Source organism: Pinus tabuliformis, chromosome 3_2 (genome assembly GCF_031772625.1).
Source record: "Pinus tabuliformis cultivar Carrire ecotype Pingquan chromosome 3_2, CPIR1, whole genome shotgun sequence".
NCBI lineage: Eukaryota > Viridiplantae > Streptophyta > Pinopsida > Pinales > Pinaceae > Pinus > Pinus tabuliformis.
The window spans coordinates 122,873,483-123,017,661 of NC_142302.1; the positions used below are offsets into that span (position 1 = coordinate 122,873,483).

Genomic DNA, 144,179 nt, shown 5'->3' on the forward strand with positions numbered 1-144,179 from the left:
CTCATAATGGCATCAAAAACCTATAAAGGATAGAGGAAAATGAGCACCTATAGTAGTTGTAGCGAAAAGAAGTGAAATTTTAACTATCAAACTCTTATAGAAGCTCAGAATAAAACCTAAGCACAGTCGATAACTAACTTGTGGAAAAACAAGAAGGAATTATTTAGTCCATCCTTCAATTTTTTTAGAAATTGTCAGAAGGACATATAAATCTAAATGACAACCTGAATTCTCACCTTTGATAAGGAAGAACAAAGTCCTGACCTCAACACCTTGCTACAGAAGAAAGAATGCCTCAATATCTAAATTATAATTTGAAGAAAACTACTCTTGAATTAATAGAGTTAGGGTTTCGAGATTAGAATTACCACTAATAAATGCTTGTCAAGGAAGCCATGAAGGAGGCATATCATGGTTGAATCCCTATAGAAGATGGTCATCATAACCAAACCTTTGAAGAAGAGCTAGGGTTTGAACTAAAAGTATATCAATCAAACCATTAGTGAATGGAATCCATGAAAAAAAATGTCAAGAAGCCAAAAACTATATAAAGCCACGAAGAAATAAAGAATTAGAGTTTTATAAGGTGAAATAGGACCTGTTATGCATGTTTTGTCTCTGCTAGTATGAACATTCATTCTAGATACAATTTTGAAGCAGAAGGATCGAAATCATGATGATAACTCTCTCAAATATAGGGAAAACCCTCGTTCTTCACCAAAGCTACCATGAGGTTGTAGAGCTTAACTCTTAACTAGACCGAACACCAAATGAGACTAAAGTAGGAGAGGGGCAAATGAAGGTAGTTAATCTAGTGAAATCAAGCCAATGATCACCATCAATTAACCTTCGTTCGATCGCCATCGTCAATACAAACAATTTTCTAGGGTTCAATCTGGCATAGTGAGCCCCTCATCCATATAAAGGCATCATGTGAGTTGAATTACATGGGGCGTCCGTAGATGAATATGGTGCCATGGAGACCCCATGTCTAGAACATTCATTGCACAACCTTATAAACAATTCCAATAGAAAGATACAACACTCAGGATGGATACATTTTTATATACATGTATATATATAATGCGCGAAACTTAGAGGCATAGGTAAGGGAAATTTTAATGATAGAAACTCATATTGAAGTTTTGAAACCTTGGTGAATATTACGAGTCCTTAATATTCCATTTGTAAAATGTTTGGTGATATTTCTTTAAAATTATTCAAATTCATTATAATTTATACAACCTCTATAAAATTTTGGTTACTTTTCAAGTAAAACATTTGTATACTATAAAATTTGGGCGAATCATTTTTAGAAAAAAATAGAAATTCATGAATCTTTTATATTTCAAAAGCATGCAAAATTAGCCAACCTGCTAATATTAGCCCCTAAAATTTTCCCTAGACATAGGATTTGGTGAATTTTCAAGTAAAACATTATTACACTTTAAAATTTGGTCTAATCATTTAAAAAAAATGGAAATTTATGAATCTTTTATTTTGCAAAATTGACGCACCTATGAATATTAGTCTCTAAAATTTTCCCATGCATTTAATCAAACACCATCACTATCATATAATAAGTGTTTGCATAATAATACGGAGAAGTTAGATTGTGATGTATATGTATATGTATATATAAAGAAATAACAATGAACTTGAAGGTGTATAACAAGGTAATACACAAGTGGCTTCAACCCATGATCAACCAAGGTTGGGTGTCATGCCCAAATCTTTAGAAAGAAGAATGCAAAGAGAATATAATACTACTTGATGCACGAGACAAATAAAGTAAGTGGAAAATCCATAAGGTGTTTTACTTTGGCAAGATAGAACTATATAATAACTAATGCATATACCATTAAAAAAAAATATGTAATTCATGATAATACATAGTTATTTTCGGAATAAAATTTAGAAAGGCTATAAATATATATATGTTTTTTCGGAATAAAATTTAGAAAGGCTATAAATATATATATGTTTTTTCGAGTGTTAGTGTTGTTACTCGGAATTTTAATTGTAGGCGTTTTGTTTATATTTAAAATCTAATTTTGCACTACTTAATTATGATATAATTTTGCTATTTTCAATTCGTTAACACTTAGTTAAGGAAGTCCTCGTCTTACTAGTAACGGAAGTATTGTGCCAACGGTGGGAGAAACAGGAAGGCTAGTTAATGAAGTCTCATTTGACTGGTAATGGAAGTATTGTCCCAATCAGGGTTGGAATTTGGATTCCTCTTTACCCATCATACAATTTTTTTTTGACGTTTTAGGTCATTATGTTGCCCTTCAAAAAGCGTATGTTTAAAATTTTGCCTTTCAAGGGTGATGTTTTGATAAGAAATTAACCCTTCACTAATAAAGGTTTCATTAAAAACACATATCTATCATAAGGAAAAAAAAAAACAAAATGACTATTGAATTCTCAATTTTGTTTGAAAATTGTATGGAACACTCACAATAAAATCTCCATAATTCTGAAATCAAATGTCCCTTACTCATACATGCCATAGCATTTGTATATATGAAATATTACTAAGGAGATCTTATGGGACGTATAAGATGACCAACAAAGTAAAACTATAAGATGGACTATCCTCTGCATCCTCTCCATGATCATAATCACATGGAATCAATGTGGGGGTCCACCATAGAGAGTTTGTAGTGAATAAAGTACAATGTATTAAAGTGTTTTAATATTTCATAAGTGGCGGTAGATGTCATTCTTCATGAGCCATATCTTTCACAACTTTTAAGTGATATGTTGAGACACTCAATATATGGTGCAGATTGTAGTCGAAGTGACACTTCATCTATTCCACAGATGACATTGTGACATAGGATAACTTTCATAAGTGAGTGGTGAGTCAGTGACACTGTGACAAGCCTCTGGCCCAAATAATCCAATAAAGGTGGGTGGCCAATACACTTAGGGAGAGCAAGTGGCAACAAGAAATATGGTCCAAATTTATTATGACAAGGAAGAGGTTTTTTTCTTTCAGCTAAGTAGGTTTGATATGCACTAGCACACTCATGGATTGATTGTTTGTTTCATTCAAGTGGGAATTTACATTCAGGGAGAGCAAGTGGCAACAAGAAATATGGTCCAAATTTATTATGACAAGGAAGAGGTTTTTTTCTTTCAGCTAAGTAGGTTCGATATGCACTAGCACACTCGTGGAATGATTGTTTGTTTGTTTGTTTCATTCAAGTGAGAATTTTAATGTTTTTTGGATAAGAGATAGATGCATATTCATTGGATTTCAAGGAAACTAATTTAACTTGGATTCTAATCCAACTTACATTGATCAAATGAACGAATTGTGAGTTATTGAATGACATTCCTTCTAAGGAGTATGAAATAGATATGTTTTCTGCCCCTTGTCCCTTCTAGGTGACACCTATGAGAATTCAATCATACTAGATTGAGCATCTGATGAGATCTCATCATGAACAAGACATTTTAAACCAAGCCAAATTTGTTGTTTTGTGGGCATATATATATATGAATGACATTATTTGATATAAAGTCTCTATAGACTAGATGCTTATTGATCACTTAGTTTTGTAGACATATATTTAAGGAAACTAGGTAATAACCTTTGTTGAATGGTCTCATATCCATTTTCCATGGTTGTTTTTCCTTAGGCTATAGGTGCTTTTGTGCAAGTTGTAAGTATCTTAATTCCTACTTTAATAAAAATATGTTTTTCTTTCTATGTGTGTGCATATTTGAATTCACTCGAGAGCTCTCTTCAATTGACATGGTCCACTCACATGCACCTCAAGCTACATCAACAAGAAAACAAATCAATCAAAGGTGAAAAGGGGCCTAAATAGATTTACCCATGGAAAATTGAAAGCTTGCAATATTAAGGTCACAAAAGAAAATAGAGAAAGACTAAGAATGTGAAGCCTAGGAATAGAAATATGCAAAATTGTTATCTATAAGTCTAGTTTCTATTTGTAATAATTCCTAAAGCATAAAAGATCCAAAGAAAGGCCCTTTCTAGATGATTTTGTCAAAAATGGTTTGCAAGGTAAGATATCTACATTATTTTCATGTTTACAATTGAGTTCTTCAACGCCATTTATTAATTTTAATAAGTTAATAAATAGTTTCCAGTAATGTTTTAGATTTATTTCATTTTGATGGTCAAATTGTACAATTAACAAAATAGATTTTGGTTTACTTGAATGCTTAAGCCACTTAAACTATTACAAATATGTGTTTAAGTAACACACCTAGTTGGTGATAGATAGAGTAAAACATATTTCATTTTGATGGTCAAATTGTACAATTAACAAATTAGATTTCGGTTTACTTGACTGCTTAAGCCACTTAAACTATTACAAGTATGTGTTTAAGTAACACACCTAGTTGGTGATAGATAGAGTAAAACATAAACGAGAGCAATAGTTAAATATATAGACATTTCTTACAAATTTTATAAATATAAATTGGAATTGTTGACAATTTTCTTTTTAGTTCTAGAGTGTGTCTTAAAATTGCTTTTGTTTGGGTAAGAGTTTGATTTCATGGAATGTAAGGAAATAGGTTAATAGCCCAAGACACATTTGGTAAGAGTGAAATCTAGACTCAGACTCAGTGTTTCTTGAATAACTATGATAAGTCAATGTGGATTATGGATAGCTTCTAGTGATGATTGTCCCCAATGTAAATAACTAAAACATCATAAAGAAAACACTAAACTTTTTAAAAAGATTGTATTTATTAATTTTTAATTATTTAAAATTGAAGAGATTTTTAAACATACTAAATTAATTTATACATTAACAAAATATATATATATATATATATATATAACACTTTTCTATATCCCATGAAAACAAAACAAAATAATAATAATTATATCTATTAATAAACTAAAACCAAAACTAATACTTTTTTATAAAATTAATATAAAAATAACACTTTTCTAATTTTAAATTAATAAAAAAATTAATTATTTTAATAAATATTAGTCAAAATACATTTAAAAAAAAGAGTTGTTTAAATTAGATAAAATGCAAACTAATTGATTTAAATGGAAATTTATCACAATGGTGTCTACTCTTCAAACGGTTGGAAGAGTTTATTTATCATAAAAGCTCGGGTTCAAATTTAAATGTTAGATTATCACATCCACTGAAGATCAAAAGCAACTCTGCTCAGAGTATAGAAACAATCATATCTCAATTGTTTCTTCAGGATCGAGACTTATAATCTATTCGAAGATCGGGAAGTTGCCATGGTCTTATGCCGAAACTCACAGAATTGTCTCTCATACTAAGAGTCCTCTGGCTCTCTGCATTATACAACTCTACAAATATTATGGTTATAACGGCAAGACTGAATAACTAGGAGCTCCTATACTTCAGAAGATAAAATTACAATGCAAGTCACATCTGATAAGGAAAGCTTTCTGTATTTCAACATTAAGTGTCGCAGTAACACTTGGTTCGAATTCCAATGTTTTGTAGTAAATATTTTCAGATTTTGAAATCTCCAGGCCAGGATTCGAAATTAAACTTTATTGGTTGATAAGATCATGATGGACTTATTAGAGGGTATGTTCCAGATTGAAGTGAAAAGGTGTCAGTTGTTATATAAAATATTAATAACGTTTTCAAAAATACGTTGTGCACTCTTCCAAATACGTCATGCTCGGCGGTCATTTAAAAAATTTCAACGTATTTTACGGGCAAAATGGCTTCCGACGGGCAAACAAATTCCCACTGCTAGTTATACGAAGTCTGTCTCAGTGCTAACTGAAGTATTGTCCCAACGGTGGGAGAAACAGGAAGGCGGTGGCATTTGTTATCCTAGGGTTTAGGGGGTGGCATTCCATTATTATTTATCACCAGGAGGGAGGGCGCAGTTTCATATCTGCGAGCAGTGGCCTCTTTTCAGTTTTTATATGCGCAGTTGCATATATTCCACCCGAAAAACACGAGGCCGCAGTTGTTTGAGGTTAAATAAAAGAAAGACCTGACCGCAGTTGTTTGAGGTGGAAAGATAAATAAAACAGGAACGCTCTGAACGTACGTTTCAGGTGTGCGTGAGTGTTACGTTAAGCGGCACCTTCGTTCCTGAGCCAGAGACTCTTTTCACTTGCCTTGCGGTGTTTATTATCAACGCGGGTTTCCTGTACAAACAAATAAGTTGCGTGAGGGTTTTGCAACCTGCAGTCACTTATTTCTTTCCTTATCCATCCAAGTTCTGCGAGGTAAGACCAATTAAAATTGTTCTTGAGGTATAAATTAAATTAGTTTGTATGTGTGCGTGCCTTTCATTTCCATATTATATTATATTATGAACTCACGACACGATAGAATGCTTTTGTTTATTTTTATTGAACTTTCTTGAAGGAGGGAGGGTAAGGGCAAATATTTATTGAATTTTTGTTGCTGACAGATTATTGGATGTTGCTAACGATCCACCGGAAAACACTTGAAGAGGTTTCAAGCGTGGTTCACCTCTCCGAGGTGATAGTATAGTGGCCCAAGTGTGTGTTTTCAATTTCATGCGTTGATGCGAATGCTAATTCCGTCAGTCAGGAGCCTTGATGCATGCATGCGCCACAGAGTCCCTCTCACTTGCCTTGGTGTTTATTAACCCGGGCTTTCAATACAAATAAGTTAAGTTTTTGATACTGGAAGAACGCAGGCGGGCGGGTTTTGCAATCACTTATTTCTTTCCTCCATCCATCCAAGGTCTTTGAGGTATGTGCTGAATCACTCTTTTCTGGTGGTCTGTGCAATCACTAGCAACAAAATTAATAAATGTGATTCATCATTAGTACCTAGGAAAATTAAATTTTTGTAAAACAATTTTAATAGTATTAATAATAAACCTCTTATTATTATAAAAAATCGTTCTTCTTCCTTTTAATAAATAAAATTAATACTTCCCAAAATAAATAAATAAATTACAGATCCCCAACTTGCTTAATTAATTTGAACGACCTCCGCCATCTATTTGCCACTTCAACTGCATGTTTAATCGCGTAAATTTTGGGTTGAACGTGAAAAATGTTATGACACTTCAACTGCATGGTTAATCGCGTAAATTTTGGGTTGAACGTGAAAAATGTTATGACAGTGAACAAAATTTGAAATTTTGAGAGATTCACTCGTACTCTGGAGAGTTGACCAACCTTGACCATTAAATAGAGTTAGGTGCTGGACACAACACGGGTTTTGCAATTCTGGTGGTCTGTGCAATCACTTATTTCTTTCCTCCATCCATCCAAGGTCTTTGAGGTAAAAGACAAATATTATAACCCAATTTAGCCTTCTTCCTCCCTCTAATACTTGTTTGTTTTGCAATTCTGGTGGTCTGTGCAATCACTTATTTCTCAATTACTTCTACTTGTCTGTGCTTCCTATACTATACCATATTATCTTTTCTGGTAGATTTAAATGAAATAAAGTATTCTATCGATGCAGTTACTCACATGACCGGACCCTGGAGGCCAGTCAACAATCTTATATCGCTCGCTAGAAGTGGATTGGATTTATAACTATTTCATCATTACTCTTGGCTTGATACCAGGTATGTGCTGAATCACTCTTCTCTAATTTTGTATTATCATGCTAAGCCTTCCCTTTTCTTTTCTTCTCTTCTCTTGTTGGGTTACACATTACATTTAATTTAATTTATTTTCTCTGGTTGGGTTACACATTACATTTATTTTATTTTACTGCTTTTATTTTTGTTGAACATTTTTGAAGGAGAGGAGGGTATCACATTTGGTGATATTTTTTTTTTAAATATGGTAGCAAATCTTTATTGAATTTGTTGTTTTGACAGATCTGTATACGATACAGTAAAAATAAAAATGGGTCGGAAAAAGCTGGAGATAAAGAAAATAGAGAATAGTAGCAGAAGACAAGCATGTTTTCAAAAAAGAAGCGCAGGAATAATAAAGAAGGCACGTGAGCTATCGATCCTGTGTGGAGCACAGGTTGCTATGATCATCACGCCGGAGAAAGGAAAGCCCATCACTTTTGGATTGCCTGACAGTATGCCATATATAACCCATGCAAATGGAAAGCCCAACGGCAACAAACATAAGTTGGCACAGAAACAGAAAATGAAATTAACAGGTCTGGAGGAGGAAGTTAGGTCGAATGAAGCATCAGCTTCCGTCCACAAGATTATTTCAGCAACGCATGAAGATCACCATCTTATAGCACAAAAAAGTCAAACCCATGATCCGCTTGATGCTTTTGATCACCATCTTATAGCACAAAACAGTCAAACCCATGATCCGCTTGATGCTTTTGATCACCATCTTATAGCACAAAACAGTCAAACCCATGATCCGCTTGATGCTTTTGATCACCATCTTATAGCACAAAACAGTCAAACCCATGATCCGCTTGATGCTTTTGATCACCATCTTATAGCACAAAACAGTCAAACCCATGATCCGCTTGATGCTTTTGATCACCATCTTATAGCACAAAACAGTCAAACCCATGATCCGCTTAATGCTTTTGATCACCATCTTATAGCACAAAACAGTCAAACCCATGATCCGCTTGATGCTTTTGATCCACTTGCAGATGTTTTTCTCGCTTTAGATGATCATTTTGATCCACTTGCAGATGTTTTTCTTGATTTAGATGATGATATTAATTTTCATTTTGATGATGACGCCATGATGGTTGATCCACTTGGCGCTTTCAATTTTGATGAATATGCCGCCAGGGAAGAAGACTGGACCCAAAGTCAATCCATGGTCGTGCCTTCTGAAAAAAAATAATTTATTGTTTGTTGACCTAGTCTCATTCTTTGTTGAATTTAGAAGAGAGCTACTCTCATTTTTCTCCACTCCCTCAAGCGCGTGAACCTCCAATTTTATGTGCTATGTACTTTGTATTTTTTCTTAGTTTTGAGTAGTATTTTATGTGCTATGTACTTTGTATTTTTTCTTAGTTTTGAGTAGTGATGCTTTAACATTCCTTTATATGCTATCTCCTTCTATTTTTGTTAATTCGGTGTAGTGATCCTTTAATATTTGTTTTGTGCAGTGATCCTTTAATATAAGTTAAGTTTTTTGTTTGGGAAAAAAATAGTGAAGGAAATTGAAAATATGTTATTTTTTAGTTTTTTTATATCATTATAATTTTTGTAATTTTTTTTGGCAAGGAAACTAGTTATAATTAGTGTAACAATTTAAAATATATCAAACTTTTTAAATTTTATTATTTAAAAGTAGTTTGCTGAATACCTTAAATGTATTTATGTTTTTCATTTTAAATCTTATTATTAAAAAGTAGTTTGCTGAACACCTTAAATGTTAAATGAAAAGTAGTTTCCATATATTCACTAACAAAATATTAAATAAAATTTATATATGTGAAATGAAGCGTAAAAGATAAAGTGTTCTGTCTCATTTATGAAGCATAAATTATTTAATTTGTTAAGAAGGAAAAATTTCAGTTTTAATAATAATAATAATAATGTTATTTTATAAAATATTGTTTTGTAATTTTTTATTTCTGTTTTCACTTGTATTGATAAAGACAATTAAAAAAAAAAGAAGGAAAAACACACTTAAAATTTATAGAATAAAATGGTAAACTAAAAAAGTTTATGATTTTGAGTTAAGGAATCATAAAAAAAATGAAATGATTTGGGTTTTATATATATATATATATATATATGTAAAATATATAGAAAAATAAAAGTCTAAATGGTTAAAATTTTATGGTTTCAAGTTGAGATTTTAAAGGTTTTTAATAAATTATAATTAGTATTAGAATGATCGACAAATACTTTAAAAACAAGTTTACATTCAGGTAAATTTTTTATATGCATTGTAAATTTAAAATTTGTTAACTATATAAGATTATATTGAAAATAAATAAAAGATAAAATAATATTAAGGTAAGTTAGAAATAAATATCAAGTATTACAATGTATGATAATTAATATCAAATTCTAAATTATAAGATTAATCTTAAAATAAATAAAATTCAATGTAATATGAATCCAATTAAAAGGTAATATCAATTATTATACTCTTAAAATATCAAATTTTATATCATTAAAACACTAGTACATTCATATAAATCAGTGGAGACATATAAGCTAAATAGGTAATAAATAAGGATGGGAATCTAACCACATACCTCATGAAAGATTTCACGATGCCAAAATTAAAAATAAACATAAAAATTAACTAACTCCAAACTTTATTCTTCTTCCTTTTTTTTGTGTAAGCTTGGCACATCTCCTTTTCTATTAATATTTCATAATAATGTTTTTGGTTTCAAAAAACTAGCCCATGGGAAACCAGGTCTGTTGCCCACCTCTATGCATCAAACATTCTCCAAAATTTAAATAATGTGATCCTAATCATCCATGCTACATTGCCTACCTTATATTCTATATGCTTCATGTTGAAAAAGTAATTGCTAACCGTCATCAAAACAAAATTTAACTAGCATAATTGCTTCATTCATCTGAAGAATCAACTGGGGTCGAGGCTTTCGCACTCGACCCCGGTACTTCACTTTACATCATAGTCTGGAGATTCGGTTTAGACAGAGATTTCTATGATACAACTACATTTGAACAAACATTATCTCCTTCTGAAGATCCTTTAGACTTGGTTCTGTTGGCATGTCCTCTTCTGGTTCTTCTCTTTCCTTGTAGGTGGTCATTGCTCTAGCCAGGATGTTTTTCATAACCTAATACTGTTGGATGGTCTACCGAAACAAAGTTTGGCGACGTCTGGTATTGCTTGGATCCTTGACTATTGTCTCCCATTTCTCTACCCAAATCTCTTCATTTTCGATGTTAGCATTTAGTTCTCTTTCCCATTCAGAGATGACAACTTTCAACTCGGTTGGGGTTCCTACATAGTAGGCGTTGATGAGATTCTGCATGCTTTCCTTTCCTCTTTTCCTCGCATCTTTGCTTGCAGACGATGCCAGGCCTTTCATCTTTTTCTCTGTCTTTCTCGATCTTCTGTTCCTCTTCCTTCCCTGTTGGTTTCCTTCCTTCACCATCTGAGTCTTCTCACTGCTCCTTTCTTTCATATTCGAATGACAATCATGGACCGGGGCTTGGTACTCACTGGTGTGGTTCAAGTGTTGTGCCGTTAGAGTCTTATGCACATTAGTGTTTAAGCTACCTATAACAGAAACCAAAATTAAGAAATTATGAACGGTAATTAAATTTTCCATGGTGAACACATAGTAATTTATGATCTAGGTTTTCGTCTTGGTTTTGACATAATTCCTTATGTTTTTGCTTTGATACTTGCCCTGAGAATTGGCCTTGTTCATTCCCAAATTCCCAACATGTTTTCCCATTTCTGGATGAGACTGCTCAGGTGCAGTCTCTTTCATCCACTCCATGCCCTCTTTATTTCTTTTACCCTAGTTGACTCCTAGGTTCCACTCGCTTCCCTAATAGGTTTGCAATATAGAGACAAATCCATCTTCCAGGTTGCTTCCCATGAGCAGTTGAATTGCCCCTCTGCCCGACTCCCGCAAGACCACCCTACGTCTCCAGCGTCCTATGCTACCAACCCTGCCAATCGGTCTCCCAAAATTCTTTCTTTCTTGTTTTTCACCAACCCAGAGAGCAAGACAAAGATTTACCCTATCCCACCAGAGGACAGTTTTGTCTCTAGGCCGCGAAACTCCTACCCTTCGCTAGTGAATCCCCTCAGTGAAACTTAGCCAAAACCAAATTTGGACTTTCTCCTCTCCTCGATCGCGGGGACAAATACTGCACCCACTTCTACTAGCCCATTCTAGGTCTTTCTTCGACGTTGTACTAAGGGTTTGCATCCAGCCCATTTTCTAGCTCCCACTTTAACGCATGGAGATCTACTTCATTATTACTCCCTATTCCACAATCCATGGCATACAGGAAAATGGTGTTGCCTTGACGGTCTCGGAACACCCCTCCTGAGCCCGCAACCCTCGAGTTCCCTTTAGCTGCCCCGTCGAAGTTTAGTTTTATGAACTCTTTCTGGAGGAACACGAAGAGGGTTGGGGAGTCACAAGAATCATTTCTCGGATGTTCTGGACTATCATTCCCCATAATTCTATTGTTGTTCTCTTTTACCCTTTAAAAATTATTCGGTTTCTTTCCTTCCACACTGCCTAGAGCAGGAATCCAAGGGATATCTGCCAGGCTCTGTTTAGGATGGGATTCTGATAAGGCTTCCTTCTCCATTTTTCCAATGTTAATTTTGTACTTGTTTGATCCTTGTCTCTATGGCTGAAACGTTGAACTTGATGCTGCCATAGATCCTCACTGTAACTGCAAATATTTAGTAAGTGTTCCATCGATTGTGTTTGTCTTTCACATATGCAGCAAGCGGAATGTCCTTGCATCCCCCTTATCTGTAACTGATCCCATGTTAGTTCTATGCATTCTTCTTCCTATTATTATTATTATTGAAAGTATTAATATATGAGATAAATATATATACATTTAAAACTGACATCTAACAAGACTATTAACCATGTAGATTCACTCTCACTTTCCCATGAGCTAATGCCATAAAGGTGCATAACTACTTTTGAGATAAATATTAACTTTTAATTTATGACTACTACCAAAAATATTTTTAAATATTCTTTACTACCACTTGTTTCAAGATTCCTTAAAAATGCTATACGATGCTACCAAGTCATTATCCTATATGTTTCTCCCTTCAATTACTCCAACAAAAAGGATTTTACCTCCTAAAAGCCAATATTTTTTACAAGGTTGAGTGTTTTAGTTCCACATACTAGGTCTAACCTAATAGTAGATATATAACCTTCAACTAGGTCTAACCTAATAGTAGATATTTAACCTTCAACCAGATGGTGGTCATGAGGTAAATGGTATATTTCGCAGAATTAAGAGATTAGATCCCCAAACCTACACCATGTGATTTTTGGAATTCAAGTAGTTTCTAATTGTTTTCAACAAACTCAATGATTGTTATAATACAAATAATGTATTTTAAAGTATTATAAAGTTTATATCCCTAAAGCCACATTATATGAGTTTTGGAGTTCAAGTACTATCTACCTGTTTTCATGAGAAATGCAGTATTATTTTTATTTTCTCAATAAAATGGAAGGTATCATCAACATAAGCAGGTGCAAAGGATGTCACTTTACCTAGATGTCTCAACAGGAATATCAACAAAGTATGTTTCTACAAGCAATTTGGTCCCAACAAGTAGATTTTAGAAAGACTATGTTTTAGAGAAAGCATTTAGCTCACCAATTCTTTCTTCTGCTGAACTGAATATCCCTACAGTGCGGTTCTAGTGGTTAAGAAGTGGATGATATCCTCAAAGTGGTCATCTGCGACGCGCACTGAATAGAGTTGTGCATCAGGTAGCCCCTCCTCTAGGTTTGTGGGTTTTTCACCATTCTCAATTAGGGACAAGTGATCTAGGCCTGCGTTTAGACGTCCTAGTTTTACGATGACTTCAAAATCATATTCCTGAAATAATAACAACCATCTACAAATGCGCCCCCCCAACACAGCCTTATTCACCAGGTATTTGAGCACAGAGTGATCAGTATACATCTTAAAGTGTCCTCCAAGTAGGTAGTGGTAGTATTTCTGGAGTGCGTACACCATCGCCAGTCCCTCTCGCTCTGTAGTGGAGTACTTCTTCTTAGCTTTGGACAATTGTTGACTTGCGAACGTGATCAAGTGATCAATGCCTTCCGTGCCTTCCTGTGTGAGTAGCGCACCCAATGCGATACACAACGCGTCAACATGCACGTGAAATTCGATGTCCTGTTTTGGAATGACCAAGATAGGAGCTAATGCCATCTTTTCCTTGAGTGTTTCCAGAGTTTTGTTACATTCCTCATTCCAGCAATAAGTAGCATCCTTTTTCAACAACTGTTACATCGATGTCGTGATCTGTGCGCATCTCTTGATGAACTTTCGATAGTAACCAGTGTGTCCCAGTGTGGCACGCAGTTGCTTGACACTTCGCAGTGCTTGTAGATTGAGTATAATAGCAATCTTTGCCGGGTCCACCATGAGGCCTTACCTGCAGACCACATGGCCGAGCAAGTTCCCGAAGGGGATGAGGAACTTCTTTAGATTTAGCGCAATCTGATGTCATCGACACGTATCCAACATTAACCGTAAATTGGTAGTATGTTTCTTAACTAGCCCAAATACAGTCCAATCATCAAGATACACCTCTAAGAACTTATGTATAAATTCCTTGAATGCAGCTACCACAACGCACGAGAATATCGCCGATGCATTCTTTAGTCCAAAGGGCATCACCTTATACTAAAAACAACCCCATCGGTTGCGAAAGTAATTTTACTCCTATCCTCCGGCACAATCTTGATCTGGTGGTACCCCGAGAAACCATCCGTAAAGGAGTAAGCTCCTTGTCCACCCAAATTTTCCAGTACTTCATCTGTAAATGGCATCGGGAATGGATCATTAAGACCTACATCATTGAGCTTCCTGAGATCCACACAGATGCGAATCTCTCCCTTCTGTTTCTTTTCATGTACAACCATTGGACTTACCTAGTCAGATTCCTCCACTAGTTCAATTATTCCTACTACAAGCATTTTTTCCAACTCCTTGCGGACCTTTGCTTTATATTTTGGATTCAAACGATAAGGCTGCTGCTTGACTGGCTTCGCGTCCGGCTTCAGAGTTATCTTCATTATTCCTAGGTTGTCGAGGATCCCTTTTAGCTCTGTGATTTTGGTCGGGAATAAATCTTGATATTCTCGCAATAACTCGACGACCTTCTCCACCGTGGAATCATCCCAATAGTCCCCAAGCATTGCATACTTCGGCTCCTCCTCCATACCAATGTTCACTTGTTTTGTTTTCAGTAGCACGGTGATGTCGGGGTCCTTAATCGTTGGTTCGTGAACCTTGCGACTACCCTCTATTTCCGGAATATTAACATTTTTGGGATCGTCCTCCTCATCTTCTATCTACGTATTGTAACATTCTAGGGCTTGGCTCAAATGACGTGATCAGTCTGGCGTCACTATTTCTTTTGGTTCTAGTGGTACCTTGAAAATGGCGGTCTTCACCACTTGCAATGCATCATCAACAGTGTCCATCCATTGGTCCTCAAGCAAGAATGTCAATAAAAACCCTTCGCGCAAGATATCCCATTCACCTGTACCATGTCGGAGTTCTGTTTCAGTGTACCAATTCCTTAGGATGACGTCCAGGGTGTGATAAAATAAGTGTACCCACTCTAGTTGAGGTTCTTCTCCATAGGCCTGGGTCCATCTGGTAAGATGCCTGCGCGGGTCATCATGCCCATCATACTTTTCAGTTATTCGTAGTTCCGGCTGGCCAAACCTTATCTGCATCATCTGCCTGCAGTCGCACTAGTCTTCAAAGGTTCCTTCATGTGTTCCCCACCAACATGTAGGCATCGCGAGCAATGCCCATTTTAACGCATCGAACCGTTGGTGCACTAGTACCACGCTTTCAAACTTGGTCAGGAATTCATCTACCATGGTCAACCCATCATACATCGACAGTTCACTATCCTAAGCTCTTATGAAATACAGCGACCTAGTCACCATATTGCAATTTAATTTTGTTACTTCGTTCAGCCGATTATACCACTGCTCTTCTTCCTCATCTGCATTTGTAGTACAGGACTCTGCATGCTCCCACGATATGTTGCCTTCTGTAGTTGGATTGACCCAATCTTGATTGCGTGCAGTAATCTTGTAAATATAATCCAGTTCATCATCACTTCCTTCATCGCGCACGGGTTCAGTGTAACGCAGTCCTTCAGCTGGGTCTAGCGGAATGACTACGCGGAGTGACTTCTTCTCAAATATCATTTTCCGCTTCTTTAAATTAATGACCCCATTCATATCTATGGTCTAGTTTATCCCTAAAAATGCAGGGTAAGGGCTACTTTCATCCACAATTTCTATTACCTCAAAGTCTGTTTGTGTGCTCACGCCTTCTATATCTACAGTAATTCCTTGCAATCTTCCCATGGGCAGGATCTTCTGTTGGTTTGCCATCCGCAATTGAATAGGAGACCATTGTAGTGTGGGTTTGCCCATGCGTTCCCAAGTTTGTTTAGGTAGCACGTCTGCATCCGAGCCTAAGTCTAGAATGATTTGATCCATCTCATAGTCGCCAATCTGTGCCGTTAATCGCATTTCCCTTCTAGTACGCGAAGCATGTTTCCCCAATTTTTGGATCACACGTGGTTCACCCAATCCTGCGCACCTAGCTATCAATTCTTGTAAGCCTTTAACCGCCCTATTGTCACAAAGAAATTTCATGCATGTCTCTAAAAAGGTAGTTAGCATCGAGGGATCCCTTTCCAGCTCGGATTGATCCCTACTACCTGGGGTAGAGAACTTCGCGAAGCTCTTCCTTGCTTCCAGACATGTCTCCTTGAGAATCCATGTGTCTTCCTTAGTTAGTGTCCCTTTATCCTCCCTTGTGGCCATGCCACTTCTAAGCATCATATTCACATTTGGGTTTTCTTTGCGTGGTTTGGACCTCATCATTTGGACATTCTGCATCACCGTGGGTTGTGTTGCCCTTTTCTCACGGATCTATGCTATCAATGTGGGGAAATCTATCATTTCGTGATCGAATTGCTCGCAATAGGGGCATGATATTCTGGTTGGATTAGTAAAATCTTACGCGTAGTGTCCTGGTCCTCTGCAGTTGTAACAAATTAGCTGCCCACGGCCCCTTCCTAGCCCCATTCCTCCCCGTCCTCATACTCAACCTTGGAACCCACCACGCGCTATCGCTGCGTCTGGATCCTGACCTCACGCCTCGGTCTGCATCCTATAGGCCGGTGTTCGATCCATCAATAACTCATAACTATGACAATCTCGTTCTTCATGGCCCACTGATCTGCAAAACTTGCAAAATAGCTACTAGGGGGTCTGGGTAAACTTTTGTAATAGGTGACAATTATCCATGTTGTGCTTTCCTCCCACCATACAAATTGCACACTAGAGCGAGAGCGCCGCGCTTGGCCCCGTTTGTGGCTTTGGTCGCAACGGCGTTGGTCCCCCCACTGTTAAGTAGTTTTTGAATATCAGACAATGATCCTTATCGTGGCCCGAGCCTTTACAATTTACGCACCACACCTCCTCATGCACTTCCGGCTTGGGCACCTTCTCATATTTCAAACTTTGCATTTCCAAGCATAGATTTTGTATTTATGCATGGATCTGTTGAACTCCCAACCCAGGATCCTGTATTGGAGTCTCATGCAGCCTCATTGTTGTTTCTAATGCTTCAGCTTGGGTTGAGATCTTTTGTTGTGATCGCGTCGTCCTCAGGGGTGGTGTCAAAGATGCCACAAACCACGTGCAGTGCTACGCATCTGTTAGCGTCATGTTAGCCTCTCGGATCGTACTCTTCAGTCTCTGATCCAGATCCCACAGGGTTTCACCAGGTAGCATCGGGATTTCCTTGAACTCGATAATTGACTGCGTCTCTGATTTTAGCCAACTAAACTCCTTTTTTAGCGCATCTCTAATCTCTACTATTCTGGCATTAGGGTAATCGCTAGAGTACTTAATATATCGGCGCCCAATCTTGCAATGCACTCACCAGGGTAGCCTTTTTAATATTATCATCCATAACTCCATGCGTTTCCCACACTGCCATTACCACGAACCAAAACTGTTCTGGATCTTCACTTCCTACTCCTTTGAATATAGGCAACTTAATCGCGTTCGCCATGCTGAACTTCTAGTTTGCGCACAGGTGTGCTAAGGTCACCTACGAACTTGTATTGCTTCTGATCCAATCAATCTTCAATATCTTTTTTCGTAGGATTCCAAGCTACCGACATAAAAACACCCCTTAGGCAGATCTCGGTCCCGGTAACGAAACCATTTGTTGGCTTATTGGGCCCTGACCTAGGTTCGGAAGAGTTTTTAGCCGAACAAATCCTACAACTGCTAGCCCTTTCGGCAACAACCAGTAGAGCGCGGACTGAGGTCTCACCTGAGGTAGCAGGGGAGGGTGTTGGAACTAGGTTTCCGCACCCTTGGGATGTCTTGATGTGGTTTGGAGGGGGTCGTAAACCTTTCTGTGGCATTGCACCACTTATGTACTACTATCAGACTGTAAGTGTACTTTCTTAATAAGGAAATTATTATCAATCTGATCTTCTTTTTATAGTCTTTAAGCAAACATTTAACAATAAACCTAATGTGCACATAAAAGATACAACCTCATCTAGCAAATTCATAAACCAAAACACAATAGATCCGCAATAGAGAAAACAACTTATCTCTATTAATATCTTCCGTCACTACAACCAGATCCGCCCTGTGCACTCAGCTACAAGGGTTCGCGCACACAGTTGCAGACTCTATCAGGCCTCTGCGCACTCAGCTACAAGGGTCCGCGCACACAGTTGCGGACTCTATCAGGCCTCTACGCACACATCTACAGAGCCTCTATCTATCTACTAACCCTCTTGACTCGAACTTACAGACGCAGAGAATATTTCCTTCACAAACCCATAACCATCTAGATCCAAAACAAAACTTAACTGCCTTCTACCCTTAGAGCCTCACTCTATTTATACATTCCCATGGTCCACGGACCATGGGCAGACCAACTTACTTTTCATTATTCTATATTATTTTTGAGCGAACAACGCCTTGACTCGACCTATTACATTTCGCGAGACCGCTCATTTCGGAGATTTACAATATTATTTCCCTAACTTCTAGGCTTTAAGCCCCAAAATCGTTACGCGGGGCCTTCGCTACCCAACATTCACATAGAGCTTGTTTCCCTGTATGTTGAATACGGTTCCATCACACTATGAATATAGGTGGTTTATCTTCAAAACATCATGGAGCTCCCAATGGAAGATCCAATCAAATTGTAACAACTGTCAACTTCATCTAAAAGTTTAAATCATTTTATTTATTAGATTTGCAAATGATGAGATGTTGAATAGTTTTAAGTGACTTCAAAGAAGCTCAACAATCACAATGTACATCTACTAACTCAATCTATAAATATTGTGTTAAAACTCTTAGTATGAGCGGTTCCAAATTTTTTGAATTTCTTGGTTTTCTTGTTGAACAAAGCTAGGAGGTTGGTATTTTTGAATTAAATGCTATAATATTAATAATCCTCGAAGGCCATTGTCGTAGCATTATTTCCATATGCATGATGTATTTCTTTTTGGAATCTTATTAAACAAGTTCATTTGTGTGTGTATTTTGTGAGATGTTTTCTTGCAAGTTCACAAACTAATCTATGGGTTAGATAGGCTCTTCTCACACATTTAATATTTATTTTTTTCCAATTTGATTAATGTGCACTTATTATATCAAAATAATTTACTATTTTGGATTTGTTTTTGTAAGTTAAGCATTCATTTTTGTTCGGAATGTCAACTAATTATTTTTTTGATTGTGCATCTATGTGCTTATGAAATCATCATTACTTAATCGTTATGTTCATTTGATTGTTAGTAATCTTATTTTAGTTGATTTTTTTTTTGGCATAGAAATTACATCCCCGTGTTATGAGATTCATCCATATATCATAGCATTATTAAAACAAAAAATGACTATCGGGTCAAAATCTAGATGACTCTCTTATCGAAATGGTGTGAGGTCTAATTGAGACCTCATACTCGAGAGAACCCTTAGAAATAGTTGTTGGGTCATTTATCCTTATCAAAAAAGAAATAATAGTTCTTCAAATATGATATATGTAACACTTCTTACATCTTATACTTTTGATATTTTTTACTATTAATGAAGCATCCCTTCACTATTTATCTCAAGACTATGATCTTGGCTAAACATAATTATTAACACATATATTGCACCCTTAGGTTTTCAAACCATTCTTTTTTATTAGTCATGTGCAAAATTGTTTCTGAATGAAAGTATCACACCAAATCAAATATTTTGAGTTATATACACCTTCAAATTTTTTTTTTTCCCATGGAAAAAAGCGGTAACCTTTTATTAAAAATTTAATGAAAAGTTACACAATCATATGCAATGAAGCATTCAGTATGTTGCCACCTGGGCTCGCAGCGTTAGTGAACTAACGTGCCAAAAGAATAAGAAAGAGAAGAGAAAAAGAACGAAAAAATGGGAAAAAACCTGTCTTCCTCAGGTTTTTCGCCCCTTTTTCTTTTCAACCTTGCGCCACTCTCCCACAGTGGGCTCGGTCGAGGCAATGACTAACTGGGTTGTTTCATTTTGTTGCCCTATTTCTTTATCTGAATCTGATGTATCTGAATGATGCTGCCGCTTGATGCCTCCCATGCTTTGATCCACGCTTGTCATCTGTTGCTGGGTCTCTGCCTGGAAAGAATGTGGCTGTAGCTCCTTGTTTACTGTTGTATTTTCCTTTTGGGTCTCTAGTTCAGCCTCCTCTATGTTTGTATCGTCCTCCTCTGCTTCTGTTTCTGCATCTTCTGGTATTATGGGGACTTTCTTTTCCTCGGTTCTTTTCTTTATGACATTGTCTATGTTCTGCCATCCTTTGTGCTTCCTTTGTTGTGGCTTGTTCTTGTTGTGGCTTTTGCATGCATTGAACAGATGACCTGTTTGTTGACATCCCCTGCATCTGAATGCTGTGTTCTCATAGTCCAAAGATTGTTTCCATTGAGTATTGTTGAAGTTCAGGATGATGTTTTCTGGTAACCCCTGGCTGAGGTCTACCTCGACGCAAATTCTAGCAAAGGTAAAAATCCCTTTTAGATGTCTCTCTGTATCAATCTTTAACATTCTTCCGAGAGTACTTCCTATGACTGCTAAAGATGAAAAGTGCCAAAAATGCATCGGAAGATTATGCAGCCTTACCCATACCGGCATTTTTGATACCACCATGGTGTTTGGATCAAAATCCGGGAACCAGGGAGTGACAAATAATCCGGCACTGCCCCAGAACCATGGTCCTTCGGTAAGAGCTTTATCCCTCTCTTCTTCGGCGCGAAAGACTACTATGAAAAATCCTTTCGAGCATAGGTGAATCCGGCAGTTTTTTGTCCATGTCTTGTGTATCCATTGGTACAAAGCATCCGATCTAGGCCAGAAGCCGTTAAATCTACAAATGACTGCATTTGTTTGTAGATCTGCGAAAATACCCTTTACCTCTGGGATGTCCAACAGAATAGAGGGACTCTCTGGTGCTTCATCTATGATATACTGCCCTGGAGGGGTATTTACATTTGCATGTTCTTTCCCCGTTTGATTTTCTGTCCCCTTTGCTGCATCTCTGTAGGATCCTGTAGATTTTGATGTAGATCCCTTTGATCCACCTCGCAACCGGAGATTGAGAATAACATTTGAATCTTTTGCAACCCTGTAGTGCTGGAGGGTGTGATGTTCCTGCATGCATTTCCCAGAATATATTAAACTTTGAAATGCAACTGGGATTCCCAGTTTGTCCTGGATTTTTTGTTTAAGCTCCAGAACCTTCATGCTTCCCCAGATCTGCAGACACACATGTTTGCCTTCTGTTGATCTGATGAAAATTTGTTTCACTGCCGAGGAAAAAGGGGTTTCATCTAGATCTACAACTTTCCCCTTTAAAATTCGCCCTGGGACGGCCGATCCAATCCACGGCGCACTGGAAAGAGGCAGCGAAAGCGGCATACGCCTCTCTCCTTCATAATCGCAGACAGATTTTCCTCTCTGCAATACTCGAGTAATGGCTAGATCCTGCAGATCCAAACCAGAACTGCAAATTTTAGGTCCATGCAATGAAGATGGGCATGTAACTGCAGCATGCAAGCCCCTCCTGCAGTTTTTCCATGCGTCTGGAATTTGTCGAGGCCTGGCCCCTAAACGCCATACATATCGACGGCTTTCTTGTTCACAGGCACTGATTGGGCCTTCGATCTCTCGCCAGAGAACATCCTCCTCGCGGATCCACGCAGGACGGTGTGTTTCCGTTGAAACCCTTGCCACATAGTCGCGATGGCTCACTGTATTTTGCTCCCAATCCGATAGCTTTAGTTTCCTTGTGGTCGTAAGCCCTGCAGGTACACGGCCGCCCTGAACTGAGCATATTTGAGGCAAAGTTTGTCGTTTCTCTGAGGGCGCAGGCGACTTCCCAGCAGCGAAAACTGTTAACCCATGCCCTGGATCTCTTTCAGGTTCTGATACTGGCTTTGGGGCCGATGCGACTGCGCAAACCCTAGCCAACGCCAACGCCATCGCCATCCTCCTCCTCAATTAGGTTCATACACCTTCAAAAATTGTATTAGATCAAATGATTATATATCATATTTATACACGCTCCATTCATATATACTTCTACAATACAATTCCTATCTCATTAGGATTGAGAATTGCAAATTCAAAATTTCTTACTCATAAACCTCTATGTTTAACAAACTACAGAAGGTTACCCTCCATACTTGGCAATATCTCATTATTTTCAACATATTCTATTTTTTTTGTCATACAACCTTTAGATTGTACATAATCCAACAAATTTTTTATGCAAGATAGATTTGAGTAGTAAAAAATAATTAATTTTCTTAGCCTTATATGTTGGGACTTCATCTTAAGGTTGGGGCGAGACATCGATCACATGACGTTAGGGGTATCTAAGATACGAAAACAATCCCTAGATGCTAGGGGTGCTTAAGGTAAGCAATTAAGTCATGTTGAAGTTTCTAGAGCAAGCAAAATACCATGTGAAAATATTGATAAGATCACCTTATTATAAAAATCCGAGTTTTGGAAATTTTCATAAGGTGCATCTCACCCTAACAATTATTCTTGCTTCATGGAAAAACAACCAATTAAGAAGATAAAAATAAAAAATATATATATATTTAAAATAATCCAACAATGGCAACAATTTTAGGCCAATGATACTCTCTAAAGACTATATAGAGCAAAACCTCTCTCATTTTTATATATATCAACCTAGATCCATCTTAACTCCGATCTATCAAGAGCCGAGAGGGATCAAATCTCTTTTCACTTTAAAAGAGGTTTTCATCTCAAGAAATTTAATCCCTTTGGGCGCTTGGTAAATCCAGAGTTATGATGGATTTAAGCTAGTTTAATAATGAATTATAATTATAATTATTAATTTTATGTTTTTATTTTATTTATTTTATTTTTATTTTATTTTGACTGAGTCAAAATATTAAACATTACTACATCTCTACCATACTGGGATCAAATGTTTACATAGGAGTTAAATTTACTTATGAACCTCAAATATAAAGAATTTTTTTAATAAAAAGTGAAGGAGGAAATCTTGAATAAAATATAATATTATAGTATTATATTTTACCCAATATTTATTACTAGTACCACCGAGTAAAAAATGACGAGGAAGGTGAGGGGAGTTACTAATTAAAATGTAACTTTATCAAATTTTACCTAATATTTCCTATCACCCCTAACTTAAATTTTACATTTTACTCAATATTTCCCCTAGCCCCTACTAATTTTATAGTTGAGTTTGTTTACTTTTAAACTTCAAATATAAAGAAAAGTTACAATAAAAAGTGGACCAATTGAGGGGGAATATTGGGCAAAATATAATATTATAGTATTATATTTTCCCTGATATTTCTAGCAGTCTAGTAAAAATTGGATGAAGGTAGGCATAAATATTAGATAAAATGTAATTATTACATTTTACCTAATATTTCTGCCACCTCACCCCAACTCACTTTCATAGTTAAGCTTATTCATTTCTAGACTTACCATCCTAGATCTATTAAAGCTCTATTTCTATAGCATATTATTACACATAAATTAAGAGAATATATTACATTTATTATATTAAAGCGATTATCAAAGAAGCCATTAGAATGAAGAAGTAACTATTGTTCTGTACTTTGTGCAATCTTGTTTAACCTTACAATCACATAATAGCCTCCAGGAAGCTTCGTGCATATATACACATTATTTAATCCATTCAACGATAGAAACAAAACATACCAAAAACATTTTACCTTTACAAGCTAGATGGATTCAATGCCATCATTTTCTACAGGTAATTATGTATCTAATATAAAGTCAAACTAAGATGGATCTAAGCTAATTTAATTTCCCAATTAAATAGGTCATATTCCACATGAATACCGTGGGTCATTTTTATTCCTTTTATTGTTAATTTTTATAGGGTTATTTTTATTTTATTTTATTTTAATGTCACCAAGTTAAAATGTTTACATTATATTACTTTACATTAAGTTACATATGTCTATCATATTTTATTTTTATTTTTACCAAGTCAAAATGTTTATATTAAATTTACACATCTCTAGCATCCTGGGCTAGAGAGCATCTCTCACCCCTATAAAAATGAGTAATTTTATTAAAAAAAAAAAAAATTATTATTATATTATGTTTTAAAATAAAAATATTATTTTTTAAAATATTATATCCAAAATCTAGAGTCCACCAACGTTAAATTAACTATTTTACTTTAATTATTTCACCCTTTCTCATAGGAGAATTCCATAAAGTCAATGTTGAATTTATATTCTGGTCATACATAGTAATTATATTTATTTTTAATTAGGGCTGACATTGATATTAGATTAAATTTGTTAAATGTTAAAATGTTAAACATTTATCCTTAACATCTAACCCATATTGGGTTGTACATCGCTTCTTCGTGCAATAAAACTTTTTTAAGAGCATCATAAAGGCTTCACAATTCATAACACATTTATTTATTTATTAGACATCTCTATTTTGGAATAGGACTTCAATAATTTTAATTTAATTATTATTTGTTATTAGGTGGATGGTAGAGATTTAACATATTTGGAATATGCCAAATTTTTTATAATAATATTTATAGATCATGGGTTAATATTTATATCCAAGTTAATTATTCCCTTTTATTTAATTTATCTAAAATTAACTGATTAAAAAAATTTCATATCAACATGTGTCGTAGTGGACATGCACTATTGATAAGGCATGATATTGACCCATGGTATTGTGACCAAAGATATTTATAAAAGGGTAAAATGGAGGTGAATCTCCATGGTTAATGTTGGGTTGTGTTATATTCTTTCCACGACTAGCCCATGTAGTTAACTGGGGGATTAGAAGGGGGCCGGAGCCCCCCCTTTGTTGCACCGATTGCATAGCAGGGGGAGTCACAGGGGGTTTGAGGGGTGCAGGTAACCCCACTCTATGGGGTCTGGGGCAGCGCCCCGGAAAATTTTGGTTTTGGAACCCATGTTAGGTTGGGCAGACCCACCTATGGTTTTGTGCATGATTTTTGCACATGGTTTTGGATGCGATGGTTTTTGGTCCATGGTATTGGATGCTTCAACATGTCTAAATATGTATTATAACATTGAAAGGAACATAATGAAAAATCAAGCTGGTAGTCTCGGTTTTGGGATCTAGGAGAAAATATTTGTATATATGTGTTTTATGTGTTATGCTCTCGCATTGATTATTTTCTATGTTTTAGAATTCGTATGCAGGTAATTTTTGTACGGGGTTAAAACCTACATTTGGTATCAGCGTTGTTTTGGCTTTAAGGGGACGCCTTTGTTGCTGAGGGGTTTTGCTCGGGCTTGTGGTAAACCCTATTCAGTGGGAGATCTGTGAGATCGATTCTGGTGGTGAAAAAAGATGGTGAGCAATGGAAAGATAGAGATCGAGAAATTTAATGGTCAGAATTTTGAGTTGTGGAAACTTAAGATGGAGGATCTATTGGTGGATAAAGATCAATGGATCACGGTAGATCTGGGTACTAAACCAATGGGAGTGTCCGATGAAGAATGGAAGAACTTGGATCAGAAGGCAAAGGGCACGATACGATTATGTGTCTCAGATTCAGTATTGCTGAATGTATCAGGGGAAGCTACAACAAAGGCTTTGTGGGACAAGTTAGGGACTTTTTACCAATCTAAGTCTTTGGTGAATAAACTCTTCCTACGGAAAAAGCTATATATGAGGATGAAAGATGGAGACTCAGTGACAGAGAATTTGAACACATTTAATACTGTGGTAAGTCAGTTAGCATATGTTGATATTAAAATTTCAGATCAAGATAAGTGCATCAATTTGTTGTGCTCTCTACCAAATTCGTGGGATAGTCTGGTTATTGCAATAGGTAGCAATGCAACTGCATTGCAGTTTGATGAAATAGTCTCATCCTTGCTGACAGAGGAGATGAGATGGAAGAATATGGAGAGCCAGAATGGTGATGCCTTGTCTGTACATGGACGGTTCCAGAACAGAAACAAAAATAAGTCATCATGTGGGAGACCTAAATCTAGAGGGAGATCTAAATCTCCAGGAAAACCTATAAAGGTGGTGTGCTGGAAATGTGGAAAAGAAGGGAACTACAAAAGGGACTGTAAATCTAAAGCTCCTGATAAAGGAAAGGGATCTAATGATGCTCTTTCTGCAGAGGCGAAAACCACCTTAGATGAAGGTGGGGATGTGTACTTGGCTTCTTCAAGTACACATGTATATCATGAGGCATGATTGATTGACTTAGGTGCATCCTTTCACTTCACTCCCCATAGAGAGTGGTTTTGCGAGTATGAGGAATACAATGGTGGTGATGACTTCTTAGGGGATGATAGGAAAGCTAGAACCGTTGGTCATGGAAAAGTAAAGTTGAAGTTGCAAGGTGGAAGGGTTAGAACACTTCCGGGTGTTCTACATATTCCTGCATTGGCCAGAAATCTAATTTCTGTAAGCAAGTTGGATGATGTAGGTGTAAAAACAGTATTTGAGAAGGATATCTGCAAGATGTTTCGGAGAGCACTAATATTGATGCGGAGAGTTCAAGTTGGAACTCTGTACAAGCTACAAGGTAGCACGATTGCTGATGGGTGCAATAGTTCTGTGGTTCCTGAAAGTGGAACAGAAATCTAGTGGTCTCTGGAGAGAAGACCATGTTGTGGCATCAAAGGCTTGGACATATTGGAGAGAAGGGCTTTCGAATACTTCATGGTAAAGATATGGTAGAAGGTATGAGTAATAGCTCTTTGGATTTTGATTTCTATGAAAATTGTGTATATGGGAAGCAGAATCGGGTGTGTTTCCCCTCTAGTGGTAAGAGGGAGAAACATATATTAGAGCTTGTGCATAATGATGTGTTTGGACCTGTGAAGGTTCCATCACTGGGTAAGTCTGTGTACTATGTATCATTTATAGATGACTTCTCAAGGAATACATGGATATATTTCCTTAAGAAAAAATCTGAAGTCTTTGACAGGTTTAAAGAATTCAAGGCTCTAGTGGAAAACTAGACAAAGAAGAAGATAAAGGTGCTGAGGACAGATAACGGTGGAGAGTTTTGCAGTAAGGAATTTGAAGAATTCTGTAAGAAGTGTGGTATAGCACGGCAGAAGACTACTCCATATACACCTCAGCAAAATGGAGTTGCAGAAAGAATGAACAAGACATTGATGGAAAGGGCAAGAATCATGCTCAGTGGTGCTAGGTTAGGACAAGAATTATGGGCAGAGGCAGTGGAGATAGCATGTTACCTGGTCAACAGATCACCTTCATCATCGTTGGAGGATAAAACTCCATAAGAGGTATGGACCGGTAAGAAACCCTCTGTTTCGCATGTGAGGGTATTTGGATGTGATGTATATGTACATGTTCCAAAGGAGAAATGAACCAAGTTGGATAGTAAATCTAAAAAGTGCATCTTTATTGGGTATAAGGATGGTTTAAAGGGTTATAAGATTTGGAGCCCAATAACAAGGAAGGTTGTGTACAACCGAGGTGGTATTTAGAGAGGTGAAAGATGTTATTAAACATGAATTCCAACCAAAGAAAGTTGAGAAGATAGAGTTTGAACTAAAGGAGGAAGAATCAGACTCTACAATAGAGGAGGAATCATAAGATGAAGAGCCACAAACTCTGGGTGTGAGAAGATCAGTTCGAGAAAGAAGGGAGACAGAAAGGTATAGTCCATCTGCTTTCTGTTCAAATTTTGGTTTACCTATTACTGATGATGATCCCAAAACTATCAAGGAAGCAGTGGATTTAGAGGATGGAAAACTCTAGAAAGAGGCCATGGTTGATGAAATGGCATCTTTGCACAAAAATGAGGTTTGGGATTTGGTGGATTTGTCGGCTAGAAGGAAACCCATTGGCAGCAAATGGGTTTTCAAGAAGAAGACAAATGCATAAGGAAAGGTGGAGAAATACAAAGCTCGATTGGTAGCAAAAGGTTATTCCGAGGTGCCAGGTATTGATTTTGGTGATATTTTTTCTCCTGTTGCCAAGGTAACTTCTATTAGATTACTTTTATATGTTGCTGCTGCTTCTAATTTTAAGGTAGAACAGATGGATGTGAAGACAAAATTTCTTCAAGGGGATCTGGAAGAGGAGATCTACATGAAGCAACCTGAAGGCTTTGTGGTGAAGGGTAAGAAAAAATTGGTATGCAAGTTAAAGAAGTCTTTGTATGGGTTAAAACAGTCACCAAGGATGTGGTATCAGAAATTTGTTACATTTATACGGGGACTTGGCTTCACCAGAATCAAAGCAGATCATTGTGTGTATTTTAATTTAATTGGTGACCATGTTATTTACCTGGTCTTGTATGTGGATGATATGTTGCTGGTTGGAAATGACAAAGAATTTATCTAGGATTTGAAGACCCATTTTTCCCCCAAATTTGACATGAAAGATCTTGGTGCTGCAAACTATATTTTGGGCATGGAAACTAAAAGAGATCGGACAAAGAGGAAGCTCTGGTTAAACCAAAGGAAGTATGTTGAGACAATATTGCAGAGGTTTAATATGCAGGATAGTAAACCGGTGAAGGTTCCTATTCCTGTAGGTGTAAAGTTATCTGCTGAACAATGTCCCAAGACACAAGAAGAGGAAGAGGACATGCCCCATGTTCCATATGCAAGTGCAGTCGGTAGCCTGATGTATGTGATGGTCTATACTAGACCAGACATTGCACATGCAGTGGGAGTATTGAGCAGGTTTATGTCAAAACAAGGGAAGGAGCACTGGACAGCAGTGAAGCAGGTTTTCAGGTATTTGCGTGGCACTAGTGATTATGGTTTTTGCTACCAAGGAAGACCTAGATTGGACGGAGTGTTGGATATTCATGGCTTTGTTGATGCAGACTAGGCTATTGAAAATGCAACAAGATGATGGAGCTTAGTGAAAAGAAGTCACCTTCACTAAGTGGGCCTGCAAGCTATTTTTGACGCAAAGTCTATTTTTAGACTACGTCTATTTTTAGACATACGGATCATGGTCTATGAGTTGCAGGATGCTATTTATGGATTATTAGTCATGTTGATCTTTGTTGATGATTTCTCTCGAAAATGCTGGATCTTCTTCATGCAGAAGAAGAGCGAGACATACTCAAAGTTCTATGAGTTCAGAGCACTGGTCGAGAAGGAATCAGGGAAGAAGGTGAAGGCTCTTAGGAGTGAAAATGGTGGTGAATTCATCTCTGGAGAGTTCAAGGACTTCTGCAGCGTAGAAGGGATTCGAAGAGAGCTCATAGCTCCCCATAACCCACAGCAGAACGAGGTTGCTGAGCGGAAAAACAGAACGATCGTGGGTGCTGCACAGGCGATGTTTCATGATCAGGGCTACCCCTTCACTTGTGGGTGAAGGCATGCAATACTGCAGTATATGTGCAGAACCATTGTCCTCACAAGATACTTGGCATGAGTACACCCGAGGAGGCTTATTTTGGTAAGAGGCTTGATATTTCCCATTTGAGGATTTTTGGTTCTCCTGTTTACATGCATGTGACAAAGGATGCCAGAAAGAAGTTGGAGCCAACCGCAGAGGTTGGGATATTTGTGGGGTACACTGATACGCCCCACAACTATCATGTGTATTTTCCAGACAGTCGCAAGACTATTGTGCGACGGGATATCAAATAAGCCATGAAGTGTTCGCTTGAGAGGGGGCCACACTTGCATGCAGATGAGGAGCTATTAGTTCCTAAGGATGAGCTTCAGGATGTGGATCAACCACAAGATGAAGTTCATGGAGTGGAAGAGATCACTCATTCAACGCGAACCATCAGAGGGAGAAAGCATAGTATAGAAGCTGAGCGACTGGCTCAAGATGCAGAGAAGGTTGTAGGACCACCTACATCACAACGCAGACAGAGACAATCACCTGATCGGTAAATTGGATACATGGATCTTGTGAGAAAATGATTCGTGATTGAGCCATCCTCTTTCGAGGAAGCTGTGGAAGATCCCGCATGGGTAGATGCCATGGTGGAAGAGTATGATTCGATTGTCAGAAACAGTGCATGGGAGATTGTCCGAAGACCGGAGGGGAAATCAGTGGTGGGTTCGAGATGGATCTACAAAATTTGGCAGCGCAGTGATGGACTATTTATTTCTCAGGGTAAGTATGCTTGGGAGATACTGGAGAAGTTCAACATGCATGGAGGCAAGCATGTATTGCGTTATCTCAGAGGCACATTGGGATATGGATTGTGGTAGAGACAGGAGGATGAGGTGAAGCTATGTGGCTTCAAGGATGCAGATTGGGCAGGGAGACCAACAGACAGAAAGAGCACATCTAGAGGGATCTTCAGTATCGTGTCGACAACAGTTTCTTGGTACAACAGGAAGAAGATATCCGTGGCACTCAGTTCAGCAGAGGCCGAGTATATGGCAGCAAGTTTGGCTGCATGCGAGGCTGTATGGATGAGGAAGATCCTGGTCGGGTTGTTTGGGTCATCCAAGCACATCGACATCAGGTACCATCATATCAGAGATTGTGTGCAGCGGAGAATCATGTTACTTTCATACATTCCCACGGAGGATCAGGATGTTGATATCTTGACGAAGGCGCTCACCAGGAGAAAATTCGAATACCACAGAGGCAGGATAGGGGTTGCAGATACTCCATATCTTGTTGAGAGGGAGTGTTGAAAATGCAACAAGATGATGGAGCTTAGTGAAAAGAATTCGCCTACACTAAGTGGGCCCGCAGGCTATTTTTGGCGCAAAGTCTATTTTTAGACTATGTCTATTTTTAGACATATGGATCATGGTATATGAGTTGCAGGATGCTATTTATGGATGATTGGTCATGTTGGTAAAAATATATGGAATTCTATTTTTAGACATATGGGTGGAGTCTACTTTTAGACTGCCAGTCTAAAAATAGAACAGTCAAATATTATTATCTCTCGATAATATTTGGACTATAAATATTATCTTATCCTCTTGTAGCACTTCAGTTCGAGCTACGGATGTGGCACATGCAACTGCCAGAAGGAAATACGATTTTCTTATGGGTTAGTTGAGCTATTGCATGATGGACTTCAGTTAGAACTCAAGTAATTGAGTTTGGTGGAGTTGGTTGAGGAGTTGATGGAGTTGTGTTCAGTTTGACTTAGTTGAACTAGTTGTATTTAGTCTAACTGCCAAATACACTAGTGATGAGTGATGTGAATTAATTATTAATTAATTCACTAATTATTAACTCATAAATCAACTAAAGAATAAATCAGTTAACTCAGTGCATGGATAGTTCAGTGGAGACAAGTGTTAGAGGTGGGTGAAAGGGTGAGACTACTATCAGTTGTGACTATAGCTACACATGAGATTTGCACAATCATTGATTGAGATTGCCAATGAGGATTGCGCAGTACAATCCAAGGTAATTAGAACTTGGATCATATCTGTTCTCAACTTGGATTGTGCAGTAGAGGCAGGCAAACAGTGGAGGAGATTTGAACCCGTGACTTGTTCAGATCTGAGCTAGTTTGTGTGTAGCAAGTGGAGATAGTACTGAGTACTTGTGAGGAGTATTGTACTATGTATTGTTACATGTTCTCTATCATTATAATATACAGATAGTTGGGGGTTTTCAGCTGTATGCTTTCCCCATTACATACTGTGTTGATATGTGTGATTGATGTTTCAATTTGCGCATGCGATTGTTTCTTTAATTCTGCAAATTGATGATCAACGTAGAGGAGGTTATGTATTATGCATGCATTCCACAAATAGTGTATAATTAGGATAATCTCTATGAATAAGTGTTATATAATTCAAAATTTCTACATGGGCTAGAGATCTAGATCAGAGAAGATCTACAAGTGGGTATGTGTTTAACCTATTTGGAGGTGTAGTCAGTTGGATGAGTAATTTTTGTACGGGGTTAGAACCTACAGTTAAGAATATTGTTACATGTTTTTTAAAATGTATATATGTTTAATGCATATGGGTGAATGCATGAAGATGGGTTACAATTTTGGGCCAAATTCCGCAATGAAATTTGAAGTTTTTCCTCTTTTATCCAATTTAAACTGTCAAAATTCATATGAGCATTGTGAATTATGATTCGGAGTAAAAAGACAAATTATGGATAATTATGTAATATGTCAATTTTCCATTAAATGAAATGTTTTCCCTTTCACATTTTCACAAATCTTAATAGGTATGCATATGCACACATAACATAACTTGGTCTAAAATATGTAATTTTTAATCTATATATATATATATATATATATATATATATATATATATATATATATATATATATATATATAGATATATATATATATATATATATATATATATATATATATATATATATATATATAGAGAGAGAGAGAGAGAGAGAGAGAGAGAGAGAGAGAGATAAGTTTTTCATATTAAAAAATTAGTTTGATGAAAAATTATATTTTTTATTCTTTTTTGAAATTAAGGAAGTAATATTTCTATTGCATTTTCAGACACGTGTTTGTCTAGGGCTTTTTTCAACCATTTAAATAAATTGAAAAACCAAGTGTACCCTTTTGAAGAGGACTTGTAAATGAAGATATTGGTATTTTTTGAAAAAATTCGTTGTGTATATTTTATGATATTGATTTTTTATTTAACTCTTTAAAATTGTTCAAAAAATTTCAAGCATTGCGTTTAAAAGAAATTTGATTAAAAATATCACATGAATTCGAAAATGTTAAAGCCATATGCGATTGGATAGCGGATTCTTTCATGAATCCAACATGATCAACCCCGCCACCTAAAAACAATTTTTCTCCTAATTTTGCTACGGTACAAAATGGTTTTGAGGAAATTTTGCGGAAGGGATGCTAAAATTGTGGATTTTAGAGCTTCAGAGGCTAGATCGAGCACTTAAATCGCTTGATTAAGAATTTGAATTTCAAATTCAAATGGCTCAATAGAGGTTTTTGTAAACCCTTGATCGATCCATTTACATCGTTAAGAGGGGATCGATTGAGCAATATGGTGCAATAGAGCTATATTGCTTGATCTAGCTTCTATAAAAATAAATGTGAATACCATAATTCAGATTTTAGAATCAATAAAGATCTATAATTTATGTTTTTACCACATTCTAAAAATTTCAAATTTTATTATAATTTGTGTTATCATGTCATGTAGAAACCTTATTAAATTAAATATTAATACTAAAAAATTATTATTATTAAATTATATTATGAAATTTGATATTAATCTAAAATAATATTAATATATTTAATTTTAATATTAAATTTATTAATTTCGGATTAATATAATATTATTAGCTTTAATATAATATAAAATTTGTTATATTATAATATATACTAGCACAACCATATTAATAAATGTGGTTGATATAGGCAGTAGGCGTAAAAAAAGAGTGATACAAGTTGAATCAATATGTTAATTTTATTTAACCTATTTTTTTATACATCTAAAATAATAAAATATATAATATTTTTAAAATATTTAATTAATCATAACCTAAGGATACCTAAATAAATAAAGCCTAAACAATTTCAATTGGAAGACAAAGCATTCTATGTATTTCTGATGGGTGTCATTGGAACATTAATATCTTGGAAAATTTTACATAATATTTCCAAGGAAAATTATCATTTTCCATCTTGGTGAATGTACAACACACATTTGAAATATGGAATTTTAAATATGTATTATATTAAAAAATTAAAATTTCATATGACATCAAAATAATGTTTTTATTTAAACGTAATATTGTAATTGTCAAAGTATTTTAAATTTTTTGAACTATAGAGGAGAGAGAGTGAGAAAGAAGGGTAAGAGATATAGAGAGGGGGGGCACAAGGATGGAGAGGAGGGAGATGAGGAGAGATTGGAGGAGAAAGAGAGGGAGCTTTAGAAGTGGAGTTGGATGAAAAGATAAGGAAGGAAGAAGACATGTAGAGAGAGAAAGGTGGAGAGAGAGAGATGGAGTGACAAGGGAGAGATGGAGACAGAGTGTGTATGTTTGGGGGTCAGATAGAAAGTTAAATAAGGGGATATGGAGAGATGAGGGAGAGAGACTGAGAGAGGGAAGGAGATAGTCAAAGTTGCAAGACGAATATAGAGAGAGAGAGAGAGAGAAAGGGAGAGAGAGAAGACTTGAGAGGGATGCAGAGAGAGAGATGTAGTTGGAAGGGGGTAGGAAGGGAGGTAAGAAGAAATACATATAGAGAGAGAAGGATGGAGAGAGAGAGAGAGGGAGTGGCAAGGGAGATGGAGAGAGAGGAAGAGAGGAGAGTAGGAGGGAAGAGAGATAAGAGGGGAGACAGAGGGAGAGAAGGGGAAGAGAGAGAGAGAGAGAGGGAGAGGGAGAGAGATAAGGAGGGAGATATAGATAGATATGGAAAAACAATGTGTATATTTTTGGGGTGATATAGAGAGATGAAGAAGGCAAAACATAGGGAGATAGAGATATAGATGGAAGTGGGAGAGAGGAAAGAAGAGAGAAATAGAGGGATGGAGGGAGGGGCAGATAGATATGAAGAGAGAGATCATGTATATCTAGGGTGGGTGAGATAAAGAGACAAATAAGGAGTGATGGAGGGAGATATTGATATATATGGAGGGGGTAGAGAAAGGGAAGAAAATTTCTCGCAATAGATGTATTGGTTTCAGGCTACAGTTGTTGATTTCTAATCCTATTTGATTTATTGCATTAGATGCATTGATTTCTATGTAGATGTCGATTTCTAATTCTATTTCATTGCTTGCAATAGATGCATTAATTTAATTAAAGATGTCGATTTCTAATCTTGTTTGATTGAACTTGCATTAGATGCATTGATTTCAGTGTAGATGTTGATTCCTATTTCTATTTGATTTCTAGCACTAGATGCATTGATTTCAGTGTAGATGTTGATTTTTAATCTTATTCGATTTCTTGCATTATTGGATGCATTGGTTTTAGTGTAGATGTTGATTTCTAATCCTATTTGATTGTTTGCATTAGTGTAGACGTTTATTTCTCATCCTATATGATTGCTTGCATTAGATGCATTAATTTTAGTGAAGATGTTGATTTCTGATTTGATGTAACTAGATCTATGGTGTACATTAATTTCAAGGAAATTAGTTGAACATTGTGCATTGATTTCACTAAGGACAAAAAAATTATTGTGACATGCATTATGATTAAGCTTTTGTAGATAACCTACATATTCTAAAAATGAATATACCTTATTTCAATCATAAAGAATTGATTCAAATACTTGGATAACTACTTGTAAATTTAGGAAAATTGATAGCATTATATAAAACTAACATTTGGTGTTTTGGATTTTTTTTGTACCCTTTTGATATATATATATATATATATATATATATATATATATATATATATATATATATACATTAGAAATATAAGGGTTTCTAATATGTCATTGGCGGTTGGGGGTTGACTAGTTGAATGGGCTCGGAGGTTGGTTAATTGCAACACGAATTCCCAACAATTCCATATATATTAAAGTTCCAATTTTTTTTAACAATATGTCTCCTTAAGAACCCAAATACTAAAGCAAGCACTTCAATTGCTACAAAATAGTGATCCAAACACTCCTTAGAAGAATCCAGAGACCCATACACCCCAATTTTTCTGGGAGTTTTGTGGCAAGTTGCTTACCAACTGTGATATAGTATAAGTATTATCTTTTTGTTCTCAAAGAACCCATATTACTTTGTATTCCATATGACTTTACAATTAAGTTATGCTACAATAGTCTAATTTCATTTCCAGAGAGTATTAATGAAATTAATTTGAATAACTATCTTTCCTGAAAACAAAGAGTAATTCTCTAAGAAGTCATCACCTCTACTTATTGGGAAGTAACAAAGGTTCTTTGAGTCTTCACTTCGAGTGTTTTTGGGGATTTGTGACTAACAACTTACCAAGTATAAGAAGAATATCTAAAAACATTTATTTTGTTAATTTAAGTTAATTTTTTTTTTTTTAAGCCAACACTCAATTAAATAAGAATATTTGAGTAATATACACATTGTTTTGAATTTCTCAACTAAAGAAATATATTTATGTTAAAAATATGTCTAAATTAAATAATTTAAAAATAATAATAAAATAAAGAATAATTATTTTTAAATTAAGAAAATATATTAAAAATTAAGAAAATAAATATTTTTAACCAACCATAAAATTTAAATACAATATTTTATTTACTTTTAGTTTCAAATATTCTCTTTAGTTTATTTTAAAACTTCAATAAAAAAAATTAATCGAAAGTAAAAAATAATAAACATATGAAAACCTGTCATACAAAATCCAAACAAGTAGGTTGAAGCCTAATAGCGAAGAAAATACAAATGGCATCGTTGAGGATCTTTATGGTATCAAAAACAATGATGGGCTTCTTACATTTGAACAGAAAAAGGTGGGAAGGATGGTTGATAATGACAGATGGAAAAGAACGCATGCAAGTTTCAAGAGCGGTGGTCTCTCACAACCATTTAAACCCAAGGAGCCCAAAATAATTACGCACAGAAGCCGTAGCGAAGGAAAGCTCCACCAGAGTAGTGACTCAAATCTTTGTGAGAGAAGCGAGCAGCCTATAAACCGCGTCTCCAAAGAAAAATACAGTTATCTGCCACACTGTCACGAGGAGCTGAAGTGTTTTGGGAACAGTGAGGAGGTCGAGGGATTTGAACAGAAAAAGGTAGGAAGGATGGTTGATAATGACAGATGGAAAAGAACGCATGCAGGGTTCAAGAGCGGTGGTCTCTCACAGCCATTTAAACCCAAGGAGCCCAAAATAATTACACACAGAAGCCGTAGCGAAGGAAAGCTCCACCAGAGTAGTGCCTCAAATCTCTGTGAGAGAGGCGAGCAGCCTATAAACCGCGTCTCCAAAGAAAAATACTGTTATCTGCCACACTGTCACCACCAGAGTAGTGCCTCAAATCTCTGTGAGAGAGGCGAGCAGCCTATAAACCGCGTCCCCAAAGAAAAATACAGTTATCTGCCACACTGTCACGAGGAGCTGAAGTGTTTTGGGAACAGTGAGGAGGTCGAGGGATTTTCAGTTGGCCGAAGGGAGCCGCTGCAAGATATTCGTTGGGAATTTGAGTTCTCATTCGGGGGGTTCGTCGTTTAAAATAAATCCCACGCATTCTTCGACAAACGTTAAATTGGTCTTTTTGACAAAATATTTTGATGTGAATTTTTGGACTGGTGTCTCTTTGACAACTAATATTTTGATGTGAATTTTTGGAATATCTATATCAAAACGTTATAATTGATGCTCTCTTAATTTCATAATTATTTCATTGTATAAAAATAAATTAACAATTTAAAAATAAAAGTAAAATTTATACTATTAAGTAAAATATGTAAAAAAAAATTTGTGAATTTTGAGATGATTACATTAAATTTGTGGTTATGTGAGTCTTACATAACTATATTTAACTTGTGTCTTCAATAACCATGACCTAAGAGCATCTAAAGTATCAAATTCATCAAAACTTAATATAACAACCCTATCACTATTCACTCTATGCTTAATGATAAAATATGAAAATGTAATTTAAATATTTATTGGGAAAGAGTTTTCCCAAGAATAGTTTTGGGGCTAAAAACCCATGTTTTGGGACAAATTTTGTAATAAAGCTGTAAATTCTCCACATTTTGTGGTCGCGGAGTCCGAAGATGTCAAGAGTCATAAAGGGTTGTCCGCCCTTATTTTATAAAGTGTAAATTCGGCTGTAAAGATCCACCCATGATCCACGGACCATGGGATTGTATAAAAATGAGCTAAGTAAGTAAGCTCTAAGTAGCCTTGAGTTGGTAGACAATTCTTGGAGTCTTGGTAGAGAAGTCCAAGTGTTTCAGGTCTTAGCGTAGGTAAAGGCTTTGCAGCTGAGTGCGCAGAAGCCTAGGGTGGAAGTCCGCAGCTGAGTGCGCAGAGGCCTATAGTGGAAGTCCGCAGCTGAGTGCGTGGACCCCTGCAGCGGTATGCGCAGGGCAGATAGAGTCTGTATTAATATGAAGATATCAATAAAGAGAAGTATTATGAAATTTTTGTCTATTTATTTCTTGTTAATGCATCTGGTTATATTGTGTTTTGGATTTAATTTACAACGTTCATGTGATGCGTGAATGTATGTGACTGTATGGGTTAATTGAACACAAGTAAAAATATCAGTTTACATGGCGCTAACTGTGGTTGATTAATAAGGCAAGTAAAACACTTAAGATAAACTTGGAAACCTATACAATACGTTGTCATAGCAGCGCGAAAGTACCTAGACCATGGGTTAAGGCTGCGCGAAGTTCAATCATACATCTTCGCGGAGGTACCGAAGGGTGGAATAAAGGCTAGACTGATAGAGCCCTAAAGCTTAGTGACCTGCGCGAAAATAGGAATAAAGGGTATAAACCAACATCATGACCATCTCAAGGTGCGGAAACTTGGTTCTAGCATACTACTTCGAGTGAGACTTTGGTCTGCGCTCTGCGGGCTGATGCCGAAAGGGCGAGTAGTGTAGGGATTTGTTTGGCTAACTAGCATTGAACCTAGGTCAGGCCCCACAAAGCCAACAAATGGTTCTGTTGCTGGGACCAGAATCTGCATAAGAGATGAGTGATGTCGTATCATCGGAATCCAACTAAGAAAGAGATCGAAGACTGTTTGTATAGTAATATCCACGAATTTGTGGCACAGGAGAACAAAAATCCACGGCTAACAAAGGAATAATAGCTAAACAGGTACCTATATACAGAGATCCATGAGATATTTTTCTGTTCCTTTCCGGTTGAGTTATATGAGTGGATCGCGAAGCTAGCAGACAGCCAAGGAAGGTGGAGACTTGACGGTCCTATTGTCTGGACCCCGGAGCTAGTACAGAGACTGGAAGCCTTTAAGGATAAGATCACTCGTGTTGTCGATATTTGGCTCGATCGCATCATAGGAGGATTTTTGACTGAATTCGCGGTTGATACCTCAATTAGTTACAGTGAGGCAGAGTGGCACTTTTTCAAAGGTTTGCGAGGTAAGTACTTGAAGTCTTTAAATACTCGGATTAAGATGTTATTGTGCGAAAAACGGGTTATGCAGCTAGAAAGGGTCGGAGCTCCACAAAGTGGAAAGACTTATAGAAATGATGGAAGAAAGGGTCTTGAACATAGTCCATTGATTTCACCTCCATTGGGTGACGATGAGGGAGTAGCGCAGGATTTTCCGCGAAGTGCAGTTCAGTTAATAAAACAGGGATTCTCGCGATTGCCACCTCCACCTACACCACCTCCAACTTCACCACCGTCACCTGCGACTTCACACATACCACCACCACCTCCACCGCAGTTCAATATGGAAAATTCATTGAAGCTACCTTTGTTTAAGGGCTTGGGAAATGAGCACCCAGACCAGTTTTGGTTCGTTGTGAAAGCTGTATGGGAAGCTCATGGCATCACAGATGATTACATGAAGAAGGCAACATTGGATAGTGCTTTGCAGGATCGCGCGCTAACTTGGTATATCAAGTACTCTAATGATAATCCAAATTCTGGATTGGCAGAGATCTAGACTACGTTGAATAAGGAGTTCAACAGGCCTAAATCCGAGGCACAGTGGATTGTGGAGTTCAAGGAAGTCGCGATGAAATCAGGGGAGAAACCTTGGGAATTGGATTAGAGGTTGAAGTGTAAAATCTGCAAAGTTAATATGAACTTAACAGATGGACACCGCGAGTGGTTCGTGGCTTCGCTCCTCCCTCACCTAAGGGTTGCAATGTCACAACAGAAGATTACGACTCAGGTAGAGGCCTTGGAGATTGCTATAAGACTGCATGAAACGTCAATGAAAGATCCGAATTTGGGGGTTCAACAGATTTATGCGTAGTTGTAAAACCTTTTCCTTGAAATGCAAATTTTGAAGCAGGACAGAACAGTTCGACCAGAGGTGCGTGAAGAGATATGGTCCCTGAAATGTAAAGGTCAGTGGTATGACAAAGACCACTGCCCGGTCTTTGCGAACTATATTGTAGGAGGAGGACCGATGCCTTTGAGGCTGGAAGCCCAAGCAGGACTGAGCGCGGGGCCTGCGTTGTGGTGTGCTATATGTCAGGTAGCAGGAAAACATATGACAGATAGCTGTCATTTGCTGCAAAAGTTTGTACAAACACCGCAACAACTGTTCTGCAACTTCTGTAGGTCGGTAGGACATGATGAGTGCAACTACCAAAGTTATGAATTAATGATGGATAGAAAACCCACCTATAGGGTTCAGGCAGAAACGTGACCCCCTGATCAGGGTGTTGGGATGGTGCGAACATGCTTTCAGGGGCGTGGACAAGGTCGAGGCGGTGGAGGACCTGACAGAGGTCAGGGATAGCTAATCTACTACAACTGTGGAGGACGAGGACACTATTCCCGTGAATGCACTAACTTGACGCATCCATCGTGCAAATATTATACTCAGTTTGATCATGAGACAAAGGACTGTCCTACGCTGATAGCGAAGATATGTGACAAGGGGGTGCTACCACCTTAGCCGACTCAGAACCTGCCGATAATGAGGTCTGAGCCTCGTGAAGAGGATCTGAATGTGAATATAGTGCTCCGAAGTGAAATTTTGATGGGCGATGATAAGGGGAAACAGCCCGAAGATAGCGCATGGGTTCGCAAACCTCCGGTGAAGGAGGCTTAATTTGATTTGGAGCGTGCAAACGAAACATTCATGGAAGCAAAGAAGAGCTTTATTGAGGCCTCTACCTCAAGCAGCAAGGATAAGCTTAGTCAGACAATGGGCCCTTCTATTTTTATGACCTTTTTCGAGATCTACATGAAGCTGTTGCACGATAGCAAGGCTGTGAAGGAGTTACATGAGCTTATAAATAGATGTGCTAGAAACACTCTGGGTGAATTGCGCGTGGTACGGAAGATCGGTAAGCATAAATCAAGGACAAGACAAAAGATGAGACTGACCGCGCAGATAGGAGTATATGAAATGGATCAGGTTATTCTAGATCTAGGGTCATACATGAACGTTTTACCAAAGAAGAATTGGGAGTGGATGGAAAGACCCGCGCTACAATGGTCTCCGATTCAGTTAAGGATGGAAAATCAACAGAAGATCATCCCCATGGAATGGCTGCAAGGAGTGATTGTAGATATTGAAGGTGCGAGTGCATTGGCTGAATTTGAAGTAATAGAAATTGTGGATGACATCAATCCCTACCCTGCGCTCCTTGGCATTAATTGGGCTACTGACATGAATGGGGTAATCAACCTAAAGAATCGAAAGATGATATTTGAAAAGAAATCGCTTCGTGTAATAGTACCCCTAGATCCTGCTGAAGGATCGCGTTATACTGAAACAGTCCGCGATTATGAAAGCGATGACGATTTGGACTGCATATATAAAGTAATAGCGCGAGACCATGATTGGGTGAATCCAATGGCGGATGGACGAATTACATGGGATCGTGAGAGTTCCTGCACCTCAGAATCTGATGAAGAATTAGAGTGCTGGCAGAATCAGCTACATGAAGTAACCACACTAAGCTATAACATGATGACCCGATCACTATACTGTATGTCATTAGAAGTAAGAAATTTGCCCACTTACGATGGCTTGAATGATGTAGATGTATTTTTGGATGCATTTAAGAGGGAAGTACCAGAAAAGCATTGCTTCCAGGCTTTGGATTGGGCACTGCACGCTACGCCCACAAGATGGTGGGGTATGCACAAGGGTAACTTTGATGATTGGCACAAGTGTAGGAGGATGAAGAGAACACGATTTGGGAAGCTGAAGGTATGAATGGCAGACAAATATGACAAGAAGGATGATCCGTGTGCACACTCGCCCAAATGGGCTAAGGCTTATGGAGCGAAGCACCAACCTAAATGGGTGCAGTTGTTCTGTCACACCTTGGATGTCATCTCGATGAATTGGTACTTGGAGATAGAGCTCCACCATGGTACAGGTGAATACGATATTTTGCATAAAGGATTTTGTCATTACCAGACATCTGTATAAAATGGGGTCTGATGAAATATTACGATGATATGTACCAGAGTTTGAAAGAAGCAGTATCCTCGCGGACGCTCATGGGGGTGCCATAGGATGCCATTATGCAGGAAGAGTGACCGCGCAAAAGATTATACGCGCAGGGTTGTGGTGACCAAACCTCCATCAGGATTCAAAAGCTTACTGCAAGGCATGTGATGTATGTCAAAGGATTGGCAGACCATCGTGGAGGGATGAGCTGCCTCTGAATCCACAGATGACGTTACAATCCTTTGAGAAATGGGCAATAGATTTTGTGGGACCCATTCAACCCCAAGGGAAGAAGACGGGAGTGAGGTACATTATCACCACGATGGAGTATTTGACTCGATGGGCGGAGGCACAACCTGTGAAGGATTGTATGGACATGAATGCTGCAAAGTTTCTCTTTGAGTATGTACTGATGCGATTTGGGTGTCCAAAGATTTTGATGAGCGATCGCGGTATGCACTTTCTGAACGAGAAGATCAGCGCATTGATGGAGAAATTTCAAGTATATCACCAGAAAAGCATGCCTTATCACCCACATGCTAATGGAACGATGGAAGAATTCAATAAGGTGCTAGAGAACACGCTGACCAAGGTTGACAATGCTCAGCGAAGCGATTGGGACCTACGCATACCAGTAGTACTATGGGCTTATCGGATGACATGCAAAAAGTTGACTCGACAGACACCCTTTAGGCTTGTGTATGGTGTCGAAGCAGTGATGCCCATGGAATACATTGTGCCTAGTCTGCACATAGGGGCACTAATGGGTATCATGGATTGCGGAGCCTTGGAAGAGAGGCTCGCACAACTGGCTGAGCTTGAGGAAGAGAGATTTATAGCTGGATTTCACCAACAGGTCCAAAAGCAGTGCAAAAAAGCATGGCATGATCAACACATTAAGTTGTGCACATTTAAGGTAAATGATCAAGTTTTCTTATATGACAGCAAGTTGGATAAATTTCTAGGGAAATCGAGAATGCAATGGTTAAAGCCTTATGTCATTAAGGAGATTACCGATGGTGGAGCAGTTCAGTTGGTTAAATTGAATGGAGATCTTTTCCCAGGAAAGGTGAATGGCAGCCGATTGAAGCCATACACCGATGATCCAGCCAAGTGACTATATGAGGGTAGCATAGTCTTAGCACTCCAGGCAACTGAAAAGAGGCACGAGACTATAAACTACACTACCTGGGTTGGGGAACTGCGTGATTGGAAAATTGTGCAAGACAAAGAAATGTCACAGGTTTCGCGACAGCGCGAAGGGAGTTGTGCTAGCTAGGGAAAAATCATGCAGGTCAGCCGGAAAGTGACCATTAAAGTCATTGTTCATGATTTGACGGTAGGAATGCGGCCAAATGGAGCAGGCGACCGACATTTACGACAAAATTTATGGGTAAGATCCTTGGAAATCTGTCGCCAATCCGACATTAATGAAACGAATGTGGGGAGAATGGTCGGAGATGAATTACAAATGCCCTATAAATTACAGGTGGAGTCCCAACGAAAAACACTTGGCATTTTGAGAATTGAGTTGTTAAGCTCTCAGAATACTTCGAAGCTTTGCTAGCCAGTTCAGTATTTGAGACATTGCCAAAGGAGACACAGGAGTTATTGCTTAGTGGCATGTCGACACCCGCTAAATCTATGGACATTGAAGCAATGATAGCCGAGGGGGTTGTGCCGGAGGTTGTTAGGGAGGCTGAGGAAGTTGTTCCAGAGGTTGTAGAGGTATTAGCTGAAGTTCTCAAATCACCACAGACACCTAGACTGAAGCTGGCCCCAACCAAGGAGAATGCGAAGGATAAGAAGGGCAATAATGTTGTGATACTGGTGCATGCGTCACTGAGAAGAAATCCATCGAAGGACAAGCCTACCACACAGGAAAAGGGAAAAGCCATTAACCTAAAGCCGGAGGAGGAAGAAATTGAGGACATCCCGATGGATGATGAGGACTTGGGGCTTGAAGTGGAGGAAATTGAAGTCCAAGGTGCTGACCCTATCACTAAGTTGCCTGAGTACGTCCCTCTGCGCAAGGGCAAGACCAAGGTGCCAAAGGCAATGATGAGAGCAAGGTCCCCTTACAAACCCCTCTGCTACCAGATGAGAATTCCTTTGAAGGACCGTGCTTGGGGTGGGTTCCTCTGTTAAAACTAGAATATTGGGACTTAGCTGACCATGAGAAGTTCCCGCACTTAGCGACAGAGAAGCTAATGTGCCACATTATTGACACAACCACTGGAATGACTGCATTAGAACCACGGAAGTGGCTCAGGGGAGTAGACAAGGCAGCTATTCTCAACCTGCTATGGGCGTTGCACTACAGTCGCACCCCCATTACAGTATTGGTCATGAAGCAGCTGCTATGCTTAGTGCACGATGGGTGTCTGTGGCTGGAGGATCCAATACCTATCATCGACAGATTGATCCATAGGATCACATGGCTACCCTACACAGGGGAAAATTCGGCCATGATGTTTGGCGGAAAAGGTGGCGAGCTGGCCCTTGTGAAGGCGATGAAGGAGAAATTTAAGCTCGTGAAGAAGCCACGAGGTTATGCTATCTTGAGTATCTGCGACCCTGCATTCGAGGTGGCCATGCAGATTTTGGCATGAAAGGTTACGAGGAAGTGTCGTGCATATGAAGTGCCTGCACCAGTCATTGCTATTGCAACCCAATGCGCTGAAGGTGTCTAGTTCAATTGGGCGCACTATTTTTGCGGTGAGTTCCTTGCGAATTGCCGCAAGGTACTGGAGCTCAGCAAGACCTTCCACTATGCATGACTCTTGTTTTCTATTGTGCTGGTAGCATGGGAGCTACCAGAAGACAGTCAATTCCCCTCGGTCGCGTGGCACCTGCTAGAAGCAATGAAGTACGCTTCGCTGTGGGTGACCAAGGACGCTCAGTGCATCAAGGATAATAAGATATTCTAGATCTTGATGGAAATTAACATTCGCATGGCTATCAATCGCAAACTGCGGCTGTCGCTTAATGTGTTTGCAACCTGCTCGGGTACGCGGAGTTCAAAGAAAACTTTCATCGTGTGTCAATTAGGGCACGAAAGGACCCTGCGCAGAAATTATATGACTTTCCTTACTTGGCAACGTATGACGCAATTGATGCAGTACTTGATCACTGGCCGACGGAGTGGTGCACTACCTCAGACTTGGTGGTGGGGGCAAGCAAGTCCGCCGCGCAGCACAAAAAGGAGGAGTCCAAGCTCAAGATGGTGCTGCTGGCCGAGAAGAGGAAGGAGGAGGCTGTTGACAAGGCCCAGGTGGAGCATGATGCCGCCTAGCAGACGAATAAACAGACAAGCGAAATAGAGCATGGTTCTGACAAAGGCGTGAGGTTGCCTTCGCCCGACATAAAGGAAGAAACAAACAACCAAACAAAGCAGCATGGAGCGGACCCATAGATGACGTCAAACCGCATCAAGCATCCAAGGGAACAAGATAAAGTGGGGTCGAGGAAGAAATCTAAGGCCACTAAGGCATCACTGTTCCCAATCACCCTATCAGTGCTTCAGAAGCTGTTGAGATGCTGTGAGAGATTGTCTTCTGAGTGATAGTGCTGCCAGATTGAGCACTGACCACAGAGAATGAAGTTGACAGGCCCACTGTGAGTGCCCTCAAGGGAGCAGGGTTGAACTTAGCAGCACTACCTTGCGAGACGCTCCACCTATTGAAATATGGAGTGATCGCGGAGCTGAGGGCCTGCGAACATTGCGCTTTGCAGGTGATCAGTGAGCAGAGGATTAATAATGAACAGATGGCTCTACAATGAGGCTCTGCCATCACTGCCATAGCTGAGGTAACCGACCGAAACAAGCGTATAGTTCAGATTGTGGAGGAGGCATTCTAAATGGTCCTGGAGTTGGCTATTCCTCAAGAAGAATCGGTCGAGGTGCGTGTCTGCAAGCTTGCTACAGGGGTGCGCGACACTCGCATAGAGTTAGCTAGGGTTTAGCCGGATCTGAACCTACAGATTGCAGATTTATAGTTGAAGCCCCAGCCTTCAACTCTGCTAGAAGTAAAGGAGCAGCGTGCAACCACTGTCACAAAGGTGATAGCAGTAGTCAACAGTGCAGTAGCGGACTGCACACAACTTTTTGAACAGTCGTTCAATGTCATGACGAGCCTGCAGGAGAACCGTAATGTACAGCAGCTGAAGACAGAAGCACGAGAACTGCAGTAGTGCTATGACAAAGTAAAAGGTACAATGTGAACTTTCGCTCTCACGCAGAGACTAGAAAAGTTGCAAGAGGCCAAGAAATTGAAAGAATAGGTAGATGCAACACAACACAAGGAGGCAATGCTGAAGGCGTGCTTGAAGCCCTGGTTGGATGAGGCTTATTCGGTCACGACCTCTATTGAAGGGAAGCTTGAGAATCTGTAAGCAACTCAGCGGAAGCTTTAGGCTGACAGTTCAAGACTAGCGACCGAGCAGTTGGTTGAAGAAGTGAAGCAGGCAACCGCACAATGCACTGCTGAGGTTGCTGTCATACAGGTCGAGCTGGGAAGTCTTCGTGCCAAGATCTCTGCACTCGCGGAGTGACTCGAGGGTGAGTCACCATGTTTGTGTTGGGGGCCTATTGGGAACGGGTTCCCCTAAAGACAGTTTTGAGGCTAAAAGCCCATGTTTTGAGACAAATTTTGTAATAAAGTTATAAAGTCTTTGCATTTTGTGATTGCTTTGTGCGAAGGTGTCAAGAATCATAAAGGGTTGTCCGCCCTTATTTTATAAAGTGTAAATTCGGCTGTAAAGATCCACCCATGGTTCGCTGACTATGGGATTGTATAAAAAGGAGCTAAGCAAGTAAGCGCTAAGTAGTTTTGAGTTGGTAGGCAAGTCTTGGAGTCTTGGTAGAGAAGTCTAAGTGTTTCCGGTCTTAGCATAGGTAGAGGCTCTATAGCTGAGTGCGCAGAGGCCTAGGGTGGAAGTCCACCGCTGAGTGTGCGGACCCCTGTAGTTGTGCGCATAGGGCGGATAGAGTCTGTATTAATACGAAGATATCAATAAAGAGAAGTATTCTGCAAATTCTGTGTATTTATATCTTGTTAATGCATCTAGTTATATTGTGTTTTGGGTTTAATTTACAACGTTAATGTGATGCACAAATGTATGTGATTGTTTGGGTTAACTGAATGCAAGTAAGAATATCAGTTTATGCGGCACTAACTGTGGTTGATTAATAAGACAAGTAAAACACTTAAGATAAACTTGGAAACCTATACAATACGCTGTCATAACAGCACAAAAGTAGCCGGACTACGGGTTAAGGCTGCACGAAAGTCAATTGTACACCTTTGCAGAGGTACCAAAAGGTGAAATAAAGAGTAGACTGACAGAGCCCTAAAGCTTAATAATATGCGCGAAAGTAGGAACAGAGGATATAAACTGATATCACGACCATCTCAGCGTGCAGAAACTTGGTTCTAGCATTCCCCCATACTACTTCGGGTGAGACTTCGGTCCGCGCTCCGTGGAGTGATGTCGAAAGGGCCAATAGTGTAGGGATTTGTTTGGCTAACTAACGTTAAACCTGAGTCAAGCCTCACAAAGCCAACAATATTTAATATTGTTTTTTAATTTTTTAACCTATTTTTTTGTTTATTAATTTAAAATATTTTTTTTAAATAAAATAAAAAAAATTATAAACAAATCTTTATAGATACATTTATAAAAAAATCAAACATATTTATTATTATACGAGATATAAAATCCTACGCTATTTTATTTCTCAAACTCAAGATTATAAAATTATTATTAGAAAATTTTATAATCTTTTAATAAGTATATATATATATATATATAATTTAGAATTTATTATTAAATTTTCTTTTAAAAATGAAATTTATAATTAATATATTAAATTCACACTTATAATTAAATATAATTATTTTATTTATTGTTATTATGGAAATAATTTTATAGTTTTATTAAAAAAGAATTCAAAAAACAACCAACTAAAATTTTATAATCCTATAATATATTTCCAACATACTTATAAAACATCTCATTCATATTCATATATATAGTATATTTTTCCAAACCACTAGTGAAACATAATTATAACACATGGAACAAATCAGAACTTATATTATATGGTTAGAAAAAGCATAATATTCATAAAAACCAAATTATTTTTATTTTATCAAATATTATACCATTTTAAAATTTATGCCATGCAAATTGATAAGGCTAGCTTCTCTTTTTCAATAATATTTATTTTCATCTGATTTCTCATGGCATGCCGAAATTTGAAATCAATAAAAATATCTCACACAAGTGTAAAATCCTGGAATTTAGCTATCATTATTATACACTAATGCTCATGCATCTTTGAATTTGATTCCCCGCGGTGATTTATCACATGGTTTCTGAATTCCCCATGATCGCACGATTGCATGTTCAAATCCCCCGGCTGCCGCCAACAGGTCTCGAGTTCAATTCCCATTCAAGTCCAGAAATGACGAACGGATTTCATTCGAATGACTTCAAGAACGGAGATAAGCTCAATTACAACGGAGCATCAGAACGACATCAATGGCAACGACGTTCCTGGGAAGCCCAACAACAACGTCGCAGACGAGATACTGGATAATTGCTAGGAAAATCGTCGGGCGACGTGCTGAGGATTACTGGTGTGGGGGCAGAGGCCTGGGGCAGAGTCTTCGTAGCCCTACTGTAGGACGCTTAGGGAAGATTTAGGGACAAAATGCATGTTGGAATATGACGAATTTGCAGGAGGTTGTTGTCCATGCAATGGTATCCGGATGTGTCACAAAAATTTTCATAAATGATTTTATATAATTCAATAATTTATTTATAAAATTGAATTGTAATAACATATATGTTCATTGCGGTTAAAGATATTTTTTACAAACCAATATGAAAGATGTTTGTAATTCTTTCCATGTTTAATATTAAATTCATACATGATATATGTTCGTTCATTTTAAGTTTAAAGTGACTTGTATCATAATTTAAGCTTGTACTTATTTTCTTAGTCTATAAAAATGGAAATTAAAATTTTTATATTTTACTAATAAAAGCTATAATATATAACTTAATTTTAAAATTAGTTAAATAATTTTAATAGATCCATAAATTTAAAAAATTAATAAACATTTATAAACAAGATTAATAAAAATCTATAAATTGAAATAGTGAGTACATGTATCAATAAACTATCCATATATAAATATACACAAATTACTTATATCACATGAACCTCCATAAACTGAAATAATAAGCATTCATAAACCAAAATATTGTTCATGTACATCCATAAACTCTCCATGTATGAAAATATACAAAGTTTGTATCACATGTGAATGTGCTCTATGAAATGAGCTTGAAAATATACAAACTATCCACTCTAAGTACCACTAGGACTCCTATGTGATTTCTCTCATGCAAAGTAAGTGTCGATACGTTGTCCATAAGTTGATAGTGAAATATAACACATTCAAAGTCAAACTAATTAGATAATTATTTATACAAAATAAGCAATATGTAAATAAATTATTTTGAACCACATTTTTAATTACATATACATGAATCTATTAACCTCAGTCGAGTCCAAAGGCAAGTCAGATAGGATGGGGGTCTAATGAATCTGGGTTTGGTGCTCCTATGCTTGTGGCTCAATGATTGGGGCCTGCGTCGATGGACCCAAATCATCTGTGCCTCTAAACACAACATCCCACTCATGTGTCCACATAATAGTGACATCAACGACACTCTGCATATGAACATGTGTACACAATAAAAATGACGAATTATAATTAGTCTACAAATTAATTAGCATATATGCATAAAAATAACAATAAAAATTTGTTGAAATCTTAGGAAAAAAAAGTTTACTTCAACAGTTGGTCCATGTGGTTATACATAATGACTCTCCTCCACATTAGTGTTATGAGGTGGAGGTGGAGGTGGAGGAGAATCCATGGAAATATGCTTTGGTCGAGGATGGCCTAGCTAATCAACTTCCATCTCGGATAACCTCATAAGCTCATCCATGTAGTTGGGTTGTGTCTACATGTTATCATGAACTTACTAATATAAATGCAATCCAATACAAACTAGAAATTAATATAAATAATTATGCACAATTTGACAAAAAGACTCATTTATATATATATGTACCTGGTATGTGTCACGCAGGCCATGCACCCTCCAATGGTGACAAATGACATCACGATACATACATTTATATGCCAAAATTTGGTCAACAAGTAAACTCACGAGAAATGGATCATCATATAAATGAATTGGAAAGTGATGAAGCAATGGTGGTGGTATCCTAATCTCTTCATCCAATGCAACACATGCACTAACCAATGATGCCTACATGCTATCTGCAATAGCCTCCCTGGTCTTAGCACCAAGCTGCGACAACTCCTCTAGCTCTGTCAGTAATACCATGCACTGAGACGGTAGTGGAAAGAATCTCACAAGTGGTGGTACATTCCTAGGTTCCCTTTGACCCCCCTCGTGATCATAGGTATGTCTTATGCTGGGTCCATAATAACGAGATCCGGTATTAGTGTCCGACCTCATATGTAACATGAACTCTACATATAAATTCTTAGAGAAATAAATGATGACATGGTCATGGTGAGGGAACTGGCCCCAAGTTCCAATGAATTTATTATACACAAAAGGGGTTGCATCAACATTCCTAAAATATTTTAGTTGAATCAGACTTTTACGTCTAGTAAGGCGATCCAAATGGATGTCGAACAACTCCCCATGAACATCAATGTTCTTTGTGGCCTCTTTCACCACCTCCCATGTATCTAAGCCTCCAACCTCATGCCTCCTAATCCTCTGTATGGATTGTAGGAGTTGGTTCTATGGGATCGATCTCTAGTATGTCTCAATAAACCTATTGATGTTATCCAGCATCAAAGAAAAACTATGAATAGTCGGCAAATTGGTAGGAATGTTATGTCTCTCTTGTGTGATCCACATATGACGGGTTGTAACATCCTCTAATGTGATATGAGTTGTAGCAGCATCCCATGGAGGGATTGGTGATGCACTCTTATCCTCAGATTCGACCTGCTAAGGGATTGAAAATAATAAACATAATTTAACATATATAGTTAACAAACTAGAAGCATAATGATGTATACATTAAATTTAAACATATATGTTGAAGACAATTTAAAAATTAAAGACAATTTCAAGACATAAATACATAAAGTTTAAAGAGGGTTTAAAAATGCAAGAAGTGTACCTAAAATAGGTGAAGAAGGTCCACTAGAAGTATGATGATCATCAAAAGGGATAAAAAAATTTCTTCTAACGCTCGTACTGGCATCGGAGGTGGAATCTATAAGTCGAATGCACACTCTGGGTGGGTTACGTGATCTATCACGAGCCCGAACATGTATAATAGATCCCCTCACACTGCGATGGCCTGCAATTGGGGCACGTATATGAGATGCCTCTGCATATTACATATAATGCGTATAAACTAATCCAAGAAAATAATGTTTACTAAAATATCACACATAATACGAATTATTACATATAATACAAACTATTACATATAATACATATAAACTAATCGAGGAGAAAAATGTTGACATAAAAAGAATGTTGACCAAAAAACCATTTCTATACTCAAGCAAAATAATCTAACCTAAGGTCCTAAACTTTAGAGTCCATTTTTCTATAATTTATCAACCAAGTATTGAGTTCCATGTAAACACAATTGAAAGAAGTGATCAAATCTACCTTCACACTTCTTCCCGTTTTAAATAATGCATTTTATTCATAGCACATACATATGTAACTATGTATGTAAAAAATTGAAAGAAACCTATTTACAAAACTAATAAAATTTCATGCCAACCAAATACTCCAATCTAGAATTTAAGTTCTTAGTGTTTGACTTTGGCACATGACATGTTGATGCATGGGCATCTCTTGGTTCGGGCAACCTTTAGAAAGAAAAATGAATTTCAGATCAGAGGTACCCATATCACAAATATTTTGTGTTGTGTCATTTTGAATGTTTCGATGAGTAAACCTCTCAATCCACTACTGGTTCTAGATTAAAGGACTGCATTATCATGATTATGTTTGCATATGTGGTACATCCATGTGTAATGACTGCCAAAGGTAAACATAGAATGCTTGATGCTTAAGAGGCATAATAAATCACATGCTATAACAAACCACATGATAACAAAGATTAGGCAGCATAAGAAACCACATGCTATAACAAACCACATGACAACAAAGAGTAATAACTTATTAAGGAAGAGACAGAACTCATTACATGTCATGGTTTCCCATTAAGAGGTTTGATCAAACGTGAAAGATAGTGGGTTGTGAGATCCTTTTATTAATATGAAGATTACATGGGTTCCTTATCCACTTGCGTGCCTTTTGTTTTCCAAGTTACAAGTTGTTGTGTTGCATGGGAAGCATTGGATTAATGTCAAGGGGAGTTTCCCCTTGCGATCAGACGAGGAACCAGCTTTGCCTAAATGGCCTTCACCTTGGCCTTCTCAGCAGGTTGGATACCTATTATTGGTGTCTTAGGATGGTTTTCGAGGCACTGGAAGGTTTTTTCAAGTGCCATGGAGTTGCTTGCAGGTTCGACATAGGGTCTGGCACCGTCGGTGTGTAGCAAGAGAGGTAGGAAGATCTCAGGAGTCCATACCAAACCCGTTGTAGGTAAGCGACACAAGAGCGCCTATGCCGCCATTGGTAGGATTCCTTCTCAGTAGGAAGTGAAGACTCGCCGACCACAAATCCATTGGAGATCATATCACCCAAGGTTAGGAGGGATAACGCCATAGATCATCCTAAGTAACCAAAGGTATCATCATCAAACCGTGAAGCACGTCCAGGAGTGTATGATATTCCTAAGAGAGACATAGTCGACAAGACAGGGTCGAGGAACCCTTTGCAATAATAGTTTACAGCCGCAGAGATTCTAGAGATCTTAGGCTAAGACACTGCACAATGCATAAGCAAGGTCCATTAGTCAAGTCATGACAAGAATCAGAGAGAAGGGTTCATTCCGGTGCATAGGAGCGAGGCTATGAACTTAAGGAAAATTTTGGGATAACCTTATACTTTTGATGGTCAAAACCCTAGTCAAGGGAGGTTTCTAATTGGTGGAACCATATTTCACCTCATGTGATTGGTCGGAATGACGGGGAACGAAAGACATAGAGTGGTTGTAGTCTATTGGTGAGAGGAATCTTTTGATAATAGAGTTATATCAGAGGTATGACATTGGAGGAATTATTTTAGAAGTATTCGATAGTAAAAATCTAATACATATAACATTGGTTATTTATAGTAACAAGAAAATATCTAAACTCTGAAACACATAAGTGATAGTTCTTTTAAAAGTTTTCGGCGTATTATAATAAGCACTATTGGAGGAGGCCACATGCCATATTAGACTCTGTTTTAGCAAATTAGAGATTCCCTATCGACAGCTTTTGTTATGTGACAAGATTCAAAATGCCCGCTCTTCGATATGCGATAAAGGGTTGGATTTCGATATTGTGATATGCTAATCTTGTAGGTTGCCCCATATCGGAGGTCAGAGGCAATCACATATCGGAACCGGTGCCTTAAAGGATGAAAAGATATTTGCGAGTAAGTGAGAGCCGTTTCTTTTTTTCTTTTTCTTTTCGCTGTCAAAAATTTTGAAAGTATTTGATTTGGATTAGAGTTGTAAAGCCATGTTCATATCAATCGTTGAAATGCGACCTTGTAAAATTTGTCCATTTTTTTCTATTTTAAAATTGAATCAAAAGTATGATTATTGAAATGAAATAGGAAGGGGTTAATTGAATATAAAAGGGATAAATTCACAAGATAATAAAAGTGTTGGACTTGGGGGTTATTTGTTTAATTTATTCTAATTAATGAATAATAAAAAGAAGTTGTAAAAAAAAATTAAGTCAAATTGAAAAATAAAACAAAATGACGAGATATGAAAAAGTGGAAGAAAAAATGATCCAAAAGGTAGTTACAAATCATAGGGGTCCCCATTACCAATATGGTAACAATAAATTCAAGTTGGGAGTGTTGTCTTTTTTACCACAACAGTTTGGAAAGTTTGTTCATTTTGAGTCCTTTTTTTGTTTGGAAAAAACACTGCAAACCTTTGTGGTATGTCACTCCTTGGAGAGCTAGAAACATATTTGGTAGCAAGTGAGAACATATATTTTAGATTCTATTTCACTTTCAAGTGTTTTTAAAAGTATTTTACTGGAGGTGGCTATAAATACTTTGATGCTAGTACTGTTATCGGGAAATCTAGTGTCCACTCGGAGCTGCTAGTCCCACTAAGACTGGTAGCTATCTTAGAAACAAACAAACTAAAGCTACTTTCGCTTTCCTTTATGAGAAGTAGATAAGAGGGGAACAAAGGACACCCACCTCAGTCTTGCACTTAGTTCCTTGCTTAGTTCCTCTCCCTTCTGACAGATCCTTGCCGCTTTGCCTTCGTCTACCCAGCTTCAAAGAGCACCTGTGGAATCAAAGCAGCATAATACTATCAAAGAACAGAGATCTACAATCATAAACAATATAGGACCAGATATATATTGACCACACAAATGCATATATCGTCAAACACACAAGAATGTGGAGGAAAACTTGAATAGCTTTATTAATATCAAGAATAGCAAAGAGGATTACAACCAATTGTTTTGACCTAGCATCATCCTCCCAGCATGAAAGCCCTTCTTCACCTCATGAAAGTTTAGATCACCGAAAACTATGGTATTCCACCAAGAAACCAACAACACTTCCTTACAAGATACAGAATTCCAGACCCTGGATCTCTTGGATGAGGGATCCCTATATAGATGATTGTAGGGGGGTGAGTCAGCTTCTGGGATTTTGATTAGTGTCTTCTCTCTGATAGTTCTTGATTCCACTTGGAGATTGATGATCCCTTACTCATCCCTGGGCGAATTCAGAGAGGCAAGTGTCACAGGAGAAGTTTCTGGAAGATTCCATGACGATCCACCTTGCAAACTGTCTCTGCCATTTGTCTACTCTCGCCCATCGCACCCTACAGAAGGGATTTACAGTATCCATCACACCCTTTTCACTGGGCAGGTGAGATGCATCGCATCCTCTGCACTAGGCAGTTTGTATGGTCCAACTTTGACCAGTTCTGAGTAGTTTACTGTGGAGAACTTCTGGGAGATGATGTAATCAGCTGACCTTGCTCCTTTAGGGTGTGAAAAAAAACTCTTAGGGACTTAGGAGCCTTGGTTTATGGACATGTATGATTGGGGTTGCAGTGCCCAAAAATGTCTATAACAAGTACCGATTCCTCTTCCTGCCTATGCTTGATGTAAGCATTTCCTTGCATGCGGGAGTAGCAGTTGAAGGAAAATGGTGGAGAGATGTGAAGATCAGCCAACGTTTGAACTATGGAGATAACAGTGAATGTTAAGTTGTGTCAGTCTATGTTGCCAATGTCCAATGTTTCCTTTCGTAATCCCATTCCTTGTGATTTATGTATTGTCAAACCCCATTCCATTTGAAGGGTAATTTCCTACAAGACCCCGCCGTTATCGGGGAAAGTGGAACATAAGATGGGTTGAAGGCATCCCATGGCGAACCTTTGTATTGGAAGAACTCAGCATCAACAAATGATGGTAATTGAGGGGGTTTTGATCCAACTACATAGAAAATGGAAATTACTTTTCCAAGTGCTTTGTTTACAAGACCTACTTTAACCCACAAGTTACATGTGAGGAAAACCTGTTGTTCATTGCAAATAAGAAATTTTGCATCCAACTATTCAGCGTCTTTGTGTGCACCAATAAGATGGTGGTTCCTTTTTTCTGCGTAGCAGCGTGCAACTGGAATATTCAATTTTTTGAGCATTTGTTTTTTATGCAATTCGACAGGTAGGTTGGTTGGATATAGGTGGATTGCTTTGTCAAATTCATGCTACTCATACTTTGACAAAAGTGAATTTTTCCTTGACATGAGAAGGTTCCAATCTTCGACTATTGGTGTTGCATTTCTAAGATTCATGAGCAATTATCATAATTCAATTTGAAGAGGGTTCGTCCCTTGTTGATGAAAGATGATAGATAGTGTGACGATCATGTCAAAGCTACGCCATAGGGAATTTCTGAGTGATGTACTGACATACATGGGGATGTCCTTCATAGGAGGTAGTTTCCCAATATCACCAACAAGTATGATAGACTGATTGAGGAAAGTCACATTCTAATACGAAGGAAAAACCTCCCTTAAGCGATCGTCTATCTGCGAAAGAAGTTTATGGTCAATAAAACTCATTTCATCGATTAAAATGTATTTGACGTGACGAATTTTTCTTGGAGATGTAGAAGTGGTTGGCCCTCAAGAGGATGCATTAACACTAAAGGAATGTGAAGGGAAGAATGGATTGTAAGCACCTTTAAGTTAAACGTTACAACACTTGTTGGAGCAAGTAGGAGTAATGGACTTGAATTGGGAAGAGATTCAACAAGAAATGTATCTTTTAGGCAATCAATTAAATGAGAATTCCTCATGCCAATAGTGCCTTGGATGAAAATTCTAATTGGAGGAATGGAGGAAGTGGTCCTAAAGTGGGTGAGGACAATGGTGAAAGAAACTTGTTGGGTGGGCGATAGTGATTTGAATGAGTGAGGAACTGGAGACAGGGTATAATGGATTTGGGTGGATGAGCGACTAAAGTCTATGAAACATATTTCTGTCTCTTGCAAAGGGAGAGGGATCATGGTATGGGCCCAATTGTGGTTACAGTCAAAGTCGTGATGTCCAATCATGTCAATGCCATCTATTTCCATGTTGTTTCCAACGTGTAGCTGAGAAAGGAATTGCCATTCATCGATGTCTATGAATTCAGGGGGATTCAACATATCATTAGTGGAGATGTCATCAGAGCAAGGGGAAAGGGGGGTTTTAGGGGCTTGATGAACATGCCATGGAATATACACATATATTTTTCCATTCCCAATGCGAAATGATTGCTTCATCAGTGGATCTTATATCTGATGGGAGTGTGCAGAAAGAGAAGTATAGAAGTAGTTCACTCCAGCAGAAAGAATTGAAGGTTGCATCAGCAGGAGAAGGGATCAAGGAATAGGAAGGGAGGACATGAACAATATTGCAAGGATTTATTTTTTTGTATTGGTTATGTTTTCAGTGAGCAGAGAAGGACCAAGAACATGTAGCTTCAAGAAGAGTTAGTGTTTCAAGCGAAGCAGGTGTATTCATGTATTCTACAATGAAGGGTGGTGTTCAGAAGGGGGAACCTAAACCATGGTAAACATGTCGAAAAATAGTTCGAGTAACATTGAGGGAAACAAATGAGTAGCTACAAAGTGAAAGGGGCAGTTTTTTTAGCATGTGGCATGTTTCTTGTGTGTTGATGTCCCTATCGGAAATTGTTTCTATTAAAATTTTTCAAAAAACACTATCAACAGATGTTTTGGTGTGGATAGCCTGGGAGACACATGACAACATTTGTCAATAACTTTTTGATTTTGTTTCTAGTTTTGATGCATATTTCGCGATGTAGTGTAGAACAACATGCCGAGACAAAACCAGTTGGAAATTGATGTTTTCTCTCTAGATGTATAACATGTCAAAGTTCTGTACATTTAACATTTCATGATTACATGCGGGGACATATTTATTTCCTCCACTGTCATCAATGATCAAAGAGGATGTGGGATTCAAATCCCATGGAACTCCATAGAGATAAACAAGAGTAGGACCTTTTTTGTGAAGACATAAAGAGGGGTGGCATTTCGTATGCCAATGAACGAAATTAAGAAGATTCTCATAGTCCTGAAGGCGAGAGGATGCATGGGTCATTCTCTGTAGAGATCTTTACATAATGTCCACATTTTTCAGGAGTGCGAGGATTCCAAGAAGAAATGTGTTCATCGAAAAAACACCTGGCTCTATCCATTGCAACTTGGTCATCCCAATTGAGGTTGTCCATATCAGGTGCGTTTTCGAGCCAAAGGAAATGATATATGTGTGCAGAGCCCCTATGTTGTGACTCATACTTGCAAAGATGGAAAAGGAAATTTTGTAAGGCGCCTGCACATCCAGATAATGAAACAAAAAGGAGAAGGATGGTGAGGGAAATACCTACACCAGAATTCCTTTGCATATAAACCTTTTTGCAACACCTCTTTGAGGAAGATTGTGAATCAACAATGAATGTACTACATTGCAAGATGTGGATTGTTGATTATATTCTTGAATTTCCATCAAAATAACTCAAATGAATCTTTTGGGGGGGGGCCTATGAGACATGACCATGTGCATGTCATGCCATTTGGTGTCCCTCTAAGGCTTGATCCAAAGCACTTAGTTTGGTCAGGAAGCATGGAATCAAGCATGCCATGGAGGCAAGCACGAAGGTATGCAACGGTCATTGGAAAGCCCTCTTCAAGTTTTTTCTTCTTCAAAACAACATTTTCGTGACTATGATGCCGCAACATAATAGCGTACAAGTAATACAAGAATCTTGGATGTGGGGAAAAATGGTTATCATAATAGCGTATGAGGTGAACAACATATTCTTGCATTTCAACTTTTTCTAAGACGTGGCTAACCAATCATAGCATCTCCTACAGGGAAGAGTGTGGGGAATGGCATAGCAAGGAGGCCTTTTATGGTATATTCATTGATAGTAGAGGGGGAAACAGAGGGCCGGGAAATTGAAGTAGTGGAATTAGGATGGGGAGACTGCAGGTACTTGCGTATTTCTTCAAGCTCAGTATGGGAATTAAGGAGTGTTGATACAAAAGATGATGGTTGGAGGTTTGTGGAGGTCGGTGTGCAAGAATGTTATCATCGAAAGTAGGGAAGTCAAGTTGTGGTTTAGGAGAGGATGGGGAGATGTGACAGACGATAGTAGAAATATCGGTAGGGTGAGTCGGCAAGGCAGATATTGCAACTTGGTCCAATTGGACATCCTTGTAGTAGGGATCATGGACTAGTTTGTACTCTAAAGCCACAAGAACACGTGTCTCGCTAACAATGAAATCATATGTTTTGTGGTCACAACCATGCCTAGTAACAACGATGATGTCCAATTTGGAAACCAAGTGCGGTAAAATGTTGGTGATGGCAGTGATGTCTTGTGGGAAACAAATAGTATGACCAATGTATTTGTATTGTACACCTCGTGCATGGGTAACTTGAAATATTGGGTTGACATGTGATATGAGAATTTCTTCTATTTGTGTTAGAGCAGCAAGGACAAATGGTTGGTTTCCAAGGTCCATGTTGTTCGCAAGGGAGAAGTGGTGGGTGAATTTTGTAGTTGCACATTGGGAGAAATAGAGGTTACCATGTAAGATTTTTTTTTTCATATTTGGGTAAGATTATTGCATATGGAGCAAATATGCAAGGGAGAGAGGTCATCTATCCTTTCACGGAATCATTAGTGTGCATGGTTAAGGTCAGTGTTGACCAAAATATGAGGATGGGAGGGTGAAGGAGGACGAGTTAATGGTGGGGTGTGCGACGTACATGGGCAAGAAGTGGCAGTGAATGGAGGAAGTTGAAGGGTAGGTACAGTCAGAGCGGGGAATGTTGAAGGAAGTGGGTTTGCAAGTGAAGCTTCAGGATGTTGCGGAAGAGAAACATTAGATGAGGGTATAGCTCAAAAGGTTTGGGTGTTTAAATCAACTTTATATTTGAGGCATCTTTGTTTGTTGAAGTCATCTTTATTATTGCATAAAGGAGTCTCTTCTGATCATTTCTTGTGGGGTTTTCAGAATATTTTGGCATGTCCATCCTGATACAAACATGGGGAGACAATTTCAAGTGATTATAAGAGACCAGAAAGAGTTGTCTTAAGCGCAAAGATAGAGTACATAGCCTGGAAAAGAAAAAACTTCATTAGTGGGTATACTTTTGAAGTAGTTCCTTCTAGCTTATAAAGTAGATGCTTTTTTTGACAAAGTAGCTGAAGTTTAGTGGCCGAAAAGGCATTTCTTATAATAGAGTTCATGTTTCTTTGATATTATGTACTAATGTCATCCAATTCAAATTTTGTTGTTGGAACTTTGTCAAAGCTATCTTGCAGCGTAGAACAATATTAGAATCAAACTTATTTCAGCGAAGTATTTTTGTGGTGATGGATATATATCTATAATTCATTTACCAAGTAGATTTAAGGAAACCAAACGACAACCCTTTGTAAGAATCCAGTGTTTGTATTTAGGTGCACAAAGAACACTATAAAAGGATGTAAATATTCTATTTTGTTTATAAGGAAGAAGAAAAAAAAACATATATACTATATGTAAAGTAAAATATGAAGAAATATGCAAAGGTGGAAGCTGCAACATGTATCATAGGTGTATAAACATAAATAAGAGAAGTATAATGATGAAGTGAACAAAAATAAGGGGGTGAGAAGCGACGAAACGACAATGAATGGAAAATCATATAGAAGTTATTGTTTACACTTCATGACGGCATGGGGAAAATAGATCGAATTTTAAAGACGCCGAACAACTGGAGTAGTAGACATTTTTTTGATTTCCTGGAGGAGAACGGAACATGCAGAACTATAGGTGATTTCCTCTGAATTGATTAGTACAAAATTCAAACAGTTCACACCATTAAATATATATGTTTTCACTAGATGATCCATGAATATTTGGTCACAGGGCAATATACCGATGACCCAAAAAGCCTAAACTGACCAACATTTGGCCTCTTACCGGAAAAAGCCTCCTATGTTATCTTCATCTCCAATATCCGATGTGGGCTATGGTTCTGAACATAAACCATTGTGTGGAATCCCTCAGTCCACAAGTGTAGTGGTAGGACCTGATCATGCAACATCACGCTTGCTACCCCTATTATGCTTCTATTCTTCCTCTTGGCCACCCCATTCTACTGAGGGCTATGGGGTGCCATCAACTCCCGTTTAATCCTTCCGCTGCACAGAAGTTATTAAATGCGTTTGAAACATACTCCCACCGTTATCACTACGTAGATATTTAACCTTCTTTCCCAACTCTTTCTCCACCAATGCTTTAAACTCACAAAACTGTGTGAAAGTTTGATCCTTTTTTTGCATGAAAAATATCCAGCACTTATGAGAATAGTCATCGACAAATATAACATAATACTTGTGTTTGGTCATGGATGTTGTTGCGAATGGTACAGACAAATCTGAATGGACTCGCTATATAATAGCCTCTATTGTGAAAGGAATACTTGGTGTATTTTCCCAAAGTACAACCCTTGAATGTATCAACTTGATCAAGCGTAGCTTTGGGAAGACCGGTAGAGATCTGCTGCAATATCTTCAAAGCCCCATGATGCAAGTGTCTTAATCATCTGTGCCACAACTCGCCAATGTCTCGGCTCTGCACCCTTTCTACTTTTGTGCTCAAAGAAGCACACTATTCTACCTCCAACTTATAGATATTCTTCACCTAAATCCCTCTCTTCTTTACTTGACCCATGGCTATGTGTCAAAGGGACAACTTTCCTTTTGAGAAGATCGCATCATATCCTCTATCCTCAAGCATGGAAACAGATACCAAGTTCTTCTTCAGCCTGGGCACATACACAATATTTCTTAAGGTGAGTGGAGCCCCATTCTCCCTATAAAAAGTAATCTTTCCCAATCTAGTAACATTATACTTCCCATTGTCACCCACCTTGATATGCATCTAGAGGTATTTCTCCTCCAGGTCACTGAATAACTCTTTGTTGCCAGTCATGTGGAATGAAGCTCCACTGTCTAAGTATCATACACTTCCCATCATTGATTACACCATTCATGCAATGAGGGAAAATTCCAATTCGAATTGGGAGGCCAAATCCTCACCAACCACTCCTCTTGAGGACTTCTTATTGGAATTCTTGGGTGGAAAACTTGTAGAAAAATGGCCCAACTCATGACAATGAAAGCACTTAACTTTCATCATGTCTTTTTTCTTACCTCCATGATAAGAATCCGATTTGGAATGGGAATCTCTCCCTTTCCCCTTCTTCAACTTAATTGCTAAGGCACGGTTCTCTTTATCATCAATCTTTCATGAAGAGCCATCCCTAGAGTTCCTCCTAATCTCCTTCTGCATCAAATATAACCACAGTTGTTCCCAATCTAACAGCTTCAGCCAACCATTGATAGAGTCCTGATAACTATACCAACTCTTTGGGAGTCCTAGAAGAGTAAGACTCACAATATCATCCTTAGTAACAGTGATTCCAACACTTCCAAATTCATCACGGCACTAAGTGAACTTGGTCAAGTATTTTAGAATCATCTCGCCTTTCTCCATTTTGATTTTTTGAAGTTTGTCCTTTAGTGCCAATTTCCTTTGGTCACTATTGTTCTGATACAAGTCTATCAATGTTTTCCACATATCATACAGAGTTTCCTTGCCATGGATACTCGAGACAATGTGGTCTCGAAGTCCCTCAAGGATTATCCGCCTCGCCTTCGCCACACATTGCTTCCATTCAGCCAAATTCTGTGCATTCGATGCTGCTGGATTAGGAATTTCTTAATCAATGAATTCCTTCAAGCCATTATCCTCTAGTATAGCCTCCATTTTGTCCCTCTAGGATATAAAACTTGAGCTACCTTCCAAGTCATACTCGAGTCGTAAACCATAGAACGCCATCTACCAATCATGAAGTATGTAATGCAAATTCGAATTTCACTTATAGCCCAAAACTCAAAAATTTGAAATCTCCTCTAGTATACTGTTCTCATCTCCGATACCATGTAGAAAATCCTGTATATTCACAAACTCATGCAATTTACTAAAGCACAGGACAAGAATCTACTTCTACTTTCAATCGGTGGAAGCCAATAGATCGATGAAAATAATATGAGCAAGAAGAAGATAAATCAATGGCACATAACACAATAAGCTTTCCTAGGGGAAACCACTGCTCAAAACCTCACCTATACGTATTGCATTAAATCATAAATATGGGTGAAGATACAAAGCTTGTTCTCACTAGAACAATTCTGCACAAGTATGCTCAACTCTCTCAGCTCACAAGCTAGCTCTTGGCCAACACTTAGCCAATTCTACAGCTCTCCAAGCCCCTAATATCTTTTGTAATTCCTAAGATGAATAGCCCATATTTAAATGGAATTCATGCTTACAAACCTGCGAAATCCAAACATAGGATCAATCTTTGATGCATGCATGATATTTACACTCTAGTAAATAATACAACTGATAGTACATTGTCCCTGCACTCTAGTCTCAACTAGGTCTTTCTAATAATTGACATGCATGAGTTTCTCATGAGGGAATATTTAGTTAACGGGAGTAGGACTAGTGGATGCACTAGTGCATCAATTGAGAGTTAGTCCTCTATTAGTTCCTTAAACAGTTTGGAACTAATTTAACTGAACTTAACTCAGTAAACTAAGTGATCTAATTTCCAACTCAATTTAAACTCATACTAGACCCATAAAATTTAGGGAGAACATATACATGACTACATAAAGACTTCCAACTTTAAATTCCTAAGCTAATTAAGTTAATTAAACTTAATTAACTATTTACAAGTTGGTATGAGAGTAGAATTTGATTTTAATTCTCAGTTTAATTCAAGGACAAATTAAACTCGAAATTCTTATTTCCATTTCTCAACAAATCCCCTACCTCTTTAGGTTTGCATACATGAGAAAAGTGTTTCAATATCAAGGAAAAACTTGCAAAATTGTTCTAGATTTTTTTTATTTTTTTTTAAATAAACAACCGGGGAAATTTTTGTAGTTGTTTCCTACCTTCTTTGGGTTATTTCTTTTCAGGAATTATTTCCTGGCTAGACATGACATGACGTTGCTGACATGGACTTATTGATGACATGGAAATGTAAAGCCATTCTTGTTGCTCCTTCCTATGTTTCTTATTGGGAATATTATTTTTTCCACCTCCATATGGCTTAGAGGTAAGGATTCTTCAGTGATATTAGGTCTTGAGTTGTGGTCACAAATTGGTGTCCTTTTTCTTTCTCTTGATTGATTGGCTTACATAATTAGCTACAAACATGTATTCCAACATGTTTCCCTTCTCCATCTCCTTCTTCATCATCCTGTCATGGTATGATAAAGTACCTGCATCTATAATTCACTCATGACAAGATGAAATCAGTCTAATATGTTGCATGTTGATCTATTGATTGAGTTGGAACTAGGTGGCAGTATGAGGGAGAGGCTCAGTGACTACGTAATTTCGCAACTTAGGCGGTCAGGGGTGAAGCTTGAGCCTTATGACTATGCAATGTGTAGTTTAGGCTGGGCTAACAAAGTAGATTGCATAGTTTTGGAGGTCAATTAGCCAGGCTTAAGGGTTTAGCACTATTTCTACCTACTTCCCAGTTCTGGAAGGCAGATCAGGAAGGGTGCTTATAAAATTGTGTAAATTAGGAGCTCAAGGGTTGGGATTGAGGTCAAATATTGCACAATGTGCAGTTGAGGTTAGGCTTGAGGAATGATTTGTGTAGTTTGGAGGCCAAGGTCTGGGATTGAGCACTAAAAATGTGTAGTGTGCAGTCCTGGGAGGTAGGAACTGCGATTTGCATGGTTTAAAGAGGTAGGTTTGTAGCTAGAGGGATGAGACTATGCAATGCGTAGTTCAAGAGGGACAATTGAGGCTAAGTTGCTTGGTCAAAGCTCCTTTGTAATTTGACTAATTGTGGGATTTGTGAAGTTGATGTGAATAATGATAAGAATCGATTGTGATCACATACTTAGAACACTTGACAACAAAACAAAATAGATCATACAAGACACATGAAAACCATACTTCCCTCAGTGTGACAACTTTATGACAACTCACAACAAGTGCGGCACTAAAGATAAATTTTGGGACGACCGTGATGACGCTTGTGTGATAATGCTTACAACTTTGGAAATGAGTGCGACGGATGTTTACATGGTAATATCAACTCATTTTCACAAGGGTAACTCCTTTAAACCACTAAAAAAATCTCCTATACAATATGTGACACTTAACATGCGAAAAGAGGACATTTTTCCTTTCTTGCAAAAGTGACCAAAACACTTAGAGAAAACACATATAATGGATTTCAATGTTTGCGATGACAATATGCAAGACCAAGGTAGGCTCCGAAATTTGGTGCAGACCAAAATTTTGGAGGGTGTTGTATAAATGACAACAGGTCTATATGAGACCCTTCAAATAATTCTTCAAAGTATGTTATATGAAGATATCTCTAGGTCTACTCATAAACAAATGCTTCAAGAGACCTCAACAACACTACATTTTTAACTCAAATTATGCTTCAAAAGGCTTCAAGAATGCTTTAAAGGTCACTGTAAGGGTTGCTTCAGTGTCTGGTCCTAAATGTGCTTCAAGTATTCTCTAAACAATTCATACTCTGCTTCAAGTGTTAGTTCAAACTTTGCTTGAAGGAAATATTCTCAGGCTACTCAACACGTTCTCCAAAAACTGCTCTAAAAACACTTCAAAACCTTATGCCAAGAAATATTTAGGATTCCTCAAAAATGTTTCCCAAAAATGATTCCAGACCAGCCCTATGTATCCTAAAAAAGGTGACTACAGGACTACTAAAAAACACTTCAAATATTTTCAAGACTACTTTGTTGGCATTATGGCTAAAGTGTTGTCCTTGATGGAAACCCATTCAGGTGATAGATCACAGTACTTCAAGTCAGCAGCAGAGATTGATGATCAGCTATCAAATATTGAAGAAAATAAGGGGTACGCAGGTACACCTTACATAAGGTGCGTACACGCAGGTCGGTGTTACATAAAGTGCGTACATACCCGTTGTTATCCCATTTAGGAGGTGCGTACCCCCAGTGCACACATTTCAAGGCAGAGAAAAGCACACGTGGGGTTTCTTATGTTTAACCTTTGGTATTTAGCCGACGGTTTTGTGTTATTATGGTGTCGGCCCGTGGTATTGATCCATGATTTAAGGAAGAGCTTTCCTATATAAAGCAAAGGAGATCATTTGGCTTGAGAATGTTTTGTGTTGAATATCTTATGAGGGCTAGATCTGAAATATTATGATCTCTTGGGAGTAATGTCTAGATCTAAATAAGGCGAATCTACTGATGGATTGAGATCTCTTCGGCGCATGTTTAGATCTGTAGATCTGACTGTCTGGGTTATTTCTGAAGTCTTGAAATCATCTATGCCCGAAGGTACAGTGAAAGAAAAGTGCGTACATACGCAGGAACGAAGCGTTTCAGGTGCGCCGGTACGCAGGCATAGAAGGGTTGCAGGTGCGGAGGTCCGCAGGCAGTTCAATGGATACAATGTGTATGTAAGCAGGTGAGCAGTTGAGCAGGGTGCGTACGTAAGCAGGCGAATAGTTGAGCAGGGTGCGTATGTAAGCAGGCGAGCAGTTGAGCAGGGTGCTTACTGTAAGCAGGCAGTACATGGGTGAAGCTGCTTACTTCTCTTAAAATCTTTGTTTATCATTGCTGTGTTCTGGGTTTGGTCCTATAATTGTTGATCTGGTTTATACAGTTGACTGGGTGATTCACTTATACTTGATGATCATTTGATGTTTATGGATCCAGTTTGAAAATTTATGAAAAGTGGTCCTTGTAAGAAAAGAAGTAGGGGGTTGTAGCTCCCTTCCAGGAGAGACTGGAAAACGAGAGAGAGAATTGTAGCTCTCTGCAGGTTGCAGCCTGCATACTGGTAAATGACTGCACCAGTACATAACCATTGTAAAAGGAGTTTCTAATTTGAAAGAAGATAGAGACATATTGCAGCAGGTGGTTTTCACCCACATTGGGTTTCCACCTTACATCTTGTGTTCTTTGGTGTGACTATCTGTTTTCTTTGTTCATGTTCATTATTTTATGGTACTGACATGCAAAAATAATTCAAGGAACAAATAAGGAAGAATTATTAAAAGAGTTAGATAATACTGATTCACCCCCCCTCTCAGTATTATTTCCAACAATTGGTATCAGAGCAGGTCCTTCAGAGAAGCTTAATCGCTTGAAGGTAGATCGTTCATCATGAGCAACTATGAGAGAGAAGCATCAATCAGGCCACCGGTTTTTGATGGGACAAACTTCAATTATTGGAAGGTAAGAGTTACTGCCTATCTTCAATCTCTTGGTACAGAAGTTTGGGACATCGTAGAGACAGGCTACGCTTTTCCTTCAGCTACTCCTACAGATGTAGCCGAGAAAAAAAAGTATGAAACAAATGCGAAAGCAGTCAGTACTCTATTAGGATGTATATCTCAATCAGAATTCATGAAGGTAATGCACTGTAAATCCGCAAAAGAGATATGGGACAAAATTGTCACGAGCTATGAAGGAGATGAACAGGTAAAGCATGCTAAACTTCAAACTCTCAGAATTCAGTATGAGACTCTCAAAATGTATAATGATGAAAGTGTGGCTAACTATTTTCTTCGGGTAGATGAGGTTGTTAATTGTATGAAAAATTTGGGTGAAGAAATAAAAGAGGCTATTGTGGTTGAAAAGGTTCTAAGATCATTGTCCCCCAAGTTTGAATCTAAAGTATCTGCAATAGAAGAAAAGGAAAATCTATGAATTCTTACTATGTCTCAGCTACATGGAATTCTAACTGCTTATGAAATGAGAAAGGGAGGTCCATCAGACAGAAGAGAAGCTGCTTTCAAGGCATCAGGCAAAGGAGATTATTATGAAGCAAGCCACGTCCCAGAAGAAGAGGAAGAAGAATCAAATTTTGTCAGAAATCTTCAAAGGGGTTCTGGAAGGTTCAGAGGTAAGTTACCTTTTAAATGCTTTGCTTGTGGAAGAGTAGGTCATTATGCTGCAAAATGTCCTTATAAGGATAAAGGAAAGGAACCTGCTAGATGGAACAAGAAACAGAACGCAAATAAGAAAAGCTACTACACTCATGAAGATAGTGATGGTCTATCAAACAGTGATGAAGATGAACAAGTTAATGAATATAAGTTGTTAATGGCATTTGAAGATGATGATTATATGGATGCTATAGATGTGGATAACCTTTATGATGAAATTACTAGACTCAAGAGATGTATAGAAGAAAAGAACATGATCATTGATACTCTACAATTTCAAATTGATGAAAAGGAAAAACATCTTGAAAAATTAGAAGGTGAAATTGTTGGTCTTAGAAAAGAGATTGAGAAAACAAAAGCTATTAATCTCAAGTTTTTCAAAGGATCTGAAACTTTGGATGAGATTATCAATGTGCAGCGGTCTCCACTAAACAAGACAGGTCTGGGCTATAATGGAGAAACTTCTCAAGCATCCACCTCAAAAAGTTATCTTGATGCAGCAAGAAGAAATGAGAAAAAGCACAATGAAGATCATCAGGTAAAGCAGGGACGAATTACAAACAGAAACTATCTTAAGGGTGAACAAAAGCTACAACCAGCCACAGGTAAAATCTTCTCAATTTGGTTCAAGAATAGATGACAATAGAAATTACAATCAATTGGCTGGTAGATTCGATAACCGCAGAAGTTTCTTCAATGGATAATGCTTTTCTTGCCATAACTTTGGTCACAAAGCAGCTCAATGTGTTGCATATAAAACAATCATGACTAGGGAAGCTCAAAAACAAAGAAGTATGACCGGGATTACAAAAAGGACCTATAACAACTTTTCGGTTCTTGAAAATGAAGTTGAATGTTCTATTTGCAATAACTTTGGTCATGAAGACTCTGAATGCAGGAGCAGGTTTCAGCAGAAAAAGGAACAAGCCTCAAGCACCAAAACATGGAGAATAAAGGAACCACAAACAGAAAGATGTGGGATAGCATTTTATGCAGAGGGACAGGAAAATCTATGGTACATTGACAGTGGATGTTCAAAGCATATGACAGGTGATAAAGAAAAACTTGAGTCATATTCTGCTCTAGAAAAAGGAAAGAAAGTCTCTTTTGGAAATGATACTCCTGCAACTATAAAAGGAAAAGGCATTGCTCAGTTAAAAGAAAAGGTCAAGGCTAGAAATGTTTTGTATGTTGATGGATTGAAGCATAATCTTCTAAGTGTCAGCCAGATGTGTGATCAAAGAACCGAGGTTATATTCAGATCAAATGGATGTCTTGTTCGTGATCTTGATACAGGTAAAACAGTGATCAAAGGCAAAAGAACTCCAAATAATCTGTACATATTTGAAGAAGGACAACAACAATGCTATCTGAGCAAGGATGATGAGCACTGGTTATGGCATCGGAGGTTGGGACATCTAAGCTTTTCACAAATAAGGAAAGCATGCAAATATCAGGCAGTTCGCGACCTTCCAGATATCAAAATTCCTGACAACACCATATGCAAATCATGTCAGTTTGGAAAACAAACCAGAACTAACTTTCCAGAGAAAGAAGGATCAGCTAGCATGCCTCTTGAGCTAGTACATACAGATACATGCGGTCCTTTCAGGAAAAGAACACCTCGAGGAGAAGAATACTTGATATTATTCATTGACGATTTCTCCAGGTTTGTCTGGTTAGGACTTATGAAGCACAAAGATGAAGCATTCGAAAAATTCAAATCCTTCAAAGCCTTGGTTGAAAATGAATCAGGTCACAAAATTAAGTGCCTCAGATCCGACAGAGGTGGGGAATTTACTTCAAATGAATTTTTCGATTTCTGTGAAGAACATGGGATAAGAAGAGAATTCTCTACAGCAAGAACTCCTCGGCAAAATGGAGTTGTGGAAAGAATGAACAGAACAGTCCAACAAATGGCTCGTGCTATGCTTGATGAGTCAGGAACTCCCGCAACTTTCTAGGGTGAAGCTGCACATGCTGCGGTTGTTATTCTCAACAAAACAAATGTCCGGGTGAACAGCACTCAAACTCTTCATGAGCTCTGGAGTGGTAGGACTCCTTCGGTAAAGCACTTCAAAATCTTTGGGAGCAAATGCTATATCAAGAATACTGATGAACAGCTTGGCAAACTTGAACCTAGAGCAGATGAAGGCATTCTTCTTGGTTACTCTCCACATAGCAAAGCATACAAATGCTACAATAAAAGACTTGGCAGAATTGTTGACAGCATTGATGTAGTGGTTGATGAGAAGGGATACATTCCTAGGCAAGTACATCATGAAGACATCGAAGAAGATGAAGGCTACCCCCAACGACAGAATGATGAAGAAGAAGAACCTCAAGAAGAACCAGAGGAGCAAACAAGAATAGAAGAAAAGACTCCATCCAGATATGTTCAGAAGAATCATTCAGAATCTCAGATTATGGGGCAGAAAGAAGCAGGTGTACAAACAAGAAGAACAGTTGCAGAAGCTTCAAGCTATTTGGCATTACTCTCCTCTACTGAACCACAAAATGTGAAAGAGGCATGCAAAGATGAATGTTGGGTGAAAGCAATGGATGAAGAACGTGAGCAGATCGAAAAGAACAACACTTGGGAGCTGGTTCCTAGACCAAAAGATAAGAATGTTATCGGAACAAAATGGGTCTTCAAAAATAAATTGAATGAAAATGGAGAAGTAATTAGAAACAAAGCCAGACTTGTTTGTAAAGGGTATGCGCAACAAGAAGGAATAGACTTTGAAGAAAACTTTGCTCCTGTTGCAAGACTTGAGGCCATCCGAATGTTCCTTGCTCTCTCAAGTTTTCAAAACTTCAAAGTATTTCAAATGGACGTGAAATCAACCTTTCTGAATGGAGACTTGGAAGAAGAAGTGTACATTGAACAGCCAGATGGGTTCATTCTTGGAAATGATCCAAATCTTGTATGCAGATTGAAAAAGGCTCTCTATGGTCTCAAACAAGCTCCAAGGGCTTGGTACTACCGTTTGGACAAATATCTTCATCAACAAGGCTTTTCAAAAGGATCAGCAGATAGCAATCTTTATATAAAATTTGAAAATGACAAATTGCTAATACTTGTTGTGTATGTAGATGACATTATTTTTGGGAGCAATGAAGAAGCTATGAGTCAAAGCTTTGCCTTGGTCATGCAGAAAGAATTTGAAATGTCCTTGCTAGGAGAACTAACATATTTCCTTGGTTTGCAAATCCAACAAAAAGAAGGAGGAATCTTTTTATCTCAAACCAAGTAACTCAAATAGATTTTGAAGAAATATGGTATGGAAGATGCAAAACCAGTATGTACACCCATGGTCACAGGATGTAGCCTCAGTGCAAATGATGAATCTGTAGCAGTACATCAACCAACCTACAGATCTATGATTGGAAGTTTACTTTATTTGACAGGTACCCGACCGGACATCATGCATGCAGTTGGAATAGTTGGAAGATTTCAGGCAAATCCGAAGGAGACTCATCTTCAGGCAGTGAAGAGAATTTTCAAATATCTTCAAGGGACTCAAAATTATGGCTTATGGTATCCTAGAGATACAGATCTTACAATTCATGCTTATACAGATGCAGATTGGGCCGGAAGCGTGGATGACAGGAAAAGCACAAGTGGTGGTGCGTTCTTTATGGGTTCCAGACTGGTATCTTGGTTCAGCAAGAAACAGAGTTCGATTGCCTTGTCTACAGCTGAAGCGGAATATGTTGCTGCTGCATCTTGTTGCACCCAACTGCTTTGGATGATGCAGACTTTGCAGGATTTTCAAATCACTTGTACACCACCAATCCCCATCTTATGTGATAACACAAGTGCAATCAGCATCTCAAAGAATCCTGTTATGCATTCAAAAACCAAGCACATACCAATCAAGTATCATTTTCTCCGGGAACAAGTGCTTGAACAGAAGGTCAAGTTGGAGTATGTTCCTTCTAAGGAACAAGTTGCTGATATTCTCACCAAACCATTGCCCAGGGACACTTTTGAATACCTCAGGCAAAAGCTGGGGGTTGTTGATGCATCATCTTATTGCTGAACCTCTTCTGATTGATGGTACAGGTTCAGGGGGAGCATATAATGCATTGTTGGAATTATGGAGGATGTGCAGAAGGAGATCTTGGAAGTAGCTGCAATATGTCTCTATCTCTTTCATGGTGGATTATGGTTCTTCATTGCAGATCTGGTTCATATTCAGGGGGAGCATGTTCTTAGGGGGAGCATAACCCTTTGCCCTTGATGTCAAAGGGGGAGAATGAAGCTGAAGTTTTGAGGTTTCCATCAAGTCCAAAGGGGGAGATTGTTGGCATTATGGCTAAAGTGTTGTCCTTGATGGCAACCCATTCAGGTGATAGATCACAGTACTTCAAGTCAGCAGCAGAGATTGATGATCAGCTATCAAATATTGAAGAAAATAAGGGGTACGCAGATATACCTTACATAAGGTGCGTACACGTAGGTCGGTGTTACATAAAGTGCGTACATACCCGCAGTTATCCCGTTCAGGAGGTGCGTACCCCCAGTGCACACATTTCAAGGCAGAGAAAAGCACACGTGGGGTTTCTTATGTTTAACCTTTGGTATTTAGCTGACGGTTTTGTGTTATTATGGTGTCGGCCCGTGGTATTGATCCATGATTTAAGGAAGAGATTTCCTATATAAAGCAAAGGAGATCATTTGGCTTGAGCATGTTTTGTGTTGAATATCTTATGAGGGCTAGATCTGAAATATTATGATCTCTTGGGAGTAATGTCTAGATCTAAATAAGGCGAATCTACTGATGGATTGAGATCTCTTTGGCGCATGTTCAGATCTGTAGATCTGACTGTCTGGGTTATTTCTGAAGTCTTGAAATCATCTATGCCCGAAGGTACGCAGGTAAAGTGAAAGAAAAGTGCGTACATATGCAGGAACGAAGCGTTTCAGGTGCGCCGGTACGCAGGCATAGAAGGGTTGCAGGTGTGGAGGTCCGCAGGCAGTTCAATGGATACAGTGCATATGTAAGCAGGTGAGCAGTTGAGCAGGGTGCGTACGTAAGCAGGCGAACAGTTGAGCAGGGTGCGTACGTAAGCAGGTGAGCAGTTGAGCAGGGTGCTTACTATAAGCAGGCAGTACATGGGTGAAGCTGCTTACTTCTCTTAAAATCTTTGTTTATCATTGTTGTGTTCTGGGTTTGGTCCTATAATTGTTGATCTGGTTTATACAGTTGACTGGGTGATTCGCTTATACTTGATGATCATTTGATGCTTATGGATCCAGTTTGAAAATTTATGAAAAGTGGTCCTTGTAAGAAAAGAAGTAGGGGGTTGTAGCTCCCTTCCAGGAGAGACTGGAAAACGAGAGAGAGAATTGTAGCTCTCTGCAGGTTGCAGCCTGCGTACTGGTAAATGACTGCACCAGTACATAACCATTGTAAAAGGAGTTTCTAATTTGAAAGAAGATAGAGACATATTGCAGCAGGTGGTTTTCACCCACACTGGGTTTCCACCTTACATCTTGTGTTCTTTGGTGTGACTATCTGTTTTCTTTGTTCATGTTCATTATTTTATGGTACTGACATGCAAAAATAATTCAAGGAACAAATAAGGAAGAATTATTAAAAGAGTTAGATAATACTGATTCACCCCCCCTCTCAGTATTATTTCCAACATACTTCTTCAGTCTTATCTTCTACGATTATCATTCACAAGACAAGGTTATGTTCTTTATTCTAGACCAAATTTGAGAAAAAATTACTCTCCTTAATAAGGGCGAGGTATGCCATTTTTCATAGGTTCAAACTATTAAAAAGGGGTTGAGTTCTTGAATTCTTCATAGGGCAATGTTTTTTAGTAGTAAAGGTGGCAAAAATTACTCTAGGAGGAACCTAAGTTCCGTTCTACAAAAGGTTGAGCATTTTTCTAAAAAAGATATCGAATTTGAAACAAATGATAACTTCGAAGATGTCCCTAATCTTATTAGAAAACTTACTACTAACCTTTAATCTAGAACATAACCAAGAACAACAATTTTACTTCTTTAATATACTCATAGGTTCATGAGATATGAACCTTTTCAATCTTCACCCTCAAGGCTGAATTCTTCCTCTAATAGCTTGGTCGAGTTGATTTCCAAATTGTAGGTTTTAACCCCATACAGAAATTACCTGTATACGAATTCTAAAAAACAGAAAATAAACAACAGTGATAGCATAACGCATAAAACAAATATACACAGATATTTTCCCCTGGATCCCAAAACTAGGACTACCAAATTGATTTTTCATTATGTTCCTTTCAGTGTTACAATACATATATATACATGTCGAAGCATCCATAAACCTGAATCCATTAACCATGGATTAGAACATAACTGTAGTTCCCTTGACTGGATCTATAAAAGACCATGTACCGAAAACCATCATGCCGAAAACCATGTGTGGAATCCATGCACAAAACCATAGGTAGGTCTGCCCATGTAATATAGGGTCCAAAAAAAATTCCCCGGGGCGCTGCCTCGGACCCCATAGAGGGGGCTACTGCCCCCCTCAAACCCCCCGACAGGTGGGCTGCCACCCCCCGCTATGCCCGGTTAATCATGGAAATAATATAACACAACCCAACACGAATGAGGTTGAAATGCCTTCCATTTATACTGGTCAATCACATAAAATAAAATGCCATGTCTATTGGTGAAGGGACAACGTGTTATCATTATTGTAGATGACCTATGCATAAGCCAACTTTCTCGATAATTTAATTACAAATTTAATAGGTTAATTTTCGTGGATATAGCTCACAAGTCATGTAGGTGATTAGCATATTCAAACTCAAATGCCAATTGTTATTGCATTGTTTTCTATTGTTGAGTTTAATTACTTTTTTGCATCCAACAAACATGTAACAAATCCTCAAATGTATTTTTATTTTAATTGCAATGTCTTATAGGAAATATACACTACATTTGAAATATAAGTTTCCTTAGCTAGTCGACCATTAATGACAAATGAATAGTTCAAGCCATGATTTGTGAAATTATTCCTTTCAATGACGACGCTTTACAGTTGTATTTTTGAAATGTTCTTGTGTACCTCTCAAGTTTAAATTGGATTTTAAGTATATTAAACCTTTTTCCAAGGAGAAAGTCACAAAGCTTGCTTCTTTACCCAACAAGAAAAGGTTGTTACATTAGTACAGTTGGAAGAGTCGATGCACATGTGCTTCATCCTTCTGGAAATGAGTAATTCATATCATTCAGTACTCATGAGCCAAGATATTGCCAACCATAGTTGATCCTTGCTTTTCCATCAATGACAACATCTAAACAATCTCCCCCTTTGGCATTTATGGCAACAACATGAGTAAAACATCCCCGACATCTAATGGTAACTCCCCCTCAACTGATGGCGTATTTTACTCTAGTTATTTTCTCCCCCTTTGACATAAATGACAAGAAATAACTCCACCTGCATCTACTTCTCCTGTGTTCTCAGTGTACAATGTTTAATAGTTGGCAATGTTTAGTCTTAGTTATTGTAGATTTTTTTTAATAATAGCCCATTTCCTTCTATTCATTGACTAAATAATTGGCAAATTGATTGAAAAGTAGCAGATAATACTTATAATAAAAAATGTTTTCTCCAATATAAATCAATATTTTACGAAAGGTGCAGTCTTGGTGATCACCATGCTCACAATTTTGGCAAAAAAAGAAAAAATACTTGTAGTGGGATCACAATTATAAGAAGATTTTTCAATCCTTCCTGAAGATAAGGCTTAAAACATTTGAATGAGTAGATACAACACTTCCTCTTTTAGATCAGAATGAGGTATGTCCAATGAAACTCCATTCAGTCTCTTAGCGGAAGCATAACGACACCAAGGCCCAGAGGAGTACTAGAAATTGTTGATGAGGTTCCTTAGAGAATATTTATCAACTATTCTTGAGCTACCATTGACTACCAAGAATATTTGATGATGTAGTTCCTATACTGACATTGTTAGTAGTTTCAAAAGGTGATTCTATAGGCTTATCCCTAAATACAATGCTCATTATCCCCATGTTTTCAGTTAAAGAGTCCAACATTCCTCCTATAGAAAGTGGTGGACTAACCATCACCTTTGGTTCAAGTATCTCCAAAGGATTTTGCCACCATGAATTTATTTTGCATAAAAATGGCTCCTATAAGGGTTATTATATCTTATTCATGCTATTTGAACCTTGAATCTCATAATCACTCTCCTTTTTATGCATAATTTCAATTAGTAGTCTTGGGTGCTAACTATACCAATGAAAAACTGATTTGTATATAATGCATGCAACAACAGACCTTCCTTGGTTGAAGACCATATCTTGTGAGACATACTTGATAAGTGTGTCTATTTTTTCATATCTATCATGCAAAGGTTTTTGGTGGCTTATTTTCTATTTGAACATACGCCTTGATCGCAAGCACATCACTTGGTATATATTTTATGGTAGTAACTTCATTAGAATCATGGTGGCCATTCTCCAAAGTCCATAGTCTGAGTAACTATAGTTATGAAGCTTTCTAAGAAAGTATTTATAGGGGACTTGACCAAATTTTATTGATGAAGGAGCCCATTAGTCTATAGACAAAGTATTTATAAATATCCCATTAGTTTCTCAACGTTTATCTCTACATCCTTTGCCTTTTTCATTATTTCTTCACCCAACTTTTCAGATTCAACATATTTTTTCTTAGCCTAATCTAATTTTTTCTTGACTGAATTTACCAAATCCTTCAATTTCTCATTCTCCCTTGTGAGAATATTGAGCTTTATGGAATGCACAACAACCACTAGAGTGAATTTATCTATTCCATATGCTTTCTAACTACTTCTCCAACTACAAATTCCATGTAAGTTCCTTAACTTGTTTCTCCAACTTGGTTTTACCAATCTCAAGGATAAACTGTGTTCCTTAAGGTGAATGATTGCAGTTGGTTAGAGAGGCTCAGGGTGATTTCATGTAGGAAAGAAAGTGGAGAAGTTGTAGAGGTATATTTATTGGCCCAAGATGCAAGATAAATTAGTTAGGTTCATAAGAGGATGCATGCTTGTTGTACCAACATGCCTAGCAATAGGAAACAATATTTATATCATCCCTTACCTGTAATAACTTGTCCTTGGGAGGAAATTTCCATGGACTTTGTGGGGAGTTTACCAACAACCAGGAAGGGATATAGCTACCTATTAATGGTAGTTGACAGGTTTAGAATATGTTTGTTATTATGCCCTATATACCGACCATCAGTGGGTAAGAAACATTGAATTTATGTTGGAAATAATACTGAGAGGGGGGGGGGGTGAATCAGTATTATCAAATCAAACACTTTTCCATTTCCATACTCAGATTCATATACGCTACTTCAGTGAAGGGAACCTGCATGTACACGCAACTATGTCTAATGCAACTAGCGTATATCCAGTAAACTTATGATTCAGTTAATCCATTAAATGTTGATCTTTAGTTAGTGCATCAGAACTTTTATTAACCATATGAATAGTAAACAGGTGTAGTAAAATAGAACAGATCATCACACACAAGAAGCACACATGAACACCATGATGTAAGGTGGAAACCCAATGTGGGTGAAAACCACTTGCTGCAAGTCATCTCTATCTTCTTTAAATAAGAAACTTCTTTTTACAATATTTCTGTATTGGTGTTGTCTTATACCAGTACACAGGATTCTTCCTGTAGAAGGTTACAACCTTCTCTCGTTCTCCAGCTTCTCCTGGAAGGGAGCTACAACCCCCTTAGCTCTTGTACTAGCCAATGTACTAGTACGTAGGTGCCAGCCTACTAAATGCTCCAACCTTCACTCGTTTTCCAGCTACTACTAGAAGGGAGCTACCACCCCCTTAGCTCTTGTACTAGCTGATGTACTAGTACATAGGTGCCAACCTACAGAAGGCTACAACCTTCTCTTTCATCCTCCAAGTACCACGTTTCATAAATTTTCAGACTAGATACTCTTGAAGCACAACACCATAATCTAAAAGGCCACATTTCATCCAATTTTCATACTGGACCCATCAATATCATTGAAGCACAAAATCAATCAACACTAGCATCATCAATCTCTGAATCACCCAATACTGAATTACTGAAACCCAGTCAACAAACTGCAATCACCAGAACTCAGAGCATAACACAGAACTCTGCAACAATATTCAAAACCAACCGTATCATCAGAAATCATGCATGCGCTACTTGGAAGAGCCGAACCAGCGTGTATACGCAACTTCACCAAAGTGAACCAGCATATATGTCAACAATTACTTACTAATAACTTCGCTGCACTTCCTGACTTCAGACATACCCAGATTATTACATATACAAGGATAATATATATGTTAGCAACCAGATCTAGTCCATCAGATCACATAAAGATAAGTCATTATGATCCTGATCCATTATAGATATCAATTTCAACCAAACTGAATATGCAGAATATTGACACCAGTAAACAATCACCAGAACTCAGACTTTGTATCAACAACGAGAACCACCTGTAACTTCAAACATCATAGTTCATATTGTATACGCTACTTAGATGTATCTAACCTACGTATCTACGCGCTTTTATCAAAGTCAACCAGCGTATACATCTGTAAATATTCATTCATGTTTTGCAGCTATTTTAATCTTAAGTTATACCCAGATCAGAATATTACATGCGTCAGTATACAGTTCTAGAACAAGCATGATCAAACCATATATAGATGATTCATTCCAAACCATTTGATCCCAATCTATCCTTAGATCTTGTTCTCCATCAACTGTTGAGATTCCTCCTTAGCTCAGATTAAGCAAAGCATCATGAACCCATAACCTGCATACTAGATCTCATACATCATCAGATATTCAAGACTTTCTCAATCCCTTTGCCTAATGATCTTCTTCTCCTTTTATAGTCTTAAGCCTTACTCAATACCATGGTCCAAAACCATTGAGAACCAATACTAGGGACCCAATACCTGGGTTCAATACTTCGGATGCAATACCAAGGACCAAAACCATAGGTCTAAATACCACAGACCCAAAAATAAGCTTTCCCACATGTACGCACTTTTCCGTGCATGAAAGTGCGTGCATACGCATACGTGACTTTTGATCAGCAATCCCGCGTGTATACGCGCCTTTGTATATAGTGAACATGTGTATAACCTGCATCTGTACGCGACTTGGTATATAGTGAACCTGCATATATACTCTTCTTTCTTCATTCTTTGTAGTCTGATCCTCAACTCTTTGCTACAGACCTGATGCACTATGATCTGTCATCTGTGTGAGTTGCCATCAAGGACAACACTTGTATCATAATGCCAACAATCTCCCCCATGGACTTGATGGCAAAGCTAACTTGTCGTACTGAGAACTGTCATCTGATTCCTTTGAGCTGTCTTGCATCCCATGTATTATGTCACATCTGATATCTCTTTTGTAGATTCATCTAGTTATATATAAGTGAATTGTTCTTCTACGAGTGGGTTGCCATCAAGTACAACACATGCATCATAATGCCAACAATCTCCCCCTTTGGACTTGATGGCAAAAACACCAAATCACTCTCCACCTTTGACATCAAGGGCAAAGGGTGGACCAAGATATTCTCTTTCCTTGATAAACATTCCACTGTCCATACTCCCCTTGAGTACCTGCTGAAATCTTTGAATGTGCTACCCCTTTGTTTATGCCAAGGTGTACCAATCTGTCCATGCTCCCTCTGAGTACATGTTGAAATCTCTGCTCTGCTAAAGTGTGTTGTTCATGCTCCCCCTGACTATAAACAAGGTCTCCAAAAAGATGTTCTATAAGAAAGAACATGACTCTATACATCATAAGCGACCTTCCTATCACCAAAGACTCATACATACATCCATCTCCAACCAAGCGGGGATATATCAATATTGACTCATCATCCCAACCAAGTGGGAATACACCAGATATCAAATGTTTAAACATGACTGAAATATTACATCATCCTTCCCATGCATAGTGGGGTTACAAATTACAAAAGGGATTCATCAAATGACTAAAATAGATAGAGACAAACTATTACATCAAGAGTCTTGATATGACCTTTACATGACATTTATAACAGAGACCAAACATCTAAATAAGACCATGATAGTCATCAGAAATTATCGTACATAATGTATGATCTGCTCCATAAGCATCTAACAACAGCATCTAGACCAACAACCTGTATATGTTCATTAGTGTATAAGTCATCAACCTATAATAAGGTATGTCTGCATCAATTCATCCTGTTAGAAAATTATATATTACAGAGCAATGGAACACATAAAATATTACAGAAATATAAACAGAGAAAACGCACAAAACAAGAGAGACACAGATATACGTGGTTCACCCAATTTGGGCTACGTCCACCCCGAACAGCCAGTCCTTCCTTTCTATTATCCAGCAAAATGAAGAGACACAAGCTACAGCAAATCCGCTGTAATATCCTCTGTTTTCTCTCACAGTCTCACCTCTCTGTTTCTCGCTCACAGAATACACATCTATTTCACAGCCTCAAATATAATACCCTCATACAAAGAGAGGGGTTGCCTTCTAGGGCAAAAAACCCTAAACTAAACATAAGTTCTACCGTCAGATCATCTGTCTAATGAACGACTCAGATTGACTAGAAATTACTATACTTTTACAAGGACCCCCCCTGCAGCGAATATTTTACGGGCGGCGTTGCCGCCCCCATTTCGAACTGGGGTCCTATGTGGCGATACCTTTGAATATAGAAGATAATCAGGCTCCACACCCAACACACCCCTTTGAACAGAATTCTGCATATGTCATACAGAGTCATTCACATTATATCATATGTGAAAAACACCATAGCCATCTCATCAACATCAAGATTTGCATGATCCAAGTATCATCACTTGGGAACATCTGCATCAATCAAAATATGTAAGTATCAACCTATCATCATATAGGAAAGAAATCATCATCATCATGTCTCCAACAATGCAACTTTGAGTAATCATTCATGTATCCAACACTATGTATCTTGAGCTCAAGATCATTTGTCAAGACTTCTTGATATCATCAACAACAACAATCCTCATCCACATGAGCGCCAAGAACTATAGGAATCCTGCATCATAACTGTATTATATGATCTTTATGCATATGATGACAGCAGCATATGAGTGACTCCTCATCAAGTAATGAAGATGTGTATTCAAGCTTTGTACTTCTCCTTATCCTTATGAAGATCACCATGTAAACACCATATATGCATCATCATAATGCCAACAATGCATTATTAAAAGCATATGCTCCCCTTGAACTTGTGCCATCTGTTCACTGTCAGATCTGATCATGCATATATCAGCAAGAAGTATCAAGACATCATCATCATCAAGTTAGGATCAAAAACACTTCTAAACATCTTATGAGTATCTAGACATTTCCACACATCATCAGCAGATTGTAACCATTATCAAACAGAGTAAATAATGGACTAAATCATATTAGACCCTTTTTCTGAGCCTTTCCCTATTGCTTTTCCTCAAACTAACATATACGTGACTGTGCAGTAACTAACTCGCATATATACGCGACTTCCCTTTATGAAACTTGTGTATGAGATTTAGGACACTGAAGTTTTACACTTTCAGCTCCCTTTGAGTCTGTTATGTCTGTATATTGTGTTGTGCCACATCTTTCTGACTGTACTTCCTTCTTCTTCCATATCTTCAAGTGTGATGATGTTTTCTCCTTTTGGTATGGTGCCCATACTTTGTTTCTGCAATCCTTAGCTATATGTCCAAGCTTGTTACATACATAACATCTCACATGTTTCATATTCCTTCTGTAGCAATCAACAACTCTGTGACCAAACATATTGCAAGCAAAGCAATATCCCTTAAAGTACCTGGAACGTGATGGTCTTTCTGTGTGATCGTCTTGAACCATTATTCTTCTGCATTTGGCTGCAACATGTCCAAGATTATGACATACATAACATTCAACATTATTCATCGAAGGAGTAAAAGATTTTCTTTGAAGAATTTCCTTCCTTGGCTATTGATGGGGTTGTCCTCTCATCTACTTGTTGATTATTTTATATTTATCATTAGAATTTCTTGCCTCTCCTTGTGAGCTAGATTCATCTTCAATAGATTCATAAAAACCAAGGCCAATTTTGATAGCAGGAGACCTTTGACTACTAAGAATATCATCCAAGATCTTAGTACTATCTTGAAACCGTAAGAGCTTATCCTTTTCTTCTAAGTTATCTTTTAGAATATTTACCTCAATCTGATGTTGCTCCTCCTTTTCATGATACTGCTTCTTCATGTTTTCTTCAGTTTTTCTTCCTTCTTCCAACTGATGCCTTAGTTCAAGAACTTCGTTTTCTTGTTTTTCAAGAGCTTGGAGTAGTTCTTTATTCTGCTTATTTGATTCTTCAAGATCCTCTTTTCGTGAGAGGATCGTAGCTTCAAGACTTTCATAGTAACTGGATCTATCTCTGAGCTTCTTGATTGTTGTGCTCCTTTCATTGACTTCATTTCTTAATGATGTCACTTCATCCTGCAACTTTTGACATTGATCTTCCTTGTCCTTGAATAAATTCCTTACCTTGTTTCCTTCCTCTAGTTGAGCTTTTAATTTGGTAGCTTCTTCTTTGAAGGCACATTCCCTTTTGTTCAATAGATCTTGTTGATCTCTAATTTTGTCTGTAAGCCTTTTAAATTCTGCCTCTATTTGATATCTTTCTTGCTCACCCATGAGAAAAAATTCAATTGTTTCGCTATCACTTTCATCATCTTCAAATGGATGGATAAATGTATCACAAGAGGATAACAAATTCATACCTGATAGTTATTTTGCTTGTTCATCTTCATTCTGAAGTGATTATGAATCTGAAGTGCTTCTTCCACATATTCCCCAATCGATTCTCCCACTGTCATAGCTCTTCTGAGATGTCTTCTTCTTCTTAGGCGCTTTCTTCTTAAGCTTCTTTCCCATTGATCTACGGATCTCCTTCAAGCGATCAAGCTTCTACCAAAGGACTTGCTCTGATACCAATTGTTGGAAATAATATTGGGGGGGGGGGGGGTGAATCAGTATTATCAAATCAAACACTTTTTCATTTCCATACTCAAATTCATATACGCTACTTCAATGAAGGGAACCTGCGTGTACACGCAACTATGTCTAATGCAACTAACGTATATCCAGTAAACTTATGATTCAGTTAATCCATTAAATGTTGATCTTTAGTTAGTGCATCAGAACTTTTATTAACCATATGAACAGTAAACAGGTACAGTAAAACAGAACAGATCATCACACACAAGAAGCACACATGAACACCATGATGTAAGGTGGAAACCCAATGTGGGTGAAAACCACCTGCTGCAAGTCGTCTCTATCTTCTTTTAATAAGAAACTTATTTTTACAATATTTCTGTACTGGTGCAGTCTTATACCAGTACACAGGCTTCTTCCTGCAGAAGGCTACAACCTTCTCTTGTTCTTCAGCTTCTCCTGGAAGGGAGCTACAACCCCCTTAGCTCTTGTACTAGCCGATGTACTAGTACGTAGGTGCCAGCCTACTGAATGCTCCAACCTTCACTCGTTTTCTAGCTGCTACTGGAAGGGAGCTACCACCCCCTTAGCTCTTGTACTAGCTGATGTACTAGTACGTAGGTGCCAACCTACAGAAGGCTACAACCTTCTCTTTCATCCTCCAGGTACCACGTTTCATAAATTTTCAGACTGGATACCCCTGAAGCACAACACCATAATCTAAAAGGCCAAGTTTCATCCAATTTTCATACTAGACCCATCAATATCATTGAAGCACAAAATCAATTAACACTAGCATCAACAATATCTGAATCACCTAATACTGAATTACTGAAACCTAGTCAACAAACTGCAATCACAAGAACTCAGAGCAGAACACAGAACTCTGTAACAATATTCAGAACCAACTATATCATCAAAAATCATGCATACGCTACTTGGAAGAGCCAAACCAGTGTGTATACGCAACTTCACCAAAGTGAACCAGCGTATATGTCAACAATTACTTACTGATAACTTCACTGCACTTCCTGACTTTAGACATACCCAGATCATTATATATACAAGGATAATACATATGTTAGCAACCAGATCTAGTCCATCATATCACATAAAGATAAGTCATTATGATCCTCATCCATTATAGATCTCACAATCAACTAAACTGAATATGCAGAATACTGACACCAGTAAACAGTCACCAGAACTCAGACTTTGCATCAACAACCAGAACCACCTGTAACTTCAAACATCATAGTTCATATTGTATACGCTACTTAGATGTATCTAACCTGCGTATGTACACACTTTTATCAAAGTCAACCAGTGTATACATTTGTAAATATTCATTCATGTTTTGCAGCTATTTCAATCTTAAGTTATACCTAGATCAGAACATTACATGCATCAGTATACCGATCTAGAACAAGCATGATCAAACCATATAGAGATGATTCATTCCAAACCATTTGATCCCCATCTATCCTTAGATCTTGTTCTCCATCAACTGCTGAGATTCCTCCTTAGCTCAGATTAAGCAAAGCATCATGAACCCATAACCTGCATACTAGATCTCATACATCATCAGATATTCAAGACTTTCTCAATCCCTTTGCCTAATGATCTTCTTCTCCTTTTATAGTCTTAGGCCTTACTCAATACCATGGTCCAAAACCATTGAGAACCAATACTAGGGACCCAATACCTAGGTTCAATACTTCAAACGCAATACCAAGGACCAAAACCATAGGTCTAAATACCACGGACCCAAAAATAAGCTTTCCCACATGTACGCGCTTTTCCGTGCATGAAAGTGCGTGCATACGTATACGCGACTTTTGATCAGCAATCCCGCATGTATACACGCCTTTGTATATAGTGAACCTGCGTATAACCTGCATATGTACGCGACTTGGTATATAGTGAACCTACGTATATACTCTTCTTTCTTCATTCTTTGTAGTCGGATCATCAACTCTTTGCTACAGACCTGCTGCACTATGATCTGTCATCTGTGTGAGTTGCCATCAAGGACAACACTTGTATCATAATGCCAACAATTTATCCTTTAGACAGGTAAGGGTGCACTTTGGGATACGAAGGAGCATCATTTTAGACAGGGTCACAAGATTTCTCAGGGCATTTTGAACTACATTGTGTGAGAACATGTTTGAAGAGTTTTATAAAATTCCATCCATAGATATATGGGAAGATAAAATTACTCCACAATACTTTGGTGCAGCTTCTGAGGGGATACAACGAGTAGCATCTGAAGACTTGGGATGAAAAATGGTATATAAACAACATTCTTACAATATAGTATTCCGCACCTTTACTGGAAACTTACCATTTGAAACTTGTATTGGATATTTGTCACCTTCACCTTTGGATATTGCATATGGGCAACAAGGAGAAGTGAGGGACAATATTATAGGAGACACCTTGAGGGCTAAAAAATTTATAGAGAAAATTAGGCAGATCCATATACATGTACAAGAGACACTGCAGAAGCCATAGGAGAAATACAAGGTCAGGCATGATCAACATACAACATAGAAATATTTCAAGGTGGGAGACAAAGTATGGCTATAAGTGAACAAGGAGAGGCTACATGGGCCTAGTAATAAAATCAAGGTTCTACGGTATGGTCCCTTCAAGATACTGGAAAAGGTGCACGATAATTCCTATCGACTCAATTTACCACCATATATGTGGATTTACTCAATTTTGAATGTAGAGAATCTAAAACTCTACGAGCCTTCAAAACTTTATCAGGAAGAGGAACATGTCCTACCTTTTGTTGAGGATTCGACACCAGATGCTTAGGAAGAGTTTACAGAATATGAAATTTTGTAGAAGAGGTCCAGAACTACAAGACATGGGAAGCATGACCTTTGGTAGATTGGGTTGAAAGGACAACTTCTAGGCAAAGCTAAATGGTACACCCGAGAGAAGGTGGAGGAAAAATTTCATCACCTCATTCAACGGAAGCTTTTAGGGAAAAAAATCCTCCTAAAATGAGGAGGCGTGATATGGATTGGATCATTATATTATTTTTCATCCATATAAATGCTTTTAGAGTGGAAAAAGTGGAGGAATCAGCTCTCAGGACCATTTTTACCGATGAGACCCAATTTAGCAAATCAGGGTCTGAAACCTTCCAAGAGCATTTTGAGTCATCAAATGATGTTTTTTGGAGGAAAATATTTGTTACTTTAGTGTGGCACCCTTTTTCCCTATTCTACACACATAGACCTTTCCAATGGTGCAAGAATTTCATCAATCAAATTCTGTATGCAAAAGCTATGCCACTCAGAAGTTGATGTCCTGTTTTCACTGCCATAATTCGATAGGATGCCAATTCATCCCCCGTTATTCATGAAAAATGGGCTAGCCATGTATGATTTAGAATACCATAGAAGAGTCTATATTGTAACTCTGATTATTGAGTTGAGGTAGTCAAACCTAACCATTAATAGGCTATAGAGCTATGTCATAACTGGGTCGCTAGGAGGAAAAGGGATTCATTCTTTTGAGTGAATTTGTTCCATAATTGAGAAAAAATGGCCGAGATGGATAGGATATAGAGCACATAGGGAGGATTGGTGCATTATAGTATCCCATAGGCTACAATCCATACTTCTTTGTACTCACAGACATTTTCTACTTACAGAAAGGGAGTAGAGCGACCTCACCTTCTAGCTAAATTTTTCTCCCAAAAGCATTTTCCAGGTCATATCTCGTGACAAATGTGTGTGAAAGATTTTATTTTACTGTTCTCTTTTTTACACATAATTTTAATGCACTTGCATAAACTTTGAACAGTAATCTACAGATCTATAAATTTAAAGAGAAGTAAAACTGTAATAGTGTAGATTTTAAATTTTTAAGTATAATTTTATCAGATCTGTTGTGACGAATTGTCTAGTGGAGTATCCATAGAAGTTTATAGATCAGATACATATATTTGTTTTTCATTTTCTACTATCAATGACTTTGTTTTTTTATTTTGAGAATATGGTTTCTTTATTTTTAAAATGACACATGGTAACTCCAAGTTGAAAAGGGTGTTGGAGAATGTAACTAGTTTTGGTCTTCATAATTTGTACCATTATGTATTTTATGTAAAAAACAAAAGAAAAAGAAAATTTATTATTATTTTATTTTCTGGAAAAGAATGTTATTCATGCTTCTATGTTTTGAGTCAAAGAGTCAAATTCCTATTTTGGACATATTGTAAAAGAAAAATAAAAAGGAATTTTAATTGTAATTTAGGGACAAAAACCTCCCTAGATGCAAAGTTGGCCTTGTCCCAATGGAAATGTCTATTTGCACCCCATCTAAACAATATAAATAAAGGGAATGTGGAGCTCATTTGGAGACACTCACTTGATGTATTACAATTTAAAATATTGTGAAAAGGATAAAGAAGAAGTGGAGGGCCGAATTTCGAAAGAAAGAAGTTCTTCTTGAGCTAGTGTTTGGGGAATATTTTCCTTGGTACTTCTCCTCTTGTTGGCCCTCTTGTTGATGGATCTGCTAGAAAGAAGAAATAATTGACTTGGAATCTAGAGATGGAAATTTTATGTGGTTATTAGTCTTGGATATCTCATTTGATATGAATCTATAATGAGAGTTTTCTAGGTTTCCCCCTTGCAGGGGTTTCTCCCTGACTTGGAGCATATATCTTGCGTTGTATTGTCTTCTATGGTATTCATGTTTTATGATAATTTCTTGATGAAGAAAGAAAACATAATAATAAAAATGCTAACAGACTCATAACTAATTATCATGAACTTGAAATCTAATAATAAGATGAAGAAACCTCTTGATTTCCAAAATGGTATCAGAGTCAGGATTAAAGAAAGGAGGTTGGAGATAAAGAATTAAATTATTACAGTCACATGAATTATGCTGAAACCCTAGCATTCTCTATAAAAGTGGTGGCACCATGTCTAAGTGGCCAAGATATCACTCAGTAATAACTTTGACTTTGCATTAATAGAGGCTTGTATACTCTGCGATATTTCACACTCTGTGGCTCAGAGGTAATGCTTTTTAGCATTACAAATACATCACACTTTTTTGTAATTTGAAGACTTTCCACTGGTAATTGGTATCATATGGCCTAGATCTATAATTATGATATCGCTTCTTTGTGCATAAAATGACTTAATAGTGGCTCATTGGTTCGTTTGATACTAAAATTACGATTGCTTCTTCAACTCGCACACCTTATTCAACTCATATGTGGAAAATATTAGATCAAAGGTAATTTTGTAATTCGATATGATTTGGAAGAAACTCACTTTATAGTGGGTTAATAATTTGATGCTATTTTGTTGTGGCTCGTATGATCTGGGATTTTCATCATTTTTATGAGGCATCATTGTATATATAATAATCTGCATTAAAACATAATGGTCGTGTTGTCACCTATCACATTTTCTGCAATTATATCAAATGGTGGGAAAAAAGTGGAGTAGAAGTGCAAAAAGGCCAAAGAGGAGAGAAAATATCAGAGGCCGAAAGCATGAGGAGGATGCCAAAGCCAAAAGCCTAAGTTTCAAATCCAAAAGTTAAGCCCATATTTAAAGAGGAGCGCTAAAATTAGGGATCTGATCACATCAGAGCCCAACCTTGGGAAGACTGGAAGGAAGGCATATTGGAGGACGTTTTATTGGAGGTCGTTGGCATCAAAACCCTTTTAAATCTCTTTTCTAAAAGTTCCCATTGAGAGGGGCTTCGGTATTTTTTGTAACTTGGTCACAAAGAACTAAAAGCACCAAGGGCGCAGAGTTAGGCAGAGCCTGTAAGTTCTAAGAAGGAATATCAGAGGTTGAAAGCATCAAAACATTTTAGGAAAAAGTTCCAATGAAGAGGGCTTTGATATATATTTGTTGTTGGTCATGAAAAATCAAGAGAACCAAGGGAACAAAGATAGGGGCCAAGCTTCGAGAGTTATGAGCCCATCGGAAGCGGAGGTTATTGTAACTCCAATCTTAATTCATTTTTTTAAAACTTCCATTGAAGAGGGCTTCCGATAAAGACTGGCGCTTGTTCATGCAAGTACAACGAAAATCAATGCAAAACCAAAGACCCCAAGGATCCTTTCTCTCTCCTCAAAACTAGACACTTGACAGCAGATAGTTGGTTCTAAGAATTTGATAGGGAAGATTATGTCATCATGACATGGAGGTACAAGGTCACGTGGCAGGAAGTTTCAATATTTTGGAGGGCCAAAGACCAAATGACTTCCATTCCAACTCATCCTATGTGAAACTTAGAGCCACGAAGCTAGAGTGGCCTCCTTCCACACAAAAATTGAGAATGTGATCTTTGCATACAACAATTATCACAGGGCATATGTGCCCTGATCTTTATGAAGGAAAAAAAATCATGATTGGAAATTATTTTTATTTCTTTGTGCATTATTGTTTGAATAATATATGTGGGGAGCTTGTAGAGATATTCTATGAGAAAATAGATTTGATATGTCCATATACAAACTAATTCTAGATACAGTTTAATGGATAACAAAAATATAGTACAATAACATTGCAGTTAAATAATACTAGCTGCCATTCTATCTGGTTCTCTAGAGCAAACTGGTGTGTCGTGACTAAAGGAAAAGTGAGATGCATGTAGAACTGAATAAGAAATCAAGTCTATCTCCACCATTTATATGTCAAAGGACGTACTATATGAAGTTGCATTGGCTTATGTCCACAAGCATCCAGTCCTACCAATAGAAACCTAATAGTGATGTTTGGTTTAGGGATATTTGGAACCAGGCCCATAGGGATGGCTAGCGTGGAAGTTTGCTAGAACAATTATGCCCATATGGGAACAACTTAAGCAATTGAATCATGGTTACTTTAGTTAGAAGGTAACTTTATAACTTACCTGAGTGTACCAACACCCTTTTGGTGTCTATCTATAATCTTAGTTTAGTTCTTATTAGGAATTTAACCTTACGAGAATTTCTTCCAGCTATTGCCTTCATGCCATGAGTCCTTATCTTAAGAGAAAGGAATGAGAAGCAAAGGCATGGCTAGTGACTAGAGTAAAGTTGCAACAAGTTAGTTGCACTAGAAGGTGCAATTGAATCACTACCTTCAAGGAGATCTAATGCTTGTGAGATATTTTGGTTTTGCTAAGCCTGTACCTCAGAGGAAGTTATAATTGATGGAAGTTTTATTTCCCTTCATATAGTTGCTTTTTTGTCCACCACATACCTAATTAAGTTTGAAATTTGAAAAGACCTCTATAGATGAGAAGTGAAGATCCATTCTTGTTTTTTCTAGCTCATTTAGTTTCGGATTGATGTCATCCACTTTACTATCGTCGATTATCAAGATTCATAATCTTGCATTGCTTTAATGGAACCAAGAGTAACATAGATTATATTTGTAGGATTTTATTGTTAAGTGCACTTGTAGGAGGTATGATATCACAATAGACAAATAGAAACTCCATTATGTTTATGGAATTCCTAACTATTAGCTACTTCTAGATGAGAAGGTTTAGAGATGCTGCCTTGGAAAGTTAAACTTTTAACATGAAATTATAGTCTTCCAATGATAGAAATGAGCTCTGAAAACAATGAAACTGATTAGAACACCATCCTCCCCATCAGTAAACCACAATTATTAAATTATGAACAAATTACTTGAATGGTGCTTAGGTTATGTAACTAAGCTTTTTGAAACTGAAATCAAATTAGTGATTTATGCCATACTAAGTGAACAATGCTACTTAGAGTAATGGCTAATTGTGGCCATTATGAAAATGTGACCCTTACTGTGGGTATCCTCCATTGTGACTATAATGTGACCTCTCAAATGCCATGACTGACAACCTTAACAGTGGCAGTTCCACACCAAGCCTGACCTCACATAAAAATGATCTCCACACAAAGTGATCACATGTCTTCTCCACACACATTATTAGGCGAGAGTTCTCTAACCTAATGACCAAATGACTTCCACTCCAAATAAGCCTATGTGAAACTTAGAGCCACAAAGCCAGAGTGGCCTCCTCCTTACACACAAACATTGAAAACGTGATCCTGTGAAGACAACAATTATCACAGAGCATAAGTTCCTTGATCTTTATGAAGGAAACAAATCATGACTAGAAATTATTTTATTTCTTTGTGCATTATTGTTTAAATACTCTATGTGGGGAGCTTGTAGAGATATTCTATGAGAAAATACATTTGATATCTCCATCTACAAAATATTTCTAGATATAGTCTAACAGATAACAAAAATATAGTACAATAACATTGCACCTAAATAATACTAGTTGCCATTCTATCTGGTTCTCTGGAGCAAAGTGGTGTGTCATGACTAAAGGCAGAGTGAGATGCCTATAGCACTGAATAAGAAATCAAGTCTATCTCCACCATTTATATGTCAGAGGACACACTATGTGAAGTTGCATTGGCTCGTGTCCACAAGCGTCCAATCCTACTAGTAGAAACCCAATAGTGATGTTTGGTTTAGGGATATTTGGAACCAGGCCCATAGGGATGGCTAGTTTGGAAGTTTGCTGGAAAAAATTTTCCCATAGGGGAACAACTTAAGCAATTGGATCATGGTTACTTGAGTTAGAAGGTAAATTTATAACTTACCTAAGTGTACCGACACCCTCTTGGTGTCTATCTGTAATCTTAGTTTAGTTCTTACTAGGCATTTAAACTTACCAGAATTTCTTCCAGCTATTGCCTTCATGCCATGAGTCCTTATCTTAAGAGAAAGGAATGAGAAGCAAAGGCATGGCTAGTGACTAGAGTGAAGTTGCAACAAGTTAGTTGTACTAGAAGCTGCAATTGAATCACTATCTTCAAGGAGATCTAATGCTTGTGAGGTATTTTGGTTTTGCTGAGCCTGTACCTCAAAGGAAGTTATAACTGATGGACGTTTTCTTTCCCTTCATATATGTGCTTTTTTGTCCACCACATACCTAATTAAGTTTGAAATTTTAAAATCCCTCTATAGATGAGAAGTAAAAATCCATTCTTTTTTTTCCTAGCTCGTTTAGTTTCATATTGATGTCATCCACTTTATTATTGTCGATTATCAAGATTCATAATCTTGCATTGCTTTAATGGCACCAAGAATAACATAGATTATATTTGCAGGTTTTCACTATTAAGTGCACTTGTAGGAGGCATGATATCAAAATAGACAGATAGAAACTCCATTATGTGTATGGAATTCCTAACTATTAGCTACTTCTAGATGAGCAGGTTTAGAGATGCTGCCTTGGAAAGTTAAACTTTTAACATGAACTCATAGTATTCCAATGATAGCAATGAGCTCTGAAAAAAATGAAACTTATTAGAACACCATCCTCCGCATAAGTAAACCACAATTAGTAAATTATGAAAAAATTACTTGAATGGTGCTTAGGTTATGTAACTGAGCTTTTTGAAACTGAAAACAAATCAGTGTTTTATGCCATACGAGGTGAACAATGCTAGTTAGAGTAATGACTAACTTCTCTGTTTCTTTCTAGCACAAAGAACTCTCAAGATTTTAGATAAGCTAATTGCAATATGATGGTTTTCCAGATGATGTAATAGTTGCTGACCCAGACTGTGAGTAAACTTGAATTTTTTTTAGGCATCATATGGTTTGTACCTTTAAATTCAAATGAAATCAAATATTTTCAGAGTAATTACTCCATTATTTCTTGTAAGGACAAATTTCTCTGGCCATCGGTGTGGAAAGCAAAGCATTCTCTTCTCTAAGTTAATTTTAGTTTTTCCCTCTTTTGGTATTTATTTGAGAAAATCTTGAATATTATACAGAAATTCTTGTGTATGAAAATTGTTGGTAGGACTATATAAAAGTAATGGATACCTAATGGTCTCTTGCAATGGAGGCCTGGATCAGATGTGAGCTGCAATATGCAAGCTGGTTTATCTCCACCTTTTAGAATTATGCACGATTGTCCTTTAGCTAGGGCCTTGATTATGGTTCTCCAAACTGTAATTATTTACTTCAGGTTGTCACTATGTTTGCTACATTTTCTTTTGTGACTGTTTTGTAATATATTTTCCTTTGATCAAGGTCAATCTTTTTCTCGTGTTAGATATGTGACAGGGTTACAATTATCTCAATATGACTGTGGTTGTCCCAAAGCTCGACAAGGCTTCATTTTGGGCAGATCCCAGGTGCTTAACTTTAGTATTCCTCCTTTTTGTTAACAGAGCTTCAGTATGTTTTATCGATTGAATTCAGCATTGAGTATTGCATGGCATTAATTACTTGTGGGGGTGGTTTATCCTTCATGTTTCCTTTTGCCAAATTAATCTTTAATTTTATGTGAATAGTGAATTTGAAGACATTTTTGATGTGGATCAGTTTATCACATCTCTCAGAGGCAATTTTCAGATAGTAAAGAAGCTTCCTTCAAAGTTGAAGGCAAAGACAGAAGATGGGAGGCAAAGACAGAAGATGGGGCAGTCTTCACCATGCCTCCTATGAGATGGTCAAACATGTCCTCTTACCTGCATCAGGTTGAGTATCGAAGACTATCCTGTAATACTTTGGGCTTTGCATAGAAGGATACTAACAAAGTTTCCTACCATGATACAAATCCTTCCCCTTATAAGAAAGCACAAAGTTTTTCATTTGAATAAGACATATGCACATCTGGCAAATAATAGCCTGCCACTTGAGGTTTAAAAGCTATGTTGTCATGTGAATTACAACACTCTGCTTTTCACTTCAAAAATTGATGAATTGGGTCAATTTTTTTTTTTAATATTGCAATAGCATGGTCCTTTTGTGGCTCTTCATCTTTTTTATGAAATGGATATATTGGTTTTTTCTGGTTGCACTCTTCAATGTACTGATGAATAAGTTGAGGAACTCACCAGACTTAGGTATATTACATGTTTGGAAATCATAATATTTTCCTGGTCAAGTCAAAATCTTTATTGTTAACAATGTTGATCCTATTATCTTGTTGTATTTCTTTCACAAGGATGCCTACCCTTGGTGGAAGGAGATCATAATTTCTTAAATGAAGAGGAAGGATGGACTGTGTCGTATAACACCAGAGGAGACTCCATTAGTGCTGAAAGCTTTTTATTTTGATAGAAATATTCATATATGTATTGTTGCTGAAGAAATCTATGGGGGGGAAAGAAGGATTCCTGCCCTCTATTCAACTTATCCAAATATTGTAAGTTAACCAATTCACTCACTTCAACTCATTTTCCTTTGAAGTTGGATTTTCTTATGTCATGCACTCATGCTGATCAACAAAAATCTGCAGGTGAGGAAGGAGACTCTTCTTAGTCCTATGTATTTAAAGCCATTTGAAAATTATTCATCTGAAATGGTTGCACTGGATTACATGGTGTCTTTGCCAGTGATGTGTTTATTCCTACATATGATGACAACATGGCAAAAGTTATGGAAGGGAATTGCAGGTAATCTTATATTGTTTTGCATATATCTAGCAGAGAGGATATAGTGATTACCTAGAGGTACGAGTTGTAGTGGTGACAAATTTAGTTCTCTTAGAACATACCTTTGTAACTAGTGTTAAGAAGCCTTAGGAATCGAGTCACAGGTATTATTAGTATTTTTCCAGTCAGTTGTCTACATTATTTATTATATGTTTCCTTTTTCTTTCTTGATTTTGTTGGATACTTTATTGATTGAGTTTCAGTTCAATGTAAATTGTGGAAACGCTTTGGATGTGTTAATCTTGTTATCCTAGTGATGCATCAACATTTGAGAATTATTGTTAAGTTAATATTTTAGAATAAAGATCCCTAGTTGTGAAATACTTAAATGAAACTCTTAGAAGCCCATTTCTAATCAACCCTGAAGGGCCTCAATTTTAACTTAAAAAGTCACTCTGAGTTGGAATTATTTTTTGAAGTGTGACAGATGCCTTGGAGATTGATTGAGGGCTCTCTTAGAAAGCCTTCGAGTCTCCCTCTCAAAAATCCTTGGAAGCGAAGTTGCATGGTATTGGGAGAGGGGTACATGCTAGAAACATGATCCCTGCCTCAACCCCCATCAAAAAAGTAAAAAGACAAAAATATAAATTGAAAGAGGGAAACAATATTTGTCTGTCTATCTATAAATATAAAATAGCACAAGAAGAAAGGATAATTGAGTAAGAAAATTTAAATGTAGCCTCCAATAATATCCATGATGTCCAAAATGCACAGAGCATGCTTGTTGTAGCTGTAAAAAACACTTTTGCCTAAAATTTGTTGAAGAAGATGTGAAGAAATGAAGTGTGGAAAAATGTTTTTTCTCACAACTTTCTTCTGGTTGTGACTACAAAACCAGATCACAATGCATCACACACAACAGAAGTGCTTCTTGTTTTTGTAGGAGATACCTTTGCTCAAATAGTCTAGAAGAGAGTGTGAGGAAATAATAAGTGGTGAATTGTATTTAGAAAAAAGAAAAGGTGTACGGGTTTTCTAGAAGCTTATTCAATGTGAAATTAGTGTCAAAATTTATGTCAATGCCAATTTAAAGCACTCAAGTGAAGGCACACTTGTCATATCTCATTCTTCAACTGATTCTCCAAAGTGATTCCATCACCACATTGCATCCATCCATGTTGCAACCACGCTGCATCCATCGTGTATCCAACCATGTTGTATCCATCACTATGACAATACTTCTATCAACCTCATGTTGCAGCAACATCATACAACCCTCCAATAGTTTGAGATCTCAGCAGTTTTATAATGCTAATGATTTGAGCCTTCAAATATCCATATGAAATTGACTGTGATGTTATGGCCTACGACCTAACACATAGTCTTTAGGTAGCATATTCATTGTGCTTGTCCCTTCACATAGTTACCCAATCAACCTACAAACAACAGTCACAAGAACCTCCTTACTGCAGATTCTTCTTCTCTTTAAATCGACCTCAGGAACAATACTAGCATGCCCAAAAAGTTATGCTGCCACCTACAACAATGTGACAATATCACAGGTCCTTTGTTGTAATGTAATTACCCTTGCTACGATTTAGTTGTAGCATCTAAGGGTCCTTTCATACATAGTTAAGGGCTCCTTCAATTATGGCTTTCCTCCTTTATTTGCTGCACCCAAGATGTCCTCCTTAGGGACTGGGACAAGGGCAACAATAGCCCTACTTTGACAGTGGAAGAGGGCACACCTAAATGCAACTTAAACTCCTTGATTGGTAAAGGATGGAACCTCCTTATTGGACCATGGCTAGGGCAGATAGGAGCCTCATCAAACTATAGATTAGGGCTCCTAGATTAGGTTGTGTATGAGTGCCTCTTGACTCGGTTTAGACTGCTTATGAGATTCCTTCCTTGGACAACATATAAATCTCTTCCTTGACAACGTCTAGGGCACACTAGAACACTAGTTCATGATAGCGTATAAACCCTCGTTGACTGCAGCTTTGAGTAGCATATAGAAGGCCAGATCTTGTTGTGAAGATACTTTCCTTGATTGCGTCCTAGATGTCTTCTATGACTCCTCCAGGACAGCGTTTAGGTCACATAATGATCTCCGCGTTTGGGGAAAATTGATAGCATTATAACTTCTCCTTGCTGCACTTACAAAAGCCTACTCCATGACTGTGTTTAGGTCTTTCTTTCATGACTGCTAAGGTAGCATTAGGGCTTCTTCATTAGGGTAGCATTAGGGCTTTATTAGGTCAGCATTAGCACTTCTCCATTAGGGCAGCATAGAGCCTAGGGCACTCCCTCTAGATCTCTCCTTCATCAAAATCCAAAACAGAAATGAAGAGAGATCACAAGAGTGTGTGAAAATGACTTGGAGGTCACCTCTATTTATAGTAAAACTTGGAGGACAATTTGGGGTAATTTTGTTGTTTGCTGACCTTGACAAATTGTCACATAACCCAAATAAATTCATATCTTCATGAATACATGTTGGAATCAGATGATCTTTAGATCAATCCTACACCTCTCGACAAGAGGAAGCCAAGAAAAATATCAACTGCCATGAATAAGATGATCCACATGGAGTTTGGCCCTAATTGCCAATTTAACACTCCCTCTCAACTAGGGAGAACTCCATCTTCTAATCCATCTGCCAGTCTGTACTATCTTTGCTATCATTTCCCTACACTGTTATGCTCTACTAAACTATGAAGAATAAGAAGTGATTGAGAATGTATCATACCATCCTGTACTGACCCGAAGTTAGTCCCATATAAACGAGAGTGTCTCATACTACTCTTACTGACCCGAAGTTAGTTCCAATAAAGCGAGTGTGTCATACCACTCTTATTGATCCGAAATCAGTTCCAAAAGAGAGTGAGTTATATCACTCTTACTGATCTGAAATCAATTCCAAAAGAGAGTGAGTTATATCACTCTTACTGACTTGAAGTCAGTTCCAATTGATCCCAGATCAATATCATCCTAGCATAGGGTGTACAGTAGTACACGATGCGTCCATCGGTAGTACTATGGTCCCTATCCTCATTTCCCTACTCATTGGCCGATGAGAGGTACTTCCCATGAGTCCCAGACTACATGGGTAGGATTTCTCAACAGGAGAAGGATGAACCACTCATCCTCCCTGCATGTCGCCATGGGGTATCCCAGGGGAAGGCTGAACCACTCACCTTGTACACAAAAAATCACTAGGGGAAGGGTAAACCACTCACCCTATGAGTATGTCTCAGCAGGAGAAGGATGAACCACTCATCCTGCCTACATAGCAAACCACTAGGGGAAGGCTGAACCATTCACCCTATGGTTTCTCATCACTATAAGAAGTAACCCTAAGCCCCTTGGAGCTCCCAGAGCTCAATGTCCATATTATACTGGACCTTCAGGAGACAGTCTCTCCACAACTCCTATTTTTCTCAGAAATTCAAGAATTTGACCTTTCCCAGGGGATTCATCTGAATATCGACGACTTGCACATCAGTCCCAGAATGATGAAGCCTTCTTTCTCCCCATTGTACCATATCCCAGATAAAATGGTACTTGATGTCTGTATGCTTGGAACGATCATAGAACACGAGATTCTTCAGCAATCAAATCCCCCTCTGGTTGTCACAGAAGATCACGAAGATCACGATGATCAGAATATCACAATGTACATAAGGTACCAGTATTAGAGGTCTATCATCCACAACCTTAAAGCAATGGTTTGAAGCTTCACTCCTAGTGAATCTCAGCTTCATCAGATAGTTATGAATCCTCTGACACCAAGCTCGGGGTGCTTGCTTTAAATCATAGAGAGCTTTCCTTCACCTGCATACATGAGATTCCCGATCATGAATCTTAAACCCCTCGGGTTGTTTCAGATTTGTGGTCTTGCTATTACATGAGGGGAATGGTCCCCTTGTATGATTTTCTTTGATACATCTTGGACATGTACCTTCATGCTTTTCTTTAAATTCAAGCATCCTTGTCACCATCTAACGGGTAGGGCCCCATAATGAATATGGGCAGACCTCCGATGCCATAGAAGAGATGAGTCACACGACATGGTCCCCAATGGACTTCCTGCAACTTGATACAAATTGCCAACCCTGAACCCAAGAGTAAAAGCATCTTTAAAATTCCTTTTTCAAACACGTACCTTTCCATCAATGAATGCCACCCTATAATCTTTGACTTCCATTTCCGAAATGGACAACAAGTTCCTTTTGAGATCAGGTACATAAAGAACTTCTTGCGAGTTACCTTGATCCATTTGAAGAGAAACATTCCCTACACCCTTTACGGGATAGGTGGCATTGTCTCCAAGAATAATCTCCAAGATTGTTTCCTTCTCTATCATATTAGAGAGCGCTTCCTTAAATCTAGTGAAGTTCCTTGAGGCACCACTATCAATTTTCCCAACAAGTCCGGTGGAGAGGACCGACATAAGATAATGCTCAAAAACAATATTTGATTCTTCATACCTGGAGTTCCTTGCTTTCCCCTTCTCTTTGCCATTGTAACATTCCTCCGATCATTGAAGATGTCCCTGGAATGATGGTTATCATCATCAAGTGATGTGTCCCTTCTATTCGGACACTCCATCACATAATGGCCATACTCATTGCAAGCAAGGAATCTGCCTTTCCTTCCACCCTTAGATCTAGACATTCCATTGAAGTGACCTTTAGGTAGGCCACTAGACGCTTCTGTTGCGCCACTCTGATAATCTTCTTTGCTTTGACTTCACCCTTGGTGAATTTAAAGTGGGATGAGGAATGCATTGAGCCTTTTTTCCTTTCCAACTGACTTTGGTGATTTCTCTTTCGCTCTTGCTTGGACTTTGTCTTCACCTCACCTCTGATACCATGTTAATTTTTGGTAAGTTCTATGCTTAGAGAAATTTACTTCAATTTTTTATATTAGTTCAATATCAATTCCAGATTAGCAATCACATTTAGCATGACAGTAAGATGCAAGTATAACATATACATAAATCACAGAAGACAAGCCAAGATAAGACAACACAAGATGTGGCGCTAGCCAGTGACAAACCCCAATGTGGGGAAACCCTTGATCAATTATTCTTATAATCTTCAATAGTTTAGCAGAGAGAGATAGTACATATACATCAGAAGTCAACAATTTGACTTGTCAAAATAAGAGATCAGACATCTGATATCTTCACCATGAAGATGACACAATTGTTCTGATGACAAGGACTGCAGATATGAACTCAAGTGAAGGCACACTTATCAGATCTCATTCTTCAACTGATTCTCCAAATTGATTCCATCACCATGCTACATATAATGTAATGTTGCATCCATCCATGTTGTAAACACGCTGCATCCATCGTGTATCCAGCCATGCTGCATCCATTGTGTATCCAGCCATGCTACATCCATCACTATTACAATAGTTCTGTCAACCTCATGTTGCAGCAGCATCATACAACCCTCCAATAGTTTGAGATCTCAACAGTTTTATAATGCTAATGATTTCAGCCTTCAAATAGCCCTACGGAATTGATTGTGATGTTATGGCCTGTGACCTAACACATAGTCGTCAGGTAGCATATTCATTGTGCTTGTCCTTCACATAGTGACCCAGTCAAACTACAAACAATAGTCACAAGCACCTCCTTACTGCAGATTCTTCTTCTCTTGAAATCGACCTCAGGAACAATACTAACATGCCCAAACAATAATGTTTCCACCTACAACAATGTGACAATATCACAGATACTCTGCTATAATGTAATTACCCTTGTTGTGGTTTAGTTGTAGCATCTAAGGGTCCTTTCATACATAGATAAGGGCTCCTTCAATTATGACTTTCCTCCTTTATTTTCTGTAGCCAAGATGTCCTCCTTTAGGATTCGGACAAGGGCAACACTAGCCCTACTTTCACAGCGAAAGAGGGCACACTTGAATGCAGCTTAAACTCCTTGATTGGTAAAGGATGGAACCTCCTTATTGGATTGTGGCTAGGGTAGATAGGAGATTCATCAAACTGTGTATTAGGGCTCCTAGATTAGGCTGCGTATGAGTGCATCTTGACTGTGTTTAGACTGTGGATGAGGTCACATAAGGATCTCTGTGTTTAGGGCAAATTAACAGTGTTAGAACTTCTCCTTGCTGCATTTATAGAAGCCTCCTCCATGACTGCGTTGAGGTCTTTCTTTCATGATTGCTAGGGCAATGCTAGGGCTTCTTACTTAGGTCAGTGTTAGGGCTTTATTAGGTCATCGTTAGAGCTTCTCCATTAGGGCAGCGTAGAGCCTAGGGCACTCCCTCTAGATCTCTCCTTCATCAAAACCCAAAACAGAAACAAAGAGAGATCACAAGAGTGTGTGAAAATGACTTGAATGTCACCTCTATTTATAGTAAAATGTGGAGGACAAGTTGGGGTAATTTGGTTGCTGGCCGACCTTGACGAATTGTCACATAACACAAATAAATGCATATCTCCATGAATACATATCGGAATCGTATGATCTTTAGATCAATCCTACACCTCTCGACGAGAGGAATCCAAGAAAAATATCAGCTGCCATGAATAAGATGGCCCACATGGAGTTTGGCCCTAGTTTCCAATTTTAACACCCATAAGTAGTACAACTGACAAACAAACCTCTATTCAAAATTTGTTTCAATTGGTTGTTTGCATCCTGAATTTGGCTAGCCTTGCAGAGGTCATAGATCATAGAAAAACAGATGAATGCAAACAACAATCTTGAAGAGAAATATTCCATCACATTATTAGAATGAAATTTCCTCTGGCAGATCAGGAAACCTTCCTGACATGAAATTTGTGTACTTCGACTTCAAATCATCTATTGCAGTTTTTTATGGATTTTTCCCTTTACTTGATGGAAATTTCTTTGTAAGAGTTTCTTCCACCAATTTCAAGATCTCCTCACCTCATAGATACTTCTCCTCGACATTAACATTGGTGAGAAAGGAAGAAATGTTACTTTTTGTTAACTGAGAGGAAAGCTCCTTCGTAAGTATGATAGGACCAAGAGACACTGGACCTGACTCATATGCATGTACAAAGTTTCCATTTTGGTATCCAACCAAAAAGTGATAGGAAACTTGACCAGGTGTGAGGGTGTTAGCTTGAATATGCCATTTTATTATTTTGAGTGCTTTATGTAGCTAAGTGACTCTTATTGTTTGGCCTATCTATACTAATAGAGATTGGATGCACAACCTTAGGATTCCCCTTGGTTCATTCAGAGTGAGCCCCACTAGCTTTGGTTTGAGATAGCTCATGACATCGCACACCTCAAAGGGAATTTTCAGCTATGTGACTTACAAGAGATCAAGTTGGGGGAGCACATTGCCTTCAAATGTTCCATCTAGTAGGAGATAACACTGTTACATATTTATTGGATCTATTCTTAACTGATAACACTTGTTGTTTGGTTTTTTTGTCATGTCTCAAATATTATTCATCAATTTTAAAGTTTTGTTTGTTGCTTAGAGTCTATAGCCCAGGGACCAAGCACTATTTCTTTCCTAGCTTTCCATTTCAAATCTTAAAAGACAAAAACAATATCATTTTGCAAATATGTTTTTTTAGTGTTTGAAGGACAAGTTTGTAGTCTTATCATGGATTCCTCCCTTATGTTGGAGGAGAGCTAGCCTTATGTGAGAAGGATGATCACCAAGGTGACAATGGGTGATGTTGTCAAGTAACTTTTGTGTTTATAGTTGATAATTGAATCTATATTTTGAAGCACAAATTTTAGAGGTAGAAAATGAAGTGCTTTTCTCCTTGGATTGATGGAATGACTTTAAGCACTTATTCCATTTCTTAACAAACCATCATTTGGTTGATGTTATGGTTCTTTTGCTTTTGAGAAAGAAGCTACCATAAGATATATGAAAGATTTTATGGCTACCTCAAAGGCTGGATCGAGGAGAGGGAGCCACCCCTCCTCAGGGAAGTCATGGCTACCCCTAAGAATAGAGAACTTGATAGTGAAAACCTAGTTGTGCAAGATGTCGTCTCTATTAATTGTAGGATTTGAACAATCAAATCTATCTTTGACATCATATTTAGCTTTGAACAATTTTCACCCTTAATGTAGGTGTTTTTTTGTAAAGTAACAACCTGCAGTACTTTGTATTAATTGGGACATTGCTACATTCTATAAGTTAAAACATTATTTCAGTTATTGTGGCATTCATTTTTACCATTTAGAAAGACATGACAATTAAGGTGATTAGAAATTTGTGTCAATTGTGCCATTTTCCTAAATGCATATATTTACAATATGTTGTAGTTTTCATCTGTAGTGTGCTCTTCCACTTAGTCTCACCTTAGAAGGGATCAAATTGCTAGTTCTGCAGTTTGAAATAAGCCATGTATTTGTAAGGATATGAAAAATAATAATTGGTTTTATATGTGAGAACCATTGGAATGAAACATCTTGTTCTTGTTTCTATCTCGAGCCTTTTCCTTGTAATATTGTAGACATTTACTCAGACATCCGTAGTAGTCAGGCTTCAACATGCCCCCTAATTTTGATCATCAATAGTCACAAGGTTATCTACATGGTAAAATTTCATGTTGGTGTGTTGTGATAAACACAATGCTTAACAACATTCTTCATGTTTTACAGTGATAAAAATACTTTTGTAATTTTTTTTGTGAAACGGATTACACTTTAACTTTGCTTACATTATATATTTTAAATTTCACAAGTTGAGCTTCAATATATGCATGATTATGTAGGGGTCAGTACAAGCATTGTATTGAAACCATCTCCAATAACAAATTTCTCAGGAGTAATTTGAAACGAGAGAATTTCTGTAGGGAGCAAAATTTCTTTCTACATTGCATCAGGAAACTTCTTAAAATATGATGAAGGCTTGAGTATTTCAAAGCTTGATTTTGTTTCTTCTTTGACCTTGTAAGGCTTTTTCCTTGCAATTCTTGTAAACTAAAATAGTGAATTTTAGTGGGTTTTTTGATAAAATTTAGGGCCAATTGCAAACTTTTTTATGAAACGTTGCATAGAAAGTTTTTTGGTGTCATACTGAAAGTGACTCATGCTTTGCAGAACTGATAAGGGTGATACCTTGAAGGCATCTTACTTGCACACTGTTAATCCTCCAACAAAGACTGTTGTTGGAGCAGAGATATCACATATCTTTTCAAGGAACAAGAATATGTTCACCATAGGCACTCAACATGCTTTGGACCCACAAACAACAATTAAGGGGTGCCTCAATAATTATGGAACAACAACTGCACTACTTCAGCATGAGTAGAGGCCTAAAAGTTTTGTTACTCTTTCTGGTGAGGTGGACACCAAAGCATTTCACAACCATGCAAAGGTGGGGTTATCTCTGGTTTTGAAGACTTGAAGGATCTGTCATGGATATGCACTATTTGGTGCAGATTTGAGTGAAGCTCTGTGCCAAATTTTGATTGGAATTTTTGAGTTTTTCCTTTCAGAATAATTATTTCAATTCATGTGTTTTCTTTTGAGACACAAAGCAGCTCAACACCTTGAATTAATTAGCAATGTAGTTTTTTGAAGTTAGATGTTGTAAATTTTATAAGGCATATGCTCTTGAAAATGGGTGTTGCCAAACATGGTTGGCCGGAGCTTTAATCTAGTTGACAAGTTGTGAAACATTTTTGGTTTTAGGTAATGGTAAGATTATTAATCGAGCTCTTCAGTATTTGATATGGGTGGGGTTTTGTTTAGGCCCTTCATTTCATATTGTTTCAACATTTGGATGAGGGCTTAGACCTTCCCATTTTGATTGAATTAATAATTTGAGGGTATGTTGGCTTGCCCAAATTTTCCATGGACATCAGTTAGCATCAGTGCTCAACCTTCAACTGATCCAACTGGTTTTCTTTTTTCTACAAGAAAAGGAGCTGGCACTATTGTGTGTGACACATTCATTTTTAGCCAATAATAATTTTTTGTTGGGGCTGATATTAACACCATAGTTGATATTTCTGCTTTATTTCCATATGATATTCAAAGTTGATTTAATGTACTTTTGCATGGGTGTATTCAAGTGCCATAGAAAAGTCTAAAGAAGCATCTTTCTTTGAATTATATGAGGCCACACATTCCATGCATGACTTGATGGCTACAATAGCAAAGGTATTTTTCCATCCAATTTAGGATCTTGTGATATTCTTTTTTGTAGTTGGAAAATGGAAATTTGTTAATGAATTTGGCTCTACCTTTTCTTAGACGCCATGGCCAAGGGTATCTCTTCCATTAAATTCATCCAAGATTGCATATTTCCTCGTCTTTTGAGATATGCCATAACCATGGGCCATCAAGGTTGCTAAGACTTCCACCCACTTTTGAATGGGGTAGATAACTCCATTGGCCACATTAAATTCATCCAATACTTGCATCTTTCCTCATTTGTTGAGACATACCACAACCATGGGCCATCAAGGTTGTTAAGACTTCCACCCACTTTTGGATGAGGTAGATAACTTCGTTGGCCATATTAATTTAGTAAAATGTCTTCGGGTGGCTTTGAACCGAGTTTTGTGCATTGAAAGTGCTTTGATTTAACCACTTGACCACAACCCACCTAAGACGATTTTGAGCAGTTCGCTTCGATTTTTTTTAATATACAATTTAATTGTTTATTTACTGGATAAATTGTGAGACTCTTGTGAAAATATCCTTGACGGATCCTAGGTGAGGACCAGATCCAGGTTTACCATGTCAGAACCTAGGTTCATTAAGATGATGACCTTGGTTTGAAGATATCCACCATACAAACTAAGACCACCCATATTTATTGTTGCCATCTCTTTTTCATCATCAAGACTAACATACTGAGGATCTGTAACCCGTGGAGGCCCATGGTAGTCATTACAATGCAATTTATTAGAATACGTGCCATGTCCACAAGTTTTTATATTTAATCTTTGCATCCAATGTGGCCATTTCTTATTATGATATTTACCACATCCGAAAATGGAATCATTCACATCATTTTGAAGAAGTCTACAAAGGTCAACATAATTTTTTTCACATTTACAACTTCCCTCACATTTGTTGGTTCCTGAAGCTCGAGCACTTTCGTAACAAAAACAGGCAAAGTCAAGCGAAAAAAATGGTCCACTCTCTTTTCATCTGCTGGTATTAGAATGAAGTTTTATTAGAGGCACTATTTGTTTGTTTGTTTTGGTTACAAAAGGGTTTTCTCTTGGTTTTATGTGACTTTTAATTTATCATATGTAGCATGTTGATAAATGGGAAAGAATAATGTGTGACATTTATCTTGCAGAAATTGATGTTGAATGAAAGGATATCGAGTTTAACCAAGCTACAGTTCACTTTGGTAAAGGCGGAGGAACATCTTAAAAAGTTGCCTAAGAATATACCATATACAGAGTTTGAACATAAGTAATATATGGATTTTTCTTTAGCAGATATGTTATTTTTTATACCCAATATATCATAGCAAGAAAAATATGTTCTAGAAATTGTTTGAGGACCTCAATGAGGTCGATTTTTCTGATGTCATGCTTGATTGGTACCTTCTCATGTGTCAGGAAGACTTTAAATATGAATTAATATGGTCTCGAAACAAAACAGATTCAAATTTTATAGATACAAAAGATAAAAACAAATGTCAATGTCTTTGTTTGATTGTTACTTGACTCTGTTGTGGGCATGTTATAGGAAATGTGATTGGAAAAAGGATGGGGAGACAATGCAGAGCATGTATTGGATATGATTCATTTGTTGTTAGAGGTCCTCCAGGCACCTGAGCCATCGACTTTGGAAATGTTTCTAGTAGGGATTCCTATGGTTTTTAATCTTGTGATTCTTTCACCTCATGGTTATTTTGGGAAAGAAAATGTTTTAAGAATGCCAGACAAGACATCGATGGACAGGTAAACAAATTTTTTATAATTACAATGTCCATTCGATGATATCCTCTCTTTAGTGTTTGATTGTATTTTGAACATTTCTTATGATTTTGGTTTGCCTTTTAACTATGAAATTGAAAATACTTGGTATCATGTCAATTTAAACAACAACCAAAGCTTGAAGATGAAATTAATATTACGCGATATTGATTGGAATACTTATAACTATTTTGTGTTAGAAGATTTTCATGGCTATTAGAAAAGTTTACTTTCATGTTGTTATTTGAGCACATGTTGTTTATATACTTGACCAAGTTCATGCATTAGAAAATGAAATGTTGTTGTGAATAAAATGACAAGGATTAAACATCATATCTTAGATTATTTGTTTTCACAAGTTACCTACAACTTGAACTTTTTAGCATGTAACTTAGTTGGCATGATTGTGCCTAAGCTTTCCCTGAAGGTTGAATAATAAGTTACTAAGGTGTTATTTTATATGGTGACATTTTATTTGCTTTGTTTATACAGGTCATCTGGCCACATTATAGTGGCCACTATCGCCCAACTGAAGAAAACTTGTTTGAGTTTCTTGCTTGTATGGGGAAAATGGATTTGACATTACTGATGTTGAGGTATATGTCGTATAAACTTTTTATAGTCTACTTTAGTTTATATTTTATTGTTCATTGTATTTCATGTCTTACACTCTACATTGTATCTTCTTTTGTTTTCAGAAAATGAACTCAGTATTGATGCTAAGAAGCAGGAATTGAAGAAAGAGGCTGAGAGCAATAACATTGGAGCGACAAATGCAAAAAGAGAGAGAGAAGAGAACCGATCTAGTGATATTCTTAGATTCAATATCCCACATAAGACACACACATAGAGACTGATGGTCAAGTCTTCAGAGTTGGTGAATTCACCTGTAATGCCTTGGCAACACAATGATAATGTTTTGAAGTGATGAAACATCATTTCATGTGTAAATTGTAGTTCAAACAATATTAAGTTAGAAACTCATATTGTAATACTTTAACATTTCATATAATATAATTTATGTGGTTGAAATTATTTATAGATGCACTTGATATTGTTTAGTATTGTAATTAACATATGAAACTCTGCGTTTTCATATTAGATGAACATGCACATTGTATGACATTTTTTAAATTTAGTTGCAAAATCATACTAATTAATTTATGTTTATTAATAATGAACACATAAAATCAATCTAAAACTACTAAATTAATAGTTTATATTGATTAATGATGAACACAAATAAAATTAATATACGACTAAATTAGTCATTTATAATGATTATTAATGAAAGTAAATGAAATGAATATAAACTACTAAATTAATCATTTATATAATAAATATGAAATTACAAAAAAATGACTACTACAAATGGTAAATTTGTGATTCCAAAGGACGACTAAATTTTCCATATATATGACTATTAGTAGCTAATTTACAGTGTCTTATAACACGACCAAAATTTAGTCATATTTCTCTGGTCATTAATTGGTTTCAAGTGATGACTAAAATTTGCATATATATGACTATTAGTAGCTAATTTATAGTATCTTATAGCATGACCAACATGTTGTTCATACTTCTTTGGTCATTATTTGGTTTTCTCGGGTGACCATATAGTAATATATTTTGTTGTATATTTGGTCATTAATTGTGGCAATTAATGATTAAATCAATGACCAAATTTATGACTAAATATACTACTAGACGATAAAATTGAGACAACCAATTAATGACTAAGATAAAAACGACTAAAAGTTGGTCATGTTATAAGATATTGTAAATTAGCTACTACTGGTCACCGACTGAAAAATGGTCGTTTATATGCAAATTTTAGTCATTTTTTTAGTAATTAATTAGCCATTTTGTACTAGTGTTCATACCCTTTAACTTTATTACAATATTGACTTGTAACATGCAACAAATTAAATATACCACTTACCATGCCTTCATTCAATAATTCGAATGCTTTTTATTTGTCAAGGGCCAATCATTCTTCAACAAAGATGCTTTAGGGTTCACATGATCATTGTTTTGGTTCCTTTTCTGATCTTATCAATATTTTTGAGACGATTCTTCATGTCAAGAATCACTTGATTGTCATATGAAGGCTACAACTATATTATAGCTACATTCGGTTACTAATATATATTTATATGTCACTATCATAGACAACATTTCCATCATACATCAACCGTTTTCTGTCATATATGTCATTGCCATACACAACTTTGTTTTCTTGTTATACATTAGAGCTATATTAACATTACTACATACATGTAGTGATTGATTTTGTTGTCATAGAGGTACACAAGGAGAAAGTCATAATCAACGAGCCATGTCGATAGAATGTCTAATTCTTTGTGAAGATATACCTAGAATTTTGTCTTAAATTACTGAGGATGGAAGCTATAGGAAAGAAGGCCACTTCAATGAATTGTTGAGATCGTCTATAAGTCCTTGTTATCATTATGTCTTATTGTCATAAATATGCTCATATCAAACTCATTGATGCAAGTCACTTCAGAGTAAGTTTGATTTTACACAGTTTTTATAAAATCAAAGTTTTGTAACACTGAGCCACTTTCCACAAAAAAACCATGAGCTACAAATCATTCATACCTATCATCCAATCCTGAGTCATTTTATATTTCTTAGAGAAAACCTTTGAACATTATACAAGCCATTATATGTGCAGAAAAAAATTACGTTGTCACTGTATCAATTCCATTATGAAACGATGGATATCCACTACTTACAAGAAATCATCATAAAATATAGTGAGCCATCATAATGTGAACCAAAAAATTACATGTTTATCACTTTGGAGGTACTAATCCACAAAAAATAAAAAATAAAAATAAATAAATAAATAAATAAATTGTGAACCATTGCACTGTGTGATGTCCCATTTCGAGACAATAATTTGTAAATTTAGACTGATTTATTGTAATCATTGTTGTGCCACAACGAATCCATGCAAAATTTTCTAGAGTGAAACCATCATGTCGTAGGGGACTATCAAAGAGAGCCGCATATATGACCTGTTGTAGCTCCTAGAGACAACCCCCGGGTTGAGGAAATGGTTAGTGCCTAGGAAATCTTAGAGGAGTGATTTGAGGATTTTATGAGATATGTGTTGCACTCCATATTTAATATAATTTGGAATAGATTGATTCAGATCTTGGTTCAACCTCCCTTCACCAAGGTAGGTAGATATGCTCATCCCAAGGTTAAATGTCCTGATATGTTTGCTGACACACAGTAAAATGCAGCTTAATAACTGTCATTGTAGTGAAAATGGAGAGAGAGAAAATAAGGAAAGTAATTCAATGCAGAGGGTTGGATGACACAGAATCCTAAGCAATGAATCCAGCAGAACTATGGATCGTAAAGGGGATGAAAATACAGAAATTCTAGAGCACATTTCAGGTTTCTATCTCTATATTTTCATGGGTACATCCTGTCACAAATAACACCAGAAGAGTTGTGATCTTAAAAGTATTGTGGGCTAGAATATAACACTAGTAAATTTGTAATTGCACAGGTACTTTTTGGCTTTGAAACTTAGGCTTTTGGTTTTGACCTCCTCCTCATTCTTTCAGCCTCTGATATTTTCTCTCCTCTTTGGCCTTTTTGCACTTCGGCTCCACTTTTTGGCTACTATTTGACATAATTCAACACATTTGCACAAAATGTGTGATAGGTGAAAACATTGGCTCCAACTGGGGACAGTGCCTTGATGGCAATGTGCTGAGAACCTTTAGAGTAGTAGCCTTCTATCCATTGGGCATGGATTCATTTTATTCAAGTATATGAAAAGAAAAAATAGAAACATTAAAAACTTAAAGCATTACTGGTATATACAATGGCTCACTAATATGTACAATGGGTGAAAATGGACCTCTTTAGTGTTGGAAATACAACTTGAGAAACTTCCCATTCACAGACATCTCAAGCACTTCACCATCCAATTTTTCTAGCAAGAAATTATTTTTCCCCTTTGTCTCATCAATATTGAAAGGCCCAAAACATAAAAGATAAAAATTTTCCATGTTTTCCAGTATCTTCTCGTCTGACATCCCACCTGAGCACCAAATCCCTTCATTGTAAGGTTCTCTATTTTTCCTTGATGTCAAATAGAGCCTTCATATTTTCCTAATACTTAATCATAATTTGAGTCACCTCCCCCCTAGTTTCTTGAAGTTCTACTAGTTGATTGATCCTCCTGGTTAGAGAATCTGGCTCTTCATCTACATCCTGTAAAATTTTGGCCATTGGAATTGCTAGTTGTATGGGGAAAAAGGTAGCTTTCCCATACACTAATTCGAAACGCCATTTCCCAAACGACCTCTTGGTAGTAACTCTATTGGCCCATAATGCAAACTTTAGTTGTGAGTCCTGGTTTTTCTGATTTTCTAATATTTTCTTCTTAAGAATCCTTACCAAGGTTTTATTTGATTATTCAGCCAATCCATTTCCATGTGGATAGTAGCTAGTGGAGTGACCCACAATGATTTTATACTTCTGGAAGAAGCTGAAAAACTTGGCGGATTTAAAAACTTGAGAATTATCAGTGATAATTTTCCTTGGGCAACCGAACCCGACAAGAATATTCTCCATGAATTTCATAACCATTGACATCGGTTGCATTCCTAACTGGGACTGCTTCCACCCACTTAGTGAAGTAATCGGTGTCCGTAAGAATCCACTTATGCTAACCACTGGAGGGTGGGTGTATTTCCCAATGAAGTCTAAAGCCCATTGTTTGAAAGGTACTTCAACAAAAATAGTGATTAAAGGAAACAGTGCTAATTTATACTTTTCAGAAAACATTTGGCACTTGTCACGGGCCCAGACATATGCATGTACCTTACCAAACAACCTAGGCCAATATAAACCGTCTTTGAGAATTTTATGGCATGTATCTCTCTAACTATAATCGCCACCCACCCCCACACCCCCCCCCCCCCCAACACACACACAATTATGGAACTCATCCATCAATTTATGGATCTGTTCTTCAACCAGGCATAAAAGCAAAATCCCCACTGGGTCTTTCCAATACAGTTGGCCATTTGAAATGACAAACTTCTGGGTTTGTAGCCTCGAAGCCCTGTATTTAACTTTATCAAAATTAAATGGACAACTCAAAAAAATTAAATAATGGATTATAACTTTATACCAGTGAGACATGAGTTACTTCATTTGGATGTTTTGCATTGTTGTCATGACCTAACTATGCTCCTCTTCTCTTTGGCTTTCTCCTTCCTCTGTTAGCAAGTTTATACCCATGGCTTGGCAGTTTGATTCGGACATGATTTTATCTCATCCATTCCCCTTGATCAGCTTCGTGGGTTTTATCTCTAGGTCATTCTTTGATTTTAGAAATCCATTTACCTCTTTTTCCCTCACTATCTTCTTGTACTAGAATGCCTTTCACAACTGCTATAGGAACATAAGCTATTATGCTTGATTGCAAGACGTATATTTTCAAGGTCTTCAGGGCCTTGACCAAGGCATATGCTTTCTTCTCCAAAATTTTATATTTTCACTCAATATCTTGTAGCACCTAGCTAAAAAATACTATTGGTTGCTCATGTCCTTTATTGTTTTTCTACAATAAGACAAAAACCATTGTATGAGGAGAAGAAAAAGAGAAAATGATAAATGGTTTTAGGTAGTCAGGGCCAACTAATACAGGAGCTTTTTCAAAGGCCCTTTTTATTCCAGAGAATGATTCCTAAGCTTATTCAATATTTTACCTCCCTATCCTTCTTCTGTTGAGAATGCAACAAGATGATGGAGCTTAGTGGAAAGGAGTCGCCTTCACTAAGTGGGCCCACAGGCAAATTATGGTGCAAAGTCTATTTTTAGACTATGTCTATTTTTAGACATATGGATCATGGTCTATGAGTTGCAGTATGTTGTTTATGGATGATTGGTCATGTTGAGAAAAATAGATGGACTTCTATTTTTGGATCACAGCAGGAGTGATCAAAGTCTAGTTTTAGATTGCTAGTCAAAAATAGAAAAGTCAAATATTATTGTCTCATAATAATATTTAGACTATAAACATTATCTTATCCTCTTGGAGCACTTCAGTTTGAGCTACGGATGTGGCACATGCAGCTGTCAGAAGGAAATATGCTTTCTTTGTGGGTCAATTGAGCTATTGCATGGAGGACTTCAGTTAGAACTCATGCATGTGAGTTCTGTGGAGTTGGATGTGGAGTTGATGGAGTTGTGTTCAATTGAACTAGTTGTATTCAGTCTAACTGGAGAATACACTAGTGATGATTTGGGTGAATTGATTGTTAATTAATTCACTAATTATTAACTCATAGAGTAACTAAAGAATACATCAGTTAACTCAGTGCATGGACAGTTCAACAGAGACAGGTGTTAGAGGTAAGTGAAAGGGTGAGTTGTGACTATCAATTGTGCATGAGATCTTGTACAAGCAGGGATTGAGTTATGCTAATGAGAATTGCGCAGTATTTTCCCAGTAGAATAGCTTGTGCTCACGTGATTTCCAGAGGGAGTGACTCTCAAGCATTGTGCAATAGAGGCAGGCAAAGCAGCGGAGAAGATTTGAACCTATGACTTGTTCGGATCTGAGCTAGTTTTGTGTGTAACAGGTGGAGATAGTGTTGAGTACTTGTGAGGAGTATTGTACTGTGTATTGTTACATGTTCTCAATCATTAATATACAGATAGTGTGGGGTTTTCAGTTGTAAGCTTTCCCCGGGTTACATACTGTGTTAATGTGTGCATGCGATTGATGTTTCATTGTTTTTGATGCTGCTAAATTGATGATCAACGTAGAGGAGCTTATGTATTGTGCATGTATTCCGCAATAGTGTATAATCAGGATAATCTCTATGAATAAGTGTCATATTATTCAAAATTTCTACATGGTATCAGAGCCGTTGATCATCAGATCTACTATTCAGAAAGTGTTTACATCTTATTTCTTCAGGCAGAGTCTGTAATCAGGCCAGGTAGCCTCTGGATTCATCCTTCCTTTGGAAGGTGAGATATCCGGTAAAATCCCATAAATTCAATCTCTGTACGAGAAATACTTTGTTCTCACGAATTCTAGATCGGAGGCGGTTGAGTTTGGAGCTGGTGGAATTCGAATTTGCAGCAGTGTTTTCTTGGTATCAACGTGGCAATGTCTTTCAATGGATTGCGATTGGAGTATGCTCTTGAGGGCAGCTCGAACTATATTGCATGGAAGGACATGATGGAGGTGGTGTTGGATGACAATGGGCTGAAGGATTTCATAGAGGCTGAAGTCCCAAAGCCTACTGATGCTACTCAAGTTGATGCTTGGCAAAAGAAGACAACAAAGTGTCGAAGGATTCTGTTGGAGGGTGTGAAGGATCACATTGTGTCCAGCCTGCATGGTAAGACTTCTCCATACTTGATGTGGAGAGCTTTGACAGATCTATTCCAAAGCAAGAGAAATCAGAGGAAGCTGGTGCTCAAGGATAAACTTAGAAACATCAAATGTGAGAAGGGAGACAGTATGCCCAAGTATCTCACGAAGTTCACTCAGTGTCGGGATGAGCTAGGAAGTGTGGGGGTGATTGTCGATGATGAGGACTTGGTGAGCTTGGCTCTACTTGGTCTTCCAAAGACTTGGCATTCCTATCAGGACTCTGTCAATGGTCGGGAGAAACTGCCAGGATGGGAGAGACTTTGGTCAGATCTTGTGCAGGATGAGATCAGGTGGAATACCAGGGACAGATCTTCATCAAAGGGAACTGATGAAGAAAATTGTGCTTTGGCTACCAAAGAAAAGAAGGGGAAAAGCAAGAAAGCTTCTCATTCTGGTGCGAAAGGAAAGAAGCAGGACATGTCCAAGGTGAAGTGCTTTCACTTTCACTAGCATGGACACTATGCCACTAATTGTCCGCAGAAGAAGAAGAACAAGAAAGTTGTTGGGTCTGCAGCAGGAGAGGCTCTAGCCTCGCAGTTTGAGCTTGATTTTTCATTGATTGCATGCTTGGCTTCAAGTGTGATGGGATCAGTGTGGTTCTTAGATAGTGGTGCGTCTTTTCACATGACAGGAGATTGAGATTTGTTTTCTGATCTAGAGGAAAAATATCTTGGAGTGCACATCGAGATGGGCGATGATGGTAGATACAATGCGACCGGTATCGGTACCATTTCCTTTGAGAGGGATTCTGGTAAACCCCTCGCATTGAAGGAAGTGATGCATGTTGCAGGATTGAAGAAGAATCTTATCTCTGTGGTGATGTTAGAAGACAAGGGATATGATGTTGTTTTCAGCGAGGGAAAGGCTTTCCTGCGTAGAAAGACAACTGGTGAAACCCGGAAGATAGGGGTTTGAGTGAGGAACCTTTATCAGTTTCATGTAGATGGTTGCGCAACAATGGCATGCAAGGCAGAAGGATTGGTGAGCCAGGATGATGGCGAGTTGTGGCAGAGGAGATTGGGTCACCTTCACCATGGAGCCTTGAAGATACTACAGCAGATCACTGCAGGGCTTCCTAAAGGCACTCTTGCGCAGTCAGATCAGTGCAAGGGTGTACTTTGGGAAAGTTTGTGAAAGCCACCTTTCACGAGAAGGATAGTCACGCCACGACAATCCTTGAGAAAATTCACACAGACGTGTGTGGACCTTTATCAGTAGCTTCGACAGCAAAGCATAGGTATTATGTGACTTTTGTTGATGATTTCTCTCGTAAGTGCTGGATCTTCTTCATGCAGAAGAAGAGCAAGACATACTCAAAGTTCTGTGAGTTCAAAGCACTGGTTGAAAAGGAGTCGGGGAAGAAGGTGAAGGCTCTTAGCAGCGACAATGGTGGTGAATACATCTCTGGCGAGTTCAAGGATTTTTGCAGTGTAGAAGGAATTCGAAGAGAGCTCATAGCTCCCCATAACCCATAGCAGAACGGGGTTGCTGAGTAGAAGAACAAAACGATCGTGGGTGTTGCACGGGCAATGTTGCATGATTAAGGCCTACCCCTTCACTTGTGGGTGGAAGCATGCAATACAGCAGTATATGTGCAGAACCGTTGTCCTCACAGGATACTTGGCATGAGTACACCTGAGGAAGCTTATTCTGGTAAGAGGCCTGATATTTCTCATTTGAGGATTTTTGGTGCTAACGTTTACATGCATGTGACGAAGGATGCCAGGAAGAAGTTGGAGCCGACCGCAGAGGTTGGGATATTTTTGGGGTACACTGATACGCCCCACAACTATCATGTGTATTTTCCAGACAGTGGTAAGACTGTTGTGCGACGAGATATAAAATTTCAGGAGGAGAAAGCCATGAAGTGTTTGCTTGAGAGGGAGCTACACTTGCATGCAGATGAGGAGCTATTAGTTCCTAAGGATGAGCTTCAGGACGTGGATCAGCCACAGGACGAAGTTCATGGAGTGGAAGAGACCACTCATGCAGCGCCAACCATCAGAGGGCAAAAGTGCTTGACAGAAGCTGAGCGACTGGCTCAAGATGCAGAGAAAGTTGTAAGACCACCTACAGCCCAACGCAGGCAGAGACAGTCACATGGGTACACTGGATACATGGCTCTTGTGAGCAAATGTGTTGTGACTGAGCCATCCTCTTTCAAGGAAGCTGTGGAGGATCCCGCATGGGTAGACGCCATGGTGGAAGAGTATGATTCGATTGTCAGAAACAATGCATGGGAGATTGTTCCTAGATCGGAAGGGAAATCAGTGGTGGGTTCGAGATGGATCTACAAAGTTAAGCAGGCAGCTGACGGGAGTGTGGAGAAGTACAAGGCAAGATTTGTTGCCCGAGGCTTTTCACAGATAGAGGGGATTGATTATGAGGAGACCTTTGCACCTGTTGCAAGGTATTCTTCCATACGGACGATTATTGCTCTCTCAGCGCAAATGGGATGGCACATTCATCAGATGGATGTGAAGACTGCGTTCCTCAACGGAGTCATTGAGGAGGAGGTGTACATTGAGCAGCCCGAAGGTTTTGAGATCTTCAGCAACGAGTCGCATGTGTGCAGGCTCAAGAGAGAGCTGTATGGGTTGAAACAAGCACCATGTGCTTGGTACACACGGATAGATAGTTATTTCACCAGACTTGGATTCTCCAAGAGTGAGGCGGATCCTACCCTATACTAGATTGTTGTGGAGGGTAAGTTGCTTATCATTGTACTATATGTAGATGATTTGATTCTAACGGGTGATGAGCTGTTGATACTTTCATGCAAGGATGATCTTGCTAAGGAGTTTGAGATGAAGGACTTGGGCCTCCTTCATTATTTACTGGGATTGGAAATTTGGCAGCGTAGTGATGGACTGTTTTTTTCTCAGGGTAAGTATGCTCGGGAGATACTGGAGAAGTTCAACATGCATGGCTGCAAGCCTATTGATACTCCTCTTCCTGGAGGTTGGAGGAAGGAGGATGCCACTTCGGCAGAAGAAGTGGATACCACTGTTTATCGACAATTGGTGGGGTCATTTATGTATCTGGTCAATGCACGACCCGATATATGCTATGCTGTTAACTAGCTTTCACAAGCTATGGTTAAGCCAACCAAGCTCTTCTGGAAGGTAGGAAAGCATGTATTGTGTTATTTGAGAGGCACATCGGGATATGTTTTGTGGTACAGACAGGAGGATGAGGTGAAGCTATGTGGCTTCACGGATGCAAATTGGGCAGGGAGCCCAACGGACAGAAAGAGCACATCAGGAGGGGTCTTCAGTATCGGGTCGACAGCAGTTTCTTGGTACAGCAGGAAGCAGAGATCCGTGGCACTCAGTTCAGCAAAGGCCGAGTATATGACAGCAAGTTTGGCTGCATGCAAGGCTATATGGATGAGGAAGATCCTAGTCGGTTTGCTCAGTTCTCACTTGGAGCCTACTATGATTTACTGTGATAACCAGAGTTGAATTAAACTCTCGGCTAATCCTGTATTTCATGATACATCTAAGCACATTGCCATCAAGTACCATCATATCAGAGATTGTGTGCAGCGGAGAATCATGTTACTTTCATACATTCCAACGGAGGATCAGGATGCTGATATCTTGACGAAGGCGCTCAACAGGAGAAAATTCGAATACCACCGAGGTAGGATAGGGGTTGCTGATAATCCATATCTTGTTGAGAGGGAGTGTTGAGAATGCAACAAGACGATGGAGCTTAGTGGAAAGGAGTCGCCTTCACTAAGTGGGCCCGCAGGCAAATTATGGCGCAAAGTCTATTTTTAGACTATGTCTATTTTTAGACATATGGATCATGGTCTATGAGTTGCAATATGCTGTTTATGGATGATTGGTCATGTTGGGAAAAATAGATGGACTTCTATTTTTGGATCACAGCAGGAGTGATCAGAGTGTATTTTTAGACTGCTAGTCAAAAATAGAAAAGTCAAATATTATTGTCTCATAATAATATTTAGACTATAAACATTATCTTATCCTCTTGGAGCACTTCAGTTTGAACTACGGATGTGGCATATGCAGCTGTCAGAAGGAAATACGCTTTCCTTGTGGGTCAGCTGAGCTATTGCATGGAGGACTTCAGTTAGAACTCATGCATGTGAGTTCTGTGGAGTTGGATGTGGAGTTGATGGAGTTGTGTTCAGTTGAACTAGTTGTATTCAGTCTAACTGGAGAATACACTAGTGATGAGTTGGGTGAATTGATTGTTAATTAATTCACTAATTATTAACTCATAAAGTAACTGAAGAATACATCAGTTAACTCAGTGCATGGACAGTTCAACAGAGACAGATGCTAGAGGTAAGTGAAAGGGTGAGTTGTGACTATCAGTTGTGCATGAGATCTTGCACAAGCAAGGATTGAGTTATGCCAATGAGCATTGCGCAGTATTTGCCCAGTAGAATAGCCTGTGATCACGTGATTTCCAGAGGGAGTGATTCTCAAGCATTGTGCAATAGAGGTAGGCAAAGCAGTGGAGAAGATTTGAACCTGTGACTTGTTCGGATCTGAGCTAGTTTTGTGTGTAACAGGTGGAGATAGTGTTGAGTACTTGTGAGGAGTATTATACTATGTATTGTTACATGTTCTCAAACATTAATATATAGATAGTGTGGGGTTTTCAGTTGTAAGCTTTCCCCGGGTTACATACTGTGTTAATGTGTGCATGTGATTGATGTTTCATTGTTTTTGATGCTGCTAAATTGATGATCAACGTAGAGGATCTTATGTATTGTGCATGTATTCCGCAATAGTGCATAATCGGGATAATCTCTGTGAATAAGTGTCATATTATTCAAAATTTCTACATCCTCAACATCCCTGTAATTTCTTTGATTATCTCAGCATAATTAGGTATTAACCTCCTCAAAAAGTTTATTCTACCAAAAAAAGTCTGGAATCATTTCTGATTTCTCGGTAGTGGGATGTTGTTGATGGCTTCCACCCTACCCCATATTTTTCCACAGTGTGTCCTAGAAACTTTCCCTCACTTAGAGAAAACTGAGGCTTCTTAGGATTTAAAGATAAGCCATATTTTCAACATTTATTAAAGGTGAATGATAGATGTTCGATATGATCCTCATATGTTTTTGAAAAAACAATGAATTCATCTAGGTAAATTACCACAAACTTATATTGTTCTCCCACAAACGCTATATCCATTTCACTCTAAAAGGTGGATCCTATATTGATGAGGCCGAAAGGAATTATGGCGTACACAAACGTTCCCCAAGGCATGGTGAAAGCAATTTTATTTTGATCCTCAGGATGCACGACTACTTGATTGTGATGAGGCTCATAAATAGTATATGGGTCACAATTCCATCCTCCGGTTATTAAATTATCATTTTCTCACATTTATCTACAAATTTTGTTATATTATCCTAAGTGTGAGGAGTAAAGATGTGTTACTATGTCATGTGGCCTAATGTGTGTTAAATGTGGGAACTGGAGCACTTTTGTGATGATTTGAGTGTAGGAACTCAAAGTAGACAAGAAAGAGAGGTTGTCGGGGATGGTCCACCTCTTTAATTACTCAAATCAGTTAAATATTCCCCACTCTATCTCATCAATTCAATGTCATTGGCAGCCAAGCAAGCCAAGTTCATTGGCAGCCGAGCCAGTGCAAGTCAAGGAAGAGTTAGATTCACATATTCTCAAGTTAGGGAGGAAAATATCCCTATTTTCTAGGGATCTATTGGTAGCTCCATTTTTGTATAAATAAACCACCTAAGAGACTCATTGGGGTTTGAAGTTTTATTGTAGCCAAGAGGCCACTAAGCTGAAGCAGAATTTCATATCTTGTATCTATATTCTTAGGCTAGAATGTCGATTAGTTATTGTGGTTTATTCATGTCTCATTTATCTTAAAATATTGATTAATTTGTTGGTTTATTCATGCTTCCATTATCTTAGAGGATAAATTAGTTGTTGCAATGTAATAGAATAAAATACATCAAAAATATTGTGACAGTGACCCCTATCTCATCTCCCTCATGGGATCATGATTAGAGGACCTCATCAATCAAGTTGTAGCATTAGTTAGATAGTTGTTTATGATTTCTTGGAAATAATTACACTTGTTATTTTGGTTCTCCTAATAGTTGCAGCCTAGAAGATATTTCAATTCATCTATCAAGTTCTTAGTAGCAATTAGATTAGTTTTTTTTTCAAATTCAATTCATCTTTTCAATATTGACATAAAACAATTTTCAAATGAAACGTAATAAGTGCAGGTGGTATGCGAGGATTGTTAATCTGCAGGCAAGGATACTTTCCGCCATCTCCATTTAGGTCCTTTCACCCTTTTGTTGATGCATGCCAACCCATGTTCCAAACCTCTGTTTCGAGATCACCATGAGCAAGGCATCTCAACCAAACCCAAACTTCTTGAAATAATCAGCTTGGCCAAGGGTGAATATCACCTTCCCCACATTGTCCCTAGCTATCATACACCCTTCCAACACTTCATATGACCATTATTACTCTCCAAAACCTCTCAGCCAACTTCCTGTAGTATTTCAAGGTATCTTGTAGCAGTACAATACACCCCATAGCAACATCTTGTAGCTCACCTGCAGCAGCATGTTTTGACCCTGTTTTGACTTGCAATGATAGCTTAGCCTAGTTTAGGAGTAACTCTACCCCTCAGCTTGGACTCCATGACCAGAAGTGCCACCTAGACCGGTCCTTCCACTCCTTTTTCTTCCTACAAGATCAGATAGCATTTGTTCTTTGATTTCTGAATTTAACAATTAGAAATTTATTTACTCTGGAAGTGTGAACTAGATAGTCAATGCAGGAATTCTTGAATTATGAAATGGTAGAATAATATCTTGTTTTTAAGCAACCTCGATAGCTAGATGATTAAGTGCAAGTTAGCATAGTTTCCTTTCTGCAAAGTACCATAAGATCATTTGATAGCATTTACAAGTTGACAAATTTCATCTTTTGAGTGTAAAAGCATTTACTTTCTCTGCACTAGGAATAGACTTCACATTCGTCTTTCAGTAGTTAGACTCCTTTCAATTTAGTAGAGGAATGGTCTGGAACCCTAATGATCAAGTGACCCAGTTGAGGGTGGCATGAGTAGAATAGTGCATCTATTATGTATATAGCACTGTCACCTCTAAGTTTCTACGAAACCCCGATTTGATAAAGTAAAGTTGGTAGCTTTGGAATTTGCAGTAGTCTTCCTGCAATATTGGGGCTCATCACTTTTTGGCACCATTGTTGGGGATGTGTCTAGGTAGATGTAATTTATGATTTTCTTTCTATTTTGCATTCAGTAAGTAGATGTTATTCTTGATTTCCTTTTTGTTTTACAGTTGATTTTGAAAAACACATACAAAGAAAAAAATATCTTTCATGCCTCATAGGAGTAGAGACACTTTAGGGAAATTCTTGCCAAATACCCCCACACCATTAAACAATCAACCTTCACTATTCTTTGGTGACTATGAATTTCCCTCTTTGACTGTAGGAGATTTAGAGGACCCTGTAGGTGAAAAAGTGAGATCTTTGAAGAGCCTATTGGGGAAGAAGAAGAAGAAACCATTCCACATATCCACACCATGGCTGAAAAACGAAATGAAGGTGCTTTTCCCATCAGGGAAACTAATGGAGATGCTAGGATGAAAAACATAAGCCCTTCTGCCCTTCCACACTTCCATGGATTAACCTCAGGGGACCCTGATGCCTTTTTGTTTGAGTTTTTTGTTGTGTGTAGAACTTATGATTATACCTCTATGTTGTCAAAAAAGTGACATCAAGTAAAGTCCATGGGTTCAAGCGCAAAGATCCAACAATAGTTCATTGTAGTCTAGGACAATGCCAGCATTTTCACCTTACCCCAAGGGATAAGGAGTCTCACCCAAGGCTTACCATGACCAGAAGTAAAAATGGTTTTGTTAGCATCAAGGATAGAGTAACCATTACTCTACAAGTGGCCTTGTGCATGTACTCAGACTAACAATATATCAACATGAAGATCAATCTACCATGAGCATAGACTTGCAATGCATTCAATTTTTTAGTGGGTCCATATAACATAATCAAATGCACACATCATACCAAGAAACCATTCTGACTCTTCATTCATATTAATTGAACGGGATAACATTACATTAGACATTGGCCTTAGCCACAGATAATATCATGGAATACCTGGTTACATGACTAGTTGACTGCAACAGACTCCGCCTTGATTCTTAGCTACTACTCTGGTCTTCAGGTTGGATTCTATGAGAGCTCGCATCCTCCTCACTACTCATCCGTGACCAAGACTCTTCAACTAACCAATCAAACCAAAACCCAACCCCTTTCTCCTTGTAGTCTTCTTCTTTTGTATTCACTTTTGTCGCTTGCACTACCAGTTCTTACTCAAATGTTTCTTTCCTTGGCCGCCTCTCATCTGCCTTGTTCGCTCGGTTGCCCCTACTTCCTGCTGACACCTTGTCGCGACCGTCCCACAACTGCTTGTTCTTGTTTTCCATCCCAACAGTCTTCTCTGCAACTTGACCATTGTTGCCACCATCTATTTCCTCTTCTTCGTATCTCTAGAATATTTCAAAACCGAAATGAAGGCCCCAACATGCCCTGACCACAGTGCTTTGACTCGTCCCCGAGTCAATTTATTTCAAGTGTTGCGGGTCCAGTTGGTGTCTCTGTAGATACTCCTGTCGGTGGATACGCTGGTTCTTCCGACTGACGATTTGTTGACAGTGTATCCTCTATCATTTGCTGGGTGGTATCTACTCCAACTTCTCCTTCTTCCCCCTGTCGTCCTTCTTTCCCAAACGAAGGCCCCAACTTAGGAATAATGGTGGTCATTCTCTTCATGAATTCATTGTAGTTTTCAGCTGTGTTGGACATTAGTTTGCTTGGCCTTTGACTCTGCAGGTGGCCTCACTGTTCTTCACTATTGTTGTAGACTTCTTTCAAAGCCAAAACCTGTAGTCGGACTGGTGGATGAAGGTCTCTGATTAGATTTTTGGTTTTTTCTGATTCCTCTTCGATCTAACCAACCTAATGGAAATTGGAAATAATCTATTAGATCATTGTCAACCAAGGTAGATTTGTCATATTTTCCATATGGATTTTCTAGCAAGACAATTTGCTCATCAAATTTGTCCTCTAGGATTGAAATAATTCCCTTTGTCATTACTCTGTCTCTGATAAAAAATCATTATTGGAGGCTTCGAACTTCTACACTTTTTTTGTTTCCATTCTTCAAAGCAAGTTTGGAGATTTTCTGCTACTTGCACTTGAAATTATGTAGCTTCCTGCATTTTCATGCAAATTAAGTAGTTGGAATTGACACGACGTTTTCTGACTGGACTTGGCAACTAATTACTACGATAACTTTCCCCATGTATCCTAACCGTGCTTTGCCGCCATCAACTGACCTCGACCTGACATCTATGACGTAGAATGGGGAAGGATAGAGTGGGCCACATGGTTAATAAATTTTCCATAATGGAGGGTATTTATTACCTAAATTTGTTCCTAACAGGAAAATCTTTTACGGCTTCCATTTGACAGTTGCATTATTAGTCACTTATTATGGAAATGGCTACTCGTACGGCAAAAAGGACTGACAAAGCGTGGGACTATTAAGACTGAAAATGCGTCTACCTATGTTTGATCATTAAGATTGACAAGAAAATCTACTTATTCCCCCCCCCGACCACAAATGGGTTGTGATGTCATGACAATTTTGCTGCAACCTTATTGATGCTTTTTCTTATTCTTACTAAAATACTACAAAAGATATGAACTTCAAATGAACATTGTACTGACTTGACTAACATATTATTGACTACTAACTACTTGTGGGCTCATTTTCGAGACCCCCTTAACTTGATCGTGTGGCTCTTGGCATGTGGAAGGGTTTGAGGCATGCGTTGTTTACCCATCCATGTAGCATTTCACCATCCAGTTGCGCTAACCTTACTACTCCAGACTCTTTGATTTCTGCAACTATAAATGGGCCTAGATAGTACATCTGCAACTTACCTAGGAACTTTTGGAACTTACTGTCATATAAAAATACATGATCTCTGACTTGGAATGTTTTCTTTCTGATATTCTTGTTATGCCAAGATTTTTGCCTTCTTTGCTATACTGACTGGTGAAATTCGTCTAAGAATCTGGATTCATCAATTTCCATTAGTTTATTCAATATTTCTCTTAATGCTACATCATCTGTCATTTTTTTTGCTTAAGAAATAAACATGTTGGGCACTATGAACTCCACCGGGACAACTGCTTCTTTTCCATATACCAGCTGAAATGGTGTCTGTTTATGAAGTATTTTGACTGTTGTTCTGTATGCCCATAAAGTTGATGGCATGCGTTCATCCTAGTCATCCTTGTTGGCTGATACAATTTTCGTGAGACCTTTCTCCAGTATTTTATTGAATGCCTCAATAGTCCCATTGGCATGTGGGTGATATGGGCTACTTTTATGATGTTGAATCGTAAAGTTCTTGACAAGAGACTCAACAGTTTCATTAATGAAATGTGTTCCTTGATCGCTTGTGAGGCTTTTTGGGCATCCAAATCTTGATATTATGTTTTCAAAAATGAATCTTGTGGCAGTGTCAGCTGTAAATTCCTTGACTAGTGTTGCTTCTGTCCATCGTGTCAGATATTTTATAGTCGTTATTATGTATCTTGCATGTGAATTTTCCATTGGTGGTGTTATGGGCCCAATGGAGTCTATCGCCCACTTCTCAAAACTTTGCATTGTATGAATTGGGTTTAAAGGGAGTTCATCTCGACATGATGGCTTTCCAACCCTATGACACACATCACAATTGTTAGCATATTCCTTAGAATCTTTGTGGATGGTTGGCCACCATAATACTACTTGCAATATCTTCCTTGCAGTGGCTTTTCCTCCCACATGCCCCCCCGCAACCCCAACATGACATTCCTAGAGCACTTCATCTATTTCATGTTGAAGTATACAATGCCTCAGGACTTGATGCAGGCCCATATTATATAGATGTCCTGCGAGTAGTTGATAGTCCGCTGCCCTCACTATTAGATGTCGCTTCTGCGTTGGTGTGTACCCCTTCGGGTAGTTCCCTATTGTTAGTAGCCCAACAATTTCTTCTAAGTTGTCTGGAACTACCTCTATTCTGAATAAGTCAGCATCAGGTAGCTGATCATCTATTGACCCTTCATTGTCTCCAGTCTCTAGTCGTGACATATGATCCAGCCTCACATTCATCCTTTCGGGTTTGATGACTACTTCGAAAGTGAATTATTGGAAGAGTAATAACCAATGACATATTATGCCTTTTAACACCGGTTTATTCACTAAATAGTTTAGTGTTGAATGATCTGTGAAAAAATTAAATGGCACTCACAGTAAGTAATGCCTAAATTTTTGCAGAGAGTAAACCATGGCCAGTGCCTCCCTCTCTTTTCTCATATAGTTCCTTTCTGCAGTTGATAGTTTCCTGGTAGCACAGAACACTGGGTGATCCATATTCCTTTCACCTAGTTGCACCAATACTGCTCCTAGCACGATCCCTGACGCATCAATATGTACATGAAAAGTTTTGTTCCAATCTAGGTACACAAGGATAAGATCGCTTACCAGTTTCTCTTTCAACTTATTCAATGCTACTTGACAATCCTCCAACCAAGTGAATGCTTCCATCCTTTTCAGTAACTTCTCCATCGGGGATGTAATTGATGCATATTTTTTGATGAACCACCTGTAATACCCTGTGTGGCCTAGAGTGGACCGCAGTTGCTTTACATTATGTGGTAGTTCCATGCTAACGATTGGCACAACCTTTGCAGGGTCTAAGCACACTCCGTCTTTACAAACAATGTGGCCTAGTAGTGTTCCAAATGGAACCGCAAAAATGCATTTTTTTAGATTCAAGGAGATTTGCAATTGTCGACATCTTTCAAACATGAACCTTAGTAAGCTTGTGTGTTTCTTCAATAAACTATATATTGCCTAGTCATCCATGTACACTTCCAAGAACCTGTGAATATAGTCTCTGAATGCAGCTATAACAATCCCTGAGAAGACAACAGGTGTGTTCTTCAACCTGAATGACATTACATGGTAAGCATTTGACCCCCATTCCCTGGTGAACATTGTCTTTCTCGTCCTCTTCTACTATTCGAACCTGATGATAGCCTAAAAATCCATCAGTGAAGGAATATGCTTCATTGCCCGCTACATTGTCCATAACTTCATCGCTAAAGGGTGTTGGGAAGGGATCTTGCACACATGCATTGTTCAGACTTCGATAATAAACACAGACTCTGATATTTGATGCATCTTTCCTGTTCTATATGACTATTGGACTGATTCATTTTGCTTCATCTACCATAACTATAATTCCAGCTTCTAGCATTTTTTCGATCTCCTTCTTAACCTTTTACTTCACTCTGGGGTTTAGCCTATATGGCTTGTGCTTTACTGGATGGGCATCTAGTTTCAGAACGATCTTCATCTTCCCTATGTATCCCTTTATCCCTTTTATCTTAGCTACCGACGCTGGAAATAAGTCTTGATATTACTACAACATATTGAATATCTCTCTTCTAGTTTGTTCGTCCCAATAATACCCAATAGATGCCATTTTGGGTTTATCATCTATTCCAATATTCTACTTTCTCAATTTCATTGGAGTAGATGTATGGCTTATACGGTGGGACTTTCTTTAATATCCCTTTCCCCATATGTTTCCTCAAAGGTCAAGTGTCTCAATACTTCTAAACCATCTTCATCTAGTTTTGTGTCTACTTTGTCGCAGTCCATATATTCTGGATAGCCTGTGTCATAACGATGTTGTAAGAACTTCTCATCAACGCAACCTTCCCATAATTGTCCTGGGGTGAACAAGATTCATTTAATAGCAAATAATGTTTCATTCATGTGTTGATCAACTTCTTTGAATGAGAAGCTGCTAATGAACTGGGTAGCCATGATATCCCAATCTGTTGTTTGTTTACGAAACTCCTCTTGTATGTACCATGCTTGTGGGATGGTACCTAGCGTATGTATATACAAGCACCCAAAGTTATTTCGAAAGCCTTTCCTTTTCCCAATTTTCTACGCAGTCTTCTAAATGCTTCTTAGGATCTAAATTGCCTCTATATTTCACTCTATTATGTGAATATCTTGTTCTTGACTGAACCTCTCTCTCATGGCTCGCTTTATAGTTCCCCATTTAAGCAACGTGTTGCAATACGTTCTCCACCACCTTGCCAGGGTGGCGTGTAACGTGATATATAATAATAGGACTTTGTGATCTTCTATTATTTATCTATTTATCTTGTTTAAGAAAATGTCTACTGGTTCAATACTGTGGAATTTGGGATAGTCGCTTACCTCTGCTCCTATCCAGTTTATCCTACATATTTTCGTGCAATGTCTCATATCAAGTTCATATCCCCCTTGCTACCATGCACCCCACGCAGTTTCTGAACTAGCTTCTGAGCTTTGAATACTCCTATACCTGACATATCCTCCTGCTATAGGTTTTATATAATCCTCTCTCTTTCTCTTGTTGTTAAGTTGTATAATTGGTCTAGCATTCCCGGCTCGTCCCTATCATCCACAGGTTCCGTGAACCTAGGTCCTTGATATGGGTCCATGGGTTGTATCACCTGCATCCCTTATGCTTCAAAGATCATTAGTTCTTTCTTAGGGTCAATAACAACATAGTTTTCATAGGCGCAGTCGATCCTAGGGAGTGCTAGATACGGGTCCTTATCACCCATTATATCAATTACTTCGAATTCAGTGTACGTCTTTACTCCTACCAAATCCACCTCTACATCTTCTAACCCTCCAATAGCTAAGATACAGTATTGATTCTCCATTCTCCATTGTATCAATGAATACTTAAGTTTCGGCTTCCTCATCGCCTCCCATGTTTTCTTGGGCAGAATGTTTACATCCAACCCCAGGTCTAGCATCGTATCTTTGATCTGGAATCCTGCAATCTGGGCATTGATTCAGAATTCCCTTCTACTTATCTTTTTATTCCGCTGCACACTCCTTGTATGCCTCTCTAGTAAGCTAGCATATGGTAGTTCTCCTTCCTCTTCATCTTTTGGCAATACCACTTTTAAACTTTTGCACAACTCTTTCAACATCCACTCATCATTAACGATCTGCAAAAATAACTTAAACCATTCTTCTATCGGTGGAGCAATTTTGAGCTCACGTTTGTCCTGTTTTTGTTTCTCCTTTGTCTCGGTCATCCCTTCAAACAATTTAGCTACCTCTTGATAATATTGTTTTTGTTGCATGGGTTTGTATGATTTCTTCGAGGATACTGCCTTAATAATTGGGGCCAGGTCCACTGTACTCCGATATTCCTTGATCTTCTTTCCTCCCCTTGTAACTATATTTATATTAGTTACAAGAAGAGCATCGTCTGTACGAGGCTCTGCATTGACCAAGTTAGCCCCTCCCTGTCTAGTCCTTTCTTCCCATTTTGCAATGAGGTTAGGGCAATCCTCTATGGCATGCATATTGATTCTACATTGTGAACACCATGGTCTCCTTGGGAGTGAACATTCCCTGGAAACATGCCCCTCTTGATCATAGTTATAGCACCGTACAGGACCTCTACCTCTCGCTCTTCCTCCTCTCAAATTTTCTCCTCGTCCTCCCCTATTGGACTCATTGATTCTGAATGTAGACCTATCCAGTTGTTCTGTTAAAGCATCTAATGCCTTGCACTGGTCAGTGTGATGTGTTGTAGATGCACAAAACTCACAATAACTATTATTTGGAACATTGGATTACTTTTGTAGTATTGGTCACACCTGCGGTAGGTGTCCATACACCCTACAAATTTCACAGTATTCTTGGTTGTTCCGTCCTGGGAAAGCTCCTTACGCCCCTACTGCCACAAGTCCTATTGTTGGTAGGATTCCTGATGGTCCTGCAATCCCCCCTAAATGATTGATTTCCCACAACCTTGGACATTATGTCGCAACATGTCTGACCACCATGCAGTGTGTACACCATACATTGGGTCTGGTTGGCCGAACTAGTTGTAGATATCTCAGTGTCTCCGTTAAGTTGGTGATCTGATTTTGGAGGCCTATGATTGATGGATCCTGCAACCCAAGGCACCCCCCCCCCCCCCCCGCCCATTGCAGGTATCCTTCCATGGCCTCTATTCGCGGCGCTTGTTCTAAAGCATCTTGGAGAGTCCCAATATTCTATTGTGTCAACGACGTTCTTGTAAGGGGTAAGAGCTCCTTGATGAACCATTCTATCTAGTGATTAGGATCTAGGGTGTAACTCATCTTAGCAATAACATCCCTAAATATTTGCATTAGTTCCCAAGCAGTTTCACCTTCCTTCTACTTGATTTCCTAGTGCTCCGATAACCCCTGCTGGTCAGTATGAAGTACTTTAAATTCTTGCACGGATCCTCTCTTGATATCATCTATTATGGGATTCTGGTACTGTTCTGCCCATTTTATAAACCAACACAGAACTCTCTCCCTCAACATGGTGTGGAATTCAACTGATTTTGCATCGTCTGGTGTCTGACGTACTCTCCATATAGCTTCGCAGAGATGCCAGTGATGTTCTATGTCTTCATTTCCTCTACCAGCAAATTCAAGGTATCTAGTGAAAGATCCCACCATGCTTACTCGGGTATGCGCCAACAACACAAATCCTTTGGTTCCGTGTTATTGAGATCCTTGCAGTCTCAGGTTACTAATACCACTAACTCCACTACTATTTACTGTATTGAAACTGGCCTTATATTTCTCATGTATGATGTGTATCCGTACCACTTTAGCTAACTTAGCAACAAGTTTATCAGGATTATTGTAAGGCACCAGGGGAAGGTCGAGAGGGATACTACATATACTTCAAGGATTTTGCTACTGATCTCTTGTGGATGTTTCATCTTCGACAAATAACCTTTTCATGACATTACTCATTTCGTCTTCCATCTCATCTTCACGACTGCTCCGAGTTTTTCCCTCTACCATCTTCCCCGTAACCTGTAGGTAAGAGCCCTTGTCATTATCTTGGCTTCTGTTCTTCCCATCATAATTCTTGTCTTATCCTACATCTTCCTCCATTCTCTTTCCCTCTTCTGAGCTCCCCGACACCGCTCCTACTTGGTGGGGTCCCATTCATTTCTTCTTTAAAGTCTTAACCGCTCTCGCCTTCCACTTGTCAGCTAACAATGCTCTCCTCTACGCCCTAACATATCTAGCCTTCTGTAATCCTTCCACATCCATTCCTTCAGTAGCATCTCTATTCCCCAACCAGTAGCATCCTCCCCTTAGGTCCTTCCCCCAGTACTGGGTTTTATGCTACCATCGTTGTTGTGGATAAGGATAGTAGCCCTTCTTCTACCATGGACATCTTAATCCAGAATGGTACTTCCCTCACCAGCTTCCCTCTTAGTCCTGACTTGAACACTACTTCCACCCTCAAGAAGGACTGATAGTTCTCTGCAGAAAACTCAACTATGTACCCCTCTACTGTGGTTTGTACTGAAAAATCAGCTACCCTTTTCATATCACTATCCAAGTGTCGAAGTGATACAAGGTATGAGGGAGCCTAGTCACAATGAGCTGGCGTCGTTCCTACTTATCGATTCTACACTTTTAGCCTCCTTAACCAATTATACAAGTCTTTTGGAAACTTACACAAAAAAATCTTGTATTGGTCACTCGCAACCTCAGGATACAAAGTCTCTCTACTCACTTTAGCAATATGTTAACCTCTTTGAATAACTTGTTCTGATATAAACTGGTCTACTCTTTTATCCCACCAATCCCTAATCTCTTTCTTAAATATCCTTGACACCATATTCCAAACCAGTTCTTATAGCTTTAGGTCCCAGCAACATAACCATTTGTTGGCACAAAAGCGACATCAGGGAAAGACCCTGGGTTTAGGCGCAAAGAGCCAGCAATAGTTCATTGTTTGGGACAACGTCGAAATTTTCACCTTACCCCAAGGGGTAAGGAGTCTCACCCAAGGTGTGTCACGACTAGAAGTAAGAAAGGTTCAGTATAGGATCAGGGATATAGTAACCATTACTCTAGGAGTGACCTTGTTTATGTACACAGACTAACAATATATCAACATGAAGATCAATCTATCATGAGCATGGACTTGCAACACATTCAAATTTTTAGTGGGCCCATATAACATAATCAAATGCACACATCATACCAAGAAACCAGTCTGACTCTTCATTCATATTAATTAAACAGGATAACATTACATTATACATTGGCCTCAGCCACACCTAAAAACATAATAGCATGGAATACATGGTTACATGACTGGCTAACTGCAACAGACTCTGCCCCACTTCTCAGCTACTTCTCTAGTCTTCAGGTCAGATGCTCTAAGAGCCCGCATCCTCCTCACTACTCGTCCTTGACCAATCAAACAAAAACCCAACCCCTTTCTCCTTGCAGCCTTCTTCTTTTGTATTCACTTCTACCGCTTGCATTGCCAGTTCTTACTCAACTGTTTCTTTCCTTGGCTACCTCTCATCCACGTTGTTCCCTTGGCTACCCCTGATTCTTGTTGACACCTTCCCGTGATGTCCTGAAACTACTTGTTCCTGTTTTCCTTCCCAACAGTCTTCTCTGCAACCTGACTGTTGTTGCCGCCATCTATTTCCTCTTCTTCGTATCTCCATAATCTTTCAAAATATTTCAAAATCGAAACCAAGGCCCCAACACTCTGATGAATAGAAGTTGAATTTGTTCCCATCCACCCTTAAGGATGCATCCTTGCGCTGGTTCACGGGTCTATCTGGGTATATCATCACTACCTGGGCTCAAATGCAACAATCCTTTAACAACAAGTACAGGGACGATTGTAGGTCCAAGGACACCAAAGAGGAAATATTTAGGATGACTCTTGGACCATATGAATCGGTCGAAGACTATGAGGAAAAGTTCTAGCTTAGCTCTAAAAGGGCCAGTTGCACCCTTGATCCTGGATCACTCAAGTTAGTCCTTCTTAGAGGAATCAGAGAGGACATACTAGAAACCCTAAACATGTTATTTAGTGGGTACATTTATCATATATCCTATGACAACATCAAGACAATATTCAAAAACCATTCTAGGGATGCTAGGAAGAAGGGTAGGTCTAGTCAAGCTCTGTTCAGTTCCTCTTCCTCCAACACATCTATCAAGAATGAAATTTGAAACATGTTGGAGGACTTTAAAATTTAAATGTTTCACACCTTTTCTCTGCAAATGGACACCATGCAGGTCAAGAGGAAGCAAGAGGAAGTAGAGATAGCCTTAGCTATATTTTTCCCTAAATGCACTAGGAGGCACACTAGAAATGAATGTCCATTAAATGTTATAGAAATCTACTCACTCTACGAGGAAAACCATTCCACAGATAAGATCCCTTCCTTTCCCACATTGAAAGTCATATACCAAGGGGTAGAAGGTGGGGCTGAACAACTCTATTACATCAACCAAAGGATACCTCAAGGACCTCGGCCATACCAATAGGGCATGCAAGGTGCATCCACTTCCTCTTACCATCCCAACCAAAATGTAACCTTGCCCCTTGTTATTCTCCTAATCATCCTTCATGGTCTACACCTTCTCCTTGGCCTTATGCACCTTAGTATCCACCCCAACCTCCCAATCAACCATTTCAACCATATGCTTCTACAAATCCTCAGTGGAATCCCCCATCACAAGTTTGGAGGCCTCAATTCAACCGACCCCCTACTTTATTGCCTCCACCTCCATCTCAACCAAAAATCATTGATCATGCTCCACCTAAGCAACCCAAGATGCCTTCTGGACCAACTCTGAACTCGAACAACAAACAGACACAACAGGTCTATAGTGGGGAGACATCTTACCCTGCCTATGTTGTGGAGATTCAAGAAATCAACCTCACGTCTGGAAGAGTGCTCCCAGATAACCAACCTCCATCTCCGCCTGAGGAGCTTGAAGACGAAAAGGAAGAAAGTGTTCCTAAAACCAATCCACCTCCTTTTCCTAAAATATTGATCCATTCTAACCAACGCACCCCATAAGAGATTGAACTTCTGGGAGAATTGGAAATTTTGTGTGTTAAAATCCCACTCCTCCAATCTATCAAGGATGTTCCCATCTACAACAAGCTTATAAAGGAAAGATGCTTCAAAATTCATGGCAGGAGAAAGAAAGATACCTGTACCATCAATTTCATTGGTCAATTATCTTATCTAATTCTGGAAGAGTGATTTTCCCAAAGTATCTAGACCCTGGAAGTCTTGCAGTAGATGTGAAAATTGATGGCATCATTATTTCCCACACCTTGATTGATCTTGGGGTTGCCATAAATGTGATGACTAAGGAAACTATGCTCAAGCTAAACCTCCAAGGATCTTTGAGAAAGACCACAACAGTGCTGCAACTTGCAGATAGGTCCACAGTGGCTCCTAAGGGAGTTGTTGAGGATGTAATGGTCTTTATTGATTCCTGGGAGTATCCTGGTGACTTCTTAGTTCTCCAGCCCAAAACCAAATTCAATGGCTATCCTATCATCCTTAGAAGACCATGGCTAGCCACTACTGATACTTACATAAGTTGCAAAGCTGGAAACATGACCATTAAGAATGGGAATTTGTCCAAACAGTTGATATTGTACCCTCCTTCTCAACCATCCCTTGAGCATGACTTACCCCTATGGTTGGAAGAGGATGAGGAAGATGAAGTGTATCATACCACATACCATCCAATTTGTACCCTAGATGCTATTATAGGAGGGGTGCAACTTGATGAAGATAACCTCATTGACCAAATTGTCTAGAACCAGTCCCCCAACACCATGCCTCTTGATGATCTTGTGAAGGAATCTAAGGGTAATCCTTGGACTGAGTTATGGTTGGTGGACCCAAGTCCTACACATGTCAAAATGGTAGAATTTTTTCCATCTAAATCCTTGAAGATAAACCCCTCCCTCTTAGCCAATCAAGAAGAGAAGTTGTGTGACATGCTGAGAGAGAAGTTAGATGCCTTTTCCTAGAGCTATAGAGAAATGAGGGGAGTGCATCCTTCAGTGTGTACTCATCACATATTCATCAACGAAGGGTTCAAACCAGTGCACAAACCTTAGACGAGGATGAACCCAACCCTCAAAGACATAGTAAAGGAATAATTGCATAAATTATTGGATGCAGTGTTCATTTACCCCATCTCAAATAGTGAGTGGGTGTCTCATCTAGTTTTGGTCCCAAAGAAAAATAGAAAATGGAGCATCTGTGTGGATTACAGAGAACTGAACAAAGGCACTAAAAAATACCATTTCCCTATACCTTTCATTGATCAAGTCTTGGATGGTCTTGCAGGGAAGAAGTTCTTCTCTTTCTTGGACGGGTTCAGTGGTTACAATCAGATCTAGATCAACCCAGAGGACTAGGATAAAACTACATTCACTTTTCCTTGGGGTACATTTGCTTATAGGTTCATTCCTTTTGGATAATGTAATGCACCTGCTACTTTTCAAAGGGAAGTTTTGAGCATCTTTGTTGAGCTAGTCCATGATGTTGTAGAGATCTACATGGATGATTTCACTCCCTATGGATGTGACTTCCCGGATGCTCTCTCTAACCTTGGGAAATTCCTAAAGAAGTGCATTGAAATGAACCTCTCTCTTAGTCCTAAGAAGTGTGAATTCTTGATGAATGCAGGGACTATCTTGGGCCATTCAATTTCTCAACAGGGAATACAAGTGGACCCAAAAAAAATTGTCATCATAAAAAGGGTCCCTACTCCTCAAAAGTAGAGGGATGTTAGGATTTTCCTAGGCCTGGCTAGATATTATAGGAGGTTTATCAAAGACTTCAACAAAGTAGCCTCACCATTGTTTGGATTTCTAGCCAAGGACTCTGAATTTTGCTAGTCAGATACTTTCCAAGATACCCTAGAGATCTTGAAAGAAAAATTGACTACTACACCCATACTTAGAGGCCCAAATCGGGCTCTTCCTTTCCACATCCATGCTGAAGCATCTGACAAAGATGTAGGAGCAGCCTAGGCCTGATAGATGAAAATTTTCCTTATGCCATTTACTTCATTAGTAAAAATTTGTCTAGGCTAAATTCAATTACACTATAACCAAGAATGAACTCCTAACTGTTGTCCACTCTCTGAATACGTTCAGACACTACATCACTGGATATCAAAACTTTGTGCATATTGGCCATGCAGCTATCAAGTACTTAATGAACAAGCCTGATGTGAATGCTAAAATTATTATATGGTTGCTTTTACTACAACAGTTTGATCTAACTATCATTGATAAGCCAGGTAAATAAAATGAAATTAATGAATTTAGGCTTTTGTGATCCTTATCAAGTTTATTGAGGAGAGTTTTCAGTGAAAATCACATCGAAATTCATTTGTTGACGCGTTTCGAACGAGCAAGTGTGGTTCATCATTAGGACAAGATGAATAACCAGATCATGGCTACATGTTAAATAGGGAGAGCAGATCAAACAATGGCTTGATAAAACAACTACTATTGACCAAGGAATTTGTTAGGGATAGGAAAATTAAATGGTTAATAAATTAATTAATTAATTAGTTAGTTGTTAGGTCTATTTATTTCTTTTAACCTAAACTAAAACTAAAAATTAATATACTCTATATTATATAAACTATAGGAATTATTATAAAAGATTATTAATTATATAACTTAGTTAAATAGTGACTAATAAGTTTAATATTTAACTATATATTTAAATAAATATGGAGAATTTTCTTCTAACTAAAAGATAAATAAAAATAAATGAAATTATGTTAATTCTATTATATGTAGTTATTTATAATAATTAGATAATTCGATTATGAAATTTATATAATTTTTAATCTAATAATGGGATAAATAGGGATTAAAGTTAATGTATATTAATCAGTCAATTAATTATTTTATACATTTATAATTTATTTTAGTTAACTTTATGTTTAAAATATTATTTATTTATATCCAGTAGGTGCAAAGTAATAATAATAATAAATAAATAAATTTTAATATAAGAATAATAACCTAACACAAGAAAACATCTTATTTTCAATAAAATATAAGATAATAAATTTGAAAATAATATTAATATAGGATAACCAAATGTGAATAAATTATTAATAATATTATCAAATTATTGAATAAAATAAATAAATAAATAAAAATAAAATATTTTATATAGCTAAAGATTATATATATATATATATATATATATATATATATAAACAAAAAAAAAAGGAAAAAACAAACCAAAACTCGAGGGAAAAATCCAGTGAAGAAATCAAAACAAGAGAGAAGCAGGGGGTGAGCTAGGAGGAAAGGGTAGGGATCCAACAACCACTGATCTTCCATCCATCATCCCTATTGAGATTAGTTGGATGTGTTTCAATCTCTATGGCCTCCCTAAATTTTCGGTGATGAAAATGCACAATTTTGGCAATTACCCAGGCCTCCTCAAGACAAATATGGCGCTTAGTCTTCTCCACATGTTCAGCCAAGGTTGAAGACCGGGTCCTTCCATGCTTGATGTCAGCTGAGTGCTCATGAATCCTGTGATTAACAGAGTGCACAATTTCCCCAACATAGGGGGGTCCCACACGGACATGGAATAACATAAACACCTTTCATGTCCTTGGGGTCAACCGAGTCTTTTGTGGATCTAAGGGAGCTACGAATCGTGTTAAGGGGTCTAAAGGTTGAGGGAAGATTATGCTTCTTAAGGATCCTAGTAATCTTGTTAGTGGTCCCTTGGATGAAAGGGAGATGAACACCTGAGATTTGATCTTTAGTGTCTTTATTAATCTTGGGACCCCTCCTAGATTTAAGGAAAGCTTTCAAATCTTGGTGCCTACTATAACCATTATTAACGAAAACATTAAGGATATGGGCTTTCTCTTTATCCAAGTTCTTTGTATCAGAGATTCTCGGTGCACAAGTAGCTAGTGTGTTGAGAACACCCAACTTATGAGCAGGGAAATGATGAGAATTGGCATGAAGATACTGCTCAGTATGAGTTTTCTTTTAGAACACTTGGTGGGAGAAAGAGACGTCATCATTCTTCGAAATAAGGACATCAAGGAAAGGTAGGCACCCATCAATTTCTTGCTCCATAGTAAACTTTATCGAGGAGGATTGATTGTTGAGATGTTGTAAAAATAGATCTAACTCTTCTTGGTCATGAGACCATATGACACCAGTGTCGTCCACAAATCTCTTTCATAGCTTGGACAGGAGACGGGTTGACGCCAAAGCCTTGGACTCAAAGTCTTCCATAAAAATTAGATAATATAGAGTATATTAATTTTTAGTTTTAGTTTAGGTTAAAAGAAATAAATAGATCTAACAACTAACTAATTTATTAATTAATTTATTAACCATTTAATTTTCTTGTCCCTATCTCCTAGTCAAGTCAATTATAGTTGTTGCCCAGTCCATTGTAACCAATTCCTTGGTCAATAGTAACTGTTTTTTCTAGTTGTTGTTTGATCTTCTCTCCCTATCTAACATGTAGCCATAATCTGGTTATTCATCTTGTCCTGACGATGAACCACACTTGTTGGTTCGAAACACGTCAACAAATGAATTTCGATGTGATCTTTGTCAAAAACTCTCCTCAATAAAGAAAATGTAGTTGCAGATTTTTTATCTAGACTTGCTTTTCCTATAGGTGAGGAAGGGATGGTTGATGATCAGCTACTAGATGAACACTTATTTGTTATTTCCATTCTCTCTCCATGGTTTTATGGCATAGTTAACTACCTAGTTGCTGTAGAATTTCCTCTGAATGAGTCATCCAGGGAGAAAAGAAGAATTTTAAGGAAGAGTGCCCCTTTCACATGAATTGGGGGAAATATCTTCAAGTTGGGACTAGATCAAATCTTGAGGAGATGTGTCAAGGAAGAGGAGGTATTTGACATCCTCTTAGCCTATCATGATGGGTCTTTTGGAGGTCACTTTGCTGCCAAGAGGACAACTTTCAAGTTTCTACAAGCTGGCTACTACTGGTCCACTCTCCACCAAGATGCAAGAAGATACACCCATCAATTTAATCAATGCGAGAGGATAGGGAAACCTACTCCCAAGGATTAAATTCCCTTACATCCTATGGTGGATTGAGAGCCATTTGAAAAGCGGGGCATGGACCTCAATAGCTCAATTGATCCATCCTCAAGGCATAAAAAGTACATAATTGTATGCACTAACTATTTGACAAAGTAGGCTGAGACAAAGGCTGGATAGGTAGAAACAGAGGATAAAATGGCTAAGTTCCTAAGGGAAAATGTGTTCTACAAATTTGGGTAACCCAGAGAGCTAGTCATCGATCTAGGAGCTCAATTCACATCACATTTGATCGAGAATTTGTTAAGGCAACATCATATCAAGCACAAAAAATCTACTGCCTATCATCCTTAGGCCAATGGACAAGTAAAAGTCACCAATAAGGCACTAGAAGGAATCCTCACCAAGGTTTTGAGCAACAACAAAAAGGATTGGGCAAACAGATTAGTGGAGGCCACTTGGGCCTACAATACCACTTGGAAGACCACTACTAGTTTCACCCTTTATGAATTAGTCTATGGAAAGAAGGCATTATTCTCCATTGAGTTTGAATACAATACCTTAAGAATGGAATCAAAATTGGATATAGATGTTACAAACGTACAACAAGAGAGGTTGCTCCATTTAAATGGCTTGGATGAATTCATAATGCAAACCCTCCTACACACTAAAATTATTCAATTGCAAATAAAGGTATGGCATGATAAGAATATTAGGGAAATGGTCTTTCAAGAAGGAGATTGGGATCTGCTATATGAATCACGGTTCAAGGACTTCAAAAGAAAATTGATGACAAGGTGGTTGGGCCCATACTTGATAGAGAAATGCCATGACAATGGAGTTGTTTAGATTAGGACCATTAATGAGGAAGGGATTCCCTTGTTTGTTAATGGCTACATATTGAAGGTTTACAGGAAGCCTCTGTCCAAGGAAGAGTTCATCAGCACCATCAACAAGGAGGTGAATGTGATTGGGAGTGTACTAGCTTCCAAGTCACAACATCCCTAAACACTGTTCTTGTTTGTGAAAAAAAAAAACAATAATAGGCCTAGATCAAAACCTCCATGAGGCATATAAGGCCAACTCTTGGGTTAAAAACCTCCTTGAGGCAGCCCAGGAGTGAAAAAAGAAGAAAAATAAAAGATCCCTCGGTGAAAACATCTCTAGAGGCGCCCAAGGTAGATAGGTAGGTTGAAAACCTCCCTTGAGGTATCCTATGTGTCTCTCAAAAAAAAGAGAAAAAAAAAAAAAAAAAGAATGCCATGACAATGATCTATAACCTTTCAATAAATAGTCTCTATCATTTTGCAGTTTTTGAGGATAGTGACAAGTTGCATAAATCCAGGGACAACATGCTCGATTTCCATTCCATTTGTCCCTCCATATAATCCATAACACCCATGTAAACCATGTCCTTGCCACTCTCACCCATCCTCGAGCCCCAAAAATCCATTTTTAGGCCCTCTCTGGTTTGCTTCAGGATGTCCTATAACTGCTATAGGAAGATCCTGTATCACTATAAAATGTCCTGAAATTCTATAGGAATGAGGCTCCGATAAGAAAATCATCAAACATGGCCTACCCCAGGCTAGCTAGAGTCCTCTCACCTTGATCCAACCACTCACGCATCCTCCATGCATCTGTGGTCCAAAAAAATCACCATTTCTTAAAGCCACCCCTAAACCCTGTGTCATTCAAAAAATTTCCAAAAAGAAACACAAAGGATGTTTCTTTTGTTTCCACAACCCTTCACTACCCTACCAGGACTCTAAATTCATCCTTCAACCCCTACACTCCTTCTCACCACTCCTCTGAACAAAATCCCTTGGAAAACAAGAAGAAAGGGACTATCTACAGGATCTTTTGTAGCAGCTTGTCCCACTATGTTGATAAATCTGAAACCTAATTCTTCTTCCCATCCAAATTGAGGGGATGGTACCACCATCCTAGAACACCTTGCAATTCCAATCAGGACTCCACAATAGTAGCAACACCTAGGATATCAACAAAGCACCTGCACCCATGATCGACATCAGCTAGAAAATACACATGAAAAAGGGACAGCAAGATGACTTCCTGAGCAGCAACACAAGATGTCCAGTACTCAAGAATGCTTCAATCGAGCACTAGGTAGGCACATGTATGGTAACCTCAAAGCTTCTCCCCAGGTGTAAAATAATGAAAAATGTATGAATGTCGAAGGAAAGTTCTTTTATAAGCTGTAGGTGGCCATTTAACTTGGCCATCCTCAGCTAGTGAATAAAAAGGGATCCATTAGTCATCATGCAATGTAGGAGTGTCACATCAGTCAAATCAGTTAAGAGGGAAGTCAGAATTAGTTAAGATGGAGTGGGTGTTAATTACGAGGCTCGAGAGAATTATCACCCAAGTTGGGCCAACGGTCCAAATGAGGAAAACACATACTACTACAATCCATCACAGCGCTTTGAGCCCTAGCCACAAATAGCATAAATCTCAACATTCCTTGCATTTTCACTCATTTTGAAATCAATTAAGGTAGGGCCGAGCTTGGGAAGCCATCGAGAGAATTGAAACCTACTTTGTCATCCCTACAGGAAACAACTACAGGAAGTGCAGAAGCTACATGAAGCTACAGGAAGCACATAAATTTCTATAGGAAGCCTCCAATGGTGCAAAAACATTGCCTAGGGATGATTTGGTCTTCAATTGTCATTACACTAGGCCTGACAGTAAAAAGTGGCCCTCTCATTCTTCTATCCACGATTTTCATGTTGGAGAACCTTATACTCTCTTAGTAATTATAGTCATCTTGTGGATTAAAAGAAGAATTTTGCTATAAAATACAAAGGATACACACAATTTTCATAAATTAGAGGTTCCACCACTATGTGCCCTTTGAGTTCATATTGGGGCTACCATAGAAAAACCCTTCTACACCTAATTAAAAATAGAGAAGAAGATGGGAGGGGGGTTCAATGGAAGAGAACCTACAGACACTAAGAGAATTCACCTTCATCCCCTCATAGTAGACATTTTGAGGAGGCATCAATGGTTAGGATTCTTCGAGTTGCTCAAAGGATATGATGATGATATCACTTATGAGTTTTCCATGCCCCTAAACCAACAAGGGAGAACCAGTGCTACCACTATGGTGAGAGGATTATCCATTACAATTATTCCTAAGCTAATTAGTAGGGTGACAACACTTCCCCTAGGGGCACAATGGAGAAAAGAGGACAGATGCAACAGTCCCTTGCTAAGAATAATTTCTGCATTGATGATGAACATCCAATTAAATATAAAAATGGAGTTAGAAGGGAGAGACTCCCCTATCCTTGGGATGAGGTTGCCTACCACATCCTTAAGTTCATCTCTTTTGAAGGAAGACTAAGTGTAGTCTATGGCTACTAGTTTAGTCTACTTCATGAACTAAGATTTCGAGCAAGATTGCCCATGGCCCAAAGACTCAGTGTGCCTTATTTCATCCTACAATCCGTCATGGACATGAGCCAGAACGTGAAAGAAGCAAAACCACAACACTTAGGACACCATGGCCTCATAAAATTAATAGTGGAAGATTCTTTGAATAACTTAAGAGTTCTTGTCCTCTGGTCCACATTCATAGACATAGATAGAGAAGGCTTCCTTGACACTCAGGTCCTTGCACTTGGAGGAGAAGGGGCAGAAGAAGAAGAGGAGGAAGGGGCAGAAGAAGAAGAGGAAGAAGGGGTAGAAGAAGAAGAGGAAGAAGAGATAGAGGCAGAGAAAACAAAGGAAGAAACACAAAAAAGGGAAGAGGTGGAAGAAGAACAATAGGAAGAAGAAGAGGAGAAGCAGTAGGAAGAACCAAGTCCAGAAAAAACCATTGCACTTGGAGAAGAGGAGATACCCGCAGAGCAAAGAATTCTGTCTCCTGAGCACCCTAAAAAGGAGGGATCTTTTGTCCTATCTACCTTGAGCACACCAATCAAACCTAAGAAGAAAAGGCAGAGGCAAACACCCCTCTACTTCAAAACAAGGAAAAGCACTAGAATTAAACAAGGGAAGCCTCAAACTCCCATAAAGACCCCCATTATAATTAAGGAATCATTAAGTAAAATAGAGGAGCTTGAGGCCATTGAGATGAAAGTTGAGAAAGCCACATCCCCTGGAGCCATTTCAAAGACTTCCATCACCTATGTAAGAAGGTGTGTCACCAAGTCAACCTCCTATAAGCAGCCCAAGGACCCTATCACACTCCAAAAAAAATGGAAATGCCCGCTACAGGAAACACAGACGGTGCTACATGAAGAGTAGAAGGGGAAGAAAGACGGAAAAGAGGCAACACAACAGTTACAGGAGGGCTCAACGTCACAAAGAACATTTAAGAGATATTTTCAAGCACTGTAGGAGCCTAGTCCACAACCCAATTTGAGCTCCTATTACAAGTTCATCGAAGGAGGAAGAGTGATACCACAGAAATTTGTAGTCCCTATCTTCTTTGAACTTGAGGAAGAAAGAGGAAGGACACATAGATGGATGTAAATTTCCAAGTCCAAGAAAGTTGAAGATGTGGGCCTTATGGAGGAAAAGCTCTTAGAAATGGGAAAATAATTGATTGAGTAAATGGATAGAGAATACACAATGAGAACACATCTATAGGTAGAAAACACGTGGTTTAGGAATAAAATGTAAGAAAAGGAAACCCAATTGGCCAAAATGGCAAGCCTCTCCATGGAGGCACTTCAATGTAGACTTCCACCCAAATCCTATGAACTTTTCCTCAAAGACTAATGGTTACAGTTCTCGATTAAGACATTAGCACAACATGGGACCATGAAAATCCAGGACTACAAGCAGTTCATTAAGTTGTGTGATAAGACTAGACTTTAAGGCATATCCAAAGTAGTTGAATTCTACCTACACAACATCACCTTAACTGAAATGAATGTTTGGGATCCCAATTCCAAGTTGGGAGACTTGTAGTTGATGGATTTGCATCTTGGATGAGTCATGAGAAGGCCAGGGTTGAGGAGGTGAAGAGGGTATTGATAAAAGTGGAAAGAGAAACCCTCTACATCAGGGCAGAGAAGATAAATTCCATGGTTGTGATCAGTAATCACAACATCATTTCCAATGATGCTAAGCTAGCACCTAGATAACTTGCAACCCAAGATTAGGCCATCTCCCATTTTGAGGACACTCTAAGGTTGTTGGGGGAAGAGAGTCAACAAGCATGCCTGAGAAGATGGAATACCTTGCCACATAGTCTTCAGATAAGGGAGTATCACTCTCTTGGGAGATTGAGAAATGCATTGGATAGAACACCACTATACAAGAAGGCAATAAAAATACTGAAGATCAATTGGATTGGACATAAACTCAGTCCACCTTTGTTGTTGGGTTTACAGGAGGGAAGGAATGAAGAAGAGGAAAAGAAGAAATGGGAAGAAATAGAGAAGAATGCAGGGTTCTGTCCTCAGGAAGAGACACCATCTACAGAAGCTTGGGATGTCAGAGAGGCCACCAGGGCCATGAAGAACATGGACATAGATGACTAGGTTTCTCAGAGGATGAGAAACAATTTCAGTAGGGGGGTGATGATGAAGCTCATCAATAGGTATATTATATGGGTCACAGTGCCATCCTCGAGCTTATTAAATTATTTTTTCCTCACATTTATCTACAAATTTTGTTATATTATGCTTAGTGTGAGGAGTAAAGATGTGTTACTATGTCATGTGGCCTAATGTGTGTTAAATGCAGGAATTGGAGCACTTTTGAGATGATTTGAGTGCAGGAAATTGGAGTAGGGAAGAAAGCGAGATTCTAGGGGATGGTGCACCTCTTTAATTCCTCAAATCAATCAAAGGTCCCCCACTCTATATCATTAATTCCGTGTCATTGGCAGCCAAGCAACCTGAGTTCATTGGCAACAGAGCGAGTGCAACTCAAGGAAGAGTTAGATTCACCTATTCTCGAGTTAGGGAGGAAAATATCCCTATTTTCTATGGATTTGTTGGTAGCTCCATTTTTGTATAAATAAACTAGCTAAGAGACTCATTAGGATTCAAAGTTTTATTGTAGCCAAGAGGACATTAAGATGAAGAACATTTGATTGTTATTTGTATGATATA

At 38.1% G+C, this 144,179-nt stretch overlaps 2 pseudogenes; both read left to right on the forward strand.

The window, feature by feature from the left end:
• Positions 1–43,887: 43,887 nt before the first annotated feature.
• LOC149180123 (rhamnogalacturonan I rhamnosyltransferase 1-like) lies at positions 43,888–94,620 on the forward strand (annotated as a pseudogene).
• Positions 94,621–103,171: 8,551 nt separating this feature from the next.
• LOC149180124 (mitochondrial outer membrane protein porin of 36 kDa-like) lies at positions 103,172–103,987 on the forward strand (annotated as a pseudogene).
• The last annotated feature ends 40,192 nt before the right edge of the window (positions 103,988–144,179 follow it).